General features: G+C 43.7%; 1 protein-coding gene across 1 annotated transcript; it reads right to left on the bottom strand.

Annotated features, from left to right (window-relative positions):
- Positions 1–96,798: 96,798 nt before the first annotated feature.
- On the bottom strand, positions 96,799–129,309 carry LOC134342003 (soluble scavenger receptor cysteine-rich domain-containing protein SSC5D-like). The gene is made up of 6 exons (XM_063039942.1): positions 129,264–129,309; positions 127,802–127,834; positions 126,392–126,703; positions 121,577–121,891; positions 97,737–98,051; positions 96,799–97,121 (listed from the first exon to the last, which is right to left on the bottom strand). Exons 1-6 carry the CDS (start codon positions 129,307–129,309, stop codon positions 96,799–96,801), a joined length of 1,344 nt encoding a protein of 447 aa, XP_062896012.1.
- Between the last annotated feature and the right edge of the window lie 14,870 nt (positions 129,310–144,179).

Raw genomic sequence — 144,179 nt, 5'->3', positions numbered from 1 at the left:
TCGCTCATCCCTCTCTCTCCTCCTCTCTCTCAGTCCCTCTCTCTCTCTAAGCCAAATACTCAAGTCATTCTACTTTACAATCATACTATTCTAAAGTAATCTATTGAAACAAATATCGTTTACTTTTTAAACGTGATTAATGAGAGAAACTACAGATTTTACTTCATCTTCGAAATGTACTTTGCCTCATTTTTTGCTAAATCTGTTGAAAAGTGTCTAAGCAAATTATGAATATATAAAACTTTAATGCTCGAAATTATTTGACAACACCTCCGCACACCTGCTGCTCAGCTGTAATGCAAAAAGTGTTAACTGGATCTGTCATTTCATTAATGCCAACATCGTCATTTCCACGGAGGGTTCAGGCGTCAGAAGGGAGTTCCCCCCTCCTATTAATAAGCATCGGAATCACTGAGTTCTCACTGATCAGCCGCTCCGGCCCTCACAGCGGTTCGCTGATCCACGCAGCGGGACAGAGAGAGCACACTCTGCGGAAGGAAGGTTTGTTCGTTCCGTAATGGGCCAGAGTCCGGGAACAGCAGCGTGGAATACCGCAGAAAATCCTAAGAATGTCTTCTGGGCTGCAGAATATGTCTTTGCGAAGAATGAATGGATGACCTTAGATCTTCGAATCGCGCACGCATTAAAAGTCATTCAAGTGATTTACTACCCTGGTCTCGCTATCATTGCTCTTCCCGGTGAGTGTCTCCTCAAAGCTCAACTATACAACAATAATTAACTGCTTTCTAATGTTTATCACCCATTTGAAATTATTGCTACTGTCACACACTCCAGGTAAGAAATCTCCAAACGTTCAAATTCTGCAACGATGCTGTACACTGTGGTTCTGGAAATTGTGCGTGTGTAATGACCAAGGATCTAATTGGTAAACTCCGTTCAATAGTTGCTCACATCAGTTCATGAACGAGGTTCTGATATTTTGCCTCTGGATGCGTTGCTTCCAATCAGTCACTCGATCCTCCGCTCGAAAATATCGACTTTTGAATCAAGTTGCTTCAAACTCCTTGTGTTTGCAACGGAACTTAATCTGACTTTCAAGTGCGGATTATTCCCGCAGACAACCGGTCTGACTATCCACTACCCGCCAACGTCACTGCGCACCCAGCGCCGCCAAGCTTCGTACGTGCCTGCCACGTCATCGAACTGAACATTCCGCCTTCCCACTTCCCCCAGAACCGACTGTCTATTCTAAAACTCTCGGGCTGTCCAGGGAATCCGTGGTCCTTTCCTGACGGTTCACCACTGGCATTTGTCCCGCTGCAGCTCCATCTCCGCATTATCGGAATTTGTCAGCAAATGTCTGAATTGTTTCACCTCTGCCCTTTCCTGTGGTAATTCACGTGACTTAAAACAGTCCTTCATTCGCTTTTCAAATGTCACTCTGAGGCTTTCGCAGAATTGGGTTATAATAATGATAAAGAGAGACGGCTCATTGTCTGTCTTCTTCTGAGAGGAGTTACATTATGGTGGATATTCCCGTCTCTATTATTCTCTAGTCATTTCAAACAATATTCATCTGAATAACACTGTGCAGCAGAAAATGTAATTGTCTGTATGGATTGAAGTCTGCAATACCGTTCGAAGTTCAGAATTCTTCCTTGAATTCCAGTGGCATTTTATTCAAAAAAAAGGAAAGAGATCTCGTTTTTACTATATTATCGTTAAAATATCCTCACAATCATTCGCTCTCCTCTGACGATCCACCTCCAATCGATATCAGTATCGGATTTGACTCTATGATTGGAACTCAACAATTATAAAATGCCACTGTCCTTTCTGTGTGTTTTATTTTTGAATGTTTGACCAGTGAAAATTGACTGTGATCTCAGTAATTTAGAGTAGTCCTGGTACAAAACCGATTCCATTCTCCTATTGAAATTCAAAGACGTCCCCAACTGATGATTTTATTATCGTCGGCGTTTACATTTGACTGTCAACTCGGTCAGTGTTCTGAAACGACAAAAACTGAACAAAAAATCTGCGCACTGAAAGATTACGAACAGGCCATGAAATACTGACAGCGACGCATTGCTTTGGGGATAAAAGAGGGTCATTATTGCCGGGAGGCATTTTTATTTTACCACGACTGAAATAAAATGCAAAGGAATGGAGGAAAATATCTTTAATAACGGCAGGAGGATCTGAAGGGGATACAGAACCGTGGAGGAAAAAAAATCAAAGGAATATCATTTGCCCAGTTAACTTTCGGCTTCTGAACATAGCATCGGCTGCACCAAAATCTGTTCTCCCGCTGAACGTGTCAGAGAGTCGACCAGCTTCTCCGAGCTTTAGGTCAGCGGATTCAAAACAGTTAATGGGTTGTGTGAAACTTGGATGGATCCCGCTGCTCGAAATTACTCGCACAGTGAGTGAATTCATCGGAACTACTGCTGACAGGATGACCAGTGACAGTATTTTATATATAGCGATGATGCCCGAGACCTTTCCACCGTACCGTAGTAATTGTGTGTATTCCACTGTACTGCTGCCGCACAAAACGGAACTGCTCTCTTGACTTAAGATGGTGAAGTTCAATCTGAATCTGATATGGGTGTCGGTTGTCGACTAAGAGTGGGAAGGGGTCAGGGTGAGAGAATCGTAGTTGGGAAAAGTGGGAGGGAGAGGGGAGGGAGCGAGAAGCACCGGGGAGACACTCTGTAATTGACAATAATTTTCAACGTCATTTCTTCCGCCATATTTGCAACTTGGTTCTCCGCTCTACGTTGATAATACGGTATTGTGCAAAACGCTTAGTCTACCTAACTATATATATGTTTGCCAAAGACTTTTGCAGAGTAGCGTATAATGATCAGGAGAGGGAGTCTGCCCTTGATCTAAACAGTCATTGTTGAGGAAATTTATCTAATGGAATTTAAGTTTCTGTAGATTTCGTATTTGAAGTTCCATTTGCATCTTTCCCCTCAACATATACAAAGTTACCAATTATCAGTGATCGTTATCTGTGTTATTCACTGATGTTTCTTGTGTGACATCGGCCCCAAAATATATACTGAACTCTAGTTTACTTTTTTTCCTCTTTAAGTAATTCCTCACACTTCAACTGAAATTGGTTCATATGCATCAAGCCTGTGCCTCTCCGATCCTGTGACTCAGTAATCCTTCCTCTGAAGGTTTCACCGTTCAGGAGCCTTTTGTGTTCTCCTTCTAACCTCTCTCGCTCGGCGTCAGCTCTTTGCCGATATTCTGGAACTTTCTGTTGTAACCTATCTCGCTCGGCTCCTGCTTTATGTTGACATTCGTTTTCCCTTTCTAATCTGTGCCATTCTGCCTTAGGATTTTGCCGTAATTATACCAACTGCTCCATTAAACAAGCAACTGCTACTGATTTTTGTAATTGTTTAAACTTTCTGCCAGTCATCCCCCATTCAAAACAATCCAAGTCCTTTAGACTTGCAGAATTTCCTGAATTCTTCATCCTGCGGGGTTGGGGGTGGGAGCAACCGGTAACTACCCAATCTCAGATCTCCCTGTACCTCAGCCACGTGGTCCGACCCGACTCTCCCGCTGAAAAAAGAGATTTGTCCTCGAGCCCCAACAGGGACGCCAGTTCTGTTACAAGAATTACCCTTTGTAATAATGACCGGTGAGGCACAGAGAATTTGTGTTTGCCGATCAGTGTCTGCCATTGTCTGAACTAAAAAGCGTGGGTTCACAAGCTATCTCCCTGCGTGCACCCTGATAAACAGTGAATGAAGAGAAAAGCTATCACCCGGGAAAAGATGACTAGGCTGACACTATTCACTCTCCCAAATCACAATTTGACTTGCTTGTTGATTCCTCATGTTCCTCCGAGACCCAGTACAATATCAGCATCCCAAACTTTACATTGTCTTCACTTGTTTCTGGCATTCAGAATATCTCCCTCCTATCCGTCCCCCGCATTTCTCTCTCTCTCTCTCTCTCTCTCTCTCGCTCTCTGCAGTAAAGACAATGGTATTTTGTTGTCATATGTAAAACAGTTACAATTGTGCTACTGGAAGATAGTTCATGATGTCAGAGAGAAAGAGAACCTACAGGTTGAGAAAGAGGAGAAAACGAGGGTGAAAGAAAGGACGGGTTATGACGGGAGCAAGATTGCTTATTATTGACGAAAGTATACCCCATGATCAGGCAGTTGTGTTAGAACCGGGAACAGAGCTAAAAGTTTCGCCACAATATTCAATGCAATCGGGGCGTGAGGTAAGGTGCAAGGTGGATTTCACTGGGACGCTGAAGTCAGTGATGCCGTCAGAATCAGCTGTAAGCAACTGGTTTATTACTCTAAGGCAACACACACAAAATGTTAAAGGAACTCAGCAGACCAGACAGCAAATATAGAAAAGAGTAAATTCTGGTAGTGTGTGTTGTTTTCTACTTCAGGCATCAGCAGATTTTGTCCCGTTTTAGTTCTGTAACTGTTCATCACATTGTTTCCATTTATACACAAGTCGGTTTACAGAGTAGGGATCATGAAGGCAGCTTGATTGTAATAATTTACAGTATTCATTTCTGACGTTCAGTGATTTCCAAAAGCCAATTCATTGGGTATTTCAGCATATTCCTGAGTTCTTCTCGGAATTTGCTCTGGGTCAGGGTGTAAATAAAAGTGTTGGTGCAGGAACTGAGAATCTGCAGCATTCCCGATATTTCTTCAGTGAGGTAGTGGGGATCTGTCACAGAGTAATAAACAAAACTCATTGAAATCCGTTGATAGATATAAAATGCCTGCCGTGTTACCGAGCACAGTATGAAACTAACGGATATGCTGAAGAGCAAAGCGATGGATTTGCGTCGGTTCTCCATCTCCCGGTCCTTGTCATTCTCTCCATTCCTTCGTCCCCGGAGCCCCCGGCGGGCTCGGCTTGTCGCTAGAATCTTCCTAACGGTTCGAATATTGAGCAGCAAAATCAGAAAGAATGGGACACAAGGGGTTAAGATGCGGTGAAACATTGCAAATGCCGCCCATGAGGGGGAACTTGTGTAGCTCGATGTATGAACACAGTACCAGGGAATACCATCCATTATTACTAAACGTTCGTATACAAATCCCCAGGGGACACTCTGCAAACAGGCCAGCACACTCACTGTCCCGATAACCACAGCCGCCGTCCTCTCGGTACAATATTTTGTTTTCAGCTTCTCACAGCAAATAGCCACAGATCGATCGACGGTGAAAGCGACAGTCAGCCAGACAGAGGTCGCAGTGCTCGCAAAAATTAACCATCCACAAAATCTGCACACAGGAGTGATGACAAGGAATGATCGGGAAAAATAAATCCAAGCAGTCCACGTCAGCGGCGGATAGGAAATAACCATCAACAGATTGGCGGCGGCCATTCCCACCATGTAACGATTGACGCATTTGGACAGACCGCACTTTCCCCGGGACACAATCACAACCACCATCAGGTTCGCTGAAAGAGAGACAGGGAACTGCAAGTTGAAAAAAAGTACTAATCAAAGGCTAGTGCAGCAATGTGAGAGGATACATTAATACTTCCATGTCATTGATGCGTTTAGTGGTGGAAGATTCCAAAGAGGGCGCAGATCTGGAGGAGACAAAGAAGGACGTTACACAGTAAAATAAAATCAATACAATTTGCATACGGATTCCTTAATGATGACCGAAATGTGAAGTGGCAGCGGGAATTACGTCCTCAGAGTCCTACTGGATGGAACATTTTCTACAGGCGCCTCCGCATTTCGTGTCATAAAATGAATACATCAGCACCATAATTGCGGGATAGTTCCAACAGACAATCATCAGCTTCTATGGTGCTCCCTGTCAGGACAATCGAAGGACGGTACAAAAGAACGGAATATGCTGGAAACACGCATTCAGACAAAAGAGAATTTGTGGAAAAAACAGTTAAAGTGTCTCTTCTCATAAACGTTCCCTGACAAACCTGTTAAGATTTCTCTTTCCACTCAGACCGGTTGTGGTTTAGTGTTTAAAGTACTTCCCATGTTTGTTTCCTAATCCAGTATCTTCCATCAGTGACTTTACAACAGAGCATTGACTGATACCACCATTAAAACGCAATCTGACACAACGTGAGAGAGAGAGAGACGACACCTCCCATTGAACCCATCACAGGGAAGCAGGGGAGAGGAATTCATCGTCCATTAGCCAACTCAATGTCGCTTTTAGATATCGGAATCGGTGTCAGATGTAGATATAATATAATGCATTTTATAATGTTGATTACACGTCCGCTGTGATAATTGGCTCAACAACGACTTCATTGAATTGTCCATCAACTGCTTCACATTCAGTCATAGCGCACACATTTATTAAAAATCCGCAAGATTAATGCTGCAGCATGGAATTCCTCACATTTGCGAAAATATAATACCAGTCAATGGTTTGATCATTGCACCTAACACGACCGCTCACATACAAATACAGACAATCCATCGGTATAAACACGGGGAGCTACACGGACTATTTGCGATTTCAGTGCAGCCACTACCGGACCAAAAGCAGGTAATCCCGAGCATCACATTATTCAGCAGAAACAACTGGGAGAACTCTGCCTGATCCGTTGAATTTCAGAATTGCTGAATTCCAGCATCGGTTTGTTTTTGGATTGAGATCCTGAAATCCACATTCCCGATGTTCATTGCATTCCTGAAATGCGGCAGACTGGGACTGGACATGTGGCAGTGGAATCCAGCGACAGAAACAAATACAACAATGGATTTCAACTTCAGTTCCCACCTACAGCAGCCGATACGGCGGCTTACCGGGAATTCCTAATGCTGAAATAAAAGTATAGTACACTCTCCCTATTCTCAGGATGACTGGATAACCCATTTCAGTGAGAATTTGATTTCTGTTGCTTTTCAATTCACAGCGCCGGCAGAAACTCTGAGCTGGTGCTTTTAAAACGTCCCTGATTTATACAAAGGAGTAATCCCGAGAGATACAGTTATACCCCGACTAACGTCATTAGTTACAATTACTTGAGCAAACAATTTTATTCAACAGCATCGACTCTGATGTAAATATTGAGCAGATTGAAGATAAATATATCAAATTTATTTGGTATTACTTCAGCAGTGGAAATTGTGACAAAATCTGAGCTTTCTGTTGGAGCAGCCATATTTACAGGGTTCATGTTTTTGTTGGCTAATTATTAATATAACCATATGACAATTACAACACGGAAACAGGTCATCTCGGCCCTTCTAGTCCGTGCCGAACTCTTACTCGCACCTAATCCCACCGACCTGAACTCAGCCCAAAACCCTCCATTCCTGTCCTGTACATATAGCTATCCAGTTTAAATTTAAACGACAACATCGAACCTGCCTCAACCACTTCTGCTGGAAGCTTGTTCCACACAGCCACCACTCTCTGAGTAAAGAAGTTCCCCCTCATGTTACCGCTAAACTTCTGCCCTTTAACTCTCAACTCATGTCCTCTTGTTTGAATTCCCGCCCCCCCCCCCACTCTCACCGGACAAAGCCTATCTATGTCAACTCTATCTATCCCTCCCAAAATTTTAAATACATCTATCAAGTCCCCGTCAATCTTATACGTTCCAAAGAATAAAGACCCAACTTGTTCAACCTTTCTCTGTAACTTAGGTGATGAAACCCTGGCAACATTCCAGTAAACCTTCTCTGTACTCTCTCTATTCTGTTGACATCTTTCCTATAATCTGTAAGCAGATTTCACCGACACCGTATGACCCCTATCTCTCTCTCACTCACTCACACACACACAGTCACACACACACACATACACACACACACAAACACGCACACACACACACACCACACACACAGACACACACACACACACAGATACGAATAGAGCCTGGGAATGATAGTGAACACACACTAAGTGCTGGAAGAACTTCGCTGAGTTCCTCAAACATTTTCATATGTTGCTGGAGAGGTTGACTTTCATAAGCCGTCCACTTCATAGAACCGTCTAAGTTTTGCCTCTCTCCCACTGATCAATTTCCTTCTTCTTCCCTCAGGGAAAGACTCAATATTCCTTCCTGTTGATACCCAAGTTAACGAGCATCTCTCGCATCAAAGGTGTGTTTCAGAGTACAGGGACACTGACAGCTCATCAGTTCCACAGTCTCAGACCGAAGGCATTCAGTCCCACACTGAGTCCAAACCAGATACACATTCTGCTATTACACTGAACCACACATGTTCATTATTTTGATTGTATTCTGTACCACAGTGTCCTATAGGTAGAGAGACTGACCCTGATCATTAATGTCCACACACGGTGCTGGGAGGACTGCAGCAGTAGGGTTGGCAGAGTCAATGTGGGTTCAGGATACGATAAACAACTGGAACATTACGAACTGATGAATGTGGTGTTGCTGGAATTTTAGAAAGTTTCTAATCAGCAAATAAGGTTCTGGTGTGCTTGTGTAGACTTAGAATTAGTCAGCAGTTCAAAGACAGAGAGAGGGAATAAATGGGCCATTTTCGATTTGGGAAGCTGTGACGAGTAGGGTGAATTAGGGATTGGAGCTGAGAACCCAGCTGTTCACAGTCTACATCACTGATCTGGATGTGCGATGATATCAATGTCTGCTGGTGTTACAGAGCTGGGTGGCAGGATCAGTAGTGAGAAGGATACAGAGTGGGTCCGGGGACCCAGGCAGAAGTGAATGAGTGAGGACCTGGCAGATGTACAAAGTGCGGGTGACTTGAGGCCAACCATTTCGAGAGAACATGGTAGGAAAAGCCGTCGTTACATGGAGACGGAGGTCATCTTTCAGAGGGACGTGAGGAGCATTTTGAACAATTCACTGAGAGTTACCATTCAGGTTCAACAAATATTAAAGGAAGCAAACTTCCTTTTGTCTATGAAGCAAGATTCCTGGGGAAAAGGAGGTGTCTAATTGGGCTACGGTGAGAATGCATCTTGAATATTATTTGCCGGTCTCGTCGCATTTCCGCAGTAAGGTCATCCCTGTAGCACCGAGAGTGTAGGGATTATTCCTCACACTGTCTGCACTGGCTCTAGGGATGGCCGGGTGGCGTGTGAGGAGAAATTGTGTGAGCCGAGGCTGTATTCTCTGGAATTTTAAGGAGGATTGGTCGATTCTTTGAGATTATTCAGACCGATTGCAGTGATGATTCCCCTGAATTAGGATTATGTTACCATGGGCCATAGTTTCATCATGAAGGAATAGAAATTCAAGACGGAGAGGAAAAGAAAAAGTCCTTAATCGGTGATTATTTATCTAGTTCGAATCTATAGCAGTGCAGGACAGGAAGGCGCCCTTTGGTCTGTGATATTGATGCTGACGTAATTAAGGCAGTGATGCCTATTTAAATTATTCCAACTCCCTGCATATCGTCTATATCGCTTCGTTCTTTGTGTGTTTCTTTGCTTAAGAGCCTCATAAATGCCACTGTTTCACCTACCTCCAGCACCACCCCAGAACTCCATTCCAGAACCCCGCAACTTCTTATTTTGTTTTCTTCTAATTACTTCCTGCACATGTCCTTTGAATATTTTCCCCTCTCACCTTAACTGCATGCCCTCTGGTATTCGGTATTTGATGCTCTGAGAAAGATATAGGCTCGCTACTTTATTTACGACTCGGATAAACATTTCAGTTTCAGTTTCACTTCTGGCACTCTGCGAAGAGCAAGACAAAATTGTGCAACTCCTCCTTTTAGATCCGCTCCTAAACTCCTCCTGTTGAAAGTCTTCTATGCCCTTTCCAGAGGCTTGGCATCCTTCCTACAATGGGCCGACCCAAACGAGATGCAATATCCCAGATGCAACCTGACCAAACTTTTATAAAGCTGCAACAGTACTTCCTGACTCATGAACTGAAACCTTTATTAACAAAGGCAAATATGTCACGGACCAGGAGCAGTGGAGGAGAGTGACTCATCAATATGATGCTGCAGACCTGGAAATGAGGCCAAAGAAAAGATAACGAGGGGAAAGGAGATGGCAGATGCACTAAATGAATATTTTGCACAAGATTTCACTGCGGAAAGTACAAGCATTGCGCCAGATGTTAAAGGCTGTGAGTGGAGCGACATGATTGCAGTTACTATAACAAGGGAGAGTGTGCACCAAAAGCTGAAAGACCTAAGAGTGCATAACTCCCCCGGACCATGTGAACTGCACTCTAGGGTTATGAAACAGGTCGCGCTCTGGGCTGTGTAGACATTAGTAATGATCTTTCCAAAATCAAGTGGACTCTGGCAGAGGACTGAAACATTGCAAATGTTACTCTACTCTATTAGAAAACAGGAAGGCCGCAGAAAGGAAATTGTAGATCAATTAGCCTGGCAACAGTGGCTATTAAAGATTTGGAGTCATTTGTTAAGGATGAGGTTATGAAGCCCTAGGACACACAAAACAAGATAGGGCAAAGTCGGCATGGTTTCCGAAAGGGAAGATCTTGTCTGACGAACCTGTTGAAATTTCTTGAGGATAACTATCACGCCATACTAATGGGGACGCAGTGGACGTGTCTATTTACACTTTCATAAGGCCTTTGACAAGGTGCCACACATGAGGCTGATTACCGGGTTAAAGCCCGATTATGTTATAGGAAAGTTACTGGCATGTTTTGAGCATTAACTGCTTTGTAGGAGGCAGCGAGTGGGAATAAAATGATCATTTTCTGGTTGCCTGCAAGTGTGTGTTCCACAGAGGTAGGGGTTGGGACCGTTTCTTTTTATGTCGTATCTCAATGATTGAGACGGTAGATGATTCGAAGATTGGTGGAGGGAAGTGTAGTGTTAAGGTAACCGGTAAGCTGCAGAGGGACTCAGACAGATTAGGAGGATGGGCACTCGCTGCCTTCTACAAATTGACTGCGTCACCTTTAGGTACTGAATGCTTAATATCCTCAACAAATTCCAACAGGTTTAACAGGCAAGATTTTCCCTAAAGGAAACCATGCCGACTTTGTCCTACCTTGCACTGTGTGTCTAAGTACTCCATAATATAATTTTATCAATTGACTCCGAGATCTACTAATGTAGGCCAAATGATTTATAAGTTACTTTCTGCTGCCTTCCTCCTTTCTTATACAGTAGAGTGAGTGGCAACATGCCAGAGTCCAATTATATTTGAAAGATCATTACGAACGTCCACACAATCTCTAGCTCTACCTGTTTCAGAACTCTGGAGTGGAGTTCATCTGGTCCAGTTCAGTTATATACCCTTGGGTCTTTCAGCTTTTAGTGCACACTCTCCCATGTTATAGTAACTGTACTCACTTCCCTCACCTCACATCCCTTAACATCCGGCGCACTGCTAGTGTTTTTGACAGTGAAGGATAGTGCAAAATTCTCATTTAGTTCATCTGCCATCTCTTTATCCCTCGTCATTTTATCTACGTCCTCGTTTTCTTGCGTTCCTATATCCAATAACATCTGTGTTTTATTTTCTGACGTACTTGAAAAAAGCTTTTACCATCCACATTGATACAGTTTGCAGCCTGCATTTTTTTCCCACCTTTTCATTCTTTTCCTTGCTCTCTGTAGGGTTTTCAAAGCTTCCCATTCAACTTTATTTGTACTAATTGGTGCTTTGTTTTGCCCCTCGCTTCTAACTTTGCTTAAGGTTGATTTCTTGATTCTTACTACTCTATGGCCTCATGTGTGGCACCTTGTCAAAGGTCCCGAACAATGAAGAAAAACTTCCCACAGATGCCCTTTACAATCGTGTCTAACTGTTTTATAACTTTGGTCCACTAATCACTCAGTACATCAATGCTGTTCAAGGTCATGTCAAATTCCAAAATCTCACACTTGCCAGAATGGAACATTACTTTCTTCATCAACTCTCCTGGCAAACAATCAAACAGTTTCCAACCTTTCCACTTCAGATGCAGAGCACTGCGGTGATGATGACTTGCCATATTAACTTAGTCTGTGTGCTTCCATTTGTGAACACCATTCAGTAGCTATCCAGGTCTCCAGCAACACACTGATATGTCAGAGCCGGTATCTTTCTCAAAGCATAAAATAAAAGGCATGCAGTTAAGGTGAGAGGGGAAAAACTTCAAAGGACATGTGTAGGAAGTTGATAAACATAGAAACATAGAAACATAGAAAATAGGTGCAGGAGTAGGCCATTCAGCCCTTCGAGCCTGCACCGCCATTTATTATGATCATGGCTGATCATCCAACTCAGAACCCAGCCTTCCCTCCATAGCCCCTGACCCCTGTAGCCACAAGGGCCATATCTAACTCCCTCTTAAACATAGCCAATGAACTGGCCTCAACAGTTTGCTGTGGCAGAGAATTCCACAGATTCACCACTCTCTGTGTGAAGAAGTTTTTCCTAATCTCGGTCCTAAAAGGCTTCCCCTCTATCCTCAAACTGTGACCCCTCGTTCCGGACCACCCCAACATCGGGAACAATCTTCCCGCATCTAGCCTGTCCAATCCCTTTAGGATCTTATACGTTTCAATCAGATCCCCCCTCAATCTTCTAAACTCCAACGAGTACAAGCCCAGTTCATCCAGTCTTTCTTCATATGAAAGTCCTGCCATCCCAGGAATCAATCTGGTGAACCTTCTTTGTACTCCCTCTATGGCAAAGATGTCTTTCCTCAGATTAGGGGACCAAAACTGCACACAATACTCCAGGTGTGGTCTCACCAAGGCCTTGTACAACTGCAGTAGTACCTCCCTGCTCCTGTACTCGAATCCTCTCGCTATAAATGCCAGCATACCGTTCGCCTTTTTCACCGCCTGCTGTACCTGCATGCCCACTTTCAATGACTGGTGTATAATGACACCCAGGTCTCGTTGCACCTCCCCTTTTCCTAATCGGCCACCATTCAGATAATAATCTGTTTTCCTATTTTTGCCACCAAAGTGGATAACTTCACATTTATCCACATTAAATTGCATCTGCCATGAGTTTGCCCACTCACCCAACCTATCCAAGTCACCCTCATCCTCTTCGCATCCTCCTCACTGCTAACACTGCCACCCAGCTTCGTGTCATCCGCAAACTTGGAGATGCTGCATTTAATTCCCTCATCCAAGTCATTAATATATATCGTAAACAACTGGGGTCCCAGCACTGAGCCTTGCAGTACCCCACTAGTTACCGCCTGCCATTCTGAAAAGGTCCCGTTTATTCCCACTCTTTGCTTCCTGTCTGCTAACCAATTCTCCACCCACACCAATACCTTACCCCCAATACCGTTGGCTTTAAGTTTGCACACTAATCTCCTGTGTGGGAACTTGTCAAAAGCCTTTTGAAAATCCAAATATACCACATCCACTGGTTCTCCCCTATCCACTCTACTAGTTACATCCTCAAAAAATTCTATGAGATTCGTCAGACATGATTTTCCTTTCACAAATCCATGCTGACTTTGTCCGATGATTTCACCGCTTTCCAAATGTGCTGTTATCACATCCTTGATAACTGACTCCAGCAGTTTCCCCACCACCGACGTTAGGGTAACTGGCCTATAATTCCCCGGTTTCTCTCTCCCTCCTTTTTTAAAAAGTGGGGTTACATTAGCCACCCTCCAATCCTCAGGAACTATTGCAGAATCTAATGGGTTTTGAAAAATTATCACTAATGCATCCACTATTTCTTGGGCTACTTCCTTAAGCACTCTAGGATGCAGACCATCTGGCCCTGGGGATTTATCTGCCTTCAATCCCTTCAATTTACCTAACACCACTTCCCTACTAACATGTATTTCACTCAGTTCCTCCATCTCACTGGACCCTCTGTCCCTTACTATTTCTGGAAGATTATTTATGTCCTCCTTAGTGACGACAGAACCAAAGTAATTATTCAATTCGTCTGCCACGTCCTTGCTCCCCATAATCAATTCACCTGTTTCTGTCTGCAGGGGACCTACATTTGTCTTTACCAGTCTTTTCCTTTTTACATATCTATAAAAGCTTTTACAGTCTGTTTTTATGTTCTCTGCCAGTTTTCTCTCAAAATCTTTTTCCCCTTCCTAATTAAGCCCTTTGTCCTCCTCTGTTGAAATCTGAATTTCTCCCAGTCCTCAGGTGAGCCACTTTCTCTGGCTAATTTGTATGCTACTTCTTTGGAATTGATACCATCCCTAATTTCTCTTGTCAGCCACGGGTGCACTACCTTCCTTGATTTATTCTTTTGCCAAACTGGGATGAACAATTGTTGTAGTTCATCCATGCAACCTTTAAATGCTTGCCATTGCATATCCACCGTCAATCCTTTAAGTGTCATTTGCCAGTCTATCTTAGCTAATTCACGTCTCATACCTTCAAAGTTACCCCTCTTTAAGTTCAGAACCTTTGTTTCTGAATTAACTATGTCACTCTCCATCTTAATGAAGAATTCCACCATATTATGGTCACTCTTACCCAAGGGGCCTCTCACGACAAGATCGTTAATTAACCCTTCCTCATTGCTCAAAACCCAGTCCAGAATAGCCTGCTCTCAAGTTGGTTCCTCGACATGTTGGTTCAAAAAACCATCCCGCATGCATTCCAAGAAATCCTCTTCCTCAGCACCTTTACCAATTTGGTTCAGCCAGTCTACATGTAGATTGAAGTCACCCATTATAACTGCTGTTCCTTTATTGCACACATTTCTAATTTCCTGTTTAATACCATCTCCGACCTCACTATTACTGTTAGGTGGCCTGTACACAACTCCCACCAGCGTCTTCTGCCTCTTAGTGTTACGCAGCTCTACCCATATCGATTCCACATCTTCCCGGCTTATGTCCTTCCTTTCTATTGCGTTAATCTCTTTTTTAACCAGCAACGCCACCCCACCTCCCCTTCCTTCATGTCTATCCCTCCTGAATATTGAATATCCCTGAACGTTGAGCTCCCATCCCTGGTCACCCTGGAGCCATGTCCCTGTGATCCCAACTATATCATAATCATTAATAACAATCTGCACTTTCAATGCATCCACCTTATTACGAATGCTCCTTGCATTGACACATAAAGCCTTCAGGCGCTCTTTTACCACTCTCTCAGCCCTTGTACAATTATGTTGAAAAGTGGCCCTTTTTAATGCTTGCCCTGGATTTGTCGGCCTGCCACTTTTACTTTTCTCCTTTGTACTTTTTGCTTCTACGCTCACTTTACACCCCTCTGTCTCTCTGCACTGGTTCCCATCTCCCTGTTGTGAACTAACCTCCTCACGCCTAGCCTCTTTAATTTGATTCCCACACCCCAACCATTCTAGTTTAAAGTCACCTCAGTAGCCCTCGCTAATCTCCCTGCCAGGATATTGGTCCCCCTAGGATTCAAGTGTAACCCGTCCTTCTTGTACAGGTCACACCTGCACCAAAAGAGGTCCCAATGATCCAAAAACTTGAATCCCTGCCCCCTGTTCCAATCCCTCAGCCGCGCATTTATCCTCCACCTCATCGCATTCCTACTCTCACTGTCGCGTGGCACAGGCAGTAATCCCGAGATTACTACTTTTGCGGTCCTTTTTCTCAACTCCCTTCCTAGCTCCCTATATTCTCCTTTCAGGACCTCATCCCTTTTCCTACCTATGTCATTGGTACCTATATGTACCACGACCTCTGGCTCCTCACCCTCCAATCAATTTTTGAGGACGTCTGAAATGTATTTCTGGGGTCGTGCTGCAGGTGGATAAAACAGTGGCATTTAGTGACGGAGGTCTGTGTAGGGGAGCACTTTGGTTCCAGTGATCATAACACCATTAGTTTCAATTTGATCATGGATAAGGATAGATCTGGTCCTAGGATTGAGGTTCTGAACTGGAAGAAGGCCAAATTTGAAGAAATGAGAAAGGATCTAAAAAGCGTGGATTGGGACAGGTTGCTCTCTGGCAAAGATGTGATTGGTAGGTGGGAAGCCTTCAAAGGGGAAATTTTGAGAGTGCAGAGTTTGTATGTTCCTGTCAGGATTAAAGGCAAATTGAATAGCAATAAGGAACCTTGGTTCTCAAGGGATATTGCAACTCTGATAAAGAAGAAGAGGGAGTTGTATGAAATATATAGGAAATAGGGAGTAAATCAGGTGCTTGAGGAGTATAAGAAGTGCAAGAAAATACTTAATAAAGTAATCAGAAGGGCTAAAAGAAGACATGAGGTTGCCTTGGAAGTCAAAGTGAAGGTTAATCCAAACAGCTTTTACAAGTATATTAAGAGCAAAAGGATTGTAAGGGATAAAATTGATCCTCTTAAAGATCAGAGTGGTCAGCTCTGTGCGGAACCAAAGGAAATGGGGGAGATCTTAAATAGGTTTTTTGCGTCTGTATTTACTAAGGAAACTGACATGAAGTCTATGGAATTGAGGGAATCAAGCAGTGAGATCATGGAAACTGTACAGATCGAAAAGGAGGAGATCCTTGCTGTCTTGAGGAAAATTAAAGTGAATAAATCCCCGGGACCTGACAGAGTGTTCCCTCGGACCTTGAAGGAGACTAGTGTTGAAATAGCGGGGGCCCTGGCAGAAAATATTTAAAATGTCGCTGTCTACGGGTGAGGTGCCGGAGGATTGGAGAGTGGCTCATGTTGTTCCGTTGTTTAAAAAAGGATCGAAAAGTAATCCGGGAAATTATAGGCCGGTGAGTTTGACGTCGGTAGTAGGTAAGTTATTGGATGGAGTACTAAGAGACAGAATCTACAAGCATTTGGATAGACAGGGACTTATCAGGGAGAGTCAACATGGCTTTGTGCGTGGTAGGTCATGTTTGACCAAACTATTGGAGTTTTTCGAGGAGGTTACCAGGAAAGTGGGTGAAGGAAAGGCAGTAGATATTGTCTACATGGACTTCAGTAAGGCCCTTGACAAGGCCCCGCATGGGTGGTTAGTTAGGAAAATTCAGTCGCTAGGTACACATGGAGAGGTGGCAAATTGGATTAGACATTGGCTCAATGGAAGAAGCCAGAGAGTGGTGGTAGAGAATTGCTTCTCTGAGTGGAGGCCTGTGACTAGTGGTGTGCCACAGGGATCAGTGCTGGATCCATTGTTATTTGTCATCTATATCAATGATCTGGATGATAATGTGGTAAATTGGATCAGCAAATTTGCTGATGATACAAAGATTAGAGGTGTGAGGAAGGTTTTCAGAGCCTGCAGAGGGACTTGGACCAGCTGGAAAAATGGGCTGAAAAATGGCAGATGGAGTTTAATCCTGACAAGTGTGAGGCATTGCACGTTGGAAGGACAAACCAACGTAGAACATACGGGGTTAATGGTAAGGCACTGAGGAGTGCAGTAGAACAGAGGGATCTGGGAATACAGATACAAAATTCCCTAAAAGTGGCGTCCCAAGTAGATAGGGTCGTAAAGAGAGCTTTTGGTACATTGGCCTTTATTAATCAAAGTACTGTGTATAAGAGCTGGAATGTTATGATGAGGTTGTATAAGGCATTGGTGAGGCCGAATCTGGAGTATTCTGTTCAGTTTTGGTCACCAAATTACAGGAATTATATAAATAAGGTTGAAAGAGTGCAGAGAAGGTTTACAAGGATGTTGCGAGGACTTGAGAAACTTCAGAAAGGTTGAATAGGTTAGGACTTTATTCCCTGGAGCGTAGAAGAATGAAGGGTGATTTGATAGAGGTATATAAAATTATGATGGGTATAGATAGAGTGAATGCAAGCCGGCTTTTTCCACTGAGGCAAGGGGAGAAAAAAAAAACAGAGGACATGGGTTAAGGGTGAGGGGGGAAAAGTTTAAAGGGAACATGGGGGGGGGCTTCTTCACACAGAGAGTGGTGGGAGTATGGAATGAGCTGCCAGATGACGTGGTAAATGCGGGTTGTTTTTTTAACATTTAAGAATAAATTGGACAGATACATGGATGGGAGGTGTATGGAGGGATATGGTCCGTGTGCAGGTCAGTGGGACTAGGCAGAAAATGGTTCGGCACAGCCAAGAAGGGCCAAAAGGCCTGTTTCTGTGCTGTGTTTCTATGGTTTCTATGGTTTATGAGGCTCTTAGACAGGCAAAGAAGCACACAGGGAATGGGGGAGATGCAAACAACATGTAGGCAGATGGATTAGTTTAATTGGGCACTACTGTCTTGATTATGTCAGCCCAACATCACAGACCAAAGGGTGTCTTCCTGTCCTGCACTGTTATAGGTTCTAACTAGAGAAAGAATCATTGATTAAAGAAATTTCCTTTTCCTCTCCGTCCTGAATATCTGTTTCTCCATTCTGAGGCTATGACACGTCGTAACAGAATCGTTATTCAGGAAAATCCGGCATTATTTTCACCAAATGAGTTACTGCTGACGTAGTGCCCAAGATATTTGCTATATTTCTCTGCAAATGGCCCAATATTTGCATCAGAGGCAGTGGTGTTGAATTAAAATGTTTGTTCATGTAATTGTGACTAATGAAGTTGGTCAGGGGTATAACCGTATTCCTGGAGACTGATCCTTCGTATAAATGCAGGACATTTTGAATGCAAGAGCTCAAAGTTTCGGCAGGAGCTGTGAATTCACGAGCAGCAGAAGTGAGACTCTCACTGAAATGGGGTATCCTGTCATCTTACGGATAGGGGAAATTTACTATCCTTTTATTTCAGCCTTTGGAATTCCCGGTAAGTCGCCGTATCAGCTGCTGTAGGTGGGATCTGAAGTTGAATTCCAATGCTGTAATTGCTTCTGTCGCTGGATTCCGCCGCCACATGTCCAGTCCCAGCCTGCCGCATTTCAGGAATGGAATGAAAACAAAGGAAATGTGGATTTTGCGATCTGGATCTATAAACAAACCGCTGCTGGAATTCAGCGGTTCCGCTAATATCTATGGAATTCACGGGTCAGGCAGAGTTTTCTCTGCATTTGTATGTGAGCGGTTGCGTGAGGCATAATAATCAAACCATCAACTGGTTGTAACACCTACGAGCAGTTCCATGTTGTAGCTTGAAACTTGTGGAATTTTAATTATAGTATGCGCTGTGACTGAATGTGAAGCAGCTGATGCACAACACAATGAAGTCGTTGCTAATCTAATTAACATAAGCGACTTGTCGTTTCATAGTTATTAATTCTGTGAATTGGTTTCTATTGTATCTACAGCGTTAGTTACTTGACGATGAATTCCTCTCCCCTGTTCAGATCGCGCTGTAATTATGGTATCAGCCAAGGTTTTGTTGTAAAGTCAGGGAGGTGGTCGATGCTGGATAGGAAATACGGAGAAAGCTGGAAACACTAAGCCCCTTTCAGCCGGAATGGAAAGATAAAACTTAACGGAGGCGTCAGTGGCCTCTCTGAGAACATTTCTAAGAGACACATTAAGCGGTTTTCCACATATTCTGTTTCGCCTGGATGAGTGCTTCCAGCATTTCCAGATTTTTTCTGTCCTTCCGCTGTCCTGTCGCTGGCAGGGAGAGCCATGGAAGTTGATGATTGTCTAATGGAAGAATCCCGCAATCAGAGTCCGGATTTATTCATTTCATGCTAATGAGACGAGGAGAAAATCCTCCATCCAGTGTGGACTCTGTGGAGGTAATTGAACAGCTTTAGCTTTCCGTTGCCACTTCACATTTCGGTCATCAGTAAGGGATCCGTACACAGATAATGGTGATTTTATTTTACTGTGTGAAGTCCTTCTCTGCTCCTATAGATCTGCGCCCTCTTTAGACCGTTCCACCAATAAATGCAACAATGAAATGGAAATATTACAGGATCCCCTCCCACTGCTGCACTGGCTTCTGCTCAGTATTTCTCAAACTTGCTGTTCTGTGTCTCTCTTCCAGCGAACCTGCTGGCGGTTGTGATAGTGTCCCGGGGAAAGTGCGGTCTGTCCAAATGTGTCACTCGCTACCTGGTGGGAATGGCCGCCGCCGATCTCCTGGTCGTTATCTCGCAACCGCTGCTGACGTGGACTGCTTGGATTTATTTTCCCCAGTCTTTCCTGTTCATCACTCCTGTGTGCAGACTCGGTGCATGGTTAATTTTCTCGAGCACTGCGACCTCTGTCTGGCTGACTGTCGCTTTCACCGTCGATCGATTTGTGGCTATTTGCTGTGAGAAGCTGAAAACAAAATATTGCACCGGGAGAACTGCGGCTGTGGTTATCGGGACAGTGAGTGTGCTGGCCTGTTTGGAGTGTGTCCCCTGGGGCTTTGTATACGAGCCTTTGGTAATAATAGGTGGTGTTCCCTGGTATTGTGTTTTTACATCGAGCTACAAAAAGTCTCCCTCATGGGCGGCATTTGCAATGAATCACTATATTTTAACCCCTTGTGTTCCTTTTTTTCTGATTTTTCTGTTCAATATTCGGACTGTCAGGCGGATTCTAGTGGCCGGTCGAGCCCGCAGGAGGCTCCGGGAACAAAAGTGTGCAGAGAATGACAAGGACCAGGAGATGGAGAACCGACGCAAATCCATCATTTTGCTCTTCAGTATAACCGGTAGTTTTATATTCTTGTGGGTAACACGAGTGGTATTTTACATCTATCAACGGGTTTCAAAGACGTTTGTTTATTATTCTGTCACTGACCCCCGTTACATCACAGACGAGATATCGGGAATGCTGCAGATTATGAGTTCCTGCACCAACACTTTTATTTACGCCTTAACGCAGAGCAAGTTCCGAAAGGAGCTCAGGAATATTCTGAAATACCCATTGAATCCGATTATGAAACTCATTAAACGTTAAAAATAAATGTTGTAAGTTATTCAGCTGCCTTCATGTTTCTTATTCTGAACCGCCAATCGTGGGTAAATTTAAACCATGTTATACATTGAGGTATAAAACTTAAACACGAGTAAAAAACAACACACACACAATCAGAGTTTACTCTTTTCTGCAGTTGCTCTCTGGTTTGCTGAGATCCATTAACATTTTTGGTGTGTTGGCTTAGAGTAACAAGCCAACTGTTTACAGCTGATTCCGACGGCATCACTGGCTTCAGCGTCCCAGAGGAATCCACTTTGCACCTTACCTCATCCCCGGTTGCATTGAATGTCGTGGCGAATCATTTACCCCTGTTTCCCGGTTCTAACAGAAATGCCTCATCATGGGGTATACTTTCGTCGGTAATAACCACCATTGGGTTACGTCATAACCGGTCCTTCCTTTCGCCCTCGTTTTCTCCTCTTTCTCAACTTCTAAGTTCTCCTATCTGACATCATGAACTATTTTACTTCATTCTGCATTGTTATTGTTTAACCTTGTTGTGTTTGTTCTAACTCACGGCTCTATATAATAATTTGACCTGTACACAAGACTGAATTTTCAGAGCATCTCAGACAATATTAATCCGATTCCAATTCCACCCATCTAGAGAGCAAATCTGAATCAGTCTTCCCACCATGGGGGATTCACAGTCCGTGGACAGATCAGGTTGCTCTTATGGAGTTCCCTTGTCCGGACTGCAGTGGAAAGTAAACGCTACTTGGATATCACAGGTTCGCAAGTTCACAGAGTACGAAACGGCGGCACGTCATTTCCGGGTAAGGTGTTCTCCCTGACTAGAACTGGATGGCGAAACTTTTATGCCCCTTCTGTCCAATTGCTCATCCTGATCCTTCTGCTCTGTCAGACTCTCTGCCGCCGCCGGGCGCTCACGCAATCGGTTTCAGATCTGCAGCAACTCACCCGGTGAGGAACATAGCGATCCGATATTCTCTATGTTCGCTGTACTTCAGAACCATCTGTGGTGCCTGGATGCTGACGCCTCCTTGCGTGGGGTATATTACAAACTGGTTATCGTCTGTCGATAATCGCGATCCTCTCAGCCTCAGGGTGTTTCGCTACAGCGGTCACAAACCTATCCAGTTTATCGTTTTACGATTAGTCCTCTCACGTGTACCGAGATACAGTGGAACTGTGTCTGGCGTTCTGTTCCATGAAACTCCAGTGAATGCACAGTGTATTTGTAGAACAATGTGCAACAATATTATGTCTCTGTTCTTGAGCACCGTGTCTCGTGTAATTAAAGGAAGCATGCATTTCAGTTTAGATGGAAATGTTGGGCTGGGGATTCATCGTTCAGTGGCTCCGGGAATCTGTTACATCCAGGACGCCGTTCTGTTCTCACCCCGGTCTGGGTAAAGAAACGCGGGGGAAATACAGCGCATATTCTTTGGTGTTTTACCTATGGGGATCTGTAGACTTAAAACTCTGGAACAGCTCGTTCCTTCAGACTTATCACAGATTTAATGTCATTGGCGTGAGTTCTAAATTTATCAGACTTCCCCAAAATCGATTAAAGTTTTTTAGAGTCCTTGGACCAGCCGGAAAATTGGGCTGAAAAGTGGTAGATCGAATTTCATTCAGGGAACTGCGAGCTGTTACACTCTGAGAGGTTTACACGTTGAATGTTGGGGCACCGATGAGCGCGGTGGAACAGAGGGATCCGGGAATAGAGATCCATAATCTCTCGAAAGTGTCACCACAGGTCGATAGGGTCGTGAAGAGATTTTTTTTTTTGTGCAATGACCTTCATAAGTCAAGGTATTGAGTATCGGAGATGAGATGATAAGTTGGATTTGGATGAGACCTTTCTGAGGCCGAATTCGGAGTATTGTGCGCAGTTACGGTCAGCTGTCTGAAGGAAAGATATCAATAAGACTGAATGAGTTCATAGAGATTTTACAAGAATGTTTCCGGGACTTAAGGACAGAGTTATGATAGCTTGAATAGGTACTCACTTTATTCTCTGGATCGTAGGAGATTGACGGGAGATTTGAAATAGGTGTTCTACATTTTGTGGGGTTGTATAGGGTAAGTCTGTTGGCGCGTGGCCACGTGGTTAAAGCGTTCGTCTAGTGATCTGAAGGTCGCTAGTTCGAGCCTTGGCTGAAGCAGTGTGTGTGTGTCCTTGAACAAGGCACTGAACCGCACATTGCTCCCCGACGATACCGGTGCCAAGCTGTATGGGCCCTAATGCCCTTCCCTTGGACAACATCGTGGAGAGCGGAGACTTGCAGTATGAGCAACTGCCGGTCTTCCATACAACCTTGCCCAGCCCTGCGCCCTGGAAACTTTGCAAGGCACAAATCGATGGCCTCACGAGACTGACGGATGCCTATATAAAACAGGGTAAGTGCGAGCAAGCTCTTTCCCAGTGAGGTTGAGAGACTAATGGTCATAGGTTAAGAGTGCAAGGTGAAATGTTTAAGGGCAACGTGAGGGTGGTGAGAGTGGAACAGGCTGTCTTTGGAAGTAACGAGCGCAGAATCGATTGCAACATTTAACAGAAGTTGAGATAAGTACTCGGGCAGGAGTGGAGTGCAGGGCTACGGTCATGGTGCAAGTCGATGGGACTCGGCAGCATAGTTCAGCAAGACAGCACGGGCCGAAGGGCCTGTTTCTGTGCTGTGTTTCTCCAAGTCTTTAGAAATTTCCAGCCAGACTACCACACACCATGGGATAAGATCTCTCTCAGCTCTGGGAATTTGTTCCTATTTACCGACATTACAATATCGACATTATTCATGAAGGGCAGCAGCAGAATTTCCCCTCCCCTTTAGTGAACACTGTAACCGTAAAGACCGCTTTCCTAACGAATATCGACGGTAAGTATTGTGTCCTCTCTCTACGTTTAGAACTGCGCTACGTTTATATTGCACGGAGACTCCCCCTGCAGTACTAGCACTTTCCACTAGCGTTTGTATGTCCATGTTATGCTGAAGAAAACCTTCGCATTAATCTTAATGACGTCAGCCAGGGAATTCCCGTCATCCCCAATTGGTCATATTAACAGTTTCCTGAACTGGACAGGTCACCGTGACTTCGTGCAAACAATATGCTACAGATTCAAGTATTTCGTGAATAAAAGCAAACTTTCACCATCGAGCGTGAAGATTAAAAATTAATTTTATTGCACTTCTCGAACGTGAGTGAGATCACTGGCAGGACTTCCTCCTTCAAAGTGACCCATCACTTCAACATACAGTAAACGGAACGATCAGACTGCTGGTGGCGCATCACTGACATCTAGTTTACTTTTATTTTCTTCAAGTAATTTCTCACACTTCAACTGAAACTGTTTCATATGCATCAAGCCCGTACCTCTCTGATACTGTAACTCAGTAATCCTTTCTCGGAAGGTTTCCCCGTCCTTTTGGAGTCTTTTGTGTTCTCCTTCTAACCTCTCTCGCTTGGAGTCACCTCTTTGCCGATATTCTCGAAATTTCTGTTTTAACCTATCTCTCTCGGCTTCTGCTTTATGTTGACATTCGTTTTCCCTTTCTAATCTATGCCATTCTGCCTTTGCATTTTGTCGTAATTATATCAACTCCTCCATTAAACAAGCAACTGCTACTGATATTTGTAATTGTTTAAACTTTCTGTCAGTCAGCCTCCATTCAAAACAATCCAAGTCCTTTCGACTTGCAGAATTTCCTGAATTCTTCATCCTGGGGGGTTGAAGGCGGGAGCAACCGCTAGCTACCCAGTCCCACATCTCTCTGTACCTCACCCATGTGGTGCGACTCCCGCTGAACAAAGAGATTTATCCTCGAGCCCCAACAGGAATGCCAGTACTGTTACAAGAATCACCCTTTGTAATAATGATCAGTGAGGCACAGAGAATCTGTGTTTACCGCAAAGTATCTGCTATTGTTTGAACCAAATAGCGTGGGTTCACAAACTATCTCCCTGTGTGCACCCTGCTAGAATTCCTGACACTCGATGAACAGTGAATGAAGAGAAAAGCTATTTCCCGGGGAAAGGTGACTAGGCTGTCCAGGTGTTGCTTGTGGTCCCGATCACCACATGTCCGTGGGATCCACCTTATCCGTGGTGATAGGTCTCTGGTTGCTGGAGAGTTATCACCCTGCGTATTTGCAGTTCCTGAGTTTAACACCGTCCCTCATCAACTGGACTGTTGGATCTCGTCCATTTGGCTCAAGGTCATCTGAACTACCTGGGTGACCTTCTTACTGGGCTTGTACAGGGCTACAACCAACATTGTTTCGTGATTCTGCCCACCCCACCCTTGTGTGTTTCTGCCTTTACACTCTGAGTGGTCCAATACAGTTAAATGAGGCAACACAGACAGAGATTCACGAGAATACAGATTGCTTCTTTGCTAGGTCTGGCATTTTACATAACAAGTACCTACTCCCATGGGAACGGCCTCAGGTTTAGCAGGTCAATACCCTGTTGCTTGTATCCACATTCAATTACTCCTATTAGATTATCCAACAGTAAGAATCAATTCAGAGTCCGCAAAATAGTGGGGAACAAGGACAACTGGTTTGCCTGCGTCTCCTGTCGTTGATTAGACTGTAGTTTCTTCTGGCTAACACCAGGGAGGAAGTTATGTGCTGATTGAAAGTTGGAGCTAGGGACGGAGCTAAAAAGCCAGAATTTAATATTGTCACCAGGGAGAGAGTGACGCGTCGAGTTAGTATCGTCACTAGGAAGGAGGGTGACAATGGTCACCAGGGAGGGAAAATAGACAGAAAGAAAATGGAAAATACACAGACAGAAATTGGATGTCAGGAAAGCGGCGACTCACTGAAATCCAAAGGGAGTGGTGGGCCGCCATGAAATGATCACTGACGCCTTTGTTATTATGGTCGAAAGGAGAGAGTGACGAGAAAAAGGGAAGGAGAGGCTCTCCGGGTAAAATGGCCAGAGGAGACCGAGTGACACATTGAGAAGAAAGAGAGGGTAATGGGTCGATGTAAAATGGTCAATTGGGAAGGAGTGACGGACTGACCGAAAGTGTCTGATGGGCTGGTTGGGTTAATGATCACTTGGTTAAAAAGAGCGCCTGGAAGGAAAGGAGTAAAACGTCGATTGAAAACGACCGTCACTACGGTTAGTTTTGTCGAGGCAAAGGGAGAGGTGTGCTGGCTGAAAGAGAACCCCTCGGCTGTGTTGACATGGTCACCAAGGAGTTAGTGACGCCTTGGTTAAAGTGAGCGGCAGAGAAGGAGTGAATGAGTGAATGACACATCGAAAGGTCAGGGGAGACGTAGAGCGGTGTGGAAGAGGGAGAGTCACTGAGACAGGCAGGGGCGCAGGAGAAGGAGGGACGCGGAAGAGACAGAGCGTCACCCGGTTCGGATATGACCCAAGTGCGGAGTGAGAGACACTGGAGCCGGTCGATATTTCACAGACCCTAATGGGAACAGTGTTAAAGGGAAAAGGAAAACAATAACCGCTCGGCCAAACAGGGTCATTGACCAAAATGCTCAAATGGAAAACGAAGCCTACACTGCGGCTGGAAAGAACAATCAGGAATAAAACGAATACAGTACCGCTCGTCTTCAGAGTCAGCTGAATCCACAGTCCGTTTTTACAGCCAAGGTGGAATGCAGATAACAAAGCGTAGCTATGTCCAAGTCTCGAACAAGCACTACGAGGACGAGTATGGAGTTAAACATTACCACAATGAGTTAATAATTACTTAACACGTGCATGTTCACAAGCGCAATTGCCGTATCTACTGCGCTGCCGAATCCGTGGTTGTGACACAGAGAGGCTACAGGCGGATCTCAGAAACACTGCGGTTAACAATCACATTTGACTTCTAGGGACGAGAATAAGCCCAGAATGACTCCAAATGCCCGCGGCGTCACTTGAAACGGCCGCTGGAAAGGGAGTGATGGTAGAAATGAACACAATGTTTGGAGTGACGTACTGACTTAAAATGGGCGAATCCCTGGTCAATGTGAGCGTCAGGGATGCGGTGAGACATTCACTTACAGTGGCTACTGCCGGACACAGAATGGCTGCGAAAGAACATCCAATGTCCACGGACACAATCCAGGGATCGACTGTGATCTAGATGGCAATAACGGTATTTAACCTTGAAACAGTAGACGGGCTGTTTTATATCGTCTTGTTTATGTATGATTTAATTCTAAAGGCTGACTCATTGAATGAACTATATATATATAATCCACATGTGTACATATGTTCCTCGGGGGGTGGGGGGCACCGATGGGCTTGGGAGGAAGAGGAACGATAGCACAAAGAGGGCACTGGTGAGACTCTGGGAGTTGTGAAGTACCTTCTACAATAATAGACGAAAGGAAGGGCAAGGAACTCTCATGTGAGTTCATAGTTGGGGTATGTTAAATTATCCCTTCTACTGGAGGAGCCTGATCATTTACGAGTAGAAGTCTTGCTGAACCTGTTGCTATGGGACCTGACCCTCCTGTCACTCCTTCTGGATAGCAGCATGGAGAAGTGAGCATCACCTGGGTGGTGGGCGTCCCTGATGATGAATGCTGCTTTCCTGTGATTTCACTCCTTGTCGATGTTTTCAGCGGCGGGGAAGGATGTACACCTGATGGACTGGCTGCATCCACAACTTTCCAGTGTTTATTCTATTCAAGGAACTTTGTGTTTCCATACCAGACAATGATGCAACCAGTCAGGGTACTCTCCACTATACTACTCTGGAAGTTTGCCTACGTTTCAGGAGACATGCTAAATCTGCACAAACCGACGTAGTCTAGACGGTAAATATCGCTAAGTCTTTCCAGGATATCGGCGGACAAATTCTTCTCCTCTGAGCCTCAACCCTAAGGATCCCTGTCAATATGGGGGATATTATAGTTACAGATGGAAATATACTCCAAGATCAGGCTTTTTTTTTGTCAGAACCGCGAAGCAGGGGTAACAGATGCACCACAAACTTCAATTTAATCATGGTGCGTGTACAATGTTTCCATTTTTATTTACACTGTATGGATAAAATTGCCTGGGATTCCTGTTAATACTCTTCACTCTAGTAATTTCCTCGTCTCTATTCACTCTCCCGATTCACAATTTGACTTGCTTGTTGATTCTTCATATTCCTCCGAGACCCAGTACAATTTCAGCATCCCAAACTTTACATTGTCTTCACTTGTTTCTGGCATTCAGAATATCTCCCTCCTATCCGTCCCCCACATTTCTCTCTCTCTCTCTCTCGCTCTCTGCAGTAAAAACAACGGTATTTTGTTGTCATATGTAAAACAGTTACAATTGTGCTACTGGAAGATAGTTCATGACGTCAGAGAGAAGGAGAACCTATAGGTTGAGAAAGAGGAGAAAACGAGGCTGAAAGAAAGGACGGCTTATGACGGGATCCGGAGTGGTTATTACTGACGAAGTTACACCACATGATCAGGCAGTGTTGTTAGAACCGGTAAACAGAGGTAACAGATTTGCCACAACGTTCAGTGTAATCGGGTCGTGAGGTAAGGTGCAAAGTGGATTTCACTGGGACGCTGAAGCCAGAGATGCCGTCGGAATCAGCTGTAAGCAACTGGTTTATTACTCTGAGGCAACACACAGAAAAAAAAACGTTAAAGGAGCTCAGCAGACCAGACAGCAAATACAGAAAACAGTAAACAACCGGAATTCTGCATATGCTGGAAATTCAAGCAACAGACATCAAAGCTGCTGGTGAACGCAGCAGGCCAGACAGCATCTCTAGGAAGAGATACAGTAACGTCGACTGTGCCTCTTCCTAGAAAAGAGTAAATTCTGATTGTCTGTGTTATTTTCTATCTCAAGCATCAGAAGATTTTCTTCCGTTTTAGTTCTATAACTCTGTTCATCACATTGTTTCCATTTATACACAAGTGGGTTTACAAAATAGGGTTCATGAATACAGTTTGATTGTCATAATTTACAGTATTTATTTCTAACGTTTAATTTGGTCCAAAATCCGACTCATTGGGTATTTCAGCATATTCCTGAGTTCTTCTCGGCATTTGCTCTGGGTCAGGGCGTATATAAAAGTGTTGGTGCAGGAACTGAGAATCTGCAGCATTCCCAATATGTCTTCAGTGAGGTAGTGGGGATCTGTTACAGAATAGTAAACAAAACTCATTGAAATCCGTTGATAAATATAAAATGCCTGCCGTGTTACCGAGCACAGTATAAAACTACCGGATATGCTGAAGAGCAAAACGATGGATTTGTGTCGGTTCTCCATCTCCCGGTCCTTGTCATTCTCTCCATTCCTTCGTCCCCTGAGCCCCCGGCGGGCTCGGCTGGCTGCTAGAATCTTCCTAACAGTTCGAATATTGAGCAGCAAAATCAGAAAGAATGGGACACAAGGGGTTAAAATGCGGTGAAACATTGCAAATGCCGCCCATGAGGGAGAACTTTTGTAGCTCGATGTATAAACACAATACCAGGGAACACCATCCACTATTACTAAGGGCTCGTATACAAAGCCCCAGGGGACACACTCCAAACAGGCCAGCACACTCACTGTCCCGATAACCACAGCCGCCGTTCTCTCGGTACAATATTTTGTTTTCAGCTTCTCACAGCAAATAGCCACAAACCTATCGACGGTGAAAGCGACAGTCAGCCAGACAGAGGTCACGGTGCTCGCAGAAATTAACCATGCACCGAGTCTGCACACGGGAGTGATGAAAAAGAATGACTGGGGGAAGTAAATCCAAGCAGTCCACGTCAGCAGCGGATAGGAGATAACGATCAGGAGATCGGCCGCGGCCATTCCAACCAGGTAGCGATTAATGCATTTGGATAGACCGCACTTTCTCCAGGAGAGGATCACAATCGCGAGCAGGTTCGCTGGAAAAGAGACCGGGAACAGCAAGTTGAAAACATTCTGAGTGGAGGCCAATGGAGTAGTTGGAGGGGATACTCTAACACCTCCGTGATATTGTTGCATTTAGTGATGCAAGTGTGCAAAGAGCGGGCAGATCTGGAGGAGACAAAGAAAGACACAGTGCAATAAAATCAGTACGATTTGTGGACGGATTCTTACTGATGACCGAAATGTAAAGTGGCAGGTGAAAGCTGAAACTGGGTAACTACCTCCTCAGAGTCCATACTGGATGGAACATTTTCCAACGGCGCCTCCGCGTTTCGTGTTCGTAAAGTGAATAAATCCGCACCCTGATTGCAGGATACTTCCATTGGAAATTCAGCAGCTTCCATGGCGCTCCCTGCCACGAAAGCCGAAGGATGTTAAAAAAAAAATGGAAATGCTGGAAACACGCATCCAGACGAAACAAAATATATGGAAAAACTTTTAAATTGTCTCTTCTCATAAATGTTCTCAGACAGGCCGCTGACATCCCTTTTAACATTTCTCTTTCCATTCTAGCTGATTGGGGTTTAGTGTTCCAGTATTGCACATGTGTGTCTCTTATTCCAGAATCTACCACTTCACTGACTTTAGAAAAGAAGATTGACTAATACCGCAGTTACAGCGCAGTATGACACAACGTGAAAGACAGATGTGAAGTCTGCCATTGAAACCAGCACAGGGAAGCAGGGAGGAGAAATTCATTGCCTGGTAGCAAACACGGTGTCGCATTTAGATATCTGTAAAGGTGTCGGATGTAAATATAACATAATATATTTCACAGTATTGAAAACTATGAAGTAACACGTCGGTTGTGGTCATTGGCTCAGCAACAATTGAGTTGTGTTGTCCATCAACTGTGTTATAGTCAGTCACAGCACACTCCATAGACCATAGAACACTACAGCACAGAAAACAAGCCATTCGGCCCGTCTAGTATGTGCCGAAACTTTATTCCACCAGTCCCGTTGACCCGCACCCAGTCAATAACGTTCCAGACCTCTTCCATCCACGTATCTGTTCAATTTATTCTTCAGACGTAAGAGCGAGCCACAATTACCACGTCAGATATCAGCTTGTTCCTCACTCACATTCCTCTCTGAGCGAAGAAATTCCCCCTAATGTTACCCCTAATTTTCCCCCTTTCACCCCAAAGCCATGTCCTCTCGTATTTATCTCTCCTAATCTAAGTGGATGGAGCCTACTCGCATTTATTCTGTCTATACCCCTCACAATTTAGTAAACCTTTATCAAGTCTCCCCTCTTCCTTCTACGCTCCAAGGAATAAAGTGCTAAACTGTTCAATCTTTCCCTGCAACTCAACTCCTGAAGACCCAGCAACATCCTAGAAAATCTTCCCTGCACACTTTCAATCTTACTGAGATCCTTCTTTTCGTTGGGTAACCAGAACTACACACAATACTCCAAATTCCAAACGTCTTATACCTCTCCAAAACATCCCAACTGCTATACTCAGTGCTTTGATTTATGAATGCCTGGATGCCAAAAGCCTTCTTTACCACCCTATCCTCATGTGACGCCACTTTCAAGGAATTATGTATCTGAACGCATAGAATCCTTCGTTCCTCCGCACCCCTCAGAACTCTACCATTTACTATGTACGTCTTACCTTGATTTGTCCTTCCAAAATGCAACACCTCACACTGGTCTGCATTAACTTCCATCTTGCATTTTCTAGCCCATTTTTTTTCCAACTGGTCCAGATCCCTCTGCAAGCTTTGAAAGCCTTCCTCGCCGTCCACAACGCCTCCAATCTTAGTGTCATCAGCATTCTTGCTAATCGATCGACGGTGAAAGCGACAGTCAACCAGACAGAGGCCGCGGTGCTCGCAAAAATTAACCATCCACAAAATCTGCACACAGGAGTGATGAAAAGGAATGATCGGGGAAAATAAATCCAAGAAGTCCACGTCAGCAGCGGATAGGAGATAACCAGCAAGAGATCGGCGGCGGCCATTCCCACCATGTAATGATTGACACATTGGACAGACCGCACTTTCCCCGGGACACAATCACAATGGCCAGCAGGTTCGCTGAAAGAGAGGCAGGGAACAGCAAGTTGAAAAAAAGTACTAATCAAAGGCTAGTGCAGCAATGTGAGAGGATACATTAATACTTCCATGTCATTGATGCGTTTAGTGGTGGAAGATTCCAAAGAGGGCGCAGATCTGGAGGAGACAAAGAAGGACGTTACAGAGTAAAATAAAATCAATATAATTTGTGTACGGATTCCTTACTGGTGACCGAAATGCGAAATGGGAGCGGGATGTGAAAACTGGGTAATTACCTCCTCAGAGCCCATACTGGAATAAAGATTTTCTACTGGCGCCTCCGCATTTCGTGTCACAAAATGAATACATCAGCACCCTGATTGCGGGATAGTTCCAACAGACAATCATCAGCTTCTATGGCGCTCCCTGTCAGGACAATCGAAGGACGGTAGAAAAGAACGGAATATGCTGGAAACACGCATCCAGACAAGAGACTTTGTGGAAAAAAGCTGTTAAAGTGTCTCTCCTCATAAGCGTTCTCAGAGAGGTCCGTGATAAACCTGTTAACATTTCTCTTTCCATTCAAACCGATTGGGGTTTAGTGCTTAAAGCATTTCCCATGTTTGCTTCCTAATCCATCATCTGCCATCAGTGACTTTACAACAGAACATTGACTGATACCACCATTAAAACGCAATCTGACACAACGTGAGAGAGCGATGTGACACCTCCTATTGAATCCATCACAGGGAAGCAGGGAGAGAAATTCATCGTCCATTAGTCAACTCGGTGTCACTTTTAGATAACTGGATCGGTGTCAGATGTAGATATAATATAATACGTTTCATAGTGTTGATAACTATGAAGCCACACGTCTGTTGTGATAATTGGCTCAACAACGACTTCATTGAGTTGTACATCAACTGCTTCACATTCAGTCATAGCGTAGACATTTATTAAAATTCCTCGAGTTTAATGCTGCAGCATGGAATTCCTCACATTTGCGAAAGAGTTACTACCAGTCGATGGTTTGATTATTGCACCTCACACGACCGCTCACATATAAATGCAGACAATCCATATAAGCACGGTGAGCTGCAGAGACAAAATGTGTGTGACTTCAGTATAGACACTCCACGACCAAAAGCAGATAATCACGAACATCACATTATTCAACAGAAGCAACTGGGAGAACTCTGCCTGACCCGTTGAACTCCAGAATCGCTGAATTCCATCATCGGTTTGTTTTTGGATCCAGATCCCCAAATCCACATTCCTGATCTTTCCATTCCCTTCCTGAAATGCGGCAGACTGGGACTGGACATGCGGCAGTGGAATCCAGCGACAGAAACAATTACAACAATGGATTTCAACTTCACTTCCCACCTACAGCAGCTGATACGGCGGCTTACCAGGAATTCCTAAGGCTGAAATAAAAGTATAGTAAACTTCCCCTATTCTCAGGATGACTGGATAACTCATTTCAGTGAGAATTTCATTTCTGTTGCTTTTGAATTCGCAACGCCGGCAGAAGCTCTGATCTGGTGCTTCCAAAACGTCCCTAATTTATACAAAGGAGCAGTCTCGAGAGATACGGTTATACCCCTGTCTAACATCATTAGTTACAATTACTTCAGCAGACACTTTTATTCAACACCATTGACTCTGATGTAAATATTGGGCAGATTAAATAGAAATATATCAAAATTATTGGGTGTTACGGCAGCAGTGGAAATTATGACAAAATCTGAGTTTTCTGTCGGAACAGCCATATTTACAGGGTTCATGTTTTTGTTGGCTACTTATTAATCTGTAAACAGATTTCACCGACACCGTACTAATTTCTGTCCCTGCGGTTTCGCATTTTCAGTGTTTCATCTCCCTCATGGCCACACACACAGGAAACAAACACACACACACACACACACACAACACACAACTCACATACACACATACACACACACACACACAAAACACACACACAGACACACACACACACACACACACACACAGCGCACACACACACACACGCACACACACACACACACACACACACACACACACACACACACACACACACACACACACACACACACACACACACACACACACACACACACACACACACACACACACACACCTACACGCACACAGAAGCACGGATACAAATACATCCTGGAAATGAAAGTCAGCGCACACTAAGTGCTAGAGAAACTTCGCTGAGTCCGTCAAACATTTTGATATGTTGCTGGAAAGGTTGGCTTTCATAAGCCGTCCACTTCACAGAACCGTCTATGTTTTGACTCTGTCCCACTGACCCAGTTTCCTTCTTCTTCCCGCAGGGAAAGACTACAATATTCCTTCCTGTCGATACCCAAGTTAACTCAGACCGAAGGCGTTCAGTCCCACACTGAGTCCAAACCGGATACACAGTCTACTATTACACTGAACCACACATGTTCATTATTTTGATTGTATTCTGTACCACAGTGTCCTATAGGTAGAGAGACTGACCCTGATCATTAATGTCCACACACGGTGCTGGGAGGACTGCGGCAGTAGGGTTGGCAGAGTCAATGTGGGTTCAGGATACGATAAACAACTGGAACATTACGAACTGATGAATGTGGTGTTGCTGGAATTTTAGAAAGTTTCTAATCAGCAAATAAGGTTCTGGTGTGCTTGTGTAGACTTAGAATTAGTCAGCTGTTCAAAGACAGAGAGAGAGAGGGAATAAATGGGCCACTTTCGATTTGGGAAGCTGTGACGAGTAGGGTGAATCAGGGATTGGAGCTGAGATCCCAGCTGTTCACAGTGTGCATCACTGATTTGGATGTGCAATGTTATCAATGTCTGCTGGTGTTACAGAGCTGGGTGGCAGGATCAGTAGTGAGAAGGATACAGATTGGGTCCGGGGACACAGGCAGAAGTGAATGAGTGAGGACCTGGCAGATGTACAAAGTGCGGGGTGACTTGAGGCCAACCATTCCGAGAGAACAAGGTAGGAAAAGCCACTTTTACATGGTGACGGAGGTCATCTTCCAGGGGGACGTGAGGAGCATTTTGAACAATTCACTGCGAGTTAACATTCAGGTACAACAAATATTAAGGGAAACAAACTTCACTTTGTCCTATGAAGAAGAATACCTGGGGAAGAGGAGGTGTCTAATTAGGTTCTGGTGAGAATGCATCTTGAATATTATAACCATATAACTATATATAACCATATAACAATTACAGCACGGAAATAGGCCATCTCGGCCCTTCTAGTCCGTGCAGTACTCGTACTCTCACCTAGTCCCACCGACCTGCACTTGGCCCATAACCTCCCATTTCTTTCCTGTCCATATAGTTGTCCAATTTGTCTTTAAACGACAACATCGAACCTGCCTCAACCAGTTCTGCTGGAAGCTCGTTCCACACAGATACCACTCTTTGAGTAAAGAAGTTCCCCCTCATGTTACCCCTAAACTTTTGCCCTTTAACTCTGAACTCATGTCCTCTTGCTTGAATCTCCCCAGCTCTCAATAGAAAAAGCCTATCCACGTCATCTCTATCTACCCCCCACATATTTTTTAAATACCGCTATCAAGTCCACCCTCAACCTCCTACGTTCCACAGAATAAAGACCCAACTTGTTCAATCTTTCTCTGTAACTTAGGTGATGAAACACAGGTAACTTTCCAGTAAATCTTCTCTGTACTCTCTCTATTTTGTTGACATCTTTCCTATACTTTGGTAACCAAACCTGCCGACAATACTCCAAAGTTGGCCTCACTAACGCCTTGTACAATTTCAACATTACATGGCAACTCCTAAACTCAATGCTCTGATTTATAAAGGCCAGCATATCAAAAGCTTTCTTCACCACCCTATCCACATGAGATTTCACTTTCAGGGAACTATATACCTTCATTCCTAGACCCCTCTGTCCTACCGCATTCTTTATTGCCCTGCCATTTACCATGTGTGTCCTACTTTGATTAGTCCTACCAAAATGTAGCACCTCACACTTATCAGAATTAAATTCCATCTGCCATTTTTCAGCCCACTCTTCTAACCGGCCTAAATCTCTTTGCAAGCTTTGAAAACCTACTTCATTATCCACAACTCCACCTATCTTTGTATCATCTGCATACTTACTCATCCAACTTACTACCCCATCATCCAGATACTACCCCATCATCCAGATCATTATCGTATATGACAAATAACATTGGACCCACTTCAGATCCCTGAGGAACACCACTAGTCACCGAGCTCCGTTCTGACAAACCGTTATCTACCACCACTCTCTGGCGTCTGCCATCCTACCACTGCTGAATGCATTTTACTACTTCAAAATTAATACCTAACGATTGAACCTTCCTAACTAACCTTCCGCGCGACACCTTGTTAAAGGCCTTGCTGAAGTCCATATAGGTTCAATAAGATTTGTCAAATATGACCTTCCACTCAACACTCCATGTTGACTGTTCCTAATCAGACCCAGTCTATCCAGATAATTATATATACCATCCCTAAGAATACTTTTCATCAATTTACTCACCACTGACGTCAAACTCACAGGTCGATAATTGCTAGGTTTACTCTTAGAACCCTTTTTAAACAATGGAACAACACGAGCAATACGCCAATCCTCCGGTACCATCCCCGTTTCTAATGACATTTGAAATATTTCTCTCAGCGCCCCTGCTATTTCTACTCTACCTTCCCTCAAGTTCCTCGGGAATACCCTGTCTAGACCCGGAGACTTATCCACTTTCATATTCCTTAAAAGCTCCAGTACTTCCTCTATTCTAATCATCATAGTTTCCATAACTTCCCTACCTGTTTCTCTTAACTTACCCAATTCAATATCCTTCACCTTAGTGAATACCGAAGAAAACAAATTGTTCAGAATCTCCCCCATCTCTTTTGGTTACACACAAAGCTGTCCACTCTGATTCTCCAAGGGACCAATTTTATCCCTCACTATCCTTTTGCTATTAATATAACGGTAGAAACCCTTGGGATTTATTTGCACCTTACTTGCCAAAGCAAACTCATATCTTCTTTTAGCGTCTCTAATTTCTTTCTTAAGATTATTTTTACATTCTTTATATTCCTTGAGCACCTCATTTACTCCATGCTGCCTATATTGATTGTAGATATCTCTCTTTTTCCGAACCAAGTTTCCAATATCCCTTGAAATCCATGGCTCTCTCAAACTTTCAACCTTCCCTTTCATCCTAACAGGAACATAAAAATTCTGTACTCTCAAAATCTCACCTTTAAATGACCTCCATTTCTCTATTCTGTTCTTCCTATAAAACAAATTGTCCCAATCAGCTCCTTCTAAATCCTTTCGCATCTCCTCAAAGTTAGCCTTTCTCCAATCAAAAATCTCAACCCTGAGTCCAGACCTATCCTTCTGCATAATTATGTTGAAACTAATAGCATTGTGATCACTGGACCCGAAGTGTTCCTCAACACAAACCTCCGTCACCTGACCTATCTCACTCCCTAACAGGAGATCCAACACTGTTCCTTCTCTAGTTGTAACCTCTATGTATTGCTGCAAAAAACTATCCTGCACACATTTGACAAACTCCAAACCATCCAGCCCTTTTACACTATGGGTTTCTCGGTCAAATTATTATTTGCCAGTCTGGTCTTATTTCCTCTGTAAAGTCATCCATGCTGCACCGAGAGTGTAGGGATTATTCCTCACACTGTCTGCACTGGCTCCAGGGATGGCACGGTGGTGTGTGAGGAGAAATTGAGTGAGCCGGGCCTGTATTCTCTGGAATTTTGAGGAGAATTGATCAATTCTTTGAGATTATTCAGACCGATTGCAGTGATGATCCCCTTGAATTAGGATTCCGTTACCATGGGTCATAGTTTCATCAGGAAGAAATAGAAATTCAGAACGAAGAGGAAAAGAAAATGTCCTTAATCGGTGATTATTTATCTAGTTAGAATCTAAACCAGTGCAGGACAGGAAGGCGCCCTTTGGTCTGTGAAGTTGGGCTGACGTAATAAAGCCAGTGATACCTAATTAAACTAATCCATCTGCCTGCATGTTTTCTATATCCCTTTGTTCTCTGCGTATTTGTTTGCCTGTCTAAGAGCCTCGTAAATACCACTGTTTGATCTACCCCCAGCCCCACCCCAGAAATGCATTCCAGACACCAACAACTCTTTGTTTTGTTTTCTTTTAATTACTTCCGGCCCATGTCCTTTGAATCTTTTGCACTCTCACCTTAACTGCATGCCCTCTCGTACCCGGCATTTTGATGCGCTGAAAAAGATACCGGCTGTCTACTCTATTTAGAAATCGTATACAAATTTCAGCCTCAATTTCGCTTCTGACACTCTGCGAAGAACAATACAAAATTGTGCAACTCCGCCTTTTAGACCTTTCCCTAAACTCCTCCTGTTGAAACTCTTCGATACTCTTTCCAAAGTTTCGGCATCCTTCCTATAATGGGACAACCGAAACTAAATAGAATATTCCAGGTGCAACGTGACCAAAGTTTGATAAAGCTGCAACATTACTTCCTGACTCTTGAACTCAATCCCTTTACTAATAAAAGCAAAAATGTTACACTCCATGAGCGGTGGAGGAGAGTGACATATCAGTGTGATGCTGCAGACCTGGAAATGAGACCAGAAAAATGAAATAACGAGTGGCAAGAAGATGGCAGATGAACGAAATTATTGCCCAAGACTTCACTTGGAAAGCAGAAGCAGTGCCCCAGATGTTAAAAGGTGTGAGGGGAGAGACGTGAGCGCAGTTACTATAATAAGGTGTATGTGCACGAAAGGCTGAACGAACTAAGGGTGCATAATTCACCCGGACCAGATGAACTGCAAGCTAGTGTTCTGAAACAAGTAGCCCTCAGGATTGTGCAGGCAGTAGTAATGATCTTTCAAATAGTAAGTGAACCCTGGCAGAGGACTGGAAAATTGCAAATGTCACTTTACTCTATAAGAAAGCAGGAAGGCAGCAGAAACGAAACTATAGACCAGTTAACCTGACAGCAGTGGTTGATGAGACTTTGGGGTCAATTGTTAATGATGAGGTTATGAAGTACTTGGACGCACAGCACAATATAGGACAAAGTGGACATGGTTTCCGAAAAGGAAAATATTGTCTGACAAACCTGTTGGAATTTCGTGAAGTTATGAAGCATACGATTCTATATGGGACGCAGTGGCCGTGTATATTTAGACTTTCAGAAGGCCTTTACAAGGTGACACACATAAGGTTTCTTACCAAGCTAAGGCCCGATGCTGTTACGTGAAAGTTACTTGCATGGATAGACAATTAACCGATTTGTAGCAGGCAGTGAATGGGAATAAAATGATAATTTTCTGGCTGCCTGCAAGTATCTAGTGTTTCACAGGGATTGGTGTTGGGACCGCTTCGTTTTATCCTGTATCTCAATGAGTTAAAAGGTGGAATAGATGGTAGATGATACGAAGATTGGTGGAGGGGACGGTAGTGTTCAGGAAATCGGTAGGCTGCAGGGGGACTTCGACAGATTAAGAGGATGGGCAGTTGCTGCTTCCTACAAATCCCTTGTGTCCCCTTTACGTACCGTATGTTTAATATCCTCATGAAATTCCAACAGGTTCGACAGGAAAGAGTTTCTATGTAGGAAACCATGCCAACTTTGTCCTATCTTGTACTGTGTGCCCAAGTACTTCATAACCTGATATGTGCTGATCAGAAACTTTCTTAAATACCTTCAACACCACTTTCACTTGTTCGTAATGTTCCAACTGTTTGTAATATCCTGAATCCACAATACTCTGCCAGCGCTACTGTTCAAGTCCTCCCCGCACCGTGCGTAGGGATTTGGGCTCTGGGTCCGTCTTTCTACCTGCAGGATACTGTGGTACAGAATAAAATGAAAATATTGAACATGTGTGGGTAGTGTAACAGAGGCTTTGGAAAAGAACATCTGGACTTAAGCTCAGTGTGGAACTGAATGCTTTCCGTCCGACATTGTGGAACTGATGAGCTCTCAGTGTCTCTGTGCTCTGAAACACACCTTGTGTGAGAGATTGGCTCGGCTGCTCTTTACCTTGTCCCTGGACAGAGGGAATATCAGACTCGTTTGCCTACTCTCCCCGCGGGCCGAAGAAAGAAACTGGGTCAATGGGTGAGAGGTGAATGTCCGACGGTTGTGCCAAGTGGTCGGCTTATTATCGTCTACCGCGAGGGCAACATCTCAAAATGCTGGACGAACTCAGCGAAATTTTTCGAGCACTTGGTGTGTGCTGACTTTCTTTTCCAAAGTCTATTCTACGTCTGTTTACACTGATGTTTCTGTGTGTGTGCATCTATTCTATCTCTGTTCGTATTTGTGTTTCTTTGTGTGTGTGTGTGTGTGTGTGTGTGTGTGTGTGTTTCTGTCTGTCTGTCTGTCTGTCTGTCTGTATGTGTGTGTGTGGAGGGTGGGGGGTGGGTGGAAGTTGTATTCCTGAACGACAGTTCAAAATTGGAAATCGGAGGGACAGAAGTTAGGGGTTCTAGGGTGCCGGTGAAACCTGTTTACAGTTGAATAACTAGTCAACAAAAGCATGAACCCTGTGAATGTGGCCGCACCGAGAGAAAGCTCAGATTTCTAACAAAAGAGTCACTGCTGACGTAATGCCCAAGGAATTTGAAACATTGCTCTTCAACCAGTCCCATATTTACATCAGAGTCAATGGTGTTGAATAAAAGTGTTTGTTCAAGTAATTGTAACTTATGAAGTTGGTCAGGGATATAACCGTATCTCTGGAGACTGATCATTTGTATATATCAGGGATGTTCTGCATGCATCAGCTCAGAGTGATCTGCTGAGGTTGTGAATTCAGGAGCAATAGAACATTTTACTGAAATGGGGTATCCAGTCATCTTGAGAATAGGGGAAGTTTACTATCCTTTAATTTCAGCCTTTGGAATTCCCGGTAAGCCGCCGTATCAGCTGCTGTAGATAGGAACTGAAGTTGAGTTCTAATGTTGTAATTGTTTTTGTCGCTGGATAGCACTGCCACGTCCAGTCCCAGTCTGCCGCATTTCAGCAATGGAATGGAAACACTGGAAGTGAGTTTTTTGAGATTTGAGTCAAAAACAATCCAATGTTGGTATTCAGCGATTCTGGAGTTCGACGCTTCTCTAAGCTGCTTGCGTTCGATGGTTTGATGTTCGGGTTTCTATGCTTTTGGACCAGTCGCGGCTGCACTAAAATTGCATATATTTTCTTTAAACTTCTCCCGGTGTTTATACCGATTGATTGTTTGCATTGGTATGTGAGCAGACGTGTTATGTACAATAATCAAACTATCGACTCATGGAGGAGTTCCATGTTGCAGCAAGAAACTTGTGGATTTTTAATAAACGGGGAAGTTTGCTAGTGCTGCTTCGGGAGGTTTAAACTAGCTTAGCAGGGGGAGTGGAACCAGAGTGTTAGAGCAGATAGTCAGGTAGAGGAGGATAAAGGTCATGCGAGAACTGCAAGTATAGATATAAATCGCCGGTTTGTATGAGATAGAAATGTTCTCAGGTGCATTTGTTTCAATAGAAGAGAATTTTAGGTAAGGCAGATGTGCTCAGGGCATGGATTAGCACGTGGAATTACGACAGTATTGCTATTACTGAGATTTGGTTGCAGGAGAGGCAGGACTGGCAGCTTAATGTTCCGGGGTTCCGTTGTTTCAGACGTGACAGAGTGTGAGGGATGAAAGGGGGAGAAGTCAGGGAGAATATCGCAGCTGTGCGTAGACAGGACAGCCCGGAGGGCTGGTCTACAGAGGTCATACGGGTGGAGCTGTGAACGGGAATGTTGCGACCACACTAATAGGGTTGTATTATAGACCGCCCAATGGTCCGAGAGAATTGGAGGAGCAAATCTGTAGAGAGATAGCAGGCCGATGTAAGAAACAGAAAGCTGTAAAAGTAGGGGATTTTAACTTTCCACATATTGACTGGGACTCCCACATTGTGAAAGGGCTGGATGGCTTGGAATTTGTCAAATGAGTTCAGGAAAGTTTTCCAAATCAATATATAGAGGTACCAACGAGAGAGGATGCAACACTTAATCTCCTATTAGGAACCAGACAGGTTGGATGTCAGAAGTATGTGTAGGAGAAAATGTTGGGTCCAGTGACCATAATGTCATTAGTTTCAAGTTAATTATGGATAAAGAGAGGTCTGTTCCTCGAATTGAAGTTCTAAATTGGAGAAGGGCAAATTTTGTGGAGATGAGAAAGGATCTAGGAAGAGTGGCTTGGGATAAGTTGTTTTCTGGCTAGGATGTTTTCAGTAAGTGGAAGGCCGTCAAAGGCGAATTTTTGAGAGTGCAGAGTTTGCATGTTCCTGCCAGGATTAAAGGCAAAGTTAACAGGCATAGGGAACATTGGTTTTCAAGGGATATTGGTGACCTGGTTAAGAAAAAGAGAGATGTGTATGGCAGGTATAGGCAACTAGGAACAAATGAGGTACTTGAAGAGTGTAGAAAATGTAAGAAAATACTAAAGAAAGAAAACGGGAAGGCAAAAAGAAGACATGAGGTTGATTTGGCAGGTAATGCGAAGGTAAACCCGAAGTGTTTCTGCAAGTATATTAAGAGTAAAAGTATAGAAAGGAACTCATTTAGTCCCCTAGAATATCAGAGTGGCCGTCCATGTGTGGAGCCTCAGGAGATGGGGGAGATCTTAAACAGTTATTTTTTTTCTCAGCAGTATTTATTCAGGAAACTGGCAGAGTGTATATGGACGGAAGGGAAACAAGAAGTAGTGTCATGGAATATATAGAAATTAAAGAGGAGGAGCTGCTTGCTGCCTTACAGCGAATGAAGGTAGATAAATCCGCCGGGCCGGACAGGATATTTCCTCGGCGTTGAGAGAGTCCAGTGTAGAAATTGCTGGGGCCCTAGCTGAAATATTTAAAATGTCCTTAGCCACCGGTGCGGTGCCGGAGGACTGGAGGGAGGCTCATGTTTTTCCGTTGTTTGAAAAGGACTCTAAAAGTAAACCAGGCAACTACAGACCGGTGAACCTGACATCAGTGGTAGGTAAATTATTGGAAGGTGCTCTGAGAGATCGGATATGCAAGTACTTGGACAGCCAAGGGTTGATTAAGGATAGTCAGTAAGGCTTTGTGCGTTGTAGATCGTGTTTAACAAATATTCAGGAGTTCTTTGAGGAGATTACCAAGAAGGTAGATGAGGGAAAGGCCGTGGATGTTGTCTAGATGGACTTTAGTAAGGCCTTTGACAAGGTCCCATATCGGAGGTTAGTTCACAAGGTTGAGACACTAGGTATCCATGGAGAGGTTGTAAACCGGATTCGAAATCGGCTGTGGGGGAGAAGACAGAGAGTGGTAGTGGATAATTGCTTCTCAGACCGGAGGCCTGTGTCTAGTGGAGTGCCTCAGGGATCTGCGCTGGGACCATTATTGTTTGCTGTCTATATCAATGATCTAGATGATAATGTTGAAAATTGGATTAGCAAGAATGCTGATGACACTAAGATTGGAGGCGTTGTGGACGGCGAGGAAGGTTTTCAAAGCTTGCAGAGGGATCTGGACCAGTTGGAAAAAGATGGGCTAGAAAGTGGCAGATGGAAGTTAATGCAAACCAGTGTGAGGTGTTGCATTTTGGAAGGACAAATCAAGGTAAGACGTACATAGTAAATGGTAGGGTACTGAGGGGTGCGGAGGAACGAAGGATTCTATGAGTTCAGATACATAATTCCTTGAAAGTGGCGTCACATGAGGATAGGGTGGTAAAGAAGGCTTTTGGCATCCAGGCATTCATAAATCAAAGCACTGAGTATAGCAGTTGGGATGTTTTGGAGAGGTATAAGACGTTTGGAATTTGGAATATTGTGTGCAGTTCTGGTCACCCAACGAAAAGAAGGATCTCAGTAAGATTGAAAGTGTGCAGAGAAGATTTTCTAGGATGTTGCTGGGTCTTCAGGAGTTGAGTTGCAGGGAAAGATTGAACAGTTTAGCACTTTATTCCTTGGAGCGTAGAAGGAAGAGGGGAGACTTGATAAAGGTTTACAACATTGTGAGGGGTGTAGACAGAATAAATGCGAGTAGGCTCCTTCCAGTTAGATTAGGAGAGATAAATACGAGAGGACATGGCTTTAGGGTGAAAGGGGAAAAATTAGGGGTAACATTAGGGGGAACTTCTTCGCTCAGAGAGGAATGAGAGTGAGGAACAAGCTGACATCTGACGTGGTAATTGTGGCTCACTCTTACGTGTGAAGAATAAATTGGATAGAAACGTGGATGGAAGAGGTCTGGAGGGTTATTGACTGGGTGCGGGTCAACGGGACTGGTGGAATAAAGTTTCGGCACAGACTAGACGGGCCGAATGGCTTGTTTTCTGTGCTGTAGTGTTCTATGGTCTATGGAGTGTGCTGTGACTGACTATAACACAGTTGATGGACAACACAACTCAATTGTTGCTGAGCCAAATACCACAACCGACGTGTTACTTCATAGTTTTCAATACTGTGAAATATATTATAGAAACATAGAAACATAGAAACATAGAAAATAGGTGCAGGAGTAGGCCATTCGGCCCTTCGAGCCTGCACCGCCATTTATTATGATCATGGCTGATCATCCAACTCAGAACACAGCCTTCCCTCCATACCCCCTGACCCCTGTAGCCACAAGGGCCATATCTAACTTCCTTTTAAACATAGCTAATGAACTGGCCTCAACAGTTTGCTGTGGCAGAGAATTCCACAGATTCACCACTCTCTGTGTGAAGAAGTTTTTCCTAATCTCGGTCCTAAAAGGCTTCCCCTCTATCCTCAAACTGTGACCCCTCGTTCCGGACCACCCCAACATCGGGAACAATCTTCCCGCATCTAGCCTGTCCAATCCCTTTAGGATCTTATACGTTTCAATCAGATCCCCCCTCAATCTTCTAAATTCCAACGAGTACAAGCCCAGTTCATCCAGTCTTTCTTCATATGAAAGACCTGCCATCCCAGGAATCAATCTGGTGAACCTTCTTTGTACTCCCTCTATGGCAAAGATGTCTTTCCTCAGATTAGGGGACCAAAACTGCACACAATACTCCAGGTGTGGTCTCACCAAGGCCCTGTACAACTGCAGTAGTACCTCCCTGCTCCTGTACTCGAATCCTCTCGCTATAAATGCCAGCATACCGTTCGCCTTTTTCACCGCCTGCTGTACCTGCATGCCCACTTTCAATGACTGGTGTATAATGACACCCAGGTCTCGTTGCACCTCCACTTTTCCTAATCGGCCACCATTCAGATAATAATCTGTTTTCCTATTTTTGCCACCAAAGTGGATAACTTCACATTTATCCACATTAAATTGCATCTGCCATGAGTTTGCCCAGTCACCCAACCTATCCAAGTCACCCTGCATCCTCTTAGCATCCTCCTCACTGCTAACACTGCCACCCAGCTTCGTGTCATCCGCAAACTTGGAGATGCTGCATTTAATTCCCTCATCCAAGTCATTAATATATATTGTAAACAACTGGGGTCCCAGCACTGAGCCTTGCGGTACCCCACTAGTCACCGCCTGCCATTCTGAAAAGGTCCCGTTTATTCCCACTCTTTGCTTCCTGTCTGCTAACCAATTCTCCACCCACACCAATACCTTACCCCCAATACCGTGTGCTTTAAGTTTGCACACTAATCTGCTGTGTGGGACCTTGTCAAAAGCCTTTTGAAAATCCAAATATACCACATCCACTGGTTCTCCCCTATCCACTCTACTAGTTACATCCTCAAAAAATTCTATGAGATTCGTCAGACATGATTTTCCTTTCACAAATCCATGCTGACTTTGTCCGATCATTTCACCGCTTTCCAAATGTGCTGTTATCACATCCTTGATAACTGACTCCAGCAGTTTCCCCACCACCGACGTTAGGCTAACCGGCCTATAATTCCCCGGTTTCTCTCTCCCTCCTTTTTTAAAAAGTGGGGTTACATTAGCCACCCTCCAATCCTCAGGAACTAGTCCAGAATCTAACGAGTTTTGAAAAATTATGACTAATGCATCCACTATTTCTTGGGCTACTTCCTTAAGCACTCTGGGATGCAGACCATCTGGCCCTGGGGATTTATCTGCCTTCAATCCCTTCAATTTACCTAACACCACTTCCCTACTAACATGTATTTCACTCAGTTCCTCCATCTCACTGGACCCTCTGTCCCTTACTATTTCTGGAAGATTATTTATGTCCTCCTTAGTGAAGACAGAACCAAACTAATTATTCAATTGGTCTGCCATGTCCTTGCTCCCCATAATCAATTCACCTGTTTCTGTCCGCAGGGGACCTACATTTGTCTTTATCAGTCTTTTCCTTTTTACATATCTATAAAAGCTTTTACAGTCCGTTTTTATGTTCTCTGCCAGTTTTCTCTCATAATCTTTTTTCCCCTTCCTAATTAAGCCCTTTGTCCTCCTCTGCTGAACTCTGAATTTCTCCCAGTCCTCAGGTGAGCCACTTTCTCTGGCTAATTTGTATGCTACTTCTTTGGAATTGATACTATCCCTAATTTCTCTTGTCAGCCACGGGTGCACTACCTTCCTTGATTTATTCTTTTGCCAAACTGGGATGAACAATTGTTGTAGTTCATCCATGCAACCTTTAAATGCCTGCCATTGCATATCCACCGTCAATCCTTTAAGTGTCATTTGCCAGTCTATCTTAGCTAATTCACGACTCATACCTTCAAAGTTACCCCTCTTTAAGTTCAGAACCTTTGTTTCTGAATTAACTATGTCACTCTCCATGTTAATGAAGAATTCCACCATATTATGGTCACTCGTACCCAAGGGGCCTCTCACGACAAGATCGCTAATTAACCCTTCCTCATTGCTCAAAACCCAGTCCAGAATAGCCTGCTCTCTAGTCGGTTCCTCGACATGTTGGTTCAAAAAACCATCCCGCATACATTCCAAGAAATCCTCTTCCTCAGCACCTTTACCAATTTGGTTCACCCAGTCTACATGTAGATTGAAGTCACCCATTATAACTGCTGTTCCTTTATTGCACACATTTCTAATTTCCTGTTTAATACCATCTCCGACCTCACTACTACTGTTAGGTGGCCTGTACACAACTCCCACCAGCGTCTTATGTTATATTTACACCCGACACCTTTACAGATATCTAAATGCGACACCGTGTTTGCTACCAGGCAATGAATTTCTCCTCCCTGCTTCCCTGTGCTGGTTTCAATGGCAGACTTCATATCTGTCTTTCACGTTGTGTCATACTGCGCTGTAACTGCGGTATTAGTCAATCTTCTTTTCTAAAGTCAGTGAAGTGGTAGATTCTGGAATAGGAGACACACATGTGGAATACTGGAAACACTAAACCCCAATCAGCTAGAATGGAAAGAGAAATGTTAAAAGGGATGTCAGCGGCCTGTCTGAGAACATTTATGAGAAGAGACAATTTAAAAGTTTTTCCACATATTTTGTTTCGTCTGGATGCGTGTTTCCAGCATTTCCCTTTTTTTTAAACGTCCTTCGGCTTTCGTGGCAGGGAGCGCCATGGAAGCTGCTGAATTTCCAATGGAAGTATCCTGCAATCAGGGTGCGGATTTATTCACTTTACGAACACGAAACGCGGAGGCGCCGTTAGAAAATGTTCCATCCAGTATGGACTCTGAGGAGGTAGTTACCCAGTTTTAGCTTTCACCTGCCACTTTACATTTCGGTCATCAGTAAGAATCCGTCCACAAATCGTACTGATTTTATTGCACTGTGTCTTTCTTTGTCTCCTCCAGATCTGCCCACTCTTTGCACACTTGCACCACTAAACGCAACAATATCACGGAGGTGTTAGAGTATCCCCTCCAACTACTCCATTGGCCTCCGCTCAGAATGTTTTCAACTTGCTGTTCCCTGTCTCTCTTCCAGCGAACCTGCTCGCGATTGTGATCCTCTCCTGGAGAAAGTGCGGTCTATCCAAATGCATTAATCGCTACCTGGTTGGAATGGCCGCGGCCGATCTCCTGATCGTTATCTCCTATCCGCTGCTGACGTGGACTGCTTGGATTTACTTCCCTCGGTCTTTCTTTTTCATCACTCCCGTGTGCAGACTCGGTGCATGGTTAATTTCTGCGAGCACTGTGACCTCTGTCTGGCTGACTGTCGCTTTCACCGTCGATAGGTTTGTGGCTATTTGCTGTGAGAAACTGAAAACAAAATATTGCACCGAGAGAACGGCGGCTGTGGTTATCGGGACAGTGAGTGTGCTGGCCTGTCTGGAGGGTATCCCCTGGGGATTTGTATACGACCCTTTGGTAATGATTGATGGTGTTCCCTGGTATTGCGTTTACACATCGAGCTACAAAAGATCTCCCGAATGGGCGGCATTTGCAATGTTTCACCGCATTTTAACCCCTTGTGTTCCATTCTTGCTAATATTGCTGCTCAATATTCGAACCGTTAGGAAGATTCTTGCAGCCAGCCGAGCCCGCCGGGGGCTCCGGGGACGAAGGAATGGAGAGAATGACAAGGACCGGGAGGTGGAGAACCGACGCAAATCCATCATTTTGCTCTTCAGCATATCCGGTAGTTTTATACTGTGCTGGATAACACGGCAGGTATCTTATATCTATCAACGGATTTCAATGACTTTTGTTTATTATTCTGTGACAGATACCCGTTACATCACCGAAGAGTTATCGGGAATGCTGCAGATTCTCAATTCCTGCACCAACACTTTTATATACGCCCTGACCCAGAGGAAATTCCGAGAGGAACTCAGGAATATGCTGAAATACCCATTGAATGGGATTTTGAAACTCGTTAAATGTTAGAAATAAATGCTGTTAAGTATTAAAATCAAGCTATCTTCGTGATCCTTATTCCGTACCGCAACTTGTTGGCAAATTACAACAACGTGATGCACAGAAAGAAGAAACTAAAATACGAGAAAATCTGCAAATGCTCTCCACCTGCAGGTTCTCCTCTACCATCACGAACCATCTTCCAATAGCATATTTTAATTCTTTTAAAATGAAGACAAAGTACCTTTATTTTACTTGTAGCTGTTGAGAGAGAGAGTGAGAGAGAGAGCGAGAGAGAGAGAGAGAGCGAGAGAGAGAGAGAGAGAGAGAGAGAGAGAGAGGGAGGGTGGGGGGAGAGAGGAGATGTTCTGTGCCGCAGAGAAGGGAGATTATGTCTGGAGCTGGTGTTAGCATGTGAGGGACAAGATCATTATGTTGCATTCATTGGTGTTCATTAAGGGGAAGGACATGGAGGAAAGCGAGATCAAAAGTGTGTATGCTGATATTCTTAGTGTTGCTACCAAAGGGGAGATTGCTTTGGGCCAAAGAGCATTAAGAGCATTAAAGAGCATTCCCTTAGGGAATTTAATTCATTGGAGGACAGAGATCACATGCAGGTAAATATGCGGTTTAAATTGTCATCATGATCAACACAAACACACACACACACACACACACACACACACACACGGTGAGGAGAGGTAACTGTTCCTGTGCTGTACCCTGCAGTTTATTGATTAATGATTTGATGCCCAGTGGGCCAGGATCCAAGGGGCAGGTGATGAAACTCGTATTTCTACGTTGACTCTGATATCATCTGGGACTCACTGCATTTAGGGGTGATACGAAAGAGAAAATGGAGAGATCCTACATTGGAATTAATCTGCCGAGCTACGGGGAACGGGACAATGAGAATGTTATAAAAGGACAGTTTGTGTAATAAGGACACACTTGTGTGTAAAACACTGGCATTTTTTCTCAAGCACACTGAACCGCCATTGCAAAGCACCGACCGGTAAGGACACAGACCAGTGTAAGACTCTAATACAAGGACAGAGAATGATCAACACATAACTCTGATGAACCAGAGTGGATAATCCCTGTCCTTTTTTTTTACTGTAATAAACATCGTCTGTACTATACTGTAAGGGCACAACCGTTTATAACATCAAGCGCATACTGTAAGGACACAGATCTTTATAACGGCTGACCAGACGAAGGACAGAGATCATTGCAATAGTCGGCAGCATACTCTAAGGACAATCGATGTTTACAACAGCTGAGTTCGTCCTGCAAGGCCACTGATCCTTCGAACAGCCGGCACCGTACTGTTGGGATACAGACCAGTACTGCGGAGCGTACCACAACAGCAAGTGTAATCAGCTTCACGGTAGTTATCACCGTAGTTTCAGGACGCAGATCGTTACAACTGTTGGCAGTATGATGTAACGGGACCTGTCTTTACAAGCGTTGGGCATACAAATACCTGAGATAAAACTGTGTACGAGCATACGAGCCTATAGAACAACAGTCAGCAGTTGACTAGAGGGACAATGACTTTTACAATATCTATACCTTCACTACCAGGACACAGACTTATAAAACTTTAAACACTGTGCAGTGAGCACAGCCAGTACTGAACTCCACCGGGAAACACCAGTGCAACACCAGAACGGTAGGGACAGAGACCTGAGCACTGAAGACACTGGACTGCAAATCATCGGCACTGTCAATCACCTCCCTCCCAATGGGCATCTTTCAACGTGTAACGGAAAGTTAATAAAGGGGAGCATTGAGATGTTGCGTGCTTCAATTACCAAAGGATTTTGAAGCTCCAGCTGGAGAGACATGCACAGAAATATAGGCAGTTTATTAAAATCGCAAAATTAACAGAGTAGTGTGTGACTGATATCCCGATATTGACTGGGATTCTTAGTCTAGGGGCTCAGAGGAGAGGTATAGTAATGGAAAGATATAGCAATATTTACAGTCAGTTTGTGTCTTTTTGTGCAGATTTAGCATGTCGGCTGAACCAGACAATTTTTTAGAATAGTATAGTGGTGAGTACCCTGACTGGTTGCATCATTGTCTGCTATGGAAACACCGAGTTCCTTGAGCAGACTAAACAATGAAAAGTTGTGGATGCAGCCAGTCCATAAGATGTACATCCCTCCCCACCACTGAGAACATTTACAAGAAGCGAAATCGCAGGAAAGCAGCATTCATCATCAGGGACGCCCACCACCCAGGTGATGATCACTTCTCCATGCTGCTATCCAGAAGGAGTGACAGGAGCGTCAGGTCCCATAGCAACAGGTTCCGCAACACTTCTACTCGTAAATTATCAGGCTCCTCCAGTAGAGGGGATAATTTCACTTACCCCAACAATGAACTCACATGAGAGGACTCCACAACTCATGTTCATGATATTTATTCAATTAATAATTACATAAAATCAAAAATTTTAGTGTGCTTAGTCCATTGATAGATTATTTGCCTCCTACACAACTCGTGACGAGTCTGCAATCAAAAGAGTAATCGGTGGCAACTCAGCAAGAAGCTGGTCCCATAAATATCGACCGTATTAGTGTGTAAGTGCGTTGGAACTTGAAGCTCCCCCTTCATTACTCTGGTTATTGCTGGGAGAAGCAAGTCTCGTCCTCTTATCTCCAATTCTGAAGTCATGTTCTCAATTACAATATTGTAACTTTCCAAAGGACACTCTTTCCGCCCGTTGGCATAACTCGTTTTTGCTGTGGCTATAATATGCCTGTCCCACAAAAGCACATTGTAAGAAGATCTCATTCGTTATCGTCAGAGCAGACAATGAACAATTCTCGTAAGCACTGAAAGCATAATCCATGTATCAATGTTTTCGTATCACTTCAAGCACGTCGTTTTTCCCCTTTTATGACATCTGGATGATTCTATTCCTTATTTGGTACCATTCATAACAATAACAGGTGTTGGTGGGTTACTTTAGAATATAAGTCTCCTCGTGATATATGCCCGCAATGCAAACTCTTCTCAAATTGTAGGCTCAATTATTTCGATGTCGGGGAATATGAAATAACATACCGACATAAAACATTCCTGTACTATCATCCCATGTAGCCAGTACTCTATGGATTAGTGTAAACCTTCTAATATTACACAAGACAACTTTACCTCAAACCCTTGTTTCTTAATCTGATACCCACATTGATACTTGATGTGCACCAAGTTGAAATAACATTAGGCCAATCATGGCGAGCAACCAACTGGCATATGTAGTAGATAACTCACTTTAATGCGTCCCCTGAGATTTGGACAATGCGGTCAATAATCGTATTCGTGGAAACTTCAATGGGCTTCACGAATTTAATTGAACTCATAGATGTGTCCCCACCAATTTTATTAGTCTGTACCTGATCCCGACAAAAAAAAACGATAGGGGCCGCACTCTGTTTGCCCGGTGTCAGCTCATCCAGTGCTCTCCTAATTCTCTGATACCTGCGTTCCCCCTTACCTAACTCTTCAGATTCCGAAACTACCATGAATGCTCCTGATATACCTGGCAAGGCTAGCCCGGCCTATCACTCGTGCCCACCTACAACTCGGACCATTCTGTCACTTGGCTAAACCCCGCTTCAACGCAGGCTGTCCACAGATAACCCCCAATCCCACCGGACCTAGCGGGGGAAGGATGGGGAGACTCTGCCTCAATGAATGTGGAGTTAGCAAAAGGCAGCAAACACCACTCATCCAGGTCCTCATTCTCCGAATCAGGATCCGTTTCAGGGGTGGGGACTGGCCTAACCTCTCCTGCTGTTGGCCCTGTGGTCTCCCCACATCTCCGCAGAGTCCTCTTACTAGGCCTAGGCTGCAGGTCGGCCTCTGGGTCAGCCTGCAGCTCTTGTCCCAGAGGCAGAAGGTAGTTCCGATGCAGAAACTTGTCAAACCCATTCCCATCCTCTAGTTTCATCCGGAAAACTGGCAGGTTTTGCATCTGACTGTCCATCGCAGAGGGCGCAGCCGCCCAGCGGTCAATCTTCTTATGCTTCCCTGGTAGCCCCAGGTTCTTTATGAGGACTCTGTCTCCCGGCAGGAGTTGGGAGAACCTCACTTTTTGATGATACCTCCGCTTTTTTTCCTTTAATCTGCTAGGCATCCGCGACCCCAGCTAATTCATAAGCCTTTTTTCAGCTCCCTTCTCATATCAGAAACATACTGTACTTCAGATAAGTCTTCGCTGGTAAATCACCCTCGTCAATCCCCAAACAGAGGTCAATGGGCAACCTCGCTGTGTTGCCTTAAGGCATTTATTTGACTTTGTTGGGTAACGCTTTAAATGATTTGCTTGCAACTATTTTCTAGTTAAAGGTTAATAATTATGTTACGGTATAACAAAAGTAAATTCGTTATCTATGGCATATCGCGGCATGTGATGACGTCACTTCCGATTTCGCCGCGTCTTCTGCGTAACTCCTGTTCGGGAAGGTGTGAAGGCGGGCGCCAGGCGCGCAGCATGATCGTGAAGAGCTCCGTGTCCACCCATAAAGAAACATTATAGAAGCAACACGTAAGTTTGGATGAAAGTATTTGAAGTAAAAATATTAACGCGGTTTCTGTTAAGGGAAGCGGCGCGCGTGTCGGCTTTTCAATTTCAAAGGCGGGGTGGGCTCGGGCCCGGCGGCGGATTGACGCGACCCCCTCGCTGCCTACTCGGGGCGGCTGGAGACACTCGCTAAAAGAAGAGAGCGCGCCTGGTCTCCAGAATGAAATAGACGCTGTAAATGTTTGTATTTTTTAATCAACAGTTTTCATAATGTGGAAGAGTGAACCGTAAATGGTTAACCTTACTATGGCTCTGTCTTCATTGGCTCCGGTTTAACTTGATGTTTAGTCAGGGTTTCAACACACTGCACGAGAACACTATACTCGCCTCGCCTCGCCTCGCGAGTATCCGGTAGCTTTATTTCGGGCACAGTTGTAACTGCGAATCAGATGTCTAATATATTCACTCCACCTGCTCCACTTCAGGGTCCCGAGAATGTCTAGTAAGGTCCTGTAAAACCTCTCGGGCTGGGGATCACCCTGCAGATGATAGGGAGTGGTCCTCGACCTCTCGACTAACAAATCAGAAACACATGGATGAGCCTGCTCTCAAAATCCCGTCCCTGGTCACTACCTTCATCCTGGGGAGGTTACAATAAATGGAGCACTTCTCCCATAACACCTTAGCATCGATGCACGACTTACATTATTCTTCGACCTCCGACTTCATTCGTGACCAGTGAAATGGGTCTCTCAGCAATTCATATGTTGTTTCAATCCTCAAATATCCAGAGTCATCATGAGCCCTTTCGGGATTCTTTTGAAGACCCGTACCTGGAGTTAGACGCTGACTATGGTTCTTTGCGGGAATGCGACCCGCTCTCGGGGTTTCACAACTGGCCGTTGCTCGGCAGGCCAAATCTCGGCCTACGAAATCGGCTCGCTTCTGGATACCTAGGATCTCGGGGCTCTGGAGACGGGTTGGGGGGCGGGATCGAAGGTCAGTGTCACGGCAGGAGATCTGTTGTGGCGTCGCGGGAGTCGAAAGATCTATGGCTGTGTGCCAGAGACCCGAGATCATTGAGCACAGAGCTCAATCAGAAACATTCACATAACATTCAGGAGCTTCCAATTTTCCATCCGTTTATCTTTTTCTGAACTCACACAGACTCTGCCAACGCTATTGTTGCTCTGCTCCCATCTCCGTGGGTGGGGTTGTGGGATCTGGGTCTGTGTGTCTGCCTGTAGGACACTGTGTACAGAATACAATGGAAAGGTTGACTGTCTGTGGTTCAATGTAACAGGTGTACTGGAAACGTGCCTCTGGGTCTTGGGCTCAGTGTTGGTCTGAATGTCTCTGCTGAAGCTAACAGTGGAACTGATGAGCTGTCGGTCTCTCTGTGATCTGTAACACACCGCGTGTGATAGACAGAAGCAGCTGCTCTCTACCTTGTCCCTCGACAAGAGGGATGTCGGATTTGAGTGAAATATTTCCGCGTGGGTCGGAGAAGGAGACCGGGCCAGTGCTGGAGAGGTAAACGTCAGACGTTTGTGTGAAGCCTGGGCAGAAGAGGCAGAAGTTGGGGGTCCTGGGGGTCATTTGGTCGGTGTCAGTGAACTCTGTTCACAGATGTATAATCAGCCAACAGAAACGTGAATTCTGTAAATACGGCCATTCCGTGACAAAGCTCAATCTTTGCCATTAGAGCTCCGGCATTATTTCCACCTGATGAGGTAGTGCCCAGGAATTTTGATATGTTTCGCTAGGATCGGCCGAATGCTTATATCAGAGACAATGGTGTTGAATTGAAGTGTTTGTTCAGGTAACTGTAAATAAGAAATTTAATCAGGAGTGTAACCCTATCTCTGGAGACTGATCCTCTGCATAAATCAGCCCCATTTTGAATGCACCAGCTCACAGTTCTGCCAGAGCTGTGAATTCCTGAGCAACAGAAGTCACAGATTCTCACCGAAATGGTGTATCCAGTCTTCTCGCGAATACGCGAAGTTTACTATCCTTTCATTTCAGTCTTTTGAATTCTCGGTAAGCCACAGTGTCAGCTGCCGCTGTTGGGAATTTTAATTTCATTCCAACTTCATGATTGTTTGTGTCGCTGGCTTGCACTGTCACCTGCCCATTACCAGTGTTCCGCATTTCAGGAATGGAATGGAAACACCGTAACAGTGGATTCTCAGACCTGGATCTGATACAACCGGCTGCAGGAATTCATCGAAACTGTCAGCATTTGTGGAAATCATCCGGTCAGACAGCGTTCTTCCAGCTGTTTGTGTTCAATAATGCGATGTGCTGCTCTCTATTCTTTTGATCTTATAGTAGGTGCACTGTTTTGGGAAATATTGTGTTCGTACAGTCCGCTGAGATTATAAGCATTAATTATCTGCATTTGTATATGAACGGTTGTCTGAGTTACCTGTAACAATCAACCCATCGACAGTTAGTAATAATTTAGCAAATGTGAGGATTTCCATGTTGCGTTATGAAACTTGAGCACTTTCAATAAATACGCCCTGTATCTCTGAATGTGAAGCAGTTCATTGACAACACAATGCAGTCGTTGCCGAGCCGATTAACACAATCAGAGCGGGGATTATCGTTATCAATACTGTGAAATGTATTCCATGACATCTACATCTGACACGTTACAGACATCTCACTGCGTCACCGAGCTTGCTGTTGGTCTTTGAATTCCTCTCCCATGATTCAGTGGGAGACGTCATTTCCGTTTGTGAGGCTGTGTCGGATTGTGATTTATCTGTTGGAATCCGTCAATGTTCTGTTGTAAAGTCAGTGAGGTGCCAAACGTTGAAATGGGAAATCCTTGAAGAACTAAACTGAAGCGGCTTGTATGGAAAGAGAAACTAGTTACCACTGGTGTCAGGGGCCTCTCTGAGAATAGTTATGAGAAGAGACACTTTAACTGTTTTTCCACATATTTTGTTTTGCCTCGATGAGTGTTTCCAGCATTTGCTGTTTCTGTTCCATCCCTCGGTGTTCTGTCCCTGATTTTTTTTTTCATTTCATCTACACCAGACGGGGATGGCGCCGGTAGAAAATCTTCCGACCACTATTGACTCCGAGGAGGTAGGAACCCAGTTACAGCTTTCCACAGTCAGTTCGTATTTCGATCATCAGTAAGGAATCGGTATTCAGAACATATTGGCCTCAGTTTACTGTATAAAATCCTTCTCGATCCACAACTTCAGTGTACCTTTCCACAGCTAGATGCCCCAATAAAGTGGAAAACCTGCAGCATCCCCTCAAACAGCGACATTAGTTTTTGCTCAGTATTTTCTGAACTTGCTGTTCCCTGACTCTCATCCAGCGAACTTGGTGGCGACTGTGATCCTGTCCCGGGGAAAGTGCGGTCTCTCCAATTGTGTCACTCGCTACCTGGTGGGAATGGCCGCGGCCGATCTGCTGGTCGTTATCTCGGATCCGCTGCTACTGTGGACTGCTTGGTTATATTTTCGCCGATCACTCCTGTTCATTACCCCTGTGTGCAGACTTGTAAATGGATAATTTTTTTGCGAGCACTGCAAACTCTGTCTGGCTGACTCTCGCGTTCACCGTCGATCGATTTGTGGCTATTTGCTGTGAGAAACTGAAAAAATATATATATAGCACCGAGAGAACTGGCGGCTGTGGTCATCGGGAGAGTGAGTGTGCTAGCCTGTTTGGAGTGTGTCCCCTGATGCTTTGTGTACGAGCCCTTAGTAATAATTAATGGTGTTCCCTGGGAGTCTGCTCTTACTGCGAGCTATAAAAACTCTCCCTCATGAGCGGCATTTCAGACGTTACACCGCATTTTAACCCCATGTGTCCCATTCGTTCTGATTTTGCTGTTCAATATTCTGACTGTCAGGCGGATTCTAGCGGCCAGTCGAGGCCACAGGGGGCTCCTGGGACAAAAGAGTGGAGAGAATGACAAGGACCGAAAACGGTGAACAGACGCAAATCAATTGTTTTGCTCTTCAGCGCAACCGGTAGTTTCATACCCGGTAACAGAAGTGGTATTTTATATCAACATATTTCAAAGAGTTTTGTTTATTCTGTCACGGATCGCAGAGTACACATCCGGAATGCTGCAGATTCTCATTTCCTGCACCAACATCTGCATTTACGCACTGAATCAGTGCAAATTTCGAGAGGAACTAAGGAATGCGTTGAAATAACCATTGAATCGGGCTATGACTGAATGTGAATCGGCTGATGGACGACGCAATGAAATCGCTCTTCAACCAATTAGCACAACAGACGTGATGCTTCATAGTTATCAATACTGCTACAAGTATTGTATCATAGATACACCTGCCATGTCACAGCCACCTGACTACGGCTACGAGCTTACCGCTGGACGCTGAAATCGTCTGCTCTGCTTCTCTCTGATGGACTGAGCGGGAGGCGTCATGACTGTTTGTCAGAGTGTGTCAGACTGCGCGTTATCTGCTGGAATCAGTCAATGTTCGATCGTAATGTGACTGAGGTGGCAAATGCTGGAATAGGAAACAAACACGGAGAATCTTAAAAGCACTAAGTCTCAAGCACCTTGTATGGAAAGAGAAGCCAGTTAACATTTATATTTGGGGTCTCTCTGAGAACAGTGCTGAGGAGAGATATCTTAACTTTTTTCCAAATATTCTGTTTTGTCTGGATGAGTGTTTTCCACTCTTCCTGTTTTCCTTCCTCCCTTCGGCTGCTCTGTCGCTGACGAGGAACAGCATGAAGTTGATGGTTCTCTAATGGAAGAATCCCTCCATCTTATCCTTTCACCGAGACGAGACGCGGAAGGGGCCGGTGGAAAATGATCCAGTATTGACTCCGAGCAGCTTTTAGCTTTCCGCTACCAGTTCACATTTCGGTCACCAGTAAAGAATATGTATTGAAATCATAGTGATTCTATTTTACTATGTAAACACCATCTCTATCTCCGGCAGAATTGACCCTTCATCCGCTAAATACAGCAATAAAGTGAAATATTACCGGATCGCCATAAACTGCTGCATTGGCTTCTGCTCAGGAATTTCTCAACTTGTTGTTCCCGGTCTCTCTTCCAGCGAACTTGGTGGCCATTGCGATCCTGTCCCGGGGAAAGTGTGGACTCTCCAAATGTGTCACTCGCTTCCTGGTGGGTATGGCCGCGGCCGATCTCCTGGTCGTTATCTAGGATCCGCTGCTATAGTGGACTGCTTGGATATACTTTCACCGATCATTTCTGTTCATCACCCCTGTGTGCAGACTCCAGCTTTGGTTGATTTTTGCGAGCACTGCGACCTCTGTCTGGCTGACTGTCGCTTTCACCGTCGATCGATATATGGTTATTTGCTGTGAGAGCTGAAAACAAAATATTGCACCGAGAGAACGGCGTCTGTGGTTATCGGGACAGTGAGTGTGTTGGCCTGTTTGGAGAGTGTCCCCTGGGGCTTTACAATGGATCATGTTCTGATAACTGATGGTGTTCCGTGGTGTTGTGTTTACAAACCGGGCTTCAATAACTCTCCCTCATGGGGGGTCTTTGAGTTGTTTCACCGCATTTTAATCCCTTGTGTCGCATTCTTTCTGATTTTGCTGTTCAATATTCTGACTGTCAGGCGGATTCTAACAGCTAGTCGAACCCGCAGGGGGCTCCGGGGACAAAAGAGCGGAGAGAATGACAAGGACCGGGAGATGGAGAACCGACGGAAAGATATCGTTTTGCTTTTCAGCATAACCGGTAGTTTCTGGGTAACAGAGGTGATATTTTATATCTATCAACAGATTTCAATGAGTTTTGTTTATTCGGTCAGGAATCCCTGTTACGTCACGATGCACATTTCGGGAATGCTGCAGGTTCTCAGTTCCTGCACCAACACGTGCATTTCCGTCCTGACTCAGAGCAAATTCCGCGGGGAACTAAAGGCAGTGGTGAAATACCCACTGAAACTAATGTTGAAACTCAGTAAACGTTAGAAATAAATGCTGCAAAAGTTTTATCAGTTCTGCAGCTGTCATGCTCTGTTTTTTATTCCCCCACTTGTGCGTCAGTGCAAACAATGTGATGAACAAAACAGGCTCTAGAAAATCTGCAGATTCTCGAAGTGCAGAACAACACACGCAAATTCAGCGTCCTTATGAACGGTGTCGACCAGAAATGTCGACTGTTTCCTTTTGTTCGTTGTTGATCCCTGATCTACTGAGGTCCTTCAGCACTTTCTGTCTGTTCTCTCAGTGCAGCGGGACATTTTTTCTTACAAGTGTTCCCGAGGGCATCACTGGCCTAAGCATCCGAGAGACATCCTCTTCGCACCTCTCCTGCTTCCCTGATTAAACTGAAGCTTGAGGCGAACCTGTTATCCCTGCTTCCTCCTTCTGAAAAAAAATAAATTACATGATTTTGGAGAATATTTTCGCCTTTGTCCACCACTGCTGCTCCCGTATAACCCGTCCTTTCCTTCACGCTCGTATTCTCCTCTTTCTTCACCTGTAAGTTCTCTTTCTCTCTACCACCAGAAGAATAATACAATAATAGAATATGATTCATATTCCAGTAACACATTTTCAACTGTTTTACAAATGACTACAGAGTCCCATTCCCTTTTTTAGAGTTTTTCGAACAATTCCTTGAATTGTAGCCCCACAACAATCCTGTCTCTAATGAGCTCATGTCTGACAGAGCAAACAATGCTGTGACGAAATCTTTTAGGCTTTGAAAAAGTATTCAGCCCCCAAACTTTTGTTCACATAAATCAGTATTACCACCAGGCATGTTGAACAATTTAGCTGAGGATCTTTATTTGTTTATCTTATACTCTTGTTTTCCATAGTCGAGTTCAAAAAGAGTAGTAGATTGTAAAGCATGAAAAATCAAAAATTGAAAAGGAAATAGATAGAGAGGACAGGAAAATTTTCAATTCGGGAAAGGCAAATTATGAGGCTATAAGGCTAAAACTTGCGGGTGTGAATTGGGATGATATTTTTGCAGGGAAATGTACTATGGATATGTGCTCGATGTTTAGGGACCTCTTGCAGGATGATAGGGATAAATTTGTCCCTGTGAGGAAGGTAAAGAATGGTAGGGTGAAGGAACCATGGGTGACAAGTGAGGTGGAAAATCTAGTCAGGTGGAAGAAGGCAGCATACATGAGGTTTAGGAAGCAAGGATCAGATGGGTCTATTGAGGAATATAGGGAAGCAAGAAAGGAGCTTAAGAAGGGGCTGAGGAGAGCAAAAAGTGGGCATGAGAAGGCCTTGACGAGTAGGGAAAGGAAAAACCCAAGGCATTCTTCAATTATGTGAAGAATAAAAGGATGACAGGAGTGAAGATAGGACAGATTAGAGAAAAAGGTGGAAAGGTGTGCCTGGACGCTGTAGAATTGAGCGAAGTCCGCAATGAATACTTCTCATTTGGTACCAATGAGAGGGAACTTGATGATCGTGAGGACAATATGAGTGAGGTTGATGTTCTGGAGCATGTTGATATTCAGGGAGAGGAGGTGTTGGAGTTGTTAAAATACATTAGGACAGATAAGCCCCCGGGTCCTGATGGAATATTCCCCAGGCTGCTCCAGGAGACGAGGGAAGATATTGCTGAACCTATGGATAAGATCTTTATGTCCTCGTTGTCCACGGGAATGGTACCGGAGGACTGGAAGGAGGCAAATGTTGTTCCCTTGTTCAAAAAAGGTAGTAGGGATAGTTCGAGTAATTATAGACCAGTGAGCCTTACGTCTGTGGTGGTACAACAGCTTATGTTGGAAAAGATTCTTAGAGATAGACCTATGTGCATTAGGAGAATCATGATCTGATCAGGGACAGTCAACATGGCTTTGTGAAGGGCAGATCGTGTATAACAAGCCTGATAGAGTTCTTTGAAGAGGTGACCAGGCATACAGTTGAGGGTGGTGCAGCGGATGTGATCTACATGGATTTTAGTAAGGCATTTGACACGGTTCCACACGATAGGCTTATTCAGAACGTCAGAAGGCATGGGATCCAGGGAAGTTTGGCCAGGTGGATTCAGAATTGGCTTGCCTGCAGAAGGCAGAGGGTGGTGGTGGAGGGAGTACATTCAGATTGGAGGATTGTGACTAGTGTTGTCCCACAGGTATTGGTTCTGGGACCTCTACTTTTCGTGTTTTTTTACTAACGACCTGGATGTGGGGGCAAAAGGGAGGGTTGGTAAGTTTGCAGATGACACAAAGGTTGGTGGTGCTGTGGATAGTGTAAAGAATTGTCGAAGATTGCAGAGAGACATTGGTAATATGCAGAAGTGAGCTGAGAAGTGGCAGATGGATTTCCACCCGGAGAAGTGTGAGATGGTACACTTTGGAAAGACAAACTCCAAGGCAGCGTACAAAGTAAATGGCAGGATATATGGAAGAGTGGAGGAGCAGACGGATCTGGGGGTACATGTACACACATACCTGAAAGTTGCCTCACATGCGGATAGGGTAGTTAAGAAAGCTTACGGGGTGTTAGCTTTCATAAGTCGAGGGACAGAGTTTAAGAATCGCGGGGTAATGATGCAGCTCTATAAAACTCTGGTGAGGGAACACTTGGAGTACTGTGTCTAGTTCTGGTCACCTCACTATAGGAAGGATGTGGAAGCATTGGAAAGGGTACAGAGGAGATTTACCAGATTGCTGCCTGGGTTAGAGAGTATGCATTGTGATCAGAGATTAAGGAAGCTAGGGCTTTACTCTCTGCAGAGAAGGAGAATGAGAGGAGACATGATAGAGATATATAAGATATTAAGAGGAATAGATGGAGTGGACAGCCAGCGCCTCTTCCTCAGGGCACCACTGCTCAGTAGAAGAGGACATGGCTTCAAGATAAGGGGTGGGAAGTTCAAGGGGGATATTACAGGTAGGTTTTATACTCAGGTAGTGATTGGTGCATGGAATGCACTGCCTGAGTCAGTGGTGGAGGCAGATACACTCGTGAAATTTAAGAGACTATTAGACAGGTACATGGAGAAATTTAAGTTGGGGGGGGGTTACATGGGAGGCAGGGTTTGAGGGTCAGCTCAACATTGTGGGCCGAAGGGCCTGTACTGTTCTGTACTGTTCCATGTTCTATGTACTAATTTACCAACCACTGAGGTAAGACTCACTGGTCTATAATTTCCCGGGTTATTCCTACTCCCTTTATTGAATAAGGGAACCACATCTGCAACCCTCTATTCCTCCGGAACCTCTCCAGTCCTCATTCATGATGCAAAGATCATCGCCAGAGGCTCAGCAATCTCTTCACTCACTTCCCACAGTAGACTGGGATACATCCCGTCCGTTCCCGGTGATATATCCAACTTGATGCTTTCCAAAAGCTCCAGCACATCCTTTTGTACATGCTCGAGCTTTTCAGTCGGCTGCAAGTCATCTCTACAATCCCCAAGATCCTTTTCCGTAGTGAATACAGAAGCAAAGTATTCATTATGTACCTTTGCTATTTCCTCCAGTTCCATACACACTCTTCCACTGTCACACATGATTGGTCCGATTCTCTCATGTCTTATCCACTTGCTCTTCACATACGTGAAGAATACCTTGAGGTTTTCCTTAATCCTCTCCACCATGGCCTTTTCATAGCCCCTTCTGTCTCTCCTCATTCCATTCTTAAACTCCTTCCTACTCGTCTTGTAATCTGCTAAATCCCTTTCATTTGTTAGTTTTTGAACCTTTTGTAACATATTAGTTTCTTCTTGACTAGATTTACAATACCATTTGTACACCACGGTTCCTGTACCCGACCATCCTTTCCCTGTCTCATTGGAACGTAACTCCGCAGAACACCAAGCAAACATTCCCAGAACATTCTCCACATTTCTTCTGTACGTTTCCCGGAGAACATCTGTTTCCAATTTATGCTTCCAAGTTACTGTCTGACAGCCTCATATTTCCCCTTATTCCAATTAAATGTTTCCTTACCTTGTCTGTTCTTATCCCTGTCCAATGTTATAGTAAAGGAGATAAAATGGTGATCACAATCTCCAAAATGCTCTCCCACTGAGAGACCTGACACCTGACCAGGTTCATTTCCGGATCAAGTACAGCCTCTCCTCTTGTAAGCTTATCTACATATAACAATTATACCCTAACGGCTATGTCTCAGTTCACTCTCTCAGTATATCCATACACTGGACTGTGTCTCTCAGCACCACATGCTCAGGGGGATATCTCGACACAGACCAGTGTCTTTCAGTCCCACTCTCTCAGGGGCATATCTATATACTGATTAGCATTTCTCAGTCTCACTCTCTCAGAGATATGCCCATAAACTGGCCTGTTTCTCTCAGTCCCATACTCTCATGGTGTGCTCAATGGTTTGGAGTGTTTTACCCGAGAACCACTGTGCCGAATCCATTACTTTTTGTAAGATTTTCGGTTCAATTGCATTGCTGTTTCCATAGCAAGCCGTGATGCAGTTAGTCAATTCAGTCTTCACTACACCCCAGATTTCTGAAAAATGTAACTAACGAGATCATGGAGGCATTACTGGTGTCCTTCGGGAATTACTTGAATCTGGAATGATTCCTGTGGACTGGAAATTACAAATGTCAGTCCACTCCTTAAGAAAGGAGGGAGGCAAAATAGGAAATTATAGGCCAATTTATCTTAATTCATGGTTAGGAAAATGTTGGAGGATGAGGTATCGGGATAGGTGATAAATTGGGCCAACGGCTGCATAGGTTACTTAATGGGAAATCTTAGCTCACAATTCTGTTGCAATTTTTTGAGGAAGTAACAATCAGTATAAACAAATGAGAGTGAGTGGATATTGTTTATTTGTTTTTTAAGAAGGTATTTGACAAGCTGCTGCACATGAGGCTGCTTAACGAGGTAATGACTGGTGCTATTACAGGAAAGGTACTACCATGGAGAGCTTACAAAACTCTAGTGAGTCTGTAATTAACTCTGGTGGCCCCTTCAGAGGAAAGACATCGAGGCTTTGCAGAGGACCCAGATGGAGCTAACCACGATTCTGCCTGGATTAGAGGCATGAGTTATAATGAGAGTTTTTATTAACTGAGATTATATGAGCAGAGGAGCAGAATTGACAACATTAATGAATGTATTCGATCTAATATATTGGTTCAGCCTTGTTTAGTTCTGTTTGCTTTTCTTGGGGGGTTTATGCATTAGTTCTATTTTTTTTGTTTTCTTTTTTTGCAATATCCTTTTCTTTTTTTTTCATGATTAACTATAGCAAGAACATATTATTTGTAGTCTTTTTTGTATATGTTTATTAACAATAAGGTAATTCCAATCTTTGTATCACTTGTTATTATGTTTATGAACTTGAAAATTAATAAAAAGATTAAAAAAGAAAGAGTTTGTACAAACTTGTGTTGTCTCTAGAGGGGAGGAGGATCAGAGATCTGCTACAGTTTTATAAGATTATGAGAGACATGGATATGCAAGACAGACAGTATTTTCCCCATGGTTGAAATGTCAAATAACAGAAGGCATAGGTTAAATGTGAGATGGGGGTATTTCCAAAGGACATGTCAAGTGCAGGGTTTTTTTTTATACAGACTGCAGGTGTGTGGACTACATTGCCTGGAATGGTGATAGAGGCAGATTCATCGGGAACTTTTAAGTGATGTTAAGATAGGCACGTGATTTTACGATGTGGAGGAAGGTTTGTGGGAGGATGTTTTATTTTTGCGGAGAGTAGTGATTGAGGCAGATACGTTCAGGACATTTAAGAGACTATCAGATAGGCAAAGGGATGGCAGAAAATGCAGGGTTTTTGTCTCTGTTGTGGTTAAGGGTTGGACAGAGTTTGAGGCAAGGAAAATGCGCGGGGGCAGAAGAGAGGAAAGCGCGGGAGCAAGAACGAGGAAAGTGCAGGGGGCAGGAACAATGAAAGTGTGGGATCAGCGTGGGTGCTGTGGGGGGTATGAGATCCTAGGTACCTGACCTCCCTCAGCCTGGAAGTGAGACACTGCTGTCCCTCTGCGAGCAGCTCTGAATCACTGTTGCAGCGCATGGGGTTCGCGAGTGACCTCAAATCAAGTCCAACATCAAGACAGGAAGTTATAGCGATTTATTGATTTCATCATGGAAATGTAGATTAAACAACGTGTAACCTGCTAATTTGTGGGAATAAATAAGCTGTTCCCAATTCAATCAGAGTCACACAATTAACAGACCGGTGACAACGAGAGACAGATTGAATAATCAGTCCCTTTTCTCACAATCACCCCTCATCGGGGAACCGATGATTATAAAATCACACTTCAGGGCTGTGTCCGAGATCACTGCAGACCCAGGGTCACTAACGAGGTATTTATCAATTTAACATCATTATATCAGCCAGACTGCTGAATGCACCATCCTCAGCAAAGTGAGCAAAAGTATTCCACCCCAATATATAAATAATTATCCCACCCCAGGACACCGGTGTCCCAGACTGAGTCCTGCCTCTGGGCTCTTGCTGTCTGTGTAATTCCCCAAAGCCTCACTTAAATGAGCGCCTGGACCAGGACATTTTGCAGAAAGAGCGCTGCTGGACAGAAGGCAGGATTCCATCACTGCGGAAACAACTCTGACGTCAAAGAGCGCTTGTTGGAGACGAGATCCGTTTGAACTATTGGGAATTAAACCTGGAGCATTGTCATTAAAGGGGAGCGTGGGGAATCGACCAAAATGTCCCCATCCATCGGGTGCGGATGTTCACACATTCAGATGTTCACTGTCAGTCCAGATCTGAGTTCCTGCAGAGATCTCAGTTCCTTCCGCCCTATCTCACTGAATTGATTACTGCACAACCTGAAACAGATGGAAGAATAAAGAGGAAATAAACAGATGAAACAATAGTGACTAACAGCGGACTGGGGTTAATATTTCAACAATGCTAACAAACAAATATCAGTGGTAAACCCGTAGATCCTCTGATATTTTATCACACTAAACATTAAGACGAGCACTCACTCTATACAGGCCAGACTCGGGACGGTCTGTATGAGGCGACGGAGAGCAGGGACAGATCGGTCTGTGAGAGAGTTTGATCTCAGGTCCAGCTCCGTCAGTGACCGGTTTGTACTGAGAGCAGGGACGAGATCTTCGGCGCCAGAATCTGTAAGACCAACCTTCCACAGCCTGCAGATGAGAGAGAGTGAGGTTGAAGGACTGAAAGAGACAGGAGACAATACAAATCCACAGTGTTTATCAGTAACGCAATTACTGATCATAGTCATTTTAAATGGCAGGCACCCAGTGACTGTAAACACAATCTCCCACAGCCTGGTACTTACCACAGTTTCTGTATTTTACACCCCGGGTGACTAAGAGCCGCAGACACCAGTTTCACTCCTGAATCTTTCAGTTTATTGACACTCAGGTTCAGCTCCGTCAATGATGGGTTTGCACTGAGAGCGGAGGCGAGATCCTCGGCACCAGAATCTGTGAGACCGACATCGTTCAGCCTGGGGATGAGAGAGAGGGTGAAGGACACAGAGACAGGAGACATTAAAAAATCACTATGTTTATCAGTAAGACAATTACTGAGCAGCTTGATGTTCAATGTCTGACACCTCGTGACACAGTTTGGTACTCACCGCAGTTTCTGTATTTTACACCCTGGATTCTCCAATTCTGCAGACACCAGTTTCACTCCTGAATCTCGCAGGTCATTCCCCCCAAGTCTAAACACAAAGAGACAAACAAATGAACAAATTGATTGATACCGTGGGTCTGAGGGAATATCTCTCACTCGGATCTTTTGGGAAACATGAAACTCTTCAGTAAATCACTGATCAGAAATCCATCACTGTCAAAAATCACTACCGAATGTCAGTAATTTAGAGTGTCAGTGTGACTCTGTAATTTCAAATATTCTGTCTCCTTCCCCAACAGTTAGAATAGTGTTCCTGATGTGAGAATGTCGGAAGGGGCAGGGTTGAAAGGTGAGAGAACGGCCCCCTGAGAGGAGGAATTGTGGGTGGGAAAAATTTTATGGGAAATGCGCACAGAGACCCCAACACAGGAAAAGCGGTGTGTAAAACGATCCCCAAAGGAAGAAGGGAAAAGAGGAAAAGGGCTCCCCATAGGGTGATGGGGAATGAGGAAGAGTGATCCCGAGAGGATGGAGGAGGGTGGGGAACAGTGATCACCACAGCAAGAAGGGAAATTGGGAAGAGAGACCCCACAAGAGCAAGGGGAATGGGGAAGAGAGATCCCCTCAGGAGGAAGGGGGATGGGAAGTGTTTTCCACACAGGGAAGGGGATGGGGAGAAATGATCCCCACAGGAGGAAAGGAATGGGGAAGAGAGATCCCCACAGGAGGAAGGGAATGGAGAATAGAAATCCTACAGGTGGAAGGGGATGGGGAAAAGATCCCGCAGGACAAAGGGGGAGAGTGAAGTGAGATCCCACCAGTGAAAGGGGGATCGGGAAGTTAGCTCCCAATGAGGATGGGGAATAGAGATCCCAGAGGGGAAAGGACAATGGGGAAGAGAGAACCCAGAGCAGGAAAGTGGATGGGGAAGCGTGATCCCCACAGGGGAAAGGCGATGGGGACAAGTGACCTGACAGGGAAAGGGAATAGGGAACAGTGACCCCCAAACTGGAAAGGGGAATGGGGAAGAAGTACCTGTTAGAAGGAAGGTGTGGGGAAGAGAGATACTATAGGTAGAATGGGGCTGGGGAAGAGAGATCCCCACAGGGTGGGAGTGAATATGGAACAGTGATTCTAAAAGGATGAAGATGGATGAGGAAGAGGGAACGCACACGAGAAATGGGAGTTGTGCACAGTGATCCAACAGGAGGAATGGGAGTGGTGCAGTGAGATCCAACAAGAGTATAGTGTTGAGAAAAAAGTTCCCAAAAAGAAGGTAAAGCAAACTGGAGAGTTTGGTCTGAACTGAGGCCCACAATCGGCGGAGAAGATGGGTATGGGGGAGGGAGAAAAGTTACAAAGATGGAGTGATGGAGATCGTCACACACAGGGAAGGGCAGAGGAGGGCAATCACACAGAGATATTTCTCTACCTTTCACTGGGAAAGTCCGCTGGCCCTCTTGTGTGCATGCGCCGGTCGTGCATGCAGCCGGTTACAGTTTCTCCATAGTTTCTTACTTTTAAACTTTTTCCTGGACTTATTTCATAATTTTCATTTCATAATTTACATACTACTATTTAACTATTTATCGTTCTATTACTATTTATTATTTATGGAGCAACTGTAACAAAAACCAACTTCCCCCGGGATTAATAAAATATAGCTATGACTACTACTATGTTGTCCCTCACCGGGAAGAGGGTGTGAAGTTGTGACCCACCTCCTGCAGTCAGTGTCGGTGTGGGTGTCAGTAACATCGAGAAGGAATATTGTCAATGGACGTGTCACAGGGAGCGAGGAACACAGCCATTCCTGTGATTTGCTCCCAATAAACCAATGGTGGTTGTTCACTGATCTGATGAACTCTCCAAATACCGTCACAAGGTACCACAGAACCGTCCTGTCCTTGGGGAATTACCAACCAGTCCCCTGGTCATTTGTCAGAATTTTTCACAATCTGATTTACTGCAATTTTACCCAAATACCTTCTCATTGAAACAGCACAAATGAACAGTTTGATAGCTCACAGTGAGAGAGAAATCTGGTTACCTCAACTCCTGGCACTTGTGCAGCCCTGGTCCCAACCTCTGTATTCCTTCACACTGAATGCGGCAGTTCAACAGGTCGAGCTGTTTTATTGTATCACAGAGTCTGATGACACGAGACAGGACCGCGCAGTCAATTGGGGTCAGTGGCATTTCACTGAATGAAAGTTTTTCCACTGATCCCAGTGTGGCCTGAGCCAATCCACGATTCTGAGACTCAAACAGGTAGTGCAATGTGTCAGGAGGCTCCTTGTATCATCTTCGCCGCCAGAGCTATCAATCTGGCGTTTCACCTCCTCCTTCACCCAGTCAATCACCCGGCAGATTGTTTGATGAAAAAATGGACTCAGAAACTCCTCCAGGCCCCGCGCTGTCATTGGGGAGGAGAGACCAGCAACAAAATGGAGAAATACCTCAAATCGCCCATCTGTCGTGCTGTGGTCCTCAGTGAGGAATTTCAGGATATCCCCGGGATGTGGATTCAGGAATTGTGCGACTGCAGCTACAAACTCTTGGATGGTGAGGTGAGGGAATGTGTACACCACACACCGTGCAGAATCCTCTCTCTCCAAAAGCTCCACCAGGAACCCAGACAGGAACTGGGAAGGCTGTAGATTGTAGTTGATCAAATCTCCATCTGTAAACACAATCTTCCTCTGGGACACTCCTCTGAAGGCCATCTGACCAACCCTAAGTAAAACACCATGGGGGTTCTCAATCTCACGGCCGTGGTTTTTCAGGATGTTGTAAATATAGTAGGAATATAGTTGAGTGATGGTCTTGGGAACTCGCTGAGGGTCCCTGACCCTTTGTCTGAAGAAGGGTCCCAGTGCCAGAGCGAGGATCCAGCAATAGGAGGGGTTGTAGCTCATGGTGTACAGGATCTCGTTCTCCTCCACGTGTTTGAAAATAACTTCCGCAACAGTCTGATCTTCAAAATGTCTATTGAAATATTCCTTCCTTTACTCACCAACAAATCCCAGGATTTCAGCCCAGACACTGATCTTCTTCGCCTTTTCCAATAAATGTAACGCAGTGGGACGGGTGGTCACCAGCACTGAACACCCTGGGAGCAGCTTGTGCTGGATTAAACTGTACACAATGTCAGACACCTTACACTTGAATTCAGGATTTGTGCATGTGCTCTGAGGTTCTGTGTCCCTCCGACTGTCAGCAAAATCCATTTTGTCATTGAATTCATCCAAACCATCGAATATAAACAGCAATCCATCTGGGTTCTTCCAGACCTCTCTCAGGATATTCCCAAAGTAAGGATACTGATCCAGAATCAGTTCCTTCAGGTTTATTCGACAGTTAATGCTGTTTAAATAGCGGAATTTGAAACAGAAGATAAACTGGAACTGTTGGTATATTTTCCCCGTGGCCCAGTCATGAACAATCTTTTGTACCATTGTTGTTTTCCCGATCCCAGGGACTCCGGCCACTGCCGCTCAACTCCCAATCTCAACCCCCGCCCTCGACTCACTGTCCCACCCTCCCCGGTCTCCACTCTACGCAGCCACCCGCGCTCACCTCGCTGTTCAACGCCGCCGAGTTCTCCTGACTACTCTACTCCCACCCTATCCTCTCAAGCTATTCAAACTTTCCCTGTAAATCAGTTATTCAAGTCCTGGCATTATCCCTGTTAATCCTCCATGACAGGTGAAATCATTCCCTACAGCCACCCAGCCCCAGGAACAGCCTCGTCCGAAATCACTTTTCTGAATTCCCTCAGATCCTACAAGTAATCATTTTTAGAGCTGGGAGTCCATTGAAGTTCTTGTCACAGAATAACAATGACAGCATCCATTTAATGAGTAAAGCAGATAACACTCCAACTAGTCTGTTGAACCCCAAAGTAGCAAATGATCCCCACTCTGTTCATATCTGCACACTCTTAGTGCAAACACTGCTACAGCAGTCCAGTTTAATTTCCAACTCAATAATCCAGGGAAGTCCAGCAGGAGACAGTGTTATTGAGGGTGAGATTGGGGGCAGAATCCTCAATTCAGTCCACAAAAGCTGAAATTCATGTGTGCGGTGTTTTGTGACGGACACTGTGGAAGGGTGAGAGATGGGAATTAGGGCCGAGAAACCTAGTGTTGTGGGATTGTGGCAAGGAAGGTGGAAAGGATTGAAAATGTCTGTAAATAATATTGCAATTAATTAAATAGTGACCATCTAGGTGAGAAGCTCACCACATACACGTTGTGTCGGTGAAAATGGAGCCCGAGGCAATGCATGGGTTCGAATGACTGTAAGGCTTCATAATCACAGATTAAGTTTGATCGCACAACTGCACATTAAACAGAAGAGAGAGCAAAAGCAAAACAGTATTGCAAAAGTTATTGATCTTACAGCAGCCCATGTTTTATCTGATTATTCGAAGCTCTTGAACAGAAGCTTAAGGAATGTCGGCAAGAACCCTGGTTCAGCCACTCTCATTTCCAAGAACAAATTTCAAAGATGTTAATTTTCATATGGGACCAGAGATAGCTGAATCAAGAAGTTTGCAAACTGTTCACGTCTCTATCATCTCTGTTAATGCTTTTCCACTCCATATTCAGAAAAGAAGAGGCCCCCTCTCCACACCACCCCCAAGTTTCCATGCACTATGGATTTGGTAAAACCACTATTTGCCTGCAATCTTGTTCTTCACTGTTCTTCGTGTTGTTTTCCAAGGGAACAGAGACGACAGTGAAATTCCCACGTCATCTTGTGGAGGAAATCAGAGAGCTGAGCAGCATCTATCATGATGGAAGGTGGGGTGGAGGGGGGAATTGTCTGTGTTTTGTGTCACAATGTTATTTGTCTCAATCTCCTGAACAAGACATTGACCTTTTCTCCCTCAACCAAACACCCAGAGTGCACATGATGATCAACAAACCTACTTCATTTTTAATCAGTGAGAGTGGGAGGGGGAGCTGTGATTTCCCGCCCTGTACCTTTAACAGAAGGACCTCTACCCCTTTCTCTATCTCCATAGTCAAATCATCGCTGGACTTTCAAAGTTGTTCCACAAAGACAATAATAGCTCTGACAGTAGTGGGAGGGTGTCCAATACGGGACAGTCGGGAGTCAGTGAACCATCAGGAAAATACTCACCTTCACAGCACAATTAATGTGGAAATGTGATTATTTAGACGGAGCATCTCTGTCTAGTTTGAAGTCTGTTAATCAAATTTACTTTACTCTACGAAAATCCATTGATGAATTCAATTACTGCAATAGCTTTGAGCTAACTCTTGTGTACTTCATTACTGAGTTCTGAGTTGAGGTATCTAACACTTTGAACGTCACCTGTTCCCATGGAAGAGGTTCAACAGAAACACAAGGAGACTCTGCGGACAGAGTCTGAAACACGATCCTGATGAGCGAGAAGGTGAATGTTTTCCAGCTGGTTGATCGATACCCAGAGCTCACGGTCATTTCTACTGTTCGAGATCGGTGACTGGTGGAACACGAACTGCTAGCAAGGGGCAGAGACCACGAGGAATGGAGAGAGAAGCATCTCGGCGGAGAGCTGGAAAAAATCCGGTCCGATCAGTTGTTCCAGAGCAGCTTTTCCCGGAGTAAATCCAAATCATGCATGTCTGTAGCAGTGGCCGGGGACTGGGAAAACCACAATGCTACAGGCGATTGTGTATGACTAGGCCACGGGGAAACTATACCAACAATTCCATTTTGTCTTCAGTTTTAAATTCAGGGATTTAAACTCTATTAACTGCAGAACTGAGAGAACTGATTCTGGATTTGTATCCTTACTTTGGGAATTCCTTGAGAGAGGTCTGGAGGAATCCAAAGGGATTGCTGTTCATGTTCGATGGTTTGGATGAATTCAAACACAGAATCGATTTTGCTGACAGTCGGAGAGACACAGAACCGCAGTACACATGCACTGATCCTGAATTCCGGTGCAAGGTGTCGGACATTGTGTACAGTTTAATCCAGCACAAGCTGCTCCCAGGGTGTTCAATGCTGGTGACCACCCGCCCCACTGCTTTACATTTATCGTTTACAATCACTCAGGTGGATCCAGCGGCTGTGCCTTCGAACCTTAACGACGGTCGGTGTTTGCAGTAGTATCTGGAATGGCCCTTTCCACCGGGGTCCAAGCTTGGGGCGCTCCCAATCCCGGATCAGTACCGAATCTCCAATTTTCAACTCCGGCCACTCTGTTCCCTGACCTCCAGGCTCCTTAAGGGTATTCTGTACTTGGGAGTGAAGAAACTTTAGAGAGGGTATTAGTTGGCTAAAGTACTTCTGCAATTCGTCCCCCATGATATTTAGATCAATTTAGGTGGGAGGCTGCATGTCAGTGTCCCACGGGGTCCTTCCAGAGCGCCCATAAAGAATTTCAGCTGCAGATACCCCTGTAGTGGAGTACGGGGTAATTCTCATATGGTATAAGGCCAGCGGGAGGACCTTCAGCCAACTCAGTCCGGTTTCGGACATTAACTTAGACAGCTTGTTTATCAGGGTGCCGTTGGCCCGTTCCACTATTCCTGCAGCCTTCGGGTGGTCAGCGCAATGAAATTGCGGTTCGATGCTCAGCACCTCACATAGTTCTTTATTTATATTTCCTACAAAGTGAGAGCCATTATCCGAAATTATTTGTCTGGCAGTCCGAATCTCGGTATAATCTCTGTAAGCAACAACCTTACTACCGTGGAAGCTTTATTATTGGCGGTCGGAAAGGCTTCAATCCATTTACTGAACACATCCACAATCACTAAAAAAATACTTATAACATTGTACGCGCGGTAGTTCGATAAAATCAAGCTGAATACATTCAAAAGGACCACTTGGCAAGGGGGTTTCCCCTGGGGCACACTTTACTCCCTGTCCCGCGTTTGTCTTTTGGCAAATCAAACAGGCTTGTATTGTTGCTGCTGCAGCTTCCTGCAGCCTGGGGTATCACCATGTCCGGAGCAAAATATTACTCATTCCCCCCTTGCCAAGGTGGGTGTCCGTATGCAAGCAATCGAGCAACATAGGCAGCAATGCATCAGGAATACAGACTTGGACAACTGGGGTATGCCAGAGGCCCGTGGACACCGAATGCGCACATCCGTGTGTCTTGGAAAGTTGTTTTTCTGAATCAGGGGCGTCCCCCTGGAGTTTTTGAACTGTAGCCCTGTCTGCAGTGCACAGCGCTCGTGGTGTTTTATTCAGGGTGACGGCCAATCGCTCTGCAGCTAAAACTATGGAAGACCCTTCTTGCGCAGCCGGCTCGGCAGCCAAATCGGCCCTGTTATTTCCTTTAGTCACTGCAGATTCGTCTTTTAGTGAGCTGAACATTTAATAATGGCTAATTTTTCGAGGAGGAGTATGGCCTGAAGAATGTTCCTTACATACATGACATTCTGGATGGGGGTCCCGGAGGAGGTGAGGAAATGGTTCCGTAGCAGGCAGTCATGAGGAGGCTCAGACAACTCAGCAGGCGCCGTCTCTAAAAATGTAACAGGGTTCATGGTATGACCATATGCAAAGCTGAGGAGTGGGTTATTAAGTAATGCTATTTCATATCGGGTTAGCCTGGCCTGAGTCAGATGTTGGATTTGGTGGGTGGTCAGCAGCGCTACAACGGTGTGAGACGAGTACACTGTAACCGGCTGTTGGAGGGTGATGTTGGAAGCAGCCGTAACTAGACAGTAAACGGCCGGGAGCATCTGCGAACAGTGGGGTAATCTCTTCGCTACGGGGTCCAACTTAATGGAATAATATGCAACAGGCCTGCGTCTACCCCCATGAGTTTGAGTGAGCACAGCAGTAGCGCAGCCATCTTAAACATTCACGAAAAGCTGGAATGGACGGTTTTAGAGCAGACGGCCGAGAGCAGGGGCTCTCGAGAGGGATTTCTTCAATTCCTCAAAGGCTTCGTTCTGTTGCTCAGTTAGCTCTAAGGGCCCCTTAAGTGCACTGGAAGCCAGAGGACTCAAGTGTTTTGTATACAGAGCAACATTGGGAATCCACTGTCTGCAAAAGTTTACCAGCCCAAGGAAAGCACGCATGGCTTTCGGCGTAGATGGCGGGGTTGTGGGTGGGGGGGGGGGGTCGCAAGGATTGGGGTCACCCTTTCTTGGGTGAGCTGCCTTTCGGTTGCACTCAAGAGGATTCCCAGAAATCTCACTTGCCGTTGGGCTCTCTTTACTTTTCGGCCCGGGATCAAGTATCTCCATGAATGCAGAACATTCAGAAGCGTATTGGTGTCCTGCACGTTTGAGATTTCTGAAGGGGTTGCCAGTAGGAGGTCAGCTACGTACTGTATTACCGTAGAGCCCCCGGGAAATTGTAAATCTCTAAGCTGCCTGTGCAATATCTGCGAGAATATGGTGGGGGAGTGCACAAGTGCTTGGGGTTACCTAGTCCAAGGGTACTGCTGGCCTTGAAAGGTAGATACAAAAAGGTTCTGTGACTCAGGAGCAAGGGGTATTGCAAAAACCGCATGCTGCAGATCTACTATAGTGAAAGCTTGGGAATCCGGTGGAATGTTGTTTAAAATCGTAGGGACCACCGGATGTATAGGCTGCACAATTTCATGCTTTACTCTGGTTGGCTTGGAATCCCTGCATGACTCCAAAAATGCTCAACTGCGCTTTTCATGGCCTGCTTATTCCTATCGGGCCAGTCCATATCAGTTCGAATAGCCCTGGACACATCCTCGGGGAGGCACTGCAATATCATCGAAATAAACTGGGGCGAAGTATTGCCGGCATTATAGGCGGCATCTCTAGCGCAGGTTGCATAGAGGGAGCAGAGGCGTTCCCAAAAATCGCAACCGTCTTCTCCCGCCTTTGGGCGGAACTCGGGGACCTTAGCGATGTCTACGGGACGCTGTAAAGATTTCCTCAGAGGCTTTTAAAAAATCTTATCCACCTGGTCCGCGGGCGGGGTTGCGGTTGAAAAGGACTCCCAGCTGGCATGGTCCCCTATAGCTTCCTTCTATTTCTCGGGTTCTGTTGGGAAATTACCCCGGGATTCCTCTCCCTCTGGGTTCAGAGACCCATTCTGGATTTTCACTGTCAGCACCTGAGTCGTAATCAGTATCGGTCTCGGGGTCTACCAGGAGCCCGTCCCCCACCAAAAGGTTTCGTCGCCTCCCAAGCTGGCGCCTATTATTCCCCCTTCGCCGAAGTTGTCTCCTGGTTCGAGAGGCCACTGGGCTTGAAGCGGTTGTATGGGAAGGCATATTAGACGGGGGCACCGGAGGTTGGGCGGCGGTAACGTTACGGGGGGGGGGGGTGGTGGCAGCGCCGTGGGCCGGGGTCGAACACGGGCAACGGGGATATGCCATACCTCCTCCTCCTCAGTCTTATTATCATTAAAGAGCATGGGCCCTCCAGACAGGTCAATAGATACCTCAGTTTTACTTTTGCCGGCTTCATCATCATTCTTTCCTCTATCGTTAGCCCACCTATCTCTTCCCCCCCCCCATCCTGTTCTTCCTTATTCTTATCGTGATCCTCACACGATCCTTTTAATATCTCCCACGGTTTCGAATTTCGTTCACTATCACATACACTAATCCCTCTGCGACGTGCGTTACGCTGCCAGCTACTTTGCTTAGATCTGTTATTTAAATCTTCGGTAGTTTTACTCCAATTGGGCATTAAAACCTTCCGTTTTTGTCCGGTACTACGCTTCCAAATTGCTTCTTCTACCTTTAGACATTTATTCAAATCCCATGTCCCACCCAGAGGCCAAATTTCACTCCCCAATTTCTTATTTAAGCATGCCGATAACCTTCGGTAATCATCCTCTCTCTCTGATTCATCTTTACAAAGTTTGAACAATGGCGTGTTATTTACAGACTTATGTAATGTTTGCCCCATGCTTCCTAATCGGGTGATCAGCCGCCTCCTTTTGTCACCCCCACTTCAGGGTCCTGACCTTCGCGTGGGGGATTTCCCCTCTTAACAACCGGTCTAAGGCTGCGTGCTGAGACAGGCAAATTGTCACAATCTTCCCCAAAACGTATTTACAGCATCCGGATAGATTGCAGAGGAGAGCCACTTCCCCTGTGTTTAACCAAACGTCCGCTCTGCCCTCTGCTGGTCAATTTACTGCGCTACACGCCCCGACCCCCCACACCAATTAGAATGGTTACCAGCTCCAGAATGTAATAGGTTACTGCCACTAACCCGCTGACCAATTTGCTGTAACTTACTCAAAGAAAAAATGTAATAGATCACTACCAATGATCCGCTGCCCAGTTTGTTACCACCGGCAGCTTTAATATTCTCAATACTTCTTCGGGGACGCCAACCCCTTACCTTACCTTACCTTATACGTTCGGGACTCTAACTCCTCTTTTAACCTGTGGTACTCGGGCGAACCTCAACTCAGGTTTCTAAAGGAGTCCGTTCGATAATTACCCGCCAGACGATGGGATCGTCAAGGTGGGCAGTTAATGAGAGAGGTCAAGGGAAATCCTAACTTTTGGGCCCATCTGTCTCACGTCACCGCCACCGAGTCGACCGCTGACACCGTCTCACGAGACCCTCGTCTTGGACCCCTTGCTGGACCGACCGATGCAAAGACAAATGTACTACAAAAACACTAAAACACGTAATTATTTTTCAAACCTTTATTCTTTACTTATAGCATGCTATGGGGATCTCCCAAAAGAGCCAGTCCAGACACTGCCCCCGAATGACACAGTTCTCCACAATTTATAACATTGATCAGGTAGCAGGAAATTTTACGATTACAAGTTTAGCTAATATTAGAATCATTTCAATCACATGCAATTAGATGTAAAATAATCATTGGTCAGTTAGTTATAATTATTTTAAGCCAAAGCTAGCCCATCAGTTCCTCATTCGGACCCTTCCCCTTTTCTCCAGAACATTCTAGCCCCTACACTATACTTCCCATATTTAGCTGTACCGTGAGCTGCTTCTGCAAGATCGGATAGTTCCTTATCTGAGCCTTTGCCTGTCTTTAGAGAGCAATGACTAGTACGTCACCGGTTACAATGACTAGTACGTCACCGGTTACAATGACTAGTACGTCACCGGTTACAATGACTAGTACGTCACCGGTTACAATGACTAGTACGTCACCGGTTGCAGCGTGAAGCTTCTTTCTGACTGTCCAAAACAGTAAACTGAGCCACCACAAGGTGACTGATCATTAATTAATCATTGTTCTTCGTCTATACCCCTATTTACCCCTTCACCCCTTCAGTGGGTTGTCAGAGATTACAGCAGGGCATTGATAGGATGCAGAATTGAGCCGGGAAGTGGAAGCTGGAGTTCAACTCAGATAAATGTGAAGCAAACATATTAATAATCATAAGAGTCTTGGCAGTGTTGCGGATCAACGAGAGCTTGGACTCCGTGCCCATCGGACAGGCAAAGCTGCTGTGCAGGTTGTCAGTGTTGTTAAGAGGGCGGACAGCGTGATGGCCTTCATCAACCGTGGTATTGAGTGAATTCAAGAGCCGTGGTGTAATGTTGCAGCAAGAGACGACTACAGTTGGACCCCACTTGGAGTACTACGTTCAGTTCTGATCACTTCACTGCAGGAAAGATGTGGATACTGTGGAGAGAGTGCAGAGGAAATTTACAAGTATGTTGCTTGGATTGGGGAGCATGCCTTATGAGAACAGGTTGCGTGAACTCAGCCTCTTCTCCTTGGAGCGACGGAGAAGGAGAGGTGACCTGATAGAGGTGTAAAAGATGGTGAGAGGAATTGATCGTGTGAATAGCCAGAGGCCAATTTTCCTCCAGGGCTGAAGTGGCTACCAAGAGTTCACATAGTTTTAAGGTGCTTAGAAGAAGATACATGAGAAATGTCAGGGGTATGTTTTTCCACACAGAGAGCGTCGGGTGAGCAGAATGCACTGCCGGCAAAGGTGGAAGATGCTGATTAAATAGGTTCTTTTAAGAGAGATGAGTAGATGAAGCTTGGAAAATGGAGAACCATGCGGCAGGAAAGTTCTCAGCAGTTTCTACAGCAGTTTATATGATCGATACAACACTCTGGGCCAAAGACCCTATAATGTGCCGTAGATTTCCGTGTTTCTCTGTTTTTTATCAATACGTCCGTTAAGGGAATAGAAAATCTGCATATGCATCTTTCTGGATAGGAGGAAATGACATGTTATCAGGTGTAATATATTTTATTTGATGCAAAATCAATACTGTCAGTAGTAGAAGTTGTGCACTTGTTTATAAATTTGGGCTGACAAATAAATCGAAGTTATTTCTTGTTGTATAAAAGGGATTGCAATTAAATGCCAACACCGATAGGAATATTGCTTTCGTGAATATATTAAGGTGTCTAGATTTTAAGCAGCAAAGTAATCGCACTGAAAGTAGCAATCACTTTAAAAAGGATTACAAGCTTTGCCAAATTATGCTACCTCAATATAAATGTACAATTTAATTCAAAACAATCATATGGAATTCTTCCCGCATTTATTATATTAGTTCCATAGTCTGTCGCTAATATTTGAGCACCGCACCCTTTATTGTGTATACATTGAACAATTCTACAACCGCGTACTTTACAGACAATAACATATAGAAAGTGCAAGCAAAAGAGGGCACATTTAGTTTTTTTTTTGGTCTTCAACGGGCTGATGTGAAGTATAGGAATGAACTTTCGACGATTCGAGCTGCAAGTGATTTGGAAATCCTGATGTGCTGTCGGTCATTTCGTCATTGCTGTCAGTCGAAGAGAAAACACGGAAAGCCGGATGCAAGCGAATCTACGACTGGGCCTCTGTTCGATCGAAAATGAACGGCATCAAATTGAATAGAAAAACACAGTTTCACCAAACAAAGTAACTTTTGGGACAATATTCAATGTGGAGTCAAAACGAACAATTTCTTTGAAACAGCCATTGTTGGCGACAGATGGACTGCAATATTTCTGGCTTACACAATCAGTCCGCTTCGACTTTTAAAAAGTAGTATATTAAAAGAACATGTGGAGTGTGCAATGTCACATAATTCGCTTTAAACTTGGAAATCATGTTTTGCTCGCCTAAAAACAGAGCTTCTCATAGGCCACTGACGGAAACCTGATGTATTTTTGGAAACAGAGTGTTAAACAGACACAAAAATACATCAGAAAATACAAGGCAATCAGTGAATATATATTTCTGGTTATTGTGGATAGGCTAGAAGAAAGGAAAGAACTCGTCTCGTTTGTTCTGAACAATATCGGCAATACAGGGTAACAGAATATCAACACAAACACTGCCCGTCACGTTCATACAGTCTGAGCAATAAATTATGTCACTCACAACATCATTGCGATCGTCAGGAACCAGATCATGGAGCGATCATATATAAAAGTTTATTTCCGACGAATGCCGCCGTACAGCAAATTACTTGGGATGATGAACTATTTTCTCATACTCCAAACATGCTCATTTATTTCATATTTAAAGGACTATAATTCAAAGTGATTACAAGGGGGCAATCAATGATTTATTAAATTGAATGCTGACTACAGACTTCATTAACACTCTTCTTGTAACGCAAGATCCTCACAAAACCACGAGATTGTTCAATCACATCAATACGCACATAGAAGGACAATTTTCTTTGCCGGGTTGTGATTACAGACAGATTGAAACAAAGTAGAGCAACATGAAAATAAGTGTACTGACCATGGATATTGGAAAACAATCCTTCAGGGTCTTGTGGATCATGACATGCACTATATAGATAGTCGTTGGTGTAATATTCGGCTTCATTAATGGAAGGAATGGATCCAGTAACTAAAATTCAATGAGAGAGATAATCAAGGTATTTGTTTGGTATTTTTTCTTGTTTTTGTAATGAACACATCATTAAATCACCACGTCAATGACTGTATCATCTTTACCTTAAATGGCATAATCGTTGAATACCGTTCAATAGAAAGTGGAAAGGAAGATGCGTGCTCCGCCTTGAATTGCTAATGAAACAATCGGTAAGTGTTCATGGAATCGATTTTATTGCTAACTCCTGTGTGTATTGCTCTTGTTAACGCTTTATTGACGGATGAAGGTGACTACAGCAAGCCTGCTGGAGGGGAATGAGGAAATATGTAGATAGAAAGACAGATAGATTGATAAAGTAATACAATGCAAAGGTACTTATCTCGGCCTTCCTTTAAGTGGGAACAGGTAATGTTACCGGTTACAGTTCAGTCGATATATGAAGCAAAAACAAAATAAACTGAAGTGACTAAAGTCGTCATCCAATTAGCAGAACATTTTTACAGGGAAAATTAGTTCAAGTTCCTAGTTAAATGTCTTCATACAAGAATGTGAGTAGGTATGTCCTTGGAAAGTTTGGTAGAGTGAGCCATAGTTCGTGGTGGGTAAAGTATTGGAGAGGATAGTCTGCGACATAATTTACCTGCTTAAACCACACTCAGAATATCACGCTCAGTTCTGGTCAGCTCACTTTTAGAAAAGTATGAATCCTCAGAGATGGTGTAGAAGAGACTGAACGCAATGATTCCCGAACTAGGGTCAACAATTTATAATTATAGATTGTTCGAGCTGGACCGTTCCTCCTTAGAGGATTTTCCCAGATCGGAAATGGCTAATATGAGGGAGCTACCTTTAACCTGGTTCGAAGAAAGAATGCAGTGTTGTCAGCGGTGATTTTGCTAGATGGAAAGGGGTGAAAGCGTGGAACGCCCTTTCGCGCTGGTGTTGGAGATAGATATATTAGGGCCATTTAAGAAACTATTATGTGGCCACATGTGCTCCATTGCTTTATGTAAAAGCAACTAAGGAATGTGTCGGATGGGACAGCAAAATTGATCCCGTGTAAGTTAACAGGTCGGCACAACATCGTAAGGATCAGGAACCGTACTGTGCCATATTGCTCGATGTTCAATGTTCTCCGTTCTGCATTCTACTGGCGAACAGAGAAAAGTTCAGAATTCGGAATTGCTGAGAAAAGTGTGAGTTATTTCAGGAAAGAAGAAAGGGAGTGCCGCTAATACTCTGAAGTATTGGAAACTATATCAGCAGATGCTGGCAGAGTATGCTTCAGATTTCTATTATCCATTGAAGATCCGTACGTTGATCGTGAGTAATATCATACCACATCACACTCCACACTCAGACAGCTGATACCTGGTTCTCAGCACCCGTCACAATTCATATCTATTGTGCCGTCGAACAATGTATATGGCTTTTCATCATCTACTTATGTCCCCGAAGCTTCTGACTTAATTTCTCACGTGCCATAAGGTTTCCTTTCCCCTCATCCGGTCTCGCCTATCACCTGCCAACCTGTACTCCTTCCTCATGCTCCATCTCCTTATTTTGGCTTCTGTAACTCCTTTACAGAGCTAATAAAGTGTTTTGGTTCGAAACGTTGACAGTTCATTCTCCACCATCTGCTGAGTTCCAGTAGAACATTGTGTGCTTTGCTCAAGATTTTCAGCATCCGAAGAATCTCTTGTGTTTATTGTATGACATCCTACTATTGTTTTTTTTTCGTTGTTACAATTTCATTTCTGAAGTTCCTATACAGCCGTGTGTGTGTGTTTGTTTTTTTTTATTATTGCTTGATTTTGTTACCAATATTGGATGAATTGAAACAACAGGAATTCTGCAGATGCTGGAAATTCAAGCAACATACATCAAAGTTGCTGGTGAACGCAGCAGGCCAGGCAGCATCTATAGGAAGAGGCGCAGTCGACGTTTCAGGCCGAGACCCTTCGTCAGGACTAACTGAAGGAAGAGTGAGTAAGAGATTTGAAAGCTGGAGGGGGAGGGGGAGATGCAAAATGTTAGGATGAATTGAGACGGTATCAATTTGTACATAGCGGATTCCGTGTCATAATACACACCTGAACCTTGCATCTCAGCAAATTTCTTGAATGGTGGAATATTCTCAATTTCCTCATAAATTGCTTGGTAAAAGTCAACAGGTGATCCATAGCCGCTCATTAGTGCACCTAATAAAGAGAGAGTGGGGATAACATCCGCATAAACGAATTTGTACACGCATATTATGATTAAATTAAAATTCATTAAAATGATCTTAGTCAAGGTGAAGAGTCAGTGAACGTGATCGTTGAATCGACCGATGTGTGGATGATGCCTCTGGCCAATCAACCGAATAAATTTGGCATCAGAAAGATGAAAGGAAGGGTACAGAATAATGAGCATATTTCCGATTATTGTTTCATAGTGAATACACATCACATTTGAATCGATGACAAGTTTAATATTTTGATTAGATCGATGCGGATGCCATCATCAATTATATCCTTAGAATATTCGAGGATACAGAGCAGATTCTTGAAATTTATACGTCCAAGTGTTCAGAGCATGGATGTATTACAGTGAGATAAACAGTAAGGTAGCCACTTAACAAATCAGATTTAACCAATTCCCATTACTACATAATGAAAATTTATCATAAATCTACGATCAATAAGGGCCAGGGAAAACCACCATTACAAATGTCCCAGGGAAGGCAAATAAATTCGGAACAAGAGCTATGAAAACATTTTTAAATTTAGTCATGTTTGCACAAAAATCATGTTTTGGCAAAACCCCAAAAAACTGAAAACGTCACAATAAAACGTCGATGTAAAGATTGGCCCTCACCACTGATTGCTGACCGTCTCCTTGCTATCGTCACCAGTATTAATAACTCAATGATGAATACAATTCCAAGGGTTATGCAGACAGTAACCATGATGGATGGGGTCCAGTTTCCAAAATCTTAAAACGATAAGTAAAAACATATATTTCGATAAACACAAAACAACCACTATAGATCCAATGCAACGGAATTTTGAGCAATCTTTAATGAATTTAATCATACATGCAGTTATCACGATTTATAGAAGTTATATCCCTATGTATTTCATGACAGAAAGAGCGGAGCGGAGACACAAACACTGTTTCACAATAAAGTCTGATATGTCAGAAGTATGTCCCAGCACAATAAACGTTCTCTCCTCCACCTGGTATTAGATCAGGATAAACACCCCAAATAACGTCGTGTTCAAATTCCATTTTCCCGCACATTGCTGGATTGAAACAGCAAGAAGGAAGGTGAATTTAATTATAAGAAAACATTTCCAGGAAAAAAAAATTCCATCGTAGTTATCCTTGCATTTTTTTTTATCCGCCTCTAATCAGCACAGAGAGATTTAGATAGTAATGGTACACAATTAAGTGTACACTCAATAAATTCAGAAAATATTGGAAAGCTGCCGATTATTATCACTGACACTCTGTTTCTAACTAGTAGCTGCGGAATTATTTTCATTCCAATTATGCATTTATACGCCAGGCCCACATAGCGAGGTTGGTCTTTATGAAGGCAGAGCAATGCTGAGGAGATGGGATCTCATACCCTTAATATTTCTTCCTGCACGGGTGCATGCAGGGTCCAAAAATAAGACACAGCACTTGCACTGTTACAAAACGCCACCAAATCTCGAATAGTATTTCGGGTCCGACATATTATTCAACTACACTGCCGTTGCGCACACATTATATGCAGCGCCTTCGCAGGATAACTAAATAATCATCAGGCCATGCTCCCTTCTCAGTGATGCGATGTACCGGAGCCTTGGGTCCTCACAACTGGGCTCAGGAATAGTTATTACCTCTCAACCACCATGCTCCTGATAGGGTGCGTAACTTCAATTATTCCAGTGGTGAACTGATTCCACAACCTATATTTTCTTTCAAGGGTTACATAACTCTTGTTCTCAGCATTAATTCTTACTGATCAATTTGTTGATATTTTTTTCTGATTTTGCATTTGCGTACTTTGTTGCTTTTTGCTATTTGTTCTTTTTCTGCGCTTGTTTTTGAGTAGTTCTTTAAAGTTTCTGCTGTGTTTCTATACATGTACAATGAATGCCGTAAGAAAATGAATCTCAAGGCAGTATATGACGATATATGGATATTTGGTAACAAATTTCCTTTCAACTTTAATATTTACTATCTGCAAACACCAAAAGTTTCTCAAGAGTATTGGACCAGCAACTAGTTGATTCACAGAAAATGTCTGACTGGGAGTGGAGATCATGTTTTTTTTAAGAATTCTGCATATTGCTGGTTAAAATATTTGAGAAGACGATCAGGATCTCACACAGTTTCTAAAGCATCCATTGTGAACTTAGCAATTAGGAAATACGAATAATCAATTCTTGATATCTGCAGCATAGATGCGAAATGTAAGCGTCAAAAATCCATACCTGAATTGTTGCGTTCAGTAGGAGTCACTCCGGAACCTGTGTACATATTGCAAAGAAGTTTCAGAAAACACATCTCTATTGGTGTTTATATTGGATATTTCTCATTCCGAAATTAACAAATCATTTGGAGAGAAATTGGAAATGTCAGACAAAGCACAGAGCATACCAGAACAAAGAACGATGACATCTTCTTTGTGATCACAGTCGTGTTGACCAAATGATAAGGAACGACAGCTGGACAGAAAAGATTCACTTCCCGTGCATTTTACTTCATCAAGCCAGACAGGACCGGCTGCCTGGGGCATTTTAACATCTTCTGGAGCCCAGAGAGCAAGGCCACACCTTAGCTGTCTGCAGACTACATTGGCATCAGCCAGATCCCAAGAGTCGTCACACACCGTGCCCCAGCTGTCATTAAACCGGACCTCAAGCCTTCCGGAGCAGTTGTGATTGCCGCTAACAAGCCGCAATGGAACATCTAGGTATGAAACAATAAAATTGAGATTTATTTAATAATTAGTCTGAGAATCTGAAGTTCGTCAGGGAGAAAATAGAACTAATTATAGAACGCGAGGGCAGGCAACTCGGCCCAACATTTCTTAATCCAACACTACGCCAAGTTATACCACCTCTCTTCTGCCTCGTATAATCGATATCGCTCAAATATTTACATTTGCCTACTCCAGCTGAAATCCTTTTAATCACGATAATTGTAAATATTTCTATTATCACGCCTCAAAGCCTGCTCCAAGCAATATCATTTTCAATTTACGAATAAAGGTTTTCCTCTACCACTTCATTTAAGCCGTCATCTGTCACCTTAAATGCGTCCATTAATATTTGATTTTTTTTTTACAATGGTTCAGACTCTCTACCTGGCCTGTCTCACCTAATGATACGTATCTATTAGGACTCATTTTAGGTGCAGAATGAGTCCCAAGTGTTTCCATTCCTTCTTATCCAGGCAGACTCTGAGTAAATCTCTTCTATAAACTCCACATGCTTCTTGAAATGCGACAAATGTAAATGTAAATGATATGAAACCATTGCTTTTCATATCCACAAATAGTTAATGAAGTCCATTCATTGTTGAACGAACAGGCAACATATCTTATTCTTATCATTAGTGTCCGATTAATGAAGGCAAGTACGTCACAGACCTTGCTCTTCAACTCATACTTCATCATGAAATGCTCAAAGACATGATGAAGGACAAAACCAATTTCACTGTCAGCCAGTTTGTTTTTTGTCTTCAGTTCATACCGGCGAAAAAAAAAACACTCCAATACAGCTCATGCACATCTTTCAACTCCAGCCATAAATTGCGGGCTTTATATATACGTCGTCCTATGTTCTCTCTAGTTAACCACTTGTGTTATGTTGGTTATGTAATACAGAATGCCTTGCTCTCTCATTTTCTCATATTTCCAACGAAATAGATATCTTTTATCTATTGATCGTAGCCTTTATTCATCTTTCTATATTGCCCAATAGCCCGACCGTCTTTATGTATCCTGCGGTTTACATATATTTACTTCATTTGTTTTATCCAGATCAACAATGTCTCTCGCCTTTGACTATCTCCATACTTTCCCTCGTTCACTTCCCTCCTTCTAAGGTAATACCGATTCCCAAGTCCGTCCAGCTGGTCAGAAGACAATTCCTGCATATCATTTATAATCTTGCCTGATAACAAATGTTCCCGATGAATTCCAATTAACTCCCTCTATCTTCTGTCTGGACATGGAATTCTTCACAATTCACTCCCCTTTGGCAGTGCTCAACAGAGTCGTGGGAAACCCGGATTCTGGTCAATGCGCGCCCAATTTCGCAGAGGGCAAGAGGAACGAAATTTATTTTTCTGATAGCGACATGAATACAAGGTTTTCTGATTTCAGCAAAGAAGTTTTCGAATTCGTCACCTTTTAAAGGGAAAGAGGAGAATGCGTTTTCTTGCAAGCAGGCTCTTTCAGTGATTCCTTCCGTCATATTGGTTTCTGTTGACAAAATAAATATTTTGACGAATTTATACATAAATATGTAAAATGTAAATAGATATAAGATTCTGTTATTTACCTTCGCAAGCAACTCCTGCGTCCTCAGAATGGTCACACTGGTGTTTTCCCCACGGTTGCGACTGACACTGCCAAAGGGTCGATTCGTGTGAAGTACATTCAACCTCATCCAACCATATCGGTCCACGTCCCTTTCCAAATTTATATGAGCCAGGATAAATAGAATTCATTGGTCCACATTTCATTTGTTTGCAAATGACTTCTGCAGACTTGCCATAAAGGTTCGTGGAGCAGACTGTTCCCCAGGTCCCGTTGTACCACACTTCAATTCTTCCTTTGCATCGACTACCTCCGTCCTGCAGGCGCAACTTTTTGTGCTCTGATAAGGATGCATTTGAAGACAAAGGTTGTCGCAAAATTAGTATACAATGGGAAACGCGTTTTTTCCTCTACTTCTGCAACAGAAATTAGCCGTGTGTGTGTGTGTGTGTGTGTGTGTGTGTGTGTGTGTGTCTGTGTGTCTGTGTGTGTGTCTGTGTGTGTGTAACAAGGATAAACAAATAAAATGAGCACATTCAGTAGGAAGTGATAGATTAGCAAAATTAAGCGAACCCAGGAAGCACGGAATGATATATTCTGCTGAATTACTGAAAGGAGGGAAGGGGTTAGTGACGGAAAATTGAGGAATAGAAGATCGAGTGTCTGATACTGGAATCTCATCGGATTCACCAACAATTGAGAAAGGTAAATATTTGAATTCATTTAGGGAAGAAGTGTGAAGAGCAAGGAGAAACTGTCCAGCCTCTGTCCTTACGAAAAGTATGAATTGAGACGTTGGAAATAAGTGGACCGACAGAAACCGTCACTCGCTCTTCAGGGCAAAAGAAAAGTACGTGGTTAAATGTTTTGACTGAACCTCAAAACCTTATTCTTAAGACCGCACCTACTAAATCCAGAGTAAGAGCAGTCTGTGATGAAATAAAGGCGAAATTACAATATTATTTTCATTTATTCTATCCCCCGATTCGATAAGAGTGTTTGAAACTGATTTTAGGATTTATTTTAATTTTATATATATATTCCAGGCATTATCTTTGGAGATTCTAATGTGATCACCTACACTATTTAATCGCATGCACATCACCTGTGTTTTGAATTCGGAAAAGCTGACCTCACATTAGCTTCTGGCTTTTTGCCACTTCATTTAGCCACAGCTACTCTGATTGTGTTATCTGACTTTTATTCCTTTCTGCGACAATACAACTCAATAGAATATTCGTCTTCTCTGGACACACTACAGCCTTCTAGTCTCGGTATCAAATTTCTAACGTTGGCTCTTTTAGTTGATTTTGTTTCCAGATATTATTTTACTCCTGACTTTTTTTCCCCAATTAATTCAGTAAGTGAGAAGAAGAGGTAAAGAAACATGGGGAAAAAGAAACAATGGAAATTGAAAAACAATGCTATGTTTTTGAATTTTTTTTTTTTTTGGATTTTATTATACGGAATTTACATCGATCCGATTTGATAAATTGTATTATTCTGTCTCTCCTGATTTGGACTGCTATGTTATTTCTAGTCACTAGATGGCCCTGCTTACTTGCATGTTCACAGCAACTTACTACTGCTTTGCTAAGTAATTGAATTTCATCATGAGATCGGGTATTTAAGAATCGCTTGCATATTTTAGTCTGAAACACTTTGCTACGGGTCGAAGGAATTCGGATCAATATTTGAATCTATCTTTTGTAAAAACGCCTAGCAGTATTTTTTTTCACAGCTCCTTGAGTAGTGTAACGAGTTGGTGAACAGTCAGTCAACCATCAAACTACACCGATACATAGACTGGAGCTTATTTATTTGCCTCGCTTGAGTAAAGAAAACGGGGAAACACTTGAGCGACGGCACAAGAATTATTAGGCAGAATCAATACTGAAATCAGGATGATTAATGTTATGACATTAGTAATGGGAAATATAAACATTCCAGATACATAGGGAATAAGTTTATTGTTTCTGCGTACGTGTGCTCTCACTCATTATCAACATTTAGACAGTTCATTCTGGCCCAATCGTCTCCTTTCCAGTTTTACATTATTTATTACATCTCCGTAGTCATTGCGTGCTGCACAGACAAAGAAAAGTAAATTTAAAGAAAATTGAGATTTTCTTTACCGGAGCAAGTCAACGTCACAGCTTCCTTTTGACTGCAGTCATGTTCGGCCCATGGTGCTGATGGACATTCCCAGAGAAATGTTTCCTTACCCGAGCATCTCAATTCATCTAACCAAACTGGGGGAGAGGGCCTTCCGCAGTAACCGTGAGTTTTATACTCCAAAGCATATCCACAACCCAGTTGTCTGCAGACCACGTTGGTGTCGACCAGATCCCAGGAGTCGTCACAGACCATGCCCCAAGATCCACGGTAATAAACCTCTAGCTGACCAGCACATGGATCTTCACTTCCCGAGAGTCGTAGCTGCAAGTGGCCTATCGAACAGTAATATGGAAAGTAAATCAGTACATTGGAAAGTAGAAACATCACCGGCTTGTTGTTTCTAAAGATGACTCTGGGATTATTATCATTACTCTTAAAAAGAGTTGTGCCACGTTGTAACAATTATTCCGGAACTTGAAAATGTTTGAAATCCAAGTATAAAATGTAAAAGTTTGGATGAATACAACATATCGAGAAACGTAGAGTTGCTTCTCTCATTAAGGACGGAACTCAGAGGCCGGTAGTTGGACGTTTTTCCACATCTGCTGACATTCCATTTTCCTGCCTTTCGCACAAACGAGGAAACTACAAGCGAGTTAGCCTGATCTTAGTGTTTGGAAATATATTGAAATCTGTTATCAATGAGAATGCAGAAGACAAACAAATGCCTGACAAATGTACTTGCCTGACAAATCTGTTGGAATTATTTGAAGAAATAATAAGTAGGATCGACAGAGGAGAAGCGGTTGATTTTGCGGTGCTTGGATCTTCAAACGGCCATCGTCAACCTGCCGCACATGTGGCTGTTTAACGAGTTAGAGCCCACGGTATTAAAGGAAATATTCTAGGATGGACAGAGCAGTCGCTGATTGGCGGTAGGCAAAGATCGGGAATGAAGGGAACCTTTTCCCGTTGGCCGCCGGTGACACGTGGTGTTTTTAGTGGTCTGTGATTGGACCAATTCCTTTCACGTTATGTGTCAATGATTTGGATGATTGTGTTGATGACTTTGCTCAGAGGTTTGCAGACAATATGAAGGTAGCTGGAGGGACAGTCAGATTTGTGGAGGTGATAGGACACAGAAACACAAATATAGTTTAGGAGAGTGGACAAAAATGACAGATGCAATACAGTTTTGGGTAGTGGATGGTCATGCACTTTGGTAGAAAAAAAAATAAAGGTTTGACTGTTTCCTAACTGGAGAGAAAAAACAAAAAAAAAATGAAGCGCAGAAGGGCTTGGGAGCCCCTGTGCAGGATTCTCCAGACGACAGTTTACAGGTGTGAGCCTGTGGATAACAGGACAAGTGCAATGGATGTAATTTCGGGACTATGTGAAGCACTGGTGAGACCTCACAAGTAGTAATCAGTGCAGTTTTGGGCCCCTTATCTTAGACTGGATCTGCTGAACAAGGAGGGCGTCAAAGGACGTTCACCAGAATGTCTTTTCATAAGAAGACCGTCTGATGGCTCTGGGTTGTGATCACCAAAATTCAGAATAAATACCATGCCGAATCTACGAAATTAGATTAGATTAGATTAGTTTCAATTTTATTGTCATTGTGCCGAGTACAGATACAAAGCCAATGAAATGCATTCAGCATTTGACCTGAAATGCAAAGAATAGCGTTATTTACAAAATAACTGCGAATAAAATAAGTGCTACAGCACACAAATATAAAAGTACTGAGACAGTACAATATGGATTCAATACTGCTTAGCGCCGCGATGAGAGGTTCAGCAGTGTCACAGCCTCAGGGAAGAAGCTCTTCCTGTGCCTGCTGGTGCGGGAGCGGAGGCTCCTGTAGCACCTACCGGATGGGAGGAGAGTAAAAAGTCCATAGTTAGGGTGAGATGCATCCTTGATAATGTTTTTCGCCCTGCCCAGGCAGCGTTCATTGCAGATGTTCTCAACAGTGAGCAATTGCGTGCCGATAATCCGCTGGGCAGTTTTGACCACACGCTGGAACGCTTTGCGGTCCGATACACAAGAAGCTCTGGAATCTGCTGTGCTTTCGCTTTAATTGCAGTTCTGTGTTGAGTCTAGGACAGGTCGTCAGGTAATTGAAATTGCTGACCCTCTCCTCATCTGATGAGCCGTTGAGGCCTGACTCATGGACCAGTGGTTTCCTCCACCTGAACTCAATACCTCCTCTTTGTCATGCTGACTTTGAGAAAGTGGTTGGTGCTGTGGCACCACTCCTCAGGATTTTTAATATCCCTTCAAAATGCTATTGTGTCATCAACTTTGTCAGTGGTGTCGTCAGCAAATCTGAGTATGGCAGAGGTGCTGTACTTTGTCATACAGTGTAACACGAAGGAAACGCGGAGCTGTGCTCGCAACCATTTGGAGCACCTGTGCTGATGGAGATTCTAGAGTAGATGTTGTTGCCATTCGGAACATATTGACCGGGTCTGCAGTCCAGGATACAATTGTATAAGTAATTATTGAGGTACAGACTTCGAGTTTTTGATCAGTTTTAAGGGGATGGTGGCATTTTATGCTGATCTGCAGTGAAGAAACAACCCTGAAATGTGTGTATCTTTGCTATCCAGATGATCCTGGATAGTATGAAGAGCCAGTGAGTTGGCATCTTTAGTGGACCTGTTGCTCCGGTCGGCAAATTTGGGCCGGCCAAGTCTCCTCTGAGGCAGACGTTCATATGTCCCATTAGCAAATTCTTAAAACACTTCCTCATTGTTGCTGCCATTGTAACTGACAGATAGTTATTCAGGCAGATCATCAGGTTCTCCTAAGAAACCAGTATGTGAAGTATACTTGAAGTTGGTGACCACATCAGACTGCCGAAGCAAGATGCGAAAGAGCACGATAGGCAGTTGATCAGCTCAGTTCTGAACTAGTTGGCCAGCTATCCCTTCTGGGCCGTATGCTTTTGGTGAGTTTACCCTCATGAACGCTAACTGCATGTCAGCCTCACAGACTTGAATCACAGAATTATCGGGGGCTCCGGGAATACTTGATGGCTCGTCCATGTTCTGACAGTCAAAGCGGGCATAAAGTGGATTGAGCCCATCTGGAAGCGAAGCTTTTCTCCACTACGTCGCTTGATTTTACTTTGTGCAAACCCGTCCAAAATGGTCGAGCTTCCTTCATGGATTTCAGCAAGGCATTTAAAAAAGTATACGATAAAAGGCTTAATGAGAAAATAATGATACAGGGGATCCAAGGGGACACTGCTTTGTGGATTCAGTGACCAGCGGGGTGCCTCAGGGATCTGTTGGACCCCTACTCTTCGTGAATCTTATAAATGCTGTGAATGAGGAAGTGGAGGGATGGGTGAGTAATATTGCTGATGACACAAAGGTTGGGAGTGTTGTGGATAGTGTGGGGGGTTGTCAGAGGTTACAGCGGTACATTGATAGGATGTAAAACTGGGCTGAGAAGTGGCAGATAGAGTTCAACTTAGATAAATGTAAGATGGTTCATTTTGGTAGGTAGATCGAATACAATAGCAGAATATAATATTAATGGTAAGACTATTGGCAGGGCGGAGTATCAGAGGAAATTTGGGGTCCGAGTCCATTAGACAATCAGAGTGCTGTGCAGTTTGACTCTGTGGTTAAGTAAGATCACGGTGCATTGGCCTTCATAAATCGTAGGACTGAGTTTGGGAGCCGACAGGTAATGTTGCAGCTATATAGGAACCTGGTCAGACCCCTCTTGAAGTACTGTGCTCAGTTCTGGTCGCTTCACTACAGCAAAAATGTGAAAAGCATAGAAAGGATGCAGAGGAGACTTACAAGGATGTTGCCTGGGCTAGTTACAGAGGAGATGACATGGGTCAATTGTTTTTTTTTAACGCAGAGAGTGGTGAGTGTTTGGAATCGGCTGCCGGCGACGGTGGTGGAGACGAAAACGATAGGGCCTTTTAAGAGACTCCTGGACAGGTACATGGAGCTCAGGAAAATAGAGGGCTATAGGTAACTCAATGTAATTTCTAGGGTAAGGACATTTTCGGCACTGCTTTGTGGGTCGAAGCAGCTGTTATTATGCTGTAGCTTTTCTATGTTTCTATGTTTCTATGGTTCATGCTTAGTGTGGAAATCCCCTTCTCCTTTTACATTTCTTCCTGCATAAAGTACTACGGCCACCTGTAACTTTCTTGCTCACCGGTCTTGTATGCCTCTTATCCGGTCCTCGCCGGATTGCGAATCTCATGTTTCATCTAATTTTTCGTTTTGCGAAAGATTCTGAGTGATTCTGTACGTCCACACTCATCTATAATTAATTATATGAAGTATGTGAGAACCTCGGTGTTTTCATTCAGATACATAGATATGTTCTTCAACTCTGCTCAGTCCTCCGGAGAGAAGCATCCCATAGCCGTCGCTTTTGCCTCACCCGACGTCCCCTTTGCTGTCCAAATATATAGAGCTTGTCTGCTTGTCTGCAGGTACGATAAGGGCGACCACGAAATCAGATTTACCGAAATCCGGTCTGGTCATGGAACGTCAGTTTTCCTCAGTTATATATCCGAATATATAAATTACACGAACGACAAATTAAGAATTGCTCAGGTGGATCGAAGGAATGTTCTGGCGGCGATGACAGCAGATGAGAAAAGGCTGGAATTTCAGGGCAGGACAGCCAGGGTAGATATGTCGCACAAAGGAAGAAATACTCAATTGGCAGGGGTAGGCAACTGTGTCTGGCAAAAGGAAGTTATGGACTGCATAAAAGCCAAGGAAATGGTATTTGAAGTAGAAAAATTGAGTCGGAAATTGGATGATTGGGAAGCTCTTAAAATTTCAACAAAAAGTATCCAAAAAAGCTATAAAAGAAACATGAACTATGAGCGCAGACTAGCCGATAATATTCAAAACTGGATACCGTAAGTTGTGTTTTTTTCAGTTGTATGAACAGGGAAAGGAAGATGAACGCTCGTATTAGACCACGGGAAAATGACACTGATGAGGTGGGAATTTGAGATAAAAATTGGCAGATGAGCTTAATATGTACTTTGCATCTGGGGTGTACTGTGAAGGCACCAGCTGTGTGCTAGTAACCTGTGAATATCAGTTCGCAGGAGAGAGTGTCATTTCAAAGGAGAAATGCTTGGCAAACTCAAAGGTCTGAAGTCACCTGGACCAAATGGACTATATCCCAGAATTCGGAGAGAGGTTGCAGAACAGATTACAGATGCTTTGGTCGTGACCTTTCAAGAATCACTTCACCTTATATATATATTAATAATTTAGACGAGGGAATTAAATGCAGCATCTCAAAGTTTGCAGATGACACGAAGCTGGGCGGCAGTGTGAGTTGTGTGGAGGATGCTAAGAGGATGCAGGGTGACTTGGATAGGTTAGGTGACTGGGCAAATTCATGGCAGATGCAATTTAATGTGGATAAATGTGAGGTTATCCACTTTTGTGGCAAGAACAGTAAAACCGATTATTATCTGAATGGTGACCGATTAGAAAAAACGGAGGTGCAATAAGACTTGGGTGTATTGTACACCAGTCATTGAAAGCGGGCATGCAGGTACAGCAGGCGGTGAAAAAGGCGAATGGTATGCTGGCATTCATAGCAAGAGGATTCGAGTACAGGAGCAGGGAGGTTCTACTGCAGTTGTACAAGGCCTTGGTGAGACCACACCTGGAGTATTGTGTGCAGTTTTGGTCCCCTAATCTGAGGAAAGACAATATTGCCATGTAGGGAGTACAAAGAAGGTTCACCAGATTGATTCCTGGGATGGCAGGACTTTCATATGATGGAAGATTGGATCCACTAGGCTTATACTCGCTGGAATTTAGAAGACGGAGGGGGGATCTTATTGAAACGTATAACATTCTAAGGGATTGGACGGGCTAGATGCAGGAAGATTGTTCCCGATATTGGGGAAGTCCAGAACGAGTGGTCACAGTTTGAGGATAAAGGGGAAGCCTTTTAGGACGGAGATGAGGAAAAACTTCTTCACACAGAGAGTGGTGAGTCTCTGGAATTCTCCAAAACAGGAAGCAATTGAGACCAGTTCATTGGCTATATTTAAGAGGGAGTTAGATATGGCCCCTGTCACTAAAGGGATCGGGGGTATGAAGAGAAAGCATTTCTGAGTTGAATGATCAGCCATGATCATACTGAATGGCGGTGCAGGCTCGAAGGGCCGGTTGGCCTTCTCCTGCACCTATTTTCTATCTAAAGTATCTACCTTGGCATGGTCCTGGAGGAGAGGAAGATTGCAAATATCACTATAAGAAGGGAGGAAGGCAAAGGAAAGAGAACTATAGTCCAGTTTACCGATCGTCAGTGGTTTGGAAAGTGTTGGATTCTATTATAAATGATGGTGTTCCAATAATAACAAACAATTAATGTTGGTTCAGAATTAATATCACAAAATTGATCTCTCTCCGACACTCCTGGCGACTAGACATACTGATGCACAGAAAAAAAAAATCCATGAAAAATGGTATTAGTACGCGGACAAAAATATCACCAAACTATTTAATTAAAAGATGTAGCGAAAAATATTAGAAGTAAAATGCAATTATTTCCGTCGTATCTGAACATTTATTTGAGTCTTTATCCCTAATGGTTCCGATCAGAAATAATGCCAGGCGTCAGTACCATCGCCTCGTTTTGCACTTCTTTGCAAATTTCTTCTCTTAAATTCCCCCTCCAGAATCCTTTCCTTGTTCAACTAAATGCTCAATTTCCTCTTTTTAGAGCACAGAACGAAGAAAACAGTTATACCTGGCAGGTAACCTTCTCTATAAACTGCCTATAAATGCCCTAACACATAGTCGTCTATTTTTCTAAACATAATGTACCTATCTAAGAGTTTCTGAAAAGACCCTATTGTATCCCCATCCATCATCGGCAGTGCATTTCATGCACCCATCAAACTCTGTAAAAAACTTACCCCTTCCACCCCCTCTGTATCTACTCCAAAGAACCTTAAAACAATACCCCGTTGTAGTACCATTTAACTCCGAACAAATGACCCAAAATATATTTCCTATAATCATTGTATACACCTCTATCAGGTCACCTCTCATCCCCCGTCACTCCAAAAAGAAAAAGCCGAATTCACGCAACCTATTCTCATAAGGCACACTCTCCAATCTAGGCAAAACCCTCGTAAATCTCCTTTGCACTCTGTCGATAGTTTCCGCATTTACTCTGCAGTAAGGTGACCAGAACTTAACAGAGTAGACCAAGTGGGGTCTGGCCAAACTGTAACAGTACCCCACGGCTCTTGATTGTGTCATTGCTTTAACTTAAATCATCATATTTTCAGACCTGAATGGAAGTCTGATTTGGAAAATGATAAACAAGGGATAGCAATAATACTGAGGGAAGAAGCAAGAGGGGGCGGGGGCAGAGAGAGAGAGAGAGAGAGAGAGAGAGAGAGAGAGAGAAAGAAAGAAATAATGTCTGTGTGTGTGTGTGTGTGTGTGTGTGCGTGAGAGAGAGAGAGAGAGAGAGAGAGAGAGAGAGAGACAGAGAGAAAGAAGGCAGGTAGAACTCCTGGTATTTAATTGTAATCAATAGCAAAATTGTTGAACTGCCAAGACGATCCCGTTCAGTATATATTCTAAATTATGAATGAATCGTTGAAAAAATATGCAGCAAATTTGTAGTTCCGAAGAAGCAGAATATATGCTGAATTTCTATGCGAATTTTGCACATTTTGCCCAGATAAATGCGTTTTTATTGATCGTGTTCAGTTTTCTATGCACCTTCCCACCTTGTACTAGCTAGTAGGTTAATTGATTACAATAAATTCGCACGTACATTTCAGGAGCGGAGCTGCCTTAGGAGCTGTGGGTGGGTATATAAATTGGAAACCCTGCAAGGGGAAATATGATTGTCAACACCGATTTGAGGAGACAAATGGAGATATAAATACCTGCAAGTGTCAGTATTTCTAAATTTAGCTCTATATATAATTAATAGTCACACTATATTACAAATTACAATTTCCACTTTTCATGCTATTCACCTGAACACAGGACGCCAACGCCGATGAAGTCAGAGAAAGACCGATTGAATATGGAAGCACTGCAATTTTGGAGATGAGATTCGCTTCCTTCACACTGAAGGTCGGTCACCCACACGGGCCCTTCTTTCCCTCTGTACCCAGAGGCGATGTAGGAGGATGTGGCCACACCGCAACGCAGTTGCTTACAGACGACGTTGGCTTCATTGATAGTCCAAAAGTTATCCTGTATTCTGCTCCATCTGCCATTATCATAAACCTCCACCTGGCCGTCGCAGCGGCTTTCCCCTTCGGTCAGCCGCACAGACCACATTTCATCTACAATATGGATGAGATTGTGTAAAACAGTTAATAAGTACTCAATGTATTCCAGATACTTTCAGCTATTAGCGGCAAATATTAGTTTATACACTGATTTCCTACAAGCCAATCACCCCAGAAGCCACTTAACATCTCTTCTCCCTCCGCAGGATAAAAAAAAGACACACACGTAGAGGTCCCAGGTATTATTCTTACTCGCCGAACATAAAGAGAGCCATTTAAAATTTTAATATAATTCATTATTCTTTTTCAACAGTTTATAATATGACTTAACTCACCTGCAAATATTACATCTTTATTTTTACAGATTTTAAAATGGTACAAAAATTACTATCTGGAAACACCAATTGACATAATTCTCTGCACTTTCCAATAATTTCTCCTCAAATTTTAGTTTTATTCACTGTGTACTCAAGGTCTAAGTATCCAAAATAAAACAGTCCGAATTGCAAACGCAGACTGTTGCCGCAAAAATTTAGATCCGTGATATAGTTTTGCCAGAAAACTTTGGATACATTCGATTGTTTCTTTTTTCTTTTCTTTTTGTCTCTGTTATGGATATCTCTACGACCAAAGAAAGGTTTCATTCAGACTAATGTTTCAACAACTCACCGGTGCAGATCAGGCTGGCGTCATTTCCATGCGAACAACTGATCCGACTCCACGCTGAGACTTGGCAATCAGCTAATCGGGACTCATTGCCCAAACAAATGTAGTTATCCTTCCACACCGGCCCGTTTCCTGTGCCAAAGTATGCATCTCTGGGAGTTGCCTTTACTGCACCACACTGTAGCTGTTCACAGACCACGGCAGCATCTTCCAAGCTGAAGTATTCATCACAAAGTGTTCCCCACTGGTCCCCGTGCTGAATTTCCACCCGGCCAGAGCATCTGCTGTCCCCATCAACGAGTCGTGCTACAGAATTCCCTGTTGTATTAATAATTGAATTCAGTTAATTAATATCAACATAAACTAATTAAAAGAATTGCACAGGATCGGACCGCTATCCAGGGCATCTGCTCGGCAGAGCTTCGCGAAATTAAGAGTATGACACGATGCAGACCGTTTTTTTTTTATCTGATTGACACATAATCATTTTTTCCAATGCATTTTTTGTGAATAATCTACATACACCACGACAGGAATCTCGCGTTTTTGTAGGTTTATAACAAAATCAATGCCATTGTTTCAAACATTGGGCCATGCAGGTGAAAAGGTGTTTCCTTGCCTGATCTCTCTTCAGTACTCCTGATTTTGTTGATCGTTCACGGTTTCATGCCCATCACTCTAAATGTTATATTTTGTCGAAGTTGAAAATACCATTATTCAGCACCATATTCCACCCATGCTGTTCTTGCCCACTCAGTGGACGATATGCATATGCATCATATTTATTTATTTATCTATCTGTCTTATCTATCTATTTACATCTAATATTTGAGGATACTTCGTGCAATCAGATATTGTGCACTCAGAAGGGGCATTTTCGATTTTCTCTAGATGTATATTTTCTTTGCACTTTTCCATTATCTATTTTCATGTTGGTTTCTTTCACTGACGACTCATTTCTGAGGTTAATAAGCAACTTTCAAGTTGTCATTCACGTTATGCCCCCCAAAAATGTCCGCTGATGATTATAAATTACGGGGAATTCACAAGGCATCTGTCATTGAACTAGCAGCCATATAGTTGATGTTTTATTTATTCTTCTGCTGAGGTTTTTTTTATCATGTTTACAATCGTTATGCAATGGAACGGAAGATCAACAGGTATGTGAAGAAGTGGCTTAGAGTACCGAGCAGCCTCACCAATTCTGCAATCCATAGTACCCCGACAAAGCTTACCGTCCCAGTGTAATCCCTTGTTGAAGAGGTCCAGGTATCCAAGGTAAGATATTCATGATGCTTCGAGACTCAAAAGACCCTGTCATCAAGAACACCCAGCCGGTTGTGAGACCAGGCACGAAGTTGTCAGCCCATGCAGCAATTGATGAGGCAGAGTCTAGATTGAAGGACAAGGAGGTGGTTGGGGCTACCCAGCTAGGCCGCCAGGGACTTGGCTGGACAGCCCACAGGTGGTGGTTGTCTTCTACAGGTGAGGGACGCCGTGAGCTTGTAACGCGAGAAATACGACAGGCAGATGAGGAGAAGAGGTTAGCTAAAACAGCTGGCCTGGCCAAACTGAGGGCTTGGACCTGATGGGAAAGCGTTGAACAACGACATCTATCTTGGAATGTTCTGTGGCAGATGGAACCGCTCCGCGTTTCTTTTCTATGTAGAGCAGAGTACGATCTGCTCCCAACACCTGCCAACCTCAGCACCTGGCATGAAGATAAGACAGACAGATGTGCTGCTTGCGGCGAGAAGGGAACACTTCAACATATTTTGATTGCATGCAGAGTCAATCCTTCCTGCGCCATGTACACTTGGAGACATAACAACGTTCTCAAAGTTGTAACAGAAGCGGTTGAGCAGAGAGTACTGCAGAACAACTTATCTCATGCCCCATGCTGCACAGAACACCGCATATCATTTGTGAAAGGAGGCTCCAAGTCAAGGGTGTACAGCCCAAGCCCACGATCAAGCAGACTTTATTCAGCCAATGACTGGTGTGTCAATGCTGACCTGGATGGGAAAGGCAATTTCCCGAGGCAAATAACTTTCACCATATTGCGCCCAGATATAATGGCATGGTCTGACACCAGTAGAGAAGTGGTTATTCGTGAACTCACAGTCCACTGTGAAAACAAGAGCGTTGAAGCCCATGAGCACAAGTTAACCAAGTATGCAGAATTAATGTCAGAGTGCAGCGACAGACGGGGGAATGTCTCATGCTATCCATTCGAAGTAGGTTGCCGTGGCTTTATTGCGTTCACTTTCCAGAAGTGGCTGCGTGACCTCGGCTTTACTAGAAGAGAGATCAAGGCAACCAGCAGGGCTGTAGCTGAGGCAGCAGAGACAGGATCAGCATGGGTGTGGACCAAATACGTCCAGAGGGGCAGATAGTTGGACAGCATATTTATTCCAGTCGGTCTTTATTCTTTGGAGCGTAGAAAGTTGAGGGGGACTTGATAGAGGTATTTAAAATTATGAGAGGGATAGACAGAGTTGACGTGGATAGGCTTTTTCCATTGAGAGTGGGGGAGATTCTAACAAGAGGACATGAGTTGAGAGTTAAAGGGCAAAAGTTTAGGAGTAACATGAGGGGGAACTTCTTTACTCCGAGAGTGGTAGCTGTGTGGAACGAGTTTCCAACAGAAGTAGTTGAGGCAGGTTCGATGTTTTCGTTTAAAGTTAAGTTGGATAGATATATGGGCAGGGAAGGAATGGAGGGTTACAGGCTGAGTGCAGGTCGGTGGGACTAGGTGAGAGTAAGAGTTTGGCACGGACTAGAAGGGCAGAGATGGCCTGTTTCCCTGCTGTAATTGTTGTATGGATATATGGTTATATGTTATACATCTTTTGCAAACCCTTCAGTAAGTTACATAGGCACCCGAAGAGTAGACTATCTGTTGGAATGGAACAACTCTGATAGAGGCAGATGCCAAGTTTTTAAGCAACACATATCAAAGTTGCTGGTGAACGCAGCAGGCCAGGCAGAATCTATAGGAAGAGGTGCAGTCGACGTTTCAGGTCGAAACCCTTCGTCAGGACTAACTGAAGGAAGAGTGAGTAAGGGATTTGAAAGTTGGAGGGGGAGGGGGAGATGCAAAATGATAGGAGAAGACAGGAGGGGGAGGGATGGAGCCAAGAGCTGGATAGGTGATAGGCAAAAGGGATACGAGAGGATCATGGGACAGGAGGTCCTGGAAGAAAGACGAAGGGTGGAGGGGGGAACCCAGAGGATGGGCAAGGCGTATAGCCAGACGGACAGAGGGAGAAAAAGGAGAGTGAGAGAAAGAATGTGTGTATAATCCTCTCGTATCCTTTTGCCGATCACCTGTCCAGCTCTTGGCTCCATCCGTCCCCCTCCTGTCTTCTCCTATCATTTTGGATCTCCCCCTCCCACTCCCACTTTCAAATCTCTTACTAACTCTTCCATCAGTTAGTCCGGCCTGAAACATCGACTGTACCTCTTCCTAGATATGCTGCCTGGCCTGCTGCGTCCACCAGCAACTTTGATGTGTGTTGCTTGAATTTCCAGCATCTGCAGTATTCCTGTTGTTTGCCAAGTTTTTAAGTTCACCAGTGGGAGGTGATGCTTTAGCACTGCTGGCCCACCACCTCGAGGGAGTCTGGATCATAAGCGGGCCGAAACTCCGGAAGACAGGTGGAGAATCAACTGATGATCCCACTGGTGACAGCACAGGACAGTTAACATCTTAGTCCAAGTGTATTTTCAATTCTTTAATTCTGTTTGTCTCCTTCACTGACGACTCATTTCTTAGGTTCATAAGCAACCTAATGTTATTCACGTTAGGGCTAACAAAGTGTACGCTGATGATTATAAACTATGGGGAATTCACAAGCCATCTGTCGTTCAACTATCAGCTATATAGTTGATATTTTATTTACTCTTCTGCGGGGGATTTTGTCATTTTTACAGTCGTTATGGCTGAATTTGTAGCAGTAAATTTCGACGCTTTTGCAACAAGTTATCTCGCTATAATCATGTATATTCTATACTGGTGCAAATACATGCTGGGAAGTTGTGCTGCAAAAACAATGGTTTGTATTTATCTACGGTTCCGCACCAATTCATCTGTGTGTTTCCTTAAAGAAGAAAGGAGAAATGTTTCGGGCAATATTCAATAATCCATCAAAGTATCAGTACGGAAATAAACAATATTTGATTGCTTTTTGTTAATAGAGATAGCCATTATATAGCTACAGAGCCTGCTGCGCATTTTAACACTTAATCAGTTTTATGTCTGTATTTAGGCACATGACAAAATTCAGTATCATTAAATTTCTTCGAATTATTAATTTTCACATTAAGGTGTATGATAGAATTTGAAAGGCGTGAGGAAAAAATTTCCGGCATGTACTTCGCACTCAATTTCTCAAGGAAACACCATTTTTCATTTTTTATATATTTTCTACTGCAATAATGATTGTTTAATTTATAATAACGCTGCATGCTACGCTTTTGTTGGTGATATTTGTTTCAATTTATTGAAATCTTCAAATATGTTAATTTCTTTTGTCGAAACCCAAATTGAAGTCAATAGGCATTAAAAAGGGCCACTTTTCAGCATAATTGTATAAGGGCTAAGAGAGTTGTAAAAGAGCGCCTGAAGGCTTTGTGTGTCAATGCAAGGAGTATTCGTAATAAGGTGGATGAATTGAAAGTGCAAATTGTTATTAATGATTATGATATAGTTGGGATCACAGAGACATGGCTCCAGGGTGACCAGGGATGGGAGCTCAACGTTCAGGGATATTCAATATTCAGGAGGGATAGACATGAAGGAAGGGGAGGTTGGGTGGCGTTGCTGGTTAAAGGAGAGATTAACGCAATAGAAATGAAGGACATAAGCCGGGAAGATGTGGAATCAAAATGGGTAGAGCTGCATAACACTAAGGGGCAGAAGACGCTGGTGGGAGTTGTGTACAGGCCACCTAACAGCAGTAGTTAGGTCGGAGATGGTATTAAACAGGAAATTAGAAATGTGTGCAATAAAGGAACAGCAGTTATAATCGGTGACTTCAATCTACATGTAGACTGGGTGAACCAAATTGGTAAAGGTGCTGAGGAAGAGGATTTCTTGGAATGTATGCGGGATGGTTTTTTGAACCAACATGTCGAGGAACCAACTAGAGAGCAGGCTATTCTGGACTGGGTTTTGAGCAATGAGGAAGGGTTAATTAGCAATCTTGTCGTGAGAGGCCCCTTGGGTAAGAGTGGACATAATATGGTGGAATTCTTCATTAAGATGGAGAGTGACATAGTTAATTCAGAAACAATTGTTCTGAACTTAAAGAGGGGTAACTTTGAAGGTATGAGACGGGAATTAGCTAAGGTAGACTGGCAAATGACACTTAAAGGATTGACGGTGGATATGCAATGGTAAGCATTTAAAGGTTGCATGGATGAACTACAACAATTGTTCATCCCAGTTTGGCAAAAGAATAAATCAAGGAAGGTAGTGCACCCGCGGCTGACAAGAGAAATTAGGGATAGTATCAATTCCAAAGAAGAAGCATACAAATTAGCCAGAGAAAGTGGCTCACCTGAGGACTGGGAGAAATTCAGAGTTCAGCAGAGGAGGACAAAGTGCTTAATTAGGAAGGGGAAAAAAGATTATGAGAGAAAACTGGCAGGGAACATAAAAACGGACTGTAAAAGCTTTTATAGATATGTAAAAAGGAAAAGACTGGTAAAGACAAATGTAGGTCCCCTGCAGACGGAAACAGGTGAATTGATTATGGGGAGCAAGGACATGGCAGACCAATTGAATAATTTCTTTGTTTCTGTCTTCACTAAGGAGGACATAAATAATCTTCCAGAAATAGTAGGGGACAGAAGGTCCAGTGAGATGGAGGAACTGAGCGAAATACATGTTAGTAGGGAAGTGGTGTTAGGTAAATTGAAGCGATTGAAGGCAGATAAATCCCCAGGGCCAGATGGTCTGCATCCTAGAGTGCTTAAGGAAGTAGCCCAAGAAATAGTGGATGCATTAGTGATAATTTTTCAAAACTCGTTAGATTCTGGACTAGTTCCTGAGGATTGGAGGGTGGCTAATGTAAGTCCACTTTTTAAAAAATGAAGGAGAGAGAAACCGGGGAATTATAGACCAGTTAGCCTAACGTCGGTGGTGGGGAAACTGCTGGAGTCAGTTATCAAGGATGTGATAACAACACATTTGGAAAGCGGTGAAATGATCGGACAAAGTCAGCATGGATTTGTGAAAGGAAAATCATGTCTGACGAATCGCATAGAATTTTTTGAAGATGTAACTAGTAGAGTGGATAGGGGAGAACCAGTGGATGTGGTATATTTGGATTTTCAAAAGGCTTTTGACAAGGTCCCACACAGGAGATTAGTGTGCAAACTTAAGGCACACGGTATTGGGGGTAAGGTATTGGTGTGGGTGGAGAATTGGTTAGCAGACAGGAAGCAAAGAGTAGGAATAAACGGAACCTTTTCAGAATGGCAGGCGGTGACGAGTGGGGTACCGCAAGGCTCAGTGCTGTCACAGTTGTTTACAATATATATTAATGACTTGGATGAGGGAATTAAATGCAGTATCTCCAAGTTTGCGGATGACACGAAGCTGGGTGGCAGTGTTAGCTGTGAGGAGGATGCTAAGAGGATGCAGGGTGACTTGGATAGGTTGGGTGAGTGGGCAAATTCATGGCAGATGCAATTTAATGTGGATAAATGTGAAGTTATCCACTTTGGTGGCAAAAATAGGAAAACAGATTATTATCTGAATGGTGGCCGATTAGGAAAAGGGGAGGTGCAACGAGACCTGGGTGTCATTATACACCAGTCATTGAAAGTGGGCATGCAGGTATAGCAGGCCGTGAAAAATGCGAATGATATGCTGGCATTTATAGCAAGAGGATTCAAGTACAGGAGCAGGGAGGTACTACTGCAGTTGTACAAGGCCTTGGTGAGACCACACCTAGAGTATTGTGTGCAGTTTTGGTCCCCTAATCTGAGGAAAGATATCCTTGCCATAGAGGGAGTACAAAGAAGGTTCACCAGATTGATTCCTGGGATGGCAGGACTTTCATATGAAGAAAGACTGGATGATCTGGGCTAGATGCAGGAAGGTTGTTCCCGATGTTGGGGAAGTCCAGAACGAGGGGCCACAGTTTGAGGATAGAGGGGAAGCCTTTTAGGACCGAGATTAGGAAAAACTTCTTCACACAGAGAGTGTTGAATCTGTGGAATTCTCTGCCACAGGAAACAGTTGAGGCCAGTTCATTAGCTTTATTTAAGAGGGAGTTAGATATGGCCCTTGTGGCTACGGGGGTCAGGGGGTATGGAGGGAAGGCTGGGGCGGGGTTCTGAGTTGGATGATCAGCCATGATCATAATAAATGGCGGTGCAGGCTCGAAGGGCCGAATGGCCTACTCCTGCACCTATTTTCTATGTTTCTATGTTTATTCTTCCAGCAATATCACCCTCTTAATCTGTCCGTCAATGTCCGATGAAAATGATATCGAACTGTCCTCTGCTGATGCAATTTGCAAATCGTTAATGGGAAAAATGTCGATAACAGATATCTGGATCCTAGGTACTCACCAGAGCAGATCACACTGACATCATTCTCATGGGTGCAACGATGAGCTCCTGAAGAAAATGGACAGTCCCACAGCCTCGACTCATTACCCTGACATTCAGAGGCATTAGACCATATATGTCCTGTTCCTTCCCCAAAATAAGCTTCTCCCCGCACAGCAACAGCGACTCCGCATTGAAGCTGACGGCACAACACGCTGGCATCATCCATATCCCAGTGCAGATCACACACCGTTTTCCAGGTTTCTCCAAACTGCACTTCCAGTCTTCCAGAGCATTCATCATTTCCGGACACCAATCTTGGAACTCGGTGGTCTGAGGAGGATATGAAGCACAGTTAGGAAAAAGAACATTTGAGCAATGGGCAGCGAATTCCTCTTGCTTTCATTGTATATAAAGTCCCAATTGGTTCTCAAACAGATGACATTGTTTTCCACGTTCAAGTTTCATAATGGGATATCGGAACTGAGTATCAAAATTACTTTCTCTCTTTGGTGGTTAATTAAGGCCAGATAATAGATTCTTAACACGTTTATTCCTATTATTTTTATATCCACTTTTAACCAGAGGAAATAATATTATCTTTCTTATGGTATGATACCAAAGACATGAAGTATGATTATAATTAAGGAAAAAAGTAAAAACATTATTGTTATTATTATTATTATTATTATTATTATTATTATTATTATTATTATTATCATTATTATCATCATCATCATCGTCATCATCATCATCATCATAATCATCTTTAATTCTAGATATGGTGACGTTTGCATCGGAATCCCAAAAGCATCATTAATTTTGCTCAAAGGGAATACCAGGAAAAAGATTTATAAAAAAGTACTTTTACTTCCCCATCGTCACTCCATGGTGGAGCCAAGTATTCACTGAAAAACGTGTATAGAAAAAAAAACGATGTAATCATTCTATATAAAAGACAAATACTTCAAACATGAAATAAATCTGATGAAATTAAGTCAAGATTTTCGACGAAGAGACCATGGCTAAAAATAGCAGTCCACTTTCAATATTTCTTATTTAGAATTGTACAAAGGTGATGAATGCAAACGCGGTAATTAAGTTAAGTCAAGACTGACTACATTCGATTGGATTAGATTATTGTATTAGATTATGAGGACACTCTGCCTTCGTTTATTGTCATTTGGAAATGCATGCATGTATTAAGAAAGGATACAATGTTCCTCCAGAGTGATATCACGAAAAAAACAGGAAAAAACAAAGACTAACACTAACAAGACCACATAATTATAACATATAGTTACAGCAGTGCAAAGCAATACCATATTTTGATAAAGAGCAGACCATGGGAACGGTGAAAGGAGTCTCAAAGTTCCTATCGAGTCCCGATAGTCCCCGATAGCAGGCGGGAAAAGGGAGAAACTCTGCCTGCCAGAAATTTCCAGGCACCGACAACTGTCGGCGCATTGGAAACACCTGACCACAGCCGACTCTGAGTCCGTCCGAAAACTTCGAGGCTCCGACCAGCCCTTCGATGCCGAGCACCGAGCACCGTCTTTGCGCAGAGGTTGGACCCCGTCCCGGCCGCCGAGCAATAAGCAAAGCCAATGACTCGGGGCCTTCCCCTCCGGAGATTCCGGATCACACAGTAGCAGCGGCAGCGAAGAAAACATTTCAGAATTTTCTCCAGATGTTCCTCCGCTCTCTCACGTCTGTCTCCATCAAATAAGGATTGTGCACGGCACCCTACTTGACAGATTACAGATATCATCTTCCATGTCTAAAGGTCCCCTAGCACTAAATTAATTTTTATGCCTCCCGTTCTAAGTAGGCACACGGCTCTTTCCACAGACATCGCCCCGTCCGTAGTGCCCTTCACCAGTTATCCCTCTCCTCTGATCTTTCTCTGGGCATTTATCCCTGCAAGCAGCCAAAATTCTGCACTTGTTCATTCACCTTCTTCCTCCCCTCCATTAAAGGCTGCAACGAGTCCTTCCAGGTAAGGTAACATTTCACCTATGAAATGCTCTGGTCGTCTATTGTAACTGTTGTTTCTCTGTTGCCTCCGCTACATCAGTGAGACCTCGTCAATGTGCAGTTCATTTTTCACTCTCGCAACAGAACTTCCTGACAGGCCAACAATTTAATTCCAACTCCCACTGCAACATGACCGTCCACTTGTGCCACGATGTGGACACATTCCGGGTGAAGTAACAAAACCTTGTCTGCCGGTCTTGCAGATTTTATGCCGAAGGCATAAATATGGATTTTTCCTTGGAGTTAAAAGAAGTCGCTTCCCCTCCCCTCGTCTTCAGTTCCGCATTCTGGCCTCTTATGGCTTCTCACCTACCTAGCGCATTCCTTGCTATCCCTCCACTTTCTTTACTTTACTTCATTTAAGCCAAACAATTGATACTAGAGCGTACAATCATCACAGCGATATTTGTTTCTGCCCTTCACGCCCCTGAAGTACAAATCGATAGTAAATACAATAAAACAATAAATTATAGATAATAAATAGAAAAGGGAAAGTAAGGTAGTGCAGAAAAACCGAGAGGCAGGTCCGGATATTTGGAGGGTACGGCCCAGATCCGGGTCAGAATCCGTTCAGCAGTCTTATCACAGTTGGAAAGAAGCTGTTCCCAAATCTGGCCGTACGAGTCTTCGAGCTCCTGAGCCTTCTCCCAGAGGGAAGAGGGACGAAACGTGTGTTGGCTGGGTGGGTCGTGTCCTTGATTATCCTGGCAGCACTGCTCCGACAGCGTGCGGTGTAGAGTGAGTCCAAGGACAGAAGATTGGTTTGTGTGATGTGCTGGGCTGTGTTCACTATCTTCTGCAGCTTCTTCCGATCTTAGGCAGGACAACTTCCATACCAGGTTGTGATGCACCCTAGAAGAATGCTTACTATGGTGCATCTATAAAAAATTAGTGAGGGTTTTAGGGGACAGGCCAAATTTATTTAGCTTTCTCAGGAAGTAAAGGCGCTGGTCGGCCTTCTTGACAGTGGACTCTGCTTGGTTGGACCAAGTCAGGTCATTTGTGATATTGACCCCGTGAACTTCCATTTCTCTGAAGTGACACTACCCTTTCGTGTCAGATTCCTTCTATGCATCTCTATAGTTTCCCCACCCACTTGTTCTCACCTATCAACTTCTAGCTGTGTTTCCTCACCACCTCCCATCTTTCCATTCAGGTGACTGTCCCTTTCCATACTGTTCCATGAAAGGTTCGCCGAATCGTTTACTCATTTGCATGAGCGGACAGACCATGTGCTTAGTTCCAGCAGCGTTTCTGTTGGAGACTTTAGATTTCCCTTATCTTAATGGGTAGGTTTAATATCACAGAAATGTCATCAGTATACATCATGAAATTATTGTTTCTTCGCAAATATGGACGAAAACAAAGGAGTGCCCCAAAGTATGAGTAGCAGTTAAAGCGTTTGAACTCCGAAAAACATCTAGCTCCCCCTCCCACCCACAAGCAGCTGCAACGCAGCGATAACCCCCACCCACCAACAAAAAAACATCAGCAACGTCTACCGACCAGTCATGCGTGCAGCAAACTATCAATAAAGACCCAGACTTACAGTATCCCAAAAACAACGTGCACCCGATAATGTGTCTGATCACAGGCTCGCTCTCTCCCTAATAAGGGAACAAGAGGTGTCCCCGTTTCACAGTGAGAGGGGGACATAACAAACAACTCGCTGACTTAACGATTTTAAAAGTTTGTTGTGTCGTTCTTCCCGAGCTGATTCGGCAGCAGAAAGGCGCTGCTTTCCAGACAGACAGTGCACGGAAGTTAACCCGCTGCTGAAGTTCTTGTCTATGCAACGAGTCATTATTTTTATATACGCTATAAGGTAACATCTCAGTCTGCTTTAGTGAATAATAGTTTTATCTATTGTTCACAGATCTTCAGCTGTTCGTGCAATTTCATTCCGACGCTTTTCTGCACCCTGTCAAGATTAACTTTAGCATTCACATATCACGTCGATTATAATTGCATAAAATTTTAGATGCACATTGGCATGAAGATAGCGTACAGCCTTAGCTCAACAGAATCACGCTCGAATCCTTGGCCAATGATGCAAATATCCTCTACCAATTTTAATTGGCATATCATTGCCGGTAAACAAAGTACTCACCCCGGTCTCTCTATGTTCAGCAAAAGACCTCAAGATCTATGTAATAATTATTTCTGTTCGGATCTCCTCTAATTTCGTAACATATAACATCATGCATCTGAGTTAAATTCTTAAAGGCATTCCTTTCCGCACATTACCATTTGATCTAGTTCCAACTGTAACTGCAGGCAATATTCTTAACAAACCAATGTATCAGTAATTTGATGTCATCGACAGACCTATTAATCATTATATTTGGATTGCAACACAATTATTTAAGCGATACAACAGAAGCAAGGAAAATGATTTTCCTCGGTCGCAAATCTGAAAGACAGAAACAATACCTCATTATGGCTCTCTGTGCCCTATGAACAATAAAGTTTAGTATTGAAATAGCTATCCCAACAGCAATACCACGTGAGTTAATTTTGTGGACCAAACTTCCATAAATTTCATGGAGGAATCATTTACCGCGTTGCCTCGTCAATTCTCTTGTTTAGCTTTACTAAAATCTCAGTTGCATAGAATGGTACAGCATATTACAGGCCCTTCAGCCCACAGGGTTGTGCCGACCATCAAACCCCGCCTCCTATATAACACCCCCCCACCTTAAATTCCTCCATATACCTGTCCAGTAATCTCTCAAATTTCTCTAGTGTATCTGCCTCCACCACTGACTCAGGCAGCGCAGTCCACGCACCAACCACTCTCTGAGTAAAAAACCTTCCTCTAATATCCCCCTTGAACTTCCCACCCCTTACCTTAAAGCCATGTCCTCTTGTATTGAGCAGGGGTGCCCTGGGAGAGAGGCACTGGCTTTCCACTCTAGCTATTCCTCTTATTATCTTGTACAACTCTATCATGTTTCCTCTCATCACCCTTCGCTCCAAAGAGTAAAGCCCTAGCCCTTTTAATCTCTGATCATAATCTATACTCTCTAAACCAGGCAGCGTCCTCGTAAATCTCCTCTGTACCCTTTCCAATGCTTCCACATGCTTCCCATAGTGAGGCGACCAGAACTGACAATAGACAATAGACAATAGCTGCACGAGTAGGCCATTCGGCCCATCGCACCAGCACCGCCACTCACTGTGATCTTGGCTGATCATCTACAATCAGTATCCAGTTCCTGCCTTATCGCCATAAACTTTGATTCCGCTGTCTTTAAGATCTCTATACATCTCTTTCTTGAAAGCATCCAGAGACTTGGCCTCCACAGCCTTCTGCGGCACAGCATCCCATATATCCACCACACTCTGGGTGAAAAAGTTTTTTCTCACCTCCGTTCTAAATGGCCTACCCCTTCTTCTTAAACTGTGGCCTTTGGTTCTGGACTCAGCCATCAGCGGGTACATGCTTCCTGCCTCCAGCGTGTCCAATCCCTTAATAATCTTATATATTTCAATAAGATCCCCTCTCAGCCTTCTAAATTCCAGAGTATACAAGCCCAGTCGCTCCAATCTATCAACATATGACAGTCCCGCCATCCCGGGAATTAACCTGGTGAACCTACACTGCACTCCCTCAATAGCAAGAATGTCCTTCCTCAAATTTGGAGACCAAAACTGCACACAGTACTCCAGGTGTGGTCTCACCAGGGCCCTGTACAGCTGCAGAAGGACCTCTTTGCTCTTATACTCAATTCCCCTTGTTATGAAGGCCAGCATGCCATTAGCTTTCTTCACTGCCTGCTGTACCTGCATGTTTGCTTTCAGTGACTGATGCACAAGAACACCTAGGTCTCGTTGTACTTCCCCTTTTCCTAACTTGACTCTATTTAAATAATAATCTGCCTTCCTGTTCTTACCACCAAAGTGGATAACCTCACATTTATCCACATTAAACTGCATCTGCTAAGCATCTGCCCACTCACCCAGCCTGTCCAAGTCACTCTGCATTCTCATAACATCCTCCTCACATTTCACACTGCCACACAGCTTTGATTCATCGGCAAAATTGCTAATGTTACTTTTAATTCCCTCATCTAAATCATTAATATATATTGTAAACAACTGCATTCCCAGCACTGAACCCTGCGGTACCCCACTGGTCACCGCCTGCCATTCCGAAAGGGACCCGTTAATCGCTACTCTTTTTTTTCTGTCAGCCAGCCAATTTTCAATCCAAGTCAGTACTCTGCCCCCAATACCATGTGCCCTAATTTTGCCCACTAATCTCCTATGTGGGACTTTATCAAAGGCTTTCTGAAAGTCCAAGTACACTACATCCACTGGATCTCCCTTGTCCATTTTCATAGTTACATCCTCAAAAAATTCCAGAAGATTAGTCAAGCACCATTTCCCCTTCGTAAATCCATGCTGACTCAGACCAATCCTGTTACTGCTATCGAGATGTGTCGTAATTTCATCTTTTATAATTGACTCCAGCATCTTTCCCACCACCGACGTCAGGCTAACCGTTTTAAAATTCCCTGATTTCTCTCTTCTACCCTTCTTGAAGAGAGGGACAATATTAGCCACCCTCCAATCCACAGGAACTGATCCTGAATCAATAGAACATTGGAAAATGATTACCAATGCATCCACGATTCCTAAAGCTACCTCCTTAAATACCCTGAGATGCAGACCATCAGGTCCCGGGGACTTATCAGCCTTCAGACCCAACAGCCTATCCAACACCATTTCCTGCCTGATATAAATTCCCTTCAATTCATCCATTGCCCTGGGTCCTTTGGCTCCTATTACATCTGGGAGATTGTTTGTGTCTTCCCTACTGAAGACAGATCCAAAGTACCTGTTCAACTCGTCTGCTATTTCCTTGTTCCCCATAATAAATTCACCCGCTTCTGTCTTCAAGGGCCCAATTTTGTTCTTAACTTTTTTTTTCCCTTTCACATACCTAAAAAAGCTATTACTATCCTCCTTTATATTCTTGTCCAGCTTATCTCCGTACCTCATTTTTTCTCCACGTATTGTCTTTTTAGTTACCTTCCGTGGCTCTTAAAAAATTTCCTAATCCTCCGGCTTCCCACTCGTCTTTGCTATGTTATACTTCTCTTTTATTTTTATACTGTCCATTACTTCCTTTGTCAGCCACGGCCTCCCCTTACTCCTCTTAGGATCTTTCTTCCTCTTTGGAATGAACTGATCCTGCACCTTCCGCATTATTCCCAGAAACACTTGCCATTGCTGTTCCACTGTCATCCTTGAGAGAGTATTGTTCCAGTGAACTTTGGCTAGCTCCTCCCTCATAGCAGCATAGATCCCTTTGTTCAAGTGTAATACTGACACTTCCGAGTTTCCCTCCTCCCTCACAAATTGTAGATGGACACTGGACACAGTACTTCAAGTGTAGCCTAACCAGAGTTTTATAGAGCTGCATCATTACCTCGAGACTCTTAAACTCTATCCATCGACTTATGAAAGCTAACACCCCATTAGCTTTCTTAACTACCCTATCTACCTCTTAGGCAACTTTCAGGGATCTGTGGACATGTACCCCCAGATCCCTCTGCTCCTGCACACTCCCAAGTATCCTGCCGTTTACTTTGTACTCTGCCTTGGAGTTTGTCCTTCCAAAGTGTACCACCTCACACTTCTCCGGGAAATCCATCTGCCACTTCTCAGCACACTTCTGCAACCTATCAATGACTCTCTGTGTCCTATCACATTATGACTCTCTGTGTCCTATCAACAATAAAGTTTACTATTGAAATAGCTACCACAACAGTGATACCACGTTAGTTAACTTGATGGACCAAACTTCCATAAATTTCATGGAGGAAACATTTATCGCGTTGCCTCGTCGATTCTCTTGCTTAGTTTTTCGAAAACCTCAGTTTCATGATAGATGACTCCTCGTGGAAAAACGTCAAAGCGCATTATACAAAATTCATACAAACACTCACATAGAATCTACTTCAAATATTGCATATGTAACACACTGTACGATTTCACTGCTAAGGCTTATGTAATGGCTTCTGTGTAATGTTCCACTGTTTAGGTAATGGCTTCTCTGTAGCAGCAATGTCTCTGTTATGACTAGAGATAACGGGACTTTGGAATTCAGTGGCAATCCAATAAGAAATTGTTGTTGTGTCTTGTGATTCGGGAAGCAGCTCTTTTTGCGGGCTTTTGCCAGAGGGCGAGAGAGGGATGAAGAGAGTTGTAAAAGCAAGCCTGAAGGCTTTGTGTGTCAATACAAGGAGCATTCTTAACAAGGTGGATGAATTAAAAGTGCAGATTGCTATTCATGAATACGATATAGTTAGGATCACAGAGACATGGCTCCAGGGTGACCAAGGATGGGAGCTCAACATTCAGGGATATTCAATATTCAGGAGGGATAGACATAAAAGAAAAGGAGGTGGGGCAGCATTGCTGGTTAGAGATAATATCAATGCAGTAGAAAGGAAGGACATTAGCCTGGAGGATGTGGAATCGATATGGATAGAGTTGCATAACACTAAGGGGAAGAAAACGCTGGTGGGAGTTGTGTACAGGCCACTTAACAGTAGTAGTGAGGTTGGGGATGGCATTAAACAGGAAATTAGAAATGCGTGTAATAAAGGAACAGCAATTATATTGGGTGACTTCAATCTACATATAGATTGGGTGAACCAAATTGGTAAGGGTGCTGAGGAAGAGGATTTCTTGGAATGTGTGCGGGATGGTTTTTTGAACCAACATGTCGAGGAACCAACAGGAGAACAGGCCATTCTAGACTGGGCACTGAGCAATGAGGAAGCGTTTATTAGCAATCTTGTCGGGAGAGGCCCCTTGGGTAACAGTGACTATAATATAGTAGAATTCTTCATTAAGATGGAGAGTGACATAGTTAATTCAGAAACAAAGGTTCTGAACTTAAATAAGGTTAACTTTGAAGGTATGAGACGTGAATTAGCTAAGAAAGACTGGCAAATGATACTTAAAGGGTTGACGGTGGATATGCAATGGCAAGCATTTAAAGATCGCATGGATGAACTACAACAATTGTTCATCCAAATTTGGCAAAATAATAAATCAAGGAAGGTAGTGCACCCGTGGCTGTCAAGGGAAATTAGGGATAGTGTCAATTCCAAAGGAAAAACATACAAATTAGTCAGAAAAAGCGGCTAACCTGAGGAGTGGGAGATATTCAGAGTTCAGCAGAGGAGGGCAAAGGGCTTAAGTAGGAAAGAAAAAACAGATTATCAGAGAAAACTGGCAGGGAACATAAAAACTGACTGTAAAAGCCTTTATAGAAATGTGAACAGAAAATGATTAGTTAAGACAAATGTAGGTCCCTTACAGGCAGAAACAGGTGAATTGATTATGGGGAGCAAGGACATGGCAGACCAACTGAATAACTACTTTGGTTCTGTCTTCACTAAGGAGGACATTAATAATCTTCCAGAAATAGTAGGGAACAGAGGGTCCAGTGAGATGAAGGAACTGAGGGAAGTACATGCTGGTAGGGAAGTGGTGTTAGGTAAATTGAAGGGATTAAAGGCAGATAAATCCTTATGGCGAGATGGTCTGTATCCCAGAGTGCTTAAGGAAGTAGCCCAAAAAATAGTGGATGCATTAGTGATAATTTTTCAAAACTCTTTAGATTCTGGACTAGTTCCTGTAACACCGCTTTTTAAAAAAAGGAAGGAGGAGGAAACCAGGGAATTATAGACCGGTTAGCCTAACATCGGTGATGGGGAAAATGCTACAGTCTGTTATCAAAGATGTGATTACAGCAGATTTGGAAAGCGGTGAAATCATTGGACAAAGTCAGCATGAATATGTGAAAGGAATATCATGTCTGACGAATCTGATAGAATTTTTTGAAGATGTAACTAGTAGAGCGGATAGGGGAAAACCAGAGGATCTGGTATATTTGGATTTTCAAAAGGTTTTTGACAAGGTCCCACACAGAGGATTAGTGTGAAAACTTAAAGCACATGGTTTTGGGGGTATGGTATTGACGCGGATAGAGAATTGGTTGGCAGACATGAAGCAAAGAGTGGGAATAAACGGGACTTTTTTCAGAATGGCAGGCAGTGACTAGTGGGGGACCGCAAGGCTCAGTACTGGGACCCAGTTGTTTACAATATATATTAATGACTTAGACGAGGGAATTTAATGCAGCAGCTCCAAGTTTGCGGATGACACGAAGCTGGGCGACAGTGTTAGCTGTGAGGAGAATGCTAAGAGGTTGCAGGGTGACTTGGATAGGTTAAGTGAGTGGGCAAATTCATGGCAGATGCAATTTAATGTGGATAAATGTGAGGTTATCCACTTTGGTGGCAAAAACAGGAAAACATATTATTATCCGAATGGTGGCCGATTAGGAAAAGGGGAGGTGCAACGATACCTGGGTGTCATTATACACCAGTCATTGAAAGTGGGCATGCAGGTATAGCAGGCCGTGAAAAATGCGAATGATATGCCGGCATTTATAGCAAGAGGATTCAAGTACAGGAGCAGGGAGGTACTACTGCAGTTGTACAAGGCCTTGGTGAGACCACACCTGGAGTATTGCGTGCAGTTTTGGTCGTCTAATCTGAGGAAAGACATTCTTGCCATAGAGGGAGTACAAAGAAAGTTCACCAGATTGATTCCTGGGATGGCGGGACTTTCATATGATGAAAGACCGGATCGACCAGGTTTATACTCGCTGGAATTTAGAAGACTAAGGGGAGATCTTATTGAAACGTATAGAATTCTAAAGGGATTGGACAGGCTAGATGCAGGAAGATTGTTCCCGATGTTGGGGGAGTCCAGAACGATGGGTCACAGTTTAAGGATAAAGGGGAAGTCTTTTAGGACAGAGATGAGGAAAAACGTCTTCAGACAGAGAATGGTGAATCTGTGGAATTCATCTGCCACAGGAAACAGTTGTGGACAGTTCATTGGCTAACTTTAAGAGGGAGTTAGATATGGCCCTTGTGGCTAACGGAATCAGGGGGTATGGAGAGAAGGTAGGTACAGGATTCTGAGTTGGATGGTCAGCCATGATCATACTGAATGGTGGTGCAGGTTGGGAGGGCCGCATGGCCTACTCCTGCACCTATTTTCTATCTTTCTATCACAAATGTGGATTAACCACAGCTGTATAAAATTCTGATTAATGAAAATATTCTCTTTATAATCTATATCCTGTTGTATTATGTATTAGATATCTATCAATTTCGTTTCATCTATACAATTGATAATCATTAATTATGCATTTATTAGGCATTTATTTCCTAGTTATTGATACACATCATACACAACAGAAGTTCAAGCACCTCCCATTGGATGCAAAATTGGTCACAGATTAACAATAAGACAATTATTGTTCTATCTTTGGATTCTGTCTCCTGCAGTGCGGCGTAATATCAAAATTATTCAGCTTGCCTTGCAGCCCGTGTGCCTCATCTTTACGAAAGCCCGTTATGCGAATCCTTGTGCAAAATGTTTTTAATGTGTATGCTCTGCCATCAATAATATTCACAATTAGTTGAACAATTAATCAAGTTTATTAAAAACACGAGGTTACCCCATCACAAAGTTATGCAGACTATGCAGAATCAGACCCTGTCTTTCGAGCAATCTTTTTTTCCCTAGTGAATACAAATCTCGTCCTGCGGAGTTCCTGTCAGTTGACGACGTTAAGAAAAGTCAGAAATGGTTTCAGACGATAGAATCCCAGCAAGTCAATACAATTACCTGTTTTAGTAAAAGTTATTTAATGATTAAGGACTGTTAAATTTAACTAAATAGAGGTTAGCAAAATCGAAGAATTACATTAAAAATATTATCACTAGGCGTTATATTAATATATATTAGGTAAGCTGTCTGGATTTTATAAGAACAGATTCTCCTCGTCAAAGACGGAGAAATCACAGCTAAACCCGAATATGCAAACCATAGTAGGGTTCAGTTGTATAAATTGCTATTGTGTAAACCGATCTTGCTTCGTGGGATTTCATGGAAAGAGAATTGCTTGACCGCAGTCATGAAGAACTGACGTGAGCAACTTTTGAACCATAAAGTCTTTCTCGCCGTCCGCTACGCGAGACAACTGCAAGGATCTCGTAAGCTGCAAAAAGTTGTAAATTTTGTCAGTCCCATCATGAGAACTGGTCTCTGTAATATCCAGGACACCGTCAAAGAACGGTGCCTCAAAGAAGCGGTCTCAATCATTAAAGAAACTCCCTCCAACAAGGACATGGCAATTCTCATTGGTAACATCAAGAAGAGGCTACAGAAGTCTGAAGGCACTCACTCATCGATTCAAGAACAGCTTCTTTCCATCTGCCATCCGATTTCTGAATGATCCTTGAGCCCATGATCAGGGCCCCACTATTCTTTTTGACTGTTTTTGTACCCTTTATTTAAATTAGCTATTTCACACACACACACACACACACACACACACACACACACACACACACGCACATGACATATACGGAACAAATGGATCAGCAATTGATGAAGTGGAGGAGTGAACCTGATGTGCCTAATGGCATTATGTTGCTCTGATATCTTGTGGTCATGTATATATACCTAATGCAATTCACAAATTTCCTATATTTTCATGTATTGTATTATACTGCTGCTACAATGTTAACACACTTCACGACAAATGCCGGTGATATTAATTGCGATTCTGAGTCCGGAAACCCGATGGCCGAAGCAGTAGCCTCTCTAGAAACGACAGCATGTACTACGGTGCACTTCTCTTTTCCGCAGTTAGTAGAGACCCCTTTCAGCCGTATCTCCAGTTTTATGGGGTAGAGAACACACTCTGAATCCCTTGCTCTTTGTTTCCTGTTCAGGCAATCTACAACATTGTCCCGGAATGGAACGGTGTTGTTCATATTTTCTCTATACAGGACTGGTGATTAGTTCAGTTCATCCAGCGGTTTAATTTTCTTCAATTTTCCTGCAGTCCCGATAGCATTTAATCCTCTCAAGTGTGACAATGTCTGGGAATAATTTTATATGAAACAGTAATTTCGGAATTGCATTAACCTTATTTTTTCCAGATTGTTTTCATACACTGTGGGTTCAATTACTGGTTCTGCGAGACAATGGGAGTTATACAACGGCAAAATTTGCTTGCATTTGATACTTAAAATGCAACGCTGCAGTTAGCAAAAATCTGAACCAAATAGAAAAGAACACAGAGGCACACCGCGTTATCAATGTAAAGGGCAGTACATGCGCGTTCTGAGGTCGAAGTTAGTTCGTTATCACTAAAAATGCAATCGATTCTATGTAATGATACCAAGCATTAGCGATGGTCTGAAATCCTGTTGATATTTCCTCACGGAATGAATGTGGAATCTAATCCAGAGGGACATTGACATTAACAACGCCATGAGTGTGACCATAAGACCATAAGATATGAGAGCAGAAGTGGGCCATTCGGTCCATCCAGTCTGCTCTGCCATTTAGTCATGGCTGATCCAAGTTTTCCAGTCATCCCCACTCCCCTGCCTTCCCTCCAAACGCTCTGATGTCCTGACTAATCAAGAACTTATCTAACTCTGCCTTAAATGCACTCAATGACTTCGTTTCCAAAGCCACTCGGAGCAACAAATTCCACACATTTGTCACCCTCTGAAAGTAGTGTATCCGTATCTCTGCTCGAAAAGGTCGCCCTTCAATTCTGAAGTCGTTCCCTCTTGTCAAAGACTTCCCGTCTGTGGGAAATATCTTTGCCGTATCTAATCTGTTCAGGATTTTTAACATTTCGAATGTTTCTATAAGAACCTCCCTCATTCTCTGGAACAGCAGGGAGCACAGCCCAGCGGCTGCCCATCCATTCCTGGAATCATTCTCGTGAATCTTCTCCGAACCCTCTCCAATGTCAGTATACCGTTTCTAAAACAAAGAGGCCAAGACTGCACACAATAAATCGTCTGTTCTGCAACTACCTTAAAGAGCCTCAACATCACATCCCAGCTCTTACATTCTTCACCTCTAGAAACGAATGCCAACATTGCATTTGCTGTCTTCAGCACCATCTCAGCCTGAAGGTTAACCTCATGGTATCCAGCACAAGGACTCCCAAGTCCCTTCGCATCTATGCATTTTGAATTCCCTCCACATCTAAATAATAGTCTGCCCGTTTATTTCTTTCCCATGCACTTTCCAACTTGCATTTCATTTGTCACGTATTTGCCCATTCTCCTAAACTAAGTCTCTAAACACTGCACGTTCTTCCACCTATCTTTGTATCATCGGCAAATTTAGCCACAAGTCCATTCATTCCATAGTCCATATCATTGACAGTCATTGTAAAATGCGGCGGTCCCAACACCGACTCCCGTGGAACTCCACTGGTAATCGGCAGCCAGCCAGAATAAGATCTGTTTTCTGGCGAACAGCCAATGCTCCACCCATGCTAGTAATTCCCATGTAATTCGATGGCTCTTATCTACCTAAGCAGCCTCATGTGCGGCACCTTGTCAAAGGCCTTCTGAAAATCCAAGTACACCATTTTCACTACATCTCCTTTGTCTACCCTGCTTGTAAGTTCCTCACATATTGCAATAGTTTAGTCATGCAGGATTTTATCTTTCAGGAAACCATGCTGGCTTTGGTCTATGTTGTCATGTGCCTCCAGGTATTCCGTAATCTCGTCCATATCAATCGATTCCAACAGCTTCCCAACTACTAATATCAGCCAACTGGTCTCTGATTTTCTTTCTGCTGCCACCCACCCTTCTTAAATTGTAACGTAACATTTGTAATTTTCCAGACATGCTGTACAATGCCAGAATCTTTCGATTCTTGAAAGATCATCGTAAAAGGCTCCACAATCTCTTCAACTAATTCCTTCAGAACGTTTCCAGCGTCATGTTCTATTCGTCCAATATCTACCCTCAACTCTCTATACTTTTCTATACTTTCTAACACGTTTAGTATATTTTTGGATATTAGTTGCCAGCGTCCTTCCATAATCCATCTTTTCTTTCCTTATGACCATCTTTGTTTCCTTCTGCGATCTTGATTTTCCTGTGGCTTTGACCTCCTTTGTTTTTACTTTGGCTCCTACTTCACTTGTCCGCCACGGTAGTGTCCTTCTTCCATTCGGAAATTTCTTCTTTTTTGGCAATATATCTGTCTTGTACTTCTCTCATTTTTTCACAGAAACACCAGCCATTTCTGTTCTGCTGTCCTTCCTGCTAGTGTCCCTTTCCAATCACCTTGTTCTGTTCCTTTCTCATGCCATTGTAATTTCATTTACTCCACTCAAATACCAACATATTGGGATTTAGTTTCTCCTTATCAAATTGCAAAGTGAACTACATCATATTCTGATCACTTTTCCCTAAGGGTCCCTTAACCATGAGTTCTCTTATCACCTCCAGATCATTGTGCAACACCCAATTCAGCACAGCCGATCCCACAGTGCGCTCATCAACAAGCTGTTCTACATTGCACAAATTCTCTCTCGAGGTTCAGTACTGATCTGTTTTTCCCAATCCTCTTTCATGTTGAAGTCCCCAACTAATATCATGACATTACCCTTCTGACACTGTCTTTTTATCTCCTGCTGCAATTTGTAATCGACATTATGGATACTGTTTGTAAGTCTTTATGAAACTGCCAGTAGGTTCCTTTCACACTTGACATTTCTTAGCTCACCCCAGAGGGACTCTACACCTTCCGATCCTATACCATCCCTTTCCAATGATTTAATATTATTTCATATACAGAGGACCACAACACCTGCTCTGCGTTCTATCTTACCTTTCCGATGCACCGTATATCCATGAGAAATGTAAGGACAGATTCCTAATCACTTACTTCCTATAGGACTCATCACATTTTATTGACACTTCGCAAGTAGCTGAAGTTTACTGAGAACTTCGAAGTAAGACGGAACCCAGTGGGGCCAGCAACAGTTCTGGTGCAAGAAAAATTGCTAAAATATCGAGTTTGGTCTATATTAGTCCTGACGACAACATTCTGCATTTCCTTACCCACAGATATCGCTTGATACGTTCAATCGTTCTGGTGGCTGTGCCGGCTGTCACATTTTTACGATTTTATGTAGGTGCTTGAAATCAGAAAGCTATCTCAACATGGCAGTAATAATCTCTAAACAGATAGATTTAATGCCAGATCTCTCGCAGTGAGCGATAAGTTTGTGTTATTCTAATTCTAGGACAGCCCGGATCAATAAAGACAAAGTGTACCCAGAGAAAAGGGGCTCAATTTACCTGCGCAGATAACGCCGGCATAGTTGGGTTCAGGGTGTGTGTAGAAATCCCATTCTTCTGATTGACATTCCCGCAGAGCAGCCTCGGTCCCGGTGCAGTTAACATCATACGTTATAATGTAGTCAAAAACCTTTCCAAAGTGATATTCGTGCGGGGCTTTCAGCGCGGCGCCGCAGCTCAGCTCTCTGCACACCACAGTTGCATCCTGCAAATCCCAGCTGGAAGCATAGACAGGTCTCCAGTATCCCCTGTAGTTCACTTCCACTCTCCCGGCGCATGGACTGCCTCCTTTTTCCAGTCTCACCTTCAAACTTTCTGGAATAAAAAAAAAGATTAAACGTTAACACAAGAGTCTTTGAACAGGCTAGAAATTTTGAGCAACACGAAATGCTGACGGACCTTTGCACATCAGTCAGCATCTATCGAGAGGAGCAAAACACACAAAATACGAACATTGATTATTAACGCTGAGGAATGGCCTCAGCCCGATTGTGTGTTCATTTCCCTACATGTTTTATTTAGACACTGTATATATTTATTAATTAAATAAACAACCAAACAAATAAATAAACATATAAGCAGTTAAACTGATAAATTAGCATTTTATATACGTATTCATTGGTAAGTTAGTGTATCTGGAAACAGGCTGAGTGAACTCGGCCTTTTCTCCTTGGAGCGACCGAGGATGAGAGGTGACCTGACAGAGGTGTGTAAGATGATGAGAGGCATTGATCGTGTGGATTGTCAGACGCTTTTTCCCAGGGCTGAAATGGTTGACACAAGAGGAAACATGTTTAAGGTGCTGGGGAGTAGGTACAGAGGAGATGTCAGAGGTACGTTTTCTACGCAGGAAGTGGTGAGTGTGTGGAATGGGCTGCTGGCAACGGTGGTGGAGGCGGATACGATAGGGTCTTTTAAGAGACTTATAGATAGGTACATGGAACTTAGAAAAATAGAGGGCTGTGTGTACACCCTCATAAGAGAGGAAAAAATATCAGAAGCACCTGAGGGCCAACCTGTTAAACCACATGGTGGCAGGCGCACCAGCGAACTGCGAGAGAAGGTAGTTGAAACATTTAAAGAAACGCAACTTCCAATCCACTTCGACACATATAAAGATAGAAGATGTTAGCAGAGATATGGGACACCGTGTGTCAAATCGGATCAGATTATCATGTTGGTCTCTTGTATAGGTTAGGGGAAAAGAACTGTTGTGGTGCTGAATTACTCTACAATCAATGGCTGCAAATTGCAGAATTTGGAGCAACTGAAAACGAAATGTGGACGATTTAAGAAAACAATCATCAACTGCTTCACATTGATTTTGACTTTGATCATCAAATTCTAGACATTTCTGGTTCGAATCTGTGCAGTCTGGACGTCGACAAATTAATGCGCGGCTGAGATCCTAGTGCAGTGGATAGGGCTTCGGGTTCTTGGGTCATTGGGATCACTGCTGACGGAAATATGACACGTACCAAAGCTGCGGGTTGCACCTGAACCCGAAGGTTGACCATATCCTCGCGGTTAGGTTATTTAGAGCGGCTCTGCAGTGTTTAAACTGTTAGCAGCGGGTGACAACCAGAGTGAAGGGACTCAGAATAAGACGGAAGATATAAAACCAAATATATCGTATAGTAAGACTGTCACGAAGGTCAGATAGATGACAGGATAAAATTAGGAATGGAGAATCAACAAAGGGGAGCTAATACAGTACTCAAAGTGTTTTAACAGTGCAGGGAGTATAGGAAATACGGTGGATGTTCTTGCTACACCATTGCAAATTATCAGGTATGATGTTGTGGCCATCAGCGAATCATGGCTGAAGGATAGCTGTAGTTGGCAGCTGAATATCTGAGGGTACACGTTGCATTGGAGCGATAGGAATGGATGCAGAGAGGGTGGCAGGGTAGGCTGGGAAAGAATGACAGCAAATCTTTAGAAATATGTGACATAAAAACGGAAGTTGTTGAATCCATGTTGGTTGATTTCCGGAACTGCAAGGGAAAAGACCCTAGTTGCAGTTATATACTGGCCTCCCAAGAGTAGTTCGGATGTGAACCAACGGGAAATAGAAAAGGCGTGTCAAAAGGGCAAATGTATTATAATCATGAATACTTCAACATGCAGGGTGACTGGGAAATCGGATTAGTTAGGAGTCTCAAGGGAGTGAGTTTATTGAATGGTGCGAGATGGCTTTTTCGAGCAATTTGTCGTTGAGTCTACTAGGGGATCAACTATACTGGATTGGGTGTTTTATAATGAAACGAAGGTGATCAGGGAGTATGAGGTAAATGAACTGCATGCAGTAATCACAATATGGTTGAGTTCAACTTAAAATTCTACAAGAAAAATGTAAAATCTGACGCAGAAATATTTTAGTGGAGTAAAGGTATTGCACCAGCGTGAGAAAGGAGTTGACCAATGTAAACTGGAACGAGCTGCTGGCAGGGTTGAGAGCAGGGCCGCAATGGCGTGCGTTTCTGGGGGCAAAAAAAAATAAGGAAAGTGAAGACTAGATGTATTTTAAAAAAACGGAGAAATACTCAACAGGCAAAACAGTACAGCCGTGTCTGACAAGGCAAGTGAAAGTTAAAGGAAAAGGAACGGCAGACAACACCACAGAAATTATCTGGAGGTTGGAGGATTGTGAAGCGTTTCGAAATCTACAGAGAGAAACTCAAAAATCATTTGGAGGAAAAAGGTGAAAAGATGAAAGCAAGCTAGCAAACAAGTTCAAAGTCAATAGTATTTTTTTTCAAGTACGTAAACAATAAAATCAGGATGGGAGTGGATATAGGATCGCTAGAAAATGAGCCGGGAGAAATAATAACGGGGGACAAGGAGATGACAGATGAGCTAAATGAGTTCCTTGCATCAGTCTTCACTGTTGAAGACAATTGAAGTGTGCCAGGTATTAAAGGGTGTGAGGGAAGAAAAGTGTGTGCAGTTACTATTACAAGGGAGTTTGGTGTTCAAAAATCTGAAACAGCGAAGGGTACATCAGTCATCCTGTCCAAATGAACAGCATCCTAGGTTCTGAAAGAGGTAGCGGTAGACATTGCACAGGCATTATTAATAATCTCCATAAAACATTGGATTCTGGCATGCCAGATGAATGGTAAATTTCAGAACTCACTCCACTCTTTAAGGAAGAAGGAAGGCAGCAGAAAGGAAATTATGAACCAGCCGGCGTGATTTCAGTGGCTAGAAACATGTTTGATGCAAGGGCTAACGATGAAGTAATGGAGTACTTGGTGACCCAGGACACGGCAGGCCAAACTCTGCATGAACTCCATAACGGAAAATCTTGCCTAGCGAATCGGCAGATATTCCTTTTCGAGATTACAAGTAGGATTGATAAAGGGGATGCAGAAGATGTCGATTATTTGAACTCTCAGAAGAGCTTTCACAAGGTAGATGCTGCTTAACAAGGTAGAAGCCATGGTCTAACAGAAAAATGGTGAGATCATTGGTTGATTGCTCGGAAGCAGCGAGTGGGAAAAGTCATTTAAGTTGGCTGCCAGAGTCTAGTGGTGTTTCGCAGGCTTAGGTTTCGGGATTGCTTCTTTTTATGTCGTATGTCAATGATTTAGATGATAAAATAGACCGCTTTGTTGTCAGGTGTGCAGATGATATGAAGATTGGCGTAAGGACAGGTAGTGTTGAGGAAATTGGCAGGCTGTAAAATGACGTAGACATGTTGGGAGAATGGGGAACAAAGTGGCAAATGAAATACAATGATGGAAAATGTATGATCATAAACTTTGGTAATAGATATAAAGGTACAGACTACTTTCTAAACGGGGAGAAATTCAAAACAAAATCTGAACTGCAAAGGGACCTGGGAGTCCTGGTGCAAAACACCCGGAAGGGTTAACTTGCAGGCTGAGTCGGTGGTGCGTAAGGCGAACGCATTATTTTTCTCTAGCATTTTCATTTCCAGACGACTAGGAAACAAATGATGCGGAGGATTTATACGCTACTGGTGAGGCGTCACCTTGAGCATCGTTAACAGATTTGTGCTCCCATTCTAAGAAAAACATACGCTGGTATTAAAGAAGGTTCAGAGGAAGTTACAACGATGAGTCCACGAATGAAAGGATTGTCACAGAAGAACGTTTAATACCACGGATCTGTACGCGCTGTAATTTACAAGGACGGGGAGGGGATCTCAGTGAAAATCTCGAATGTTGAAAGCCTAGTCGGAAAACAAGTGAAAAGGATGTTTCCCGTGTTGGAGGATTCTTGGACAAGAGGGAACAGCCTCACGAAAGGGGGACGTCCGTATAGAACAGAGATGCTGAGATTTTTTTTCAGCCAGAGGGAGGTAAATGTGTGAATTTATTACGAAAGACTCTGCTGAAAACCAGGTCGTTGGGGATATTTAAGACAGAACTTGCTAAGCTCTTGATGGGCACGGCAAGAAAATTTACAGAGAGAAGTCCGGGGAGTGGAGTTGAGGAAGGGGGAAATGATCAGGCGTGACTGAAAGCGTAGCAGACTCATTGGATCAAATAGTCTAATTCTGCTCCGATGTCTCATGGTCTGATGGCGAATTTCTCTCCCACCACAGATCATGTTCGACCTGGTCATATGGTCGTGTAGTTGTACAGACTGACAAGTATGTTTACACTGGTTATCATCAGTACAAGATACGATAACACGAATAGTAATTCCAACATGACGAAAATAATCCCGACACAAATTGGATTTATTTTGACGCCGTGGGCGTTCTGTTCGTGTATTGGCATTAGTGACATGCAGGAGGACATCAAACTCGCGGCGCCGCAGATATAAAAACCTAACTTTTACCTTTACAAACAATGCCAACATCCTGACTGTGTGAATAGCCAGTGTCACCCCATGGCTCTGATTTACACTCCTGAAGAGAGGCCTCGCTCCCACCGCACTGAATATTCGGCGTGAAAACAGGTCCGGATCCTTCCTCATAGCCACCAGCAAAGGCTTGATGTACAGCGCCACAGCCCAGCTGCCGACACACTACATTCGATTTCGGCATATCCCAAGAACGAGCATTCACAGTCCCCCAGTTTCCTTTGTACTGAATCTCCAATCTCCCGTCGCATCGACTGCCGCCATTCACCAACCTCAACTTCACACTTTCTGGAAAATAACAGAAAATAACGATCCGCAGTAAACAGCGGTAAAGCTGGAGGCCATTAGTGCTCGGCGCATCGCGTACGCTGCTAAAGGACGCCCGAAAATTCAAAATTCTTCATTGAAAACGTTTGATCAAGCGGGAGGTCAGGATAGTGAAACCCCTTTTGAGCTGCTTAAACTGACAAAAAGACAAGAAACTAGTTGACGACTGAGAGCTAGAGGAAGCCTGTCGTCCCAGGAGAAGAATTGGGTAGCTCCCCAGAAGACAAGGTCATATGCATCCTTCAGAGAGCGGCAGATCTGCCATTCTGTCATTGTCCTACTGCACACAGTCCTCATTCATTGGGATATCGAAGCCAAAATTTGTTGGAAAGAGTCGAACTGAGACTTCACGTGTCGTCAGCATCAGCAGTAAGAGGATGAATTTAACAATGAAAGCTTATTTAAGCTTAGGGAAAACTAAGGCCAGGGAATGTACTTTCTCTGCTATCCGCCCTACCTGAAGATGACTCATCATCGAACCAAGTTGAAATAAAATCCTATTTCCTTACCGGAAAGATAACGGCATGGGCAGAAAAATAGCTGACAGGCAGGAGGCAGCGGCTTGGAATAAAAGGTGCCTTTTCTTTTGGCTGCCAATGACGATTGGTGATCCTCGTCGGTCAGTATTGGGGCCGCTACTTTTTACATCGTTTGGCAAAGAATTAGATAATAGAACTTATGACTTTGCGGCAAAGTCTGCCGATGATACGAAAATAGTATGAGGAGCAGTTAGTGCCGAGAAAGCAATGCGATTGCAGAAGAACGCAGACAAACTGGAAAATCGAGAAAATAGTGGCTGATGAGACATTATGTTGGGAATTGTATGAGAATGCGTTTTGGTAAAATGAACAATGGTGCAAATTATTATCTAAGTGGTGGGATAACTCAAAGCTCAGTGTTTTTTGCAAGACTCGTGTAAGATTCCCAGAAGGTTAATTTACAGATTCAGTCTGCGGTATAGAACGCAAATAGGCCTTTATTTCAAGGGGATTGGAATTAAAAAAACGAGTTAGTAAAAAAATGAAGTAGTTTCGCGCAGTGAAAAGTTAGCAAAGTTACCTGACGGTTCTGGCTGACAATCCCCGAAGCGACCTGAAATGAGAAATGCAGAATTAGATTTGCTTGTGAAGTAGTCTGATTAGGTTGTGTGGTCGTAGGATGTTAGGCGGAATAGTCAACAGAAGAGAAATAAAGTCAAAAACGCAAGACGGATTAAGCTGTATCTGCGGACGAAAGCTATTTGTATTTTTTTTTATTTTCATAGGTATTGCGCATTCTGCCTAAATGTTAAGTGAATTTCCCATTTCTTTGGTGCCCCTTATTCCCTGGATGTTTCCATTTCATACGGCAGTCAAGCATTAAACATTTTATCCAGATACTTGAAAGGAGCTAAAAAAAAAATCGTCGCATTTTCCATTAGAATCTAAATCATAATATAAACCAAGACAGGGAATAAGAATATAAATTTCAGCATGTCACTAACTGTGATTCGTCGCATCCGTGCACTGGAACACAGGAATATGGACTGTAAAACAAAATGTTTCGTTGTATTTCTCCTGACGCGCAATGAAAGGGAAGCTAAATGTAAAATTTGATATATAATGTAAGATAAGATCATAGATAACGAATCTCATTCCACCACTGTATGATGGATTAAAACTAAAAATCTTCGAATGATTGAAGAATAAAACCTAAGTTATTAGTAAATATTCACTGTATTGCAGAATGATTTCAAAGATGTAAAACGCTTCCAAAATCTAAGTCTAAGTACATTTTTTTCAAATTCCTTCACTTGAACATGCCACATGGTGGCAGACAGAGCTGTAACTAATAAATAACAGCAAGAAAGTTGTGCACAAGCCTTCAGCCAGGAGCAACTGCAGCTTTGGGAGCTACGCACATTCACTGAGTTATTCATTCCGGATGCCGATACGTAGATTCCTAACATCAATTTATCTCCAGTTCTAGTCAATTCCAATTTATAATCTGTTTGGAATATCATCTGACAACAGCCGCTCGTTTGCAGAGGGATAATTTCTGAGTCTCATCTCCCTTAGTGTAGGTGCAATTTCAGAGTGAACCGTTTCACAAAGACCTCAATAGGAAGTTCAAACGTGTAAGTCCATATAATTAATGGAAACAGTTCTCTAACGTCAGCGATTCAAACGAGAACTTGCTTAAACAATGGAATATAAAAAAAAACATCTTCAATGAAGCTGCAAAGTAAACACATCTCAGTGTTCTATTTTCATCGTCATGAGTTGCGAACAAATCTGCCCGATTCCTGATCAATTCAGCCACTATACTCTAATCATACAAACAAATTAAGCTTTCCTTTGCACGGGAAATTCGTAGGGGAAATATATGTTTCAATATTGCGTAATCATAATGTTATTTCTGTGTTCTTCTTTCCAGTAAGATTGTAATATTTAGCAAGATTGTAATAAACATGCGCAAGTGAACAGGTTATTAATAATTTCTCTTCACTGCCCAATAATTTCCATATTCTTAATATACTCACTGGTCCAGATCTGCATCATCGTCAGTGCCACGACAGTGTGCAGCATTATAGCGGTGGTCATTTAGAAAGGTTTCTCAGGAATGTTAAAGGAGCCGGTACTGCAGACAGCTGAGAATCTCTCCAAACCCTTCTCACGCTCCACTTGATCTGAACATTTTTTTTCTTTCCCCCGAGTACTCAATAATTCTCTCTGAACCGTCAAATTTCACATATTGAGTTGTGAACCGCAATTCACTGAAACGCACCAATGAGATACATTTTGTCCTTTAATGGAAATGATGGGGCCATCTTCTCTCATTGGCTGTGAGAAACCAATGAGCAGTTAGAAACTGGAAAGGCCATGAATCCCCGACCCGATGTGTGCATCGAAACATATCCTGTCTTGTAACTTTGTTTAAGATCTGGTGAGCTTTCTCTGAGACCAGATTACTCAACTCCCATTTTCCCAACATCATGCTGTTCGTCTCATTGATAATTTGCTCAGCGATCCTGTCCCGACTCACACTATCACTAGTAGCATGACAGCATCACGCCTTGTTGAATGCTCCCTTAAATCATGTTCCTTGCTGATCAGTTTTCGGTGCGGAAATGGGGGTGGGGGGTTGCAATACAAAAATACTTCATGCTGTCGTCAATTTGTCCATCTATGTCTCACGATTGCAGGCAGAATATTTTCTGTTATTTCCACGCAAAATCATCAAAGAAATAACAAAAGAGTGCTGTATACCATTCTCTGGTGATACATGGAATTATCTGAAATATATCTCTCCGGGAATTCATAAATCTCCAGGAATATTAGTACGCACTCCAGAACTTGTGTTTTTTTTTTCACGTTTTAAAATGATAGTCAGTCCCCTGACATTCCCTCCTTTTTTGCAAGGTGCTTTATTTCCCGGTAGTTTATTTCACGGATATGGTCTCGCTCAATCAGTCACTCACCCGATTCAAGTTTCTCATATGCCCAGTTCACTGACTTAGTCCAGAGGTCAGATAAGGTACGTTCAGTGAGATTGAAAGATAAAGATGGTAAAGGAAGGGGCCTTAAGTGACAGACGAAGTTGGAGTTCTAGTCACTAAAGGGAGAAAAATAAAAACATAGCTCATGAAATCGGATAAGGTATTTAGAGATATATAGAGAACTTTATCAAGGAAAATAAACTCCAAAGGTTTCAGAACGATCTTAACAACTTGCTCAAGAGGAATCCTAACTACATGTGTTGCAGTTTCAGAACAAGAGACAGACTATGGTGGGGGTATTACTGCTGAAGGAGCATGGAGCTAATTTGTGTCAGGAGTCAGAGGATGTCGGCAAAGTACTAAATCAGTTTTCTGCATTTAAATTCATGAAGGACAAGGATACAGGGAAAGTGAGATCAGAGTGTGCTATTAGAATAAGCTGCTGAATTGTGAAGCAAAGAGGTCGATGTTATTAAATGATTTGAAGGACATTAAGATAGACACATTCCCATGGTCTGATAGGACTTATCCTACCTAATGGAGATACAAGTTGGAAGAATGTTGTGCAATCGATGAAGATTTCTGTACTTACTGTCCATTCAGCCAAGCTACCAGTGGATTGGATCTCAATGTTGTTCCCATGACTACAAATGCGAGCAGACAATTGAGTCCCCAATGAGTGTTGTGAAATTAGTGGGGTAGATTGCCAAGGATAAGATTGATTACAGGAAAAAAGCAACATAGGGTAGGAGTGGCAACCAGCATGTTGGTTTTGTGTGGAAGAGGTCATCGCAGAAAAAAAAGTGAATTTAGAACTGTAGAAAGCGAGTTCAATGATTTAATGGATTCGCCTTGGGTGGCTTCGGCATGGTGATTGGCGTTCCATCTGTTAATGCTTTCTATGGTGGGTTGAACATGAAGATTTAGATACAAAGGATGCCGAGCCACATGGAAGTTTGGGTGTAGAACTCGACAGACTATGGAGGTTGCAGCGTGAAATTCTAGCTTGGAGACCGTGCCTAGTGGTGTTCTGCAAGGGGCTGTGTTAGGCCGTTTGTTCCTTTGAAATAACATAAACATTGTGGTTAAATTTGTGGATGATACAAAATGGCGAATGTCTGAAAAATGAGAAAGATCTTCAAAACATTAAATAGAATATCATTAAAAGTGATGGCTGAAGGGATTTAAAATATGGGTCAACCGGGAAACATTTGAGAGAGTGTACCTAGGGAAGACACTAGTATCCCGGAACAGAAATGTGTTGCTTGTTAGGAAGATGAGGGACAAGGCAGCTTAACTTTCGGCTGAAAGGAGAGATGGTGGTGAGATGGCTGAATTCCCATGACCTGATAGGATTTATCCTACCTTTAGGAGATGAACGTGGGCAGATCGCTGGGGAATAGACGAAGATTGCTGTATTCACTGTCCAGACAGCTAAGCTGCCAGTGAACTGGAGTACAATGTTTATCCCTTGACTGAGAAATCGAAGAGACAAATGAGACTCTGATCAATGATCTGAAATCTGTGGGTGGATTGTAAGGGCTAGGATTAATTACAGTCTGCAGTACACATAGGATGGGAGTGGAAAACCGATATCGTTTCTTTGTGGAAAAGGGCATCTCGGGTCGGCTGGTGGCGCACTGACATCGGCGCCGGACCCGGGAGCGGAGGTTCCCGGGTTAGAAAGCAGTCGGCTCCGCTCTTGCGTACATGCAAGGTTGACCTCGTAAAATAAAGCGAAAATACTGCGACAAGATCTGTGTGAGGAGTGACGCGCCACACAGTCACAGTCTCTCTCTCTCTCTCTCTCTCTCTCTCTCTCTGCGCGATAGTTGGGTTCCGTAGACTTTCAGAGAGATCAGGAACATGATGCGGCTGGTTTGACTGTAAATATGCTGGTAGATATGGTGTGTGCAATTTTGTGCGGATTTCAGCAGAGATATCATTGGCGCAAGAATCTGTTCCTACTGTCTATCGGTTTAGTTTCTATTTTCTCTGGCTAAGGCACTTGCTATTCTCGTTTTTTTTTGAGTTTTTTGCTGTTTTCTATGCCCTCATCAGAGTTTGTTTTTATTGGGACATAATGACATACATGTATCTCAAGATTCTTTTTTTGTATGTCTCCACGTTTCGTAATTCAAAGTCGTCTCCAGAGTACAGTGGGAAACCATTTTCTGGAAGACGGCCGATCCTCCCCGTGTCCTGGAATCAAATTGGTAGCAGCAATCTCACTTGGACGTTAGGTGCACAGGAAGTGTGGAGGAGCAGAGGGATCTGGGGGCACATGTCCGCAGATCCCTGACAGTTCCCTTACAGGTAGATAGGGTAGTTAAGAAAGCTTATAGGGTGTTGGCTTTCATAAGTCGAGTGATAGAGTTTAAGAGACGCGGGATCATGATGCAGTTCTATGAAACTCTGGTTAGGCCACACTTGGAGTACTGTGTCCAGTTCTGATCGCCTCATTATAGAAAGGATTTGGAAGCATTGGAACAGGTACAGAGGAGATTTACCAGGATGCTGTCTGGTTTAGAGAGTATGAATTATGATCAGCGATTAAGGGAGCTACGGTTTTACTCTCTGGAGAAAATGAGGATGAGAGCAGACATGATAGAGGTGTACAAGATATTACGAGGAATAGATAGACTGGACAGCCAGCGCCTCTTCCCCAGGGCACCACTGCTCAATACAAGAGGAAATGGCTTTAAGGTAAGGAATGGGAAGTTCAAGGGGGGCATTAGAGGAAGGTTATTTACTCAGAGAGTGGTTGGTGCGCGGAATGTACTGCCTGAGACAGTGGTGGAGGCAGATACATTAGTGAACTTTAGGAGACTACTAGACAGGTATATGGAGGAATTTAAAGTGGGGGTGGGTGGTTATATTGGAGGTGGGGTTTAAGGGTCGACACAACATTGTGGGCCAGGGCCTGTGCTGTGCTGTACTATTCTATGTTCTATGTTCTAATACAGCAAAATAAATAAATAAATACATTCATACATACAAAATCAAAGCTGAGATGAGCAACTAAACGCTATTGCAAGGCAAAGGAGAACAAGTCACATGCGAAAAGCTGAAAACATCCAACAGGCCCGACGAAACTTGTAGTCTATGAACCAATCTTGCATTTATCTGTCGAATTTCTGTTTCTAGAAATAAATTGCGATCAACGTGAAAATTTCTAAGTCAGTCAGAACATATTCTTGAAAAATATGCGAAATGAAAATGGAAATGCGAAGGAACATTAAGGAATTTGGAAAAGAAGGACATATCTGAAATCGCAGAATGAATGTCATCATCTTTTATATGAAACATTGGGCTGTGACTAAGCACAGTGAACTCAATGCTGAGTTGCATAAGGATCCAATGCACCAAGTGAAAAGATAAAACAGTACAGAATACTAAAGAAAGGCAGTGAAAAGGGGAGAGGAAAAACAGAATAGTTTTAGAAACTAAAACTGCAGGGAATTCTGAGAAAATTGGAAGTATTTTGGGCAGAATGGAAGACGAATGTCCAGCTGGATTGGACGCTGCCTCAGGCTGTGTTTTCCCTATGCCAAAGTTCCTTTGATAATGATTTTATCATATTTACTTCTGGATTGGATGCAGTGCATCGATGGACAATGAAGCCTATTGCCATACCGGTATACACGATGCTACTGTATCATAAAATAACCCTGAGAAATAAGGACACACAACATATGACAGTGGCCTCGCCTTCGACTCATTTCGAAACCTAGATTTCCACAACATGTATTATCTATCTGGAATAGGTCACAACTGATTCCAATGAATATTGTTTTGCTACTCCAAACCCATATCATCAAATGCATTCTCCCCAATTTCAAAACATTATTGGTGTTATATTCTTAACCAGACTCTTGGTATTTTTCGCACCTGTCAATCCCGAGTACAGCTTTGGGACGGCAAAAAGCAATACAAAAATTCAAATAATGCAGCAGCTGTTTATGTCTTCAGTCATATTTTTGAGGTTAAACTCATTGATCTGTTAATTTACATTCGCAATTTGAAAAATTTTGCTGCATTTTTACATGCAGTTTGAGCTAATAGTTTATTGGCAGATCCGGCACTCGAGTTACTTTCGATTCTAGCTGTTAGCAGGGATTGCATTGACTTTAAAATGTGTCAATGTAATCAATTTCTCCTCTCCCTCCCCCTAACACTGTTGACACTAAGAACTGCTTCAGAACAAGAACATGTGCGTTCTCTTTCCGTGGCATCTTGCCACGACTTTAAGGTAATGTAGCCGCTCCTATTTTAATAATAGCATTTCAATACGTGTCTTGAATCTTCATGTCCCTAGGAACGTCCAGATAGAATATTTGCACAGTAATAATTGAATATAGCGCCTAATATTCATTCATTCATTCTCTATATAGAGAAACCGTCTTGTCACATTCTGCAGCAATGTCTCTAAAAAGTGCTTTTCTGTTGAGCTCACAGGAAACACCTGCTGTTGCACATATCTTGAATACATCTTCTCCTCTGAAACACATATATGCGGTTTCTATATTTATTCTGTAATTACATTCTGACTCAAATGTTTATGAGCCTAATTTTTGTTCCACACTCTTCATCACTGTGCGAATGTTTAGTTTGAGTTCTGAATAGTTATTGAGGAGAACTTACTGAGCTGGCCAAGGATCTACATAGCAAGTACGGACAATTCAATTCTGAAATGGTACGAATCTTGGTTATACAAGTCATTGGCAGTCATATTGTTTCAAGAGTTAAATTATATTGCCAGTGTCTAAAGGCCTGGAACATTGTTCTATTGGTGCAACTGGGCAATGTTAATTCAGCTAATCATATAATTGTTGAATGAAAACCTAAAGTTACTCATGAGAATTCTGAAACAAATATACTGCTGATGAAAGACACCACACTACAGAAAAGGATCTTGGCGATTGTGGGGATGACTTAAAGCGGAAAGAAACTCTTGAGCATATAGATATTAAGGATATTAAGAAAGAGAATATGCTGGAACAGTTGGAAATCATCCAGTTGGATAAGACACCGGGACCGGACGAGATGGAGGGTTGGAGGGTTGCGAATGTTGTTCCCTTATTCAAAGAAAGGGAGTAGAGATAGCCCAGGAAAGCATAGATTTTTTATGCTTAAGTATTCACCACATTAAAGTCCGTATTTAGTAGATGCCCCTTTGGCAGCAATTGCAGCCTCCATTCTCTGTGGATACAGTAGATCTCTAACGGCTTTGCACAAATGGACACTGCAATTTTCCACATTCCTCTTTTGAAGAACCACTGAGGCCCTGTCATACTGCATGGGGCTCGTGAGCGAACATCCCTTTGCAAGTCCGTCCAGAAATTTTCAATTGGACTGGGGTGTGGACTGAGATTTGGCCACTGTAGGACATTAATTCTGTTATTTTAAGCCATTCCTGTATAGCTTTGGCTTTATGCTTGGGGTCATTGTCTAGCTGGAAGACATATCTTCTCCCAAGTTGCATTTCTTCTGCAGACTTCGTCAGGTTTTCCTGTGGGATTTCCCTGTATGGTTTTGTAATCATTTTACCCTCTACATTCACCAGCTCTCCAGCGCCGACTGCAGTGAAGCATCCCCACCGCACGATGCAGGAAGTATATAACCTTTAGTCTGTGGGCAAAAAAAAAACTCATTTTTATTTTTATCAGACCATAGAACTTTATTCCCGCTAACATCAGAGTCTCCCACGTGCCTTTTGGCACACTCCAGCGGAGAATTCATGTTAGTTTTTTGTTCAAAAGTGGTTTTCTCTTTGCCACTGATGGGACTGGTGAAACACTCGGACAACAGCTGTTGTATGCACAGTCGCTACCATCTCAGCCACTGGAGCTTGTAACTCCTCCAGAGTTGTCAAAGATCTCTTGGTGGTCCCCCTCACTAGTTCTCTACTTGCACGCTCACTCAGATATTCAGGACAGCCCCGGCTGTAGCCAGATTTACAACTGTGTCATATTCTGTCCATCTCTTGATGATTTACTTAACTGTACTCAAAGTGATATACAGTGATTTGGAAATTACCCTGAATCCATCTCCTGACTGTTGCTTTTCAGTAAAGTTTTTGCGGAGTTGCATGAAGTGCTCTTTTGTCTTCATGGAGTACCTTTCTCCCCAGGATACCGCCTCATCAGCAGTTGGACCTTCCAGATCCGGTTGTATTTTTACTACATTCAATTGAAAAAAAAACCTTGACTGCACACGGTGATTTCCGTTTAACTGATTATGTGCCGATTGGCTGCACCAGTGATGATTTAGTGTGTTATATTAAAGGGGGTAGGTATATACTTATGTCACCAGTTATCTTGTATTTCACATTTGTAATGGACTTAGATCACCTTGTAGAGATCTGTTTTTACTTTGACTCGAAAGTGACTTCGCTTTTTCTTTTGATCGGTATAAAAACACAAATCAATCCTTGCACACTGTTCAGGTTTTATACTTTCCCAGTAAGGTAAGGGTCAATCTGTTAAAGGATCCACACTGTGAGCGGCTGGGGAAGCGGGGCTGGCTGAGACTGGTAAGGTGGACTGTGGGCTTCCCCGAGGAGCGGGGCGACTAGTTCTCTCTCTGACGCTCCTGAAATCCATAATATAATCGAATGGCTGCGGGATCAGAGAGTCCAGACAATTTGTGTCGTCCCTCACGGCCAATTCATCCTTCATCCTGTCCGAGTGGCCCTGTCAAAACACCCCCCGTAGGACCTCGTCATTCCACCCGGAGTCTACGGCTAAGGTCGGGAACTCAATGGAATACCTGGTCACTCTTCTCGAAGCCTGAAGAAGAGTCAGCAACCGTTTTGCGGCGTCCTCACCGCGAATAGATTGTTCGAAGACTTTCCTAGTTTCAGCAACAAAGGAGGAGTAGGAGGAACAAACCTCTCGCCGGTTATCCAATATCGCGGTTGCCCAAGCCAAGGCATCCCCTCGTAGCAGCCCCATGATGTACGCAATCTTTGATTTATTGGAAGTGTAGGTACGTGGCTGCAGCTCAACGACCAGGGAGCATTGTAACAGGAAGGCCCGGCACCTACCTAGGTCCCCGGCATAGGGTTCAGGCTCGGGTACATACGGCTCTCGAGGGGATGGTGTTGCTGATTCCCGGGGCGAGGCCATCCCGAGCGGTGCGGTTTGGGTAGCCGGGGTTCTAGGAGGGTGTGGAGAAAAGGAAGTGGAAACTCGGTCCACTTGTTCACTGACCTCCTGCACATTCGTGGATAGTGTCCAAAGGTTTTCGGCGATCTCCCGAAGTAGTTGGTTGTGGGCGCCCTATAGGTAGCCCTGGCTGGCCAGGGCCTGTTGTACGGGATCCGTGTCCTCTGGGTTCATCGCGGTCAGTTCGCTCTGTTGCAAGGACGTGGCGCTGGTAACGAACCCAAGTGCTGAACACGGCCGCGGAGGCCCAGGGGGGAGGAGTTATGGTCGTAGCGAACGTGGAACTGGTGTCCAGGAGAGTCTTTAACTGGAGTCTTGGTTGTAGTAGCGAATTCAGGAACGATGCTAGACTTAGAACTCATAGTCCTAAGAAGCATGAAACGAGGTTACTCATACACGAGTCGACCAACGAACTGGCAGACCTTGCTGTGATCACAGGGCCTTTATCCTGCAGTTTCTGATGGGAAACATGTGTGTGTAGTTAGGGGAACCTGGGAATGATTGGAAATTAAATGAGGTGATTAAGGCCTATTCCTGTGGTAAATAGCAAGGTGGGGAATTGCCAGAAGGGAACATCACAGTAACCACCCCCATCCTACCGCTTCAACGGGAGCCTCCAGGCGATCCTACAGGACTGTCTGGATAGTCCCGAAGAAAATCCTGGACGAGGGAATGTCACAATGGTGTGCTGGGAACGGACCCACATGCAGGACGCAAACACTGAAGTACAAGGAACAGGGCTTGACTAGAGTAGGAACGTGACAGGATACAGGCAGGGAGCAGGGACAAGAACGCAGACTTGGGCTAAGGAAAGTGGGGCCAGGACTAGAAACCATGGGCTAGGAGACAAGGCGTCGACTCCGAGCCCGAGACTGGACAAGGACCCAGAACCTGGGTCTTGCCTCGGGCTCGGACCCCAGAACCAGGCAAGGACATGACATGGCTTCAGGACAGGACGTGGCTGGGGTCTAGAGGCCTGGGCTTGGCTGCACAATGGAGTCTTGCGTCTTGAGCTTGGAGGCTGCGGACTTCAGGCTTGGGTTCTTGGAGCTTGGCTGCGGGATCTTCGAGGCTTGGACTTTTGGAGATTGGCTGCGGGATCTTCGAGGCTTGCGTTCCTCGAGCTGAAAAACATAGAAACATAGAAAATAGGTGCAGGAGTAGGCCATTCGACCCTTCGAGCCTGCACCGCCATATATTATGATCATGGCTGATCATCCAACTCAGAACTCCGCCCCAGCCTTCCCTCCATACCCCATGACCTCCGTAGCCACAAGGGCCATATCTAACTCCCTCTTAAATATAGCCAATGAACTGGCCTCAACAGTATCCTGTGGCAGAGAATTCCACAGATTCACCACTCTCTGTGTGAAGAAGTTTTTCCTCATCTCGGTCCTAAAAGGCTTCCCCCCTATCCTCAAACTGTGACCCCTCGTTCTGGACTTCCCCAACATCGGGAACAATCTTCCTGCATCTAGCCTGTCCAATCCCTTTAGGATCTTATACGTTTCAATCAGATCCCCCCTCAATCTTCTAAATTCCAACGAGTACAAGCCCAGTTCATCCAGTCTTTCATCATATGTAAGTCCTGCCATCCCAGGAATCAATCTGGTGAACCTTCTTTGTACTCCCTCTATGGCAAAGATGTTTTTCCTCAGATTGGGGGACCAAAACTGCACACAATGCTCCAGGTGTGGTCTCACCAAGGCCTTGTACAACTGCAGTAGTACCTCCCTGCTCCTGTACTCGAATCCTCTCGCTATAAATGGCAGCATACCATTCGCCTTTTTCACCGCCTGCTGTACCTGCATGCCCACTTTCAATGACTGGTGTATAATGACACCCAGGTCTCGTTGCACCTCCCCTTTTCCTAATCGACCACCATTCAGATAATAATCTGTTTTCCTATTTTTGCCACCAAAGTGGATAACTTCACATTTATCCACATTAAATTGCATCTGCCATGAATTTGCCCACTCACCCAACCTATCCAAGTCACCCTGCATCCTCTTAGCATCCTCCTCACTGCTAACACTGCCACCCAGCTTCGTGTCATCCGCAAACTTGGAGATGCTGCATTTAATTCCCTCATCCAAGTCATTAATATATATTGTAAACAACTGGGGTCCCAGCACTGAGCCTTGCGGTACCCCACTAGTCACCGCCTGTCATTCTGAAAAGGTCCCGTTTATTCCCACTCTTTGCTTCCTGTCTGCTAACCGATTTTACACCCACACCAATACCTTACCCCCAATACCGTGTGCTTTAAGTTTGCACACTAATCTACTGTGTGGGACCTTGTCAAAAGCCTTTTGAAAATCCAAATATACCATATCCACTGGTTCTCCTCTAACCACTCTACTAGTTACATCCTCAAAAAATTCTATGAGATTCGTCAGACATGATTTCCCTTTCACAAATCCATGCTGACTTTGACCGATCATTTCACCGCTTTCCAAATGTGCTGTTATCACATCCTTGATAACTGACTCCAGCAGTTTCCCCACCACCGACGTTAGGCTAACCGGTCTATAATTCCTTGGTTTCTCTCACCCTCCTTTTTTAAAAAGTGGGGTTACATTAGCCACCCACCAATCCTCAGGAACTAGTCCAGAATCTAACGAGTTTTGAAAAATTATCACTAATGCATCCACTATTTCTTGGGCTACTTCCTTAAGCACTCTAGGATGCAAACCATCCGTTCCTGGGGATTTATCTGCCTTCAATCCCTTCAATTTACCTAACACCACTTCCCTACTAACATGTATTTCGCTTAGTTCCTCCATCTCTCTGGACCCTCTGTCCCTTACTATTTCTGGAAGATTATTTATGTCCTCCTGAAGACAGTGAAGACAGAACCAAAGTAATTATTCAATTGGTCTGCCATGTCCTTGCTCCCCATAATCAATTCACCTGTTTCTGTCTGCAGGGGACCTACATTTGTCTTTACCAGTCTTTTCCTTTTTACATATCTATAAAAGCTTTTACAGTCAGTTTTTATGTTCCCTGCCAGTTTTCTCTCATAATCTTTTTTCCCCTTACTAATTAAGCCCTTTGTCCTCCTCTGCTGAACTCTGAATTTCTCCCAGTCCTCGGGTGAGCCACTTTCTCTGGCTAATTTGTATGCTTCTTCTTTGGAATTGATACTATCCCTAATTTCTCTTGTCAGCCACGGGTGCACTACCTTCCTTGATTTATTCTTTTGCCAAACTGGGATGAACAATTGTTGTAGTTCATCCATGCAACCTTTAAATGCTTGCCATTGCATATCCACCGTCAATCCTTTAAGTGTCATTTGCCAGTCTATCTTAGCTAATTCACGTCTCATACCTTCAAAGTTACCCCTCTTTAAGTTCAGAAGCTTCAAAACCGACTAGGAACTGAACATCAACATAGAATTAGGACTTGTCCTACTAAAAGCCGGGACTCATCGTTAACACGACACCAACATGAGACAGGACAGTACATAGACGTAGAGCCGGCACTTATATAAGGCAAGCCGAGATTCAACCTCTCCACAACAAGATGGGAGATTTCACCTGTTGGGTAACGGCAGAACGGCCGGACTTACCCAGCAGAGGAAAAGACAAGACAAGACATGCCCCCTCCCCCCGCAGGGCAACGGAAAACAGCCTGACTTACCCCACGGAGGCGAGGACAAGAAGAGACAAACACCAAAGAACGACAGACAGTTCTATCTCTGCTTTGCGGTTGCTCCGAGTAGCAGTTACGCCAGCAACCTCCACTGGCTACGGAAACAGCCGGATCCCTACCTAGCTCGGAGTGGCTGACAGTCACACAGCCGGCCCGGGAACCAGCCGAATCCATACCGCAAAGACTACCCAATGAGTGGCAACAAGGCTCCATGAAGCAGTGGTCCTCCAACCAGGCCTGGAGATCACAAATGGTTTCACTGGCCCTCCATCAGCAGGTTGCTCCAAGGGGTCTGAAAAGACAAACCAGCAGCCCACACTCAACCCCAAGGCTATTTATATTCCAAGCCCAAAGCTGGGAATCAGGTGCGTATAATTAACTCAACCAAACGAGGGACAGCTGGAAGACCCGGAATCCTGCGTCCACGGACCGGACCATGACATGGGACGGTGGGAAATAAGGTGCAATCACAAACATGTGTAAAGCCTTAAGGGGATTTGTCAAACTATCTATAAAGGGTTGCAAATAATACACAGTTGCAGTGTATGGGGTAACGTATATAAACACAACGGCGAACCAGGAGGTAAATATCAGTCTGGGCGCGAAACGTCGACTGTACCCACTCCTAGAGATGCTGCCTGGCCTGCTGCGTTCACCAGAAACTTCTATGTGTGTTGCCAGAATGTCAAATAACAACAACAAAATCATACACGATAAATATAGACATGTATATAGCTCAATAGAAATAATATAGATGGCATGTACAGAAGACGTAATTTAATATGTTCCTTTCCATTTGAAAAATTAAATGACATCTGATAGGGGTGAATTTGCTGACATGAGCTGAGAAGATATTGAAAGACAGAAAGCAGACAGAGGGTTTGTAATTCTTCTAGTTGGCAGATATTTAGTCTTGTGCCGGTGGAGGAATCGGGACTTTGGAAACTGCTGCTCGCAGTCTACTTCACTGACCTGTCCAAGTGAGCTACATGCATCATCTGTAAGCTCCTCACAAACGGCGGGGAGCTGGGAATAGAATTTATGAATAGTCGGACGGGGAGATAATGGGCACCTATAGGAAAGGTGCTTAGCCATAGCTGCGTACTAGCTGATGACCTGCTCCGCACGAATCTATATATATATATATATATATGTGTGTGTGTGTGTGTGTGTGTGTTTATAATCTATATGTATTCGAGACAGAGACGAAGCGCTGGGTTTGGAGATAACGAATTGGAAAAGGGAGAGAGAGAGAGAGAGAGAGAGAGAGAGAGAGAGAGAGAGACAGAGAGAGAGAGAGAGAGAGAGAGAGACAGAGAGACAGAGAGACAGAGAGAGAGAGAGAGAGAGAGAGAGAGAGAGAGAGAGAGAGAGAGAGAAGGAGGTTTATTATCCCTTGTCTCCAACGTCCAGTGACTGAAGTCCCACTGCAGAGACGATGACTGCTCCGCTGACGTCAGTACTGACTTGCTGTACTGGGTGTCCCGAACATCCAGTGCAGGAGAAGGAAAACAGCTCTTGATTTTAATGACTCCAACCACAAGGGTTACATCATCTAATAGAGCTACATTGTGCAAACCGAAGCTCATTATTGAACTAGGACACCAGATCAATGTCACAAATATGTGCGGATGCAAAACAGCAGATGATCCCGCCACCACCTTTGCTTGCTGGGAGTACAGTCGCCTCACTATTCGCGAAAAAGGTTCCGACTCATCCTGAAGCACTTATGGAAATGAAGGACGGCATCTGCACCGTTACAGTTCTGGTTTGATCGCCATCAAATATCCGAGGTTACACGGAGTGGTAGATGAAGAGGACGTTACATGCAATATAATCCCTTGTCTCTAACACCCAGTGAGTGCAGAGACGGCGAGTGGAGCGCCTTAATCAGCGTAGACTTGCTGCACTGGATGTGTGTTTCTACAGGTCTCTATATACGGGAAAATATTCACAATGGTTGTGGCTATGCGCCCCCCCCCCCCACCACCGCCGTTTTATTAAGGGTTACTGGATCTACAATGTCTCCCCTTCCTCTTCCCATAGCTGCTGGCTGACATCAATATTTAATTATTTTAATTTAAAGGCTTTTTTTTTTAATTTCACGCTGTAACGTTGCAAATACAATTTACCTCGTAAGTCAGTGATGAAGCTCCTCAGTCTGAGTTTTATTGTCAATGTCATGTCCAGATGACAGAGCAGACTCCTGATCCAAAACACCTGAGAAAGCAGAAACGTGCTCCCTGTCTACAGCCCGCTGAATAACTTGTCCATTCGCTACAGTTCGATATATCCATTCATCTATCTCTCTGTCTATCTATCATCTACCAATTTAGCTATCTTTCTACCTACATCTCCATATATTTTTTTATTGTGACTTACAGATTTTGCTGTCACAAAAACACTGCTTTCATCCCATATTGCGTGTCCGTGATAATAAGCCGCATTCTTACTCTATCACAAACAAGAGAAAATGTGGAGATAAGAGCAGCACACACAAAATGCTGGAGTCACTTAGCAGGCCAGGTAGCACCTTGGAAAACGGTACAGCCGACTGCTCTCTGCCGATCGGTTTCATAGGAACAAAGAACAATAGAATCCCCACAGTAAAATACAGGCCCTTTGTCCCAGGATGCTGTACCAAACATGCACTTTAGAAATTACCCAGGGTTACCCATAGTCATCTATTTTTCTAAGCTCCATGTACCTATCCAGCAGTCTCTTAAGATACCCTATTGTATCCGCCTCCAGCACCGTCGCCTGCAGCCCATGTCACGCACTCTCCACTCTCTGCGCAAAAAAAAACTTACCCCTGACATCTCCTCTGCAACTGCTCCCAGCAACTTAAATCTGTGCCCTCTCGTGTTAGTCATTTCAGCCCTGGGGAAAATCCTCCGAGTATGCACACGATCAATGCTCCTCATCATCTTATGCACCTCTATCAGGTCACCTCTCATCCTCCGGCGCTTCAGGGAGAAAGGCCAAGTTCACTCAACCCATTCTCATTGGACATGCTCCCCAGTCCAGACAACAGGTTTCTAATTCTCCTCTGCACCCTTTCTGTAATTTCCACATTCTTCCGGTAGTGACGTGACCAGAACAAAGCAGAAGAATCCAAATGTGGTCTGTCCAGGGA

Source organism: Mobula hypostoma, unplaced genomic scaffold (assembly GCF_963921235.1).
Source record: "Mobula hypostoma unplaced genomic scaffold, sMobHyp1.1 scaffold_94, whole genome shotgun sequence".
Lineage (NCBI taxonomy): Eukaryota > Metazoa > Chordata > Chondrichthyes > Myliobatiformes > Myliobatidae > Mobula > Mobula hypostoma.
Note: the sequence above shows the minus strand (reverse complement) of the source record. Positions and strands in the feature narration are given on the sequence as shown.

Bases quoted from the DNA above. Each gene is read 5' to 3' on its own strand.
- LOC134342003 (XM_063039942.1), bottom strand. From the start codon at position 129,309: ATGCTGCACACTGTCGTGGCACTGACGATGATGCAGATCTGGACCA. The intron at 127,835-129,263 runs GTGAGTATATTA...TTCTCATTTCAG, and splicing joins GATGATGCAGATCTGGACCA to GTCGCTTCGGGGATTGTCAG. The intron at 121,892-126,391 runs GTAAAAGTTAGG...TTTTTATTCCAG, and splicing joins TGTTGGCATTGTTTGTAAAG to AAAGTTTGAAGGTGAGACTG.